At 41.4% G+C, this 121,812-nt stretch overlaps 2 protein-coding genes and 1 pseudogene across 2 annotated transcripts; 1 reads left to right on the top strand and 2 right to left on the bottom strand.

Annotated features, from left to right (window-relative positions):
• Positions 1–19,781: 19,781 nt before the first annotated feature.
• Positions 19,782–21,161, bottom strand: LOC123230436 (annotated as a pseudogene).
• A 10,127-nt stretch (positions 21,162–31,288) lies between these two features.
• Positions 31,289–62,808, bottom strand: LOC123230434 (zinc finger protein OZF-like). Its single transcript, XM_044656597.1, has 5 exons — positions 62,764–62,808; positions 50,105–51,143; positions 32,859–32,974; positions 31,645–31,793; positions 31,289–31,403 (listed from the first exon to the last, which is right to left on the bottom strand). Exons 1-5 carry the CDS (start codon positions 62,806–62,808, stop codon positions 31,289–31,291), a joined length of 1,464 nt encoding a protein of 487 aa, XP_044512532.1.
• Positions 62,809–65,563: 2,755 nt separating this feature from the next.
• On the top strand, positions 65,564–83,899 carry LOC123230433 (putative zinc finger protein 876). The gene is made up of 5 exons (XM_044656596.1): positions 65,564–65,637; positions 67,880–67,901; positions 73,592–73,718; positions 74,436–74,531; positions 83,325–83,899. The coding sequence occupies exons 1-5, from the start codon at positions 65,564–65,566 to the stop codon at positions 83,882–83,884; spliced, it is 879 nt and encodes a 292-aa protein (XP_044512531.1). The 3' UTR covers positions 83,885–83,899.
• Positions 83,900–121,812: the final 37,913 nt, after the last annotated feature.

Below are 121,812 nucleotides of genomic sequence, written 5' to 3'. Positions count from 1 at the left end.
TAGATTCCTAAGTATTTTATATTGTCTAGGGTGATTTTAAATGGTGTTTCTCTTTCTACTTCTTGCTGCTCTAGTGTGTTGGAAATGTATAGGAATGCTGATGACTTATGTGCATTTATTTTGTATCCTGCAACTTTGCTAAAGTTGTTGATTATTTCTACAAGCTTCTTAGTTGATTCTCTAGGATTTTTTAAGTAGACCATCATATCATCTGCAAAGAGTGATAGCTTAGTCTCCTCCTTACCTATTTGGATACCTTCAATTTCTTTTTCTTCTCTAATTGCCACTGCTAGTGTTTCTAGTACTATGTTGAATAATAGAGGTGACAATGGGCATCCTTGTTTCACTCCTGATCTTATTGGAAAAGCTTCTAATTCATCCCCGTTATCCCCATATAATGCTTGTTGATGGTTTTAGGTATATACTGTTTATTATTTTTAGGAAGGGTCCTTCTATTCCTATACTTTTCAGTGTTTTCAATAGGAATGGATGCTGTATTTTGTCAAAGGCTTGAGACTCAATTTTTACCTAAGCCTCATCTTGATTTTCCACTTGTATGATTTAGTCCCTAACCTAAGTGCCTGGTTCATAGCAGGCAGTTCACAAATGACTAGTCTTTCATTAAAAGGCACACTCCCATTTCCCTGCCAACCCTCAGATTAATCCCTTAGTACCTTTAAAAGGTGAAAAGATTGATACACAAGAAAAAAAAAATACAGCATGTACTTCATTTTATTTCTCTATACATAGGGTACTCAATTGCTAGATGAGTTCACTTAAATTATACACATGCAGGTTTAATATTCAACAGTAAGTTTGAGGAGAAAAATGCAAAACACAACTGGAGGCAGTGAGAAGGCCAGACTCCAACACTTACTATCCATGTGATCTTGGGTAAATCATATCCCCTCTTCTAAAAATGGAGGTATTGTTACTCACACTCCCAACAAGCTCTCTTAACATTTTAAATCTTACAGTATGATATAAATGTTGGCTCTGGTTATTAGGATAATCTTGCATCCTTTACAGCATCAAGCTGAGGTCTAAGAAAACAGTAACCAGTTGACCAATTAAGCATTTTTGATATACCTAGTGAGTGCCAAGTGCTGGGCTAAGCTCCCCCACGGAGACAAATAAAAAGGATGAAATAATCCCTGCTCACAAGGAATTTACATTCCAATGAAGAAACTTATATGCCTTGATAAATGAAGCAGGGAAATGTGAGAAGAAAAAGGAACCCCAGGCCAATAGAAAGAAATTTTTATGGAGATTGGGGGTACATGATGGAGTAGAAAGAGAGTTTGATTTGGTATTTGAGGACCTGAGTTCCAATCCTGGCACCTCTACATGTGTGTGTGCATGCATGCATGTGTGTGTAAAGGCAATTCCCCTCTGTGGGCCCCAGTTTCCTCTTCTACCAAAAAGGGAGTTACATTAGATTACCTCTACAATCTCTACACTATCTTCCAGGTTTCCATGAGTCGATAATGTCCTGATGTTCTTGAGTTATAGGATATAGGAACATCCAAAGGCCACTCAAAATGGTGTATCAGAAAAGGAAACCTCTACTCACCTGTGGAACCCTGGCTGTCAGGAACACAGGAGCCATTCTGTCATCTACAATGCTCTCATCTATGGAAGGGACAAAGTTCTCAGAAGATGAAGCTGGGGAAGAAAAGGGGAAAAGGGGAAAGAATGGTACTGCTGGTAAGCTCCCAGTATTCACAGTCTGGAAATTCCCATCACTATCCCTGTACCCCTGCACCCCCTACGTGTAGTCCTCTGGAGAGAAATATGGGCTTTTCCCTAACATTCCCCTTAATTCAATGATTGTTGAGTTGGAACCTACTGTGTAGGTAAGTTTTTTTCAAAAAGTTTAGCCGAGAAGAGAATGAGAGAAACAGCATTGGGTCTGGGGAAGGGATGGTAGTAGGATGGAGTCAGGGTTCTTCTAAATTTGTGGGAGACTTGGCCATTCATAGGCCAGGGAAGGATCCAGTAGTCAGGGAGTATCAGACAATTAGAGAGTTGGGGGAAGAGGAGGAGTCAAACTTCTGGAGCTGTTGGGAATGGTTGAGTTCTAGGGTAGAAGGCTGCCTTGGCAAAGAGAAGGGCCACTTCTTCATCACAAGTTAGAATAAAAGAGAAGACAGCCTGGGTAATGTCAAGGTGCTGTGAGAGGAGGAGAGGGAGCTTGCTTGGGATGGTCTCAAAGATCTTCAAATGAGGGGGTGATGGGAAGTGATTGTGTAGAGTCCAGTGAATAGCACTTGGTGGGAGGAGAGGAGGGGTAATCTGGGGTTCCGGCGGCCAAAGGGTCCAAGAGCAGAGGAGAGGACGGAGTTGAAATGGGTCATGGAGAGGCCCCTATGAGGAAGGGAGGAGAGGAGACGTCCTGCTCCGGACAGGGTGAAAGAATGGAGGGATGGAAGTGCCGAGCTAAGGCAAGGTCCAGTTTTAGGAAGAGTAAGGCATGAGATGGAATGGAATGCTGGAACATCAGGATCCAATAGGGGAATGTCATTACTTGCCCTGGGAGTGGAGCACTTCTGGGGGATGATTGCAACAAAGGGAAGGATGGAGGAGCGGTTTAATGGGACCGGCCAATCTGCATTTGGGGGAAATCCCTCTAGCGCCGGCAGATGGCAGGCTGGCCCGCAGCGACTACGACGATGGTCCAGGAGTATGCGATGGGGGCCAGCCCTAGGACTGATCAGATTACGTAGGGATTCGATCTTACTACTCCAACCTCGAAGCTCCGCCCTCTTTCCCCAGAGCCCCGCGAAAGTGCAGTAGGAGAAAGGGAAATGAGGCGGGGCCGCAGTTTTGCCTAATTAGGACTCCCGTCTAGTTCCATTCTGTGATGGACCAATGAGCGTGTAAGCTCGCAGACTGGGAATGATGATTGGCTGAGCCTGAAAATATGGCGCCTGAGACTCCGCCTCTCCCCCGCCCCTCATCCCATCTCGTTTTACCTTCCTCGCCCTCTGGCAGAGGCCTCCCCGCTCCTGTCCTTCCCCCATCCCCTTCTCGGAGCGTAATCCAGGAAGTGCAGAGGCCAGACTGGTAGAGAGCGGTGAGATGACTGAGGAGATCCTGAAGGCGCGACTTCTGGTACAAGAGGCTCAAAGCAAAGGAAGTCACAAGGACCTCTGGGAAATGTAGTTTACAAGCCAATGGCAATTAGTACGCGTGTGCCAGTCTTCTTACCCCCTCCTCCCCCCCCCCCCCGCCCGCCCCTTTCCCTTCCTTTCTAGATACTCTATATCTTCTCAGACTTCTGAGCCGAGGGAAAGGGGAGGTTGAGGTAGCTCAGGTCTCGCCCTCCCTCTGGCCTTCCACGGTCTCCCACCGCCTTCGAGTTCCTTGACCTGGGCCAGCTCCTCAGGACTTGGGCTCCCCAAGGGGAGAAAGTCCACCGAAACACGCGGGATCTTGTCTTTGCTGCCATTTCAATGGCGCCCCGCCATTTTCCCTCTCCTTGACCCAGGCTCTTAGAGGGGGTCCGGGTCGGCGGCTGGGATCCCTTCCCCACTCTAGACGTTAGACCTCATCCCACAATCACTGACCCCACGGCCCATTTCCTCCTGGTTTAGAGGGACTTTCCTGCAGAAACTTCTCCTTCACTGCCTGTGAGCTCTGTCTTCCCGTCATCCATGAAGCAGGCAGGACATCCCTGCTGAGTCTGTCCATCCTGGGCCCCCTCCGACTCACCCATTTGCAGATCTGGAGTTGGCCCCAGTGTGAGGTGGGAGATTCCGCTCTCTACCCAGAGCGTCCTTTTTCTTGCTGGCCACTGTTGGCCAATAGAGAATCCTTGCCACAAGAGCCAGGATATGGAGGTTGACCCTCCACTAGGCTGCTTACTGTGTGTCTCTGCTTCTGTATATACTGTGGAACCAATCTAGTTAACCGATGAATCCATTTCTTACCCACTAGGGCCCAAACTGTTTGGCTCCCCAAGGATTTATAATATATTCTGGTACTTCTGGGCCCTTCCTTTGATATTCTTTCTGTACCTTCTTCCAGATAAAGGGTTTTTTTTGTTTTTTTTTCTGGCTCTGTAAAGAAATCCTTTGATACTCTGGCCTAGAACTGAATTTATTTCTAGAATATATTAGAACTAGAAGTTATTTGGGTAAATTAAACCGGTTGCTTATTGGCAACTAATATTTTCCCAATTATTTAGACCTAGTTTTCTTTGTATAATCTTTTGTAATTGTATTCATATAATTTCTGTATGTATCAAGTAGGTTCCCAAGTATTTTATACTGTCAATTCTTTTAAATGGATCTATTTTGATCTGGATTTTGTTAATATGCAGAAATGCTGATGGTTTGTGTGGGTTTTGTATTCTGCAAAGTTTCTTTAGTTGGCTTTCTAAGATTCTCAGGAGTGAATGGGAATTTAAATTCCTTTTGTCTATTTAAGTTAATCAATCAAGAACTTAAAGTACCCCAACTTAACACTTAGTGAGTCACTAACAAGGAAAGAAAGCTCATGCCCTAAAAGGCCATAAGCTCTACTTTGCTCCTGCTAAGCAAATTGAAAGGCTCTAATTCAGTAGTTCCCAAATGGTTTTGGCCTGCAGCCCCCATTCCAGAAAAAAATATTACTTAGCTCCCTGGAAATTAATTTTTTAAAAATTTTAATAGCAACTAAGAGGAAAGATAAATGCCCCTGTGGCCATCACCTCTCACCTGGATCGCTGCAGCACCCACCAGGGGGCGGTGACGCCCACTTTGGGAATCACTGCTCTAATTGATTCCTGAGGAGGAGAGCTGATGGGTGGAAAAAATTGTATATAAACCAGAGCCTAAGAGAGATTTCTATTCTTAACCTCCACGTGAGCTCTAGTGGGATTCTTGGTGGTCTTGGCCTTCGTGCACTGAAGGTTTTCATCAGTTTTCAGCATCTTTTGGCTTTTTGGATTTTGGCTTCCTGATCTGGACTTTGAATTCTGGTGAAGATTCGGCTTCCTGCATTGGAGATTCAGGCTGAAGAGGAATGCTTACTTGGGTGAGACTCTTTCCTTCTTGGCTGAGAGACTTCCCTTTGTGACTCAGTCTCTTGACTTTGGTTTTTGATTATTGGAATGTCTGACTGGAGACACTCATGGACTGGTGAGATTTGCATTCCGATTTGCATTGAAGGTATGAAAATAAAAAAGCTAAAAGAAAAAAACTACTGACTGATCTCTTTTTAAAAAACTTTATTCAAAGAAAAGAAACCAAAACCACCTGAGTTCCCTAGCTGAAATTGCCTAGAGTCCCCCCACAATCTTCTCAGATTCAAAAGCCCCTCCCAGGCACAGGATTGGTCCTTATATAGATCAATCCCACACCCAGAATTTGGGAGGGTGACCTCTCCCCTGCACCGAATGGGTCCAATTCAGGACCAATCCCATGGCAAGAAATAGGGGGCGTGGTGCCTCCCCTAGCATGGAATCAGTCCACTCAAGACCAATCCCACACTAGGAAGTAGAGGGGAGGGACCCCCGGGCATGCTAGGGAATGTAGTTTCCCCAGCCACAATACTTCAAAACCCACATTGGTCTGGAGGCACTAGGATTAGGATTTTAGGGTATTTTTAGCTAGGTGATATTTTCTACCTCCTTCCTATATTTCCCACTTTAATATCTCTACCTTGCTGTAAATGAAGCTACTAACCAGTCTACTGACTCATAGATTAACTCTAATTTTTATAAATGGCGACCTCAATCACCTTTCATAACTCATAAATTTAGTCAAACCATTTTTAACCATTACACAAGGTAAAACAATCATATCATTTGAAAAAAATTGATCATTTTGTTTTCTCTTTATTCCATGCTTATTCCCTCAAATTTTTTTATCTTCTTTCTAAAGCTGACATTTCTAGTACAATACTGAATTTGTTTTGTCCTTTTCAATCATGTTTGACTCTTTCCCTTTAGGGTTTTCTTGGCAAAGATATTGGAGCGATTTGCCATTTTCTTCTCCAGCTCATTTTATTCATGAGGAAACTGAGGGAAACAGTGTTCAGTGACTTGCCTAGGATCACCCAGCCAGTAAGTACCCTAGGCTAGATGTGAACTCAGAAAGATGAATCTTCCTGACTTCTATACACTGTACCATCTACCTGCCCACAATAATGAATAGTAATACTGATAATGGCCATCTTTGCTTCATCCCTGATCTTATAGAAAGAACTCTTGCTTATGCTTTTATTATAAATGCTAATTGTTTTAAGAAAAGTGCCATTTATTTTTATGGTTTCTAATATTTTTTTAAGAACGGGAAGAGGTGTTTGTATCTTATCAAAAGCTTTTATGCACTAATATCACGTGGTTTTGGTTTTGTTATTAATAATGATAGATTATATTACTAGTTTTACTAGTATTGAACTAGTCCTGTATTTCTATATTAAGCCAACCTGGCCACTGTATACATATTCATGACGTTGCTTTTGTCTACTTGAACTTTTTGCATCAGTATTCATTAGGGACATTGATCTATAATTTTGAGTCTCCCTGATTTAGGTATCAAGACCACATTTATGTCATAAAAAATGGCCCCTCCTAGAAGCTTCATTTATAGAGGTTGCCCAGGTCAACCATGTCTCATTCTTCTCCAGACTACATTCTGTCTTCTTCTATGATACTCCCCTTCCTCACCTAAGGTTTGTCCTCCCCCTCTACTTATTTATATCCCCATTTTGCACAGAGATTGGCACATAATAAATGCTTAATAGATGCTAGTTGACTAGCAATAAAAATAATTAGCACTTATATGTTTTTTTAAGGTTAACAAAGTTCTTTTCTAAATATCTCATTATATATATATATATATTTGTATATACATGCATTTATATTTATGTATATCTACATATATAATTTTTTTAAAAAACCTTATCTTCTGTCTTAGAATCAGCATAACAGTTCCAACGCATAAAATCTGTAAAAGCTAAGCAGTTGGGGTTAAGTGACTTGCCCAGGACCATAGAGCTAGGAAATGTCTAAGGACAAATTTGAACCCAGACCTCCCATCACCAGGCCTCACTATCCACTGAGCCACCTGGTTCTCATAATATTTAGTTGGTTGGTTCCTCTGACTGGAGATCTTTTCAGCTATTTTGTAGCCAGGATTAGATATGGGTTGGATAAGTTGGCTCCTATAGTCATTTCTAACTCCAAAATTCTTTAGCTTTGTATAGACTCAAGCATAAGTCTTTCTACATTTCTTTAACATTTTATTTTTATTGTGTCTTTTTTTGGGGGGTCAGTTATTTGAATCTTCCACAAAATGATCAATGTGGAAATGTTTAGTATGATCATGCATGTATAACACAGATTAAATTGCTTAAAGGGGGGGATGGAAGGGAGGGAGAGAATTTGGAACTCAAAGTTTTAGAAAATGAATTATTACCTATAATTGGAAACCTTGGAATACCTTGGAAAAAAAGATAAAATATTATATTTTTAATGGGGGGAGGGGCAGGGAGAGGCAGCTAGGGGACTCAGTGGATAGAAAACCAAAGCCTAGAGATGGAACTTCTTGGGTTCAAATCTTGTCTCGGGTACTTCCTAGATGTGTGATCCTGGGCAAGTCACTTAACTCCCATTGCCTAGCCCTTATTGCTCTTCTAAGGCAATGGTTTAAAGGAAATATTTTTAAAAAAATTTCTTTATTTTGAATATTTTCCCATAGTTACATGTTTCATATTCTTTTCCTCTCCCCCAAACTCCCCACCCCCCTATAACTGATGTGCAATTCCACTGGGTTTTACAAGTATCATTGATTAAGACCTAATTCCATATTATTGATAGTTGGACTAGAATTATCATTTAGTGTCTACATCTCCAATAATATTCCCATCAGTCCGTGTGTTCAAGCAGTTGTTTTTCTTCTGCGTTTCCGCTCCCACAGTTCTTCCTCTGAATGTGGCTAGTTTTCTTTCTCATAAGTCCCTCAGCCTTGCTCTGGATCCTTGCATTGCTGCTAGTAGAGAAGTCTGTTATGTTCAATTGTACCACAGTGTATCAGTCTCTGTGTATAATGTTCTCCTGGATCTGCTCCTTTCACTCTGCATCAGTTCCTGGAGGTCATTCTGGTTCACATGGAATTCCTCCAGTTCATTATTCCTTTGAGCACAATAGTATTCCATCACCAACACATAGCATAATTTGTTCAGCCATTCCCCAATCGAAGGACATTCCCTCATTTAAAAAATTTTTGCCACCACTAGAGCGTGGCTATAAATATTTTTGTACAAGTCTTTTTCCTTATTATCTCTTTGGGGTATAAACCAAGCAGTGCTATAGCTGGTTCAAAAGGTAGGTAGTCTTTTAAAGCCCTTTAGGCATAGTTCCAAATTGCCATCCAGAATGATTTGATCAATTCACAACTCCACCAGCAATGCATTAATGTCCCAATTTTGCCACATCCCCTCCAACATTCACCATGTTCCTTTGCTGTCCTGTTAGCTAATCTGCTAGTGTGAGGTGGTACCTCAGAGTTGTTTTGATTTGCATTTCTCTAATTATGAAACTTGGAACACTTTTTCATGTGTTTGTTGATAGTTTTGATTTCTTTATCTGAAAATTGCCTATTCATGTCTCTTGCCCATTATCAATTGGGGAATGGCTTGATTTTTTTTTACAATTGATTTAGCTCCTTGTATATTTGAGTAATCAGACTTTGCCTGAGTTTTTTGTTAGATTTTTTTTCTCAATTTGTTGCTTCCTTTCTAATTTTGGTAGCATTGGCTTTGTACAAAACCTTTTTAGTTTAATGTAATCAAAATTATTTATTTTACAAATTTGTAATTTTTTCTAACTCTTGCTTGGTTTTAAAATCTTTCCTTTCCCAGAGATCTGACAAGTATCCTGTTCTGTGCTCACTTAATTTACTTATAGTTTCCTTCTTTATATTCAACTCATTCACCCATTCTGAATTTATCTTGATATAGAGTGTGAGATTTTGATCTAGACCCAATCTCTCCCATATTGTTTTCCAATTTTCCCAGCAGTTTTTGTCAAATAGTGGGTTTTTGTCCCAAAAGCTGGATTCTTTGGGTTTAATCATAGACCGTCTTGCTGAGGTATCTTACCCCAAGTCTACTCTGCTGATCCTCCCTTCTGTCTCTTTGCCAGTATCATATTGTTTTGATGACTACTGCTTTTTAGTACAGTTTAAGATCTGGTACTGCTAGGTCACCTTCCTTCATATTTTTTTTCCATTATTTCCCTTGATATTCTTGGTCTTTTGTTCTTCCAAATGAACTTTGTTATAGTTTTTTCTAATTCAGTAAAAAAGTTTTTTGGTAGTTTGATAGGTATAGCACTAAATAAGTAAATTAATTTGGGTGGGATGGTCATTTTTATTACGTTAGCTCATCCAACCCATGAGCACTCAATATTTTTCCAATTGTTTAGATCTAGTTTTAATTGTGTTTCGAAAAGGGTTTCATAGTTGTGTTCGTATAATTCCTGTGTTTGTCTTGGCAGATAGATTCCTAAGAATTTCATATCAGTGATTTTAAATATCATCTGCAAAGAGTGATAGTTTGGTCTCCTCACTACCTATTTCAATACCTTCAATTTCTTTTTCTTCTCTAATTGCTACTGCTAGTATTTCTAGTACAAGGTTAAAAAATAGAGATGACAATGGGCATCCTTGTTTTACTCCTGATCTTATTGGGAATGCTTCTAATTTATCTCCATTGCAGATGATGTTTATTGATGGTTTTAGATATATACCATTTATTATCTTTAGGAAAGGCCCTTCTATTCCTATACTTTCTAGTGTTTTCAGCAGGAATGGGTGTTGTATTTTGTCAAAGGCTTTTTCAGCATCTATTGAAATAATCATGTGAATTTTGTTAGTTTGCTTGTTGATATGGTCAATTATGTGAATGGTTTTCCCAATATTGAACCATCCTTACATTCCTTGTATAAATCCCATCTGATCATAATGTATAACCCTCATCATCACTTGCTGGAGTCTTTTTTTAATAATTTAAGTTTAATTAATTTAGAATATTTTTCCATGGTTACATCAATCATGTCCTTTCCCTCCTCTCCTCCCACCCCTCTCCTGTAGCCAATGAGCAATTCCACTAGGTTTTACATGTCATTGATCAAGACCTATTTCCATATTATTAATATTTGCACTAGGGTGATCACTTAGAGTCTACATCCCCAATCATATCCCTATCAAACCATGTGATCAAGCAGTTGTTTTTCTTCTGTGTTTCTACTCCCACAGTTCTTTCTCTAGATGTGTTTAGCATTCTTTCTCATAAGTCCCTTGGAATTGTCCTAGATCATTGTGTTGCGGCTAGTAGAGAAGTCTGTTATATTTGATTGTGCCACAGTTTATCCATCTCTGTATATAATGTTCTCCTGCTTCTGCTCCTTTTACTCTGCATCAATTCCTGGCGGCTGTTCCAGTTCACATGGAATTCCTTGCTGGAGTCTTTTTGTTAGTATTCCATTTAAGATTTTTGCATCTATGTTCATTAAGGAGATTGGTCTGTAGTTTTCTTTCTCTGTTTTTGGTCTACCTGGCTTTGGAATCAGTACCATATTTGTGTCATAAAAGGAGTATGGTAATACTCCTTCTTTGCTTATTTTGTCAAATAGTTTGTGTAGTATTTGGATTAGTTGTTCTTTAAATGTTCGATTGAATTCACTTGTGAATCCATCTGGCCCTGGGGATTTTTTCTTAGGGAGTTCCTTGATGGCTTGTTCAATTTCTTTTTCTGAGATGGGATTATTTAAGTATTCTATTTCCTCTTTTGTTAATCTAGGCAATTTATATTTTTGTAAATATTCACCCATTTGACCTGAATTGTCATATTTTTTGCCATATATTTGGGCAAAATAATAATTACATTAACTTCCTCTTCATTAGAGGTGAGATCTCCCCTTTCATCTTTAATGCTGTTAATTTGATTTTCTTTTTTTATTATATTTACAAGTACTTTATATATTTGTTTTTGTCAAAGTACCAGCTCTTAGTCTTATTTATTAGAAGTTCAATAGTTCTTTTTACTTTCAATTATATTAATTTCTCCTTTTTTTTTAGAATTTAAAATTTAGTTTTTATCTGGGGATTTTTAATTTGTTCTCTTTGTAGGTTTTTGAGTTGCATGCCCTATTCATTGACCTCCTCCCTCTCTGATTTTTTTAAAACCCTTACCTTCCATCTTGGAGTCAATACTGTTTATTGGCCCCAAGGCAGAAGAGTGGTAAGGGCTAGGCAATGAGGGTCAAGTGACTTACCCAGGGTCACAAAGATAGGAAGTGTCTGAGGCCAGATTTGAATCTAAGACCTCCCGTCTCTAGGCCTGGCTCTCAATCCACTGAGCCACCCAGCTGCTCCCTCTGATTTCTTGATATATGCACTCAGGGTTATAAATTTTCCCCTGATTACTGCTTTGACTGCATCACATAGATTTTTATATGTTGTTTTCTCGTTGTCATTCTCTTCAATGAAGTCATTATTTCTATGATTTGTTCTTTAACCAGTTTTGGAGAATCATATTGTTTAACTTCTAATTAATTTTAGATTTGCCTTTACATGTACCCCTACTAATTATAATTTTTATTGCATTATGATCTGAAAAAGTTGTATTTATTTCTGCTTTTTTTTTTGCAATGTTTTAATGCCCTAGTATGTGGTCAATCTTTGTGAATGTACCATGTGCTGCTGAAAAGGTGTATTCCTTTTTGTCCCTATTTTTCTCCATATATCTATTAACACTAATTTTTTAAAAGATTTCATTCATAACTCTTGCTTATTTTTCAGTTTGATTTATCTAGATCTGATACAGGAAGTTTCTGGTCTTCTGCCATCTTATATCCTCCTAAAGTTCCAATAGTTTCTCCTTTAAAAATCTGGATACTAGGGGGCAGCTGGGTAGCTCAGTGGATTGAGAGTCAGGCCTAGAGACAGGAGGTCCTAGGTTCAAATATGGCCTCAGACACTTCTCAGCTGTGTGACCCTGGGCAAGTCACTTGACCCCCATTGCGCACCCTTACCACTCTTCCACCTAGGAACCAAAACACAGAAGTTAAGGGTTTAAAAAAAAATCTGGATACTATACCATTTGGTGCATACATGTTGAGTGCTGATATTTCTTCATTGTCTGTACTACTTTTTATCAGGATGTAATTACCTTCCTTATCTTTTAATCAGATTTATTTTTACTTTGGCTTTGTCAGATATCATGATTGTGACCCCTGCTTTCTTTTTCTCAGTTGATGCCCAATAAATTCTGCTCTACCCTCTCACCTTTACCCTGTGTCTATGGACAACATATGGTAGGATTTTGGTTTTTAATCCACTCTGCTATCTGCTTCCATTTTATGGGTGAGTTCATCTCATTCACATTCAGAGTTATGATTACCACCTGTGTATTCCCTATCATTTTGGTTTCCTCTTTTAGTTCTGCCTTTTCTTCTTTCACTACTTCCTTCTATAACAGTGTTTTGCTTTTAATCACTCCCCCTTACCTTCCCATCCTCTCCCTTCTTATTCCCCTCTTATTTAAGGTCTATTAATTGCCCACCCCACCAACCTTTCTCTCCCTTTTAATACTCCCTGACCCACTCCCCACCCACTTCATTATTCCCTCTCAACTTCCTTGTAAGATAATAAAGATTTTTATACCCCAATAGATCTGGCTGTTCTTTCTTCTCAGAACTGATTCCACTGAGAATAAGGTTTAAGTATTACCTATTATAACTGTCTTCCTACCCTTCTTATAATAGTATTCTTTCCCCCTTCTCTTCCTCATGCACCTCTTTATGTGGCAAATTTATCCTCTTTTTTTTTCAAGTTTCTTAGTACCCCCAATTGTATTTTATTTTGTTTTATTTTTTTTAACCCTTAACTTTTGTATATTGGCTCCTTGGTGGAAGTGTGGTAAGGGTGGGCAATGGGGGTCAAGTGACTTGCCCAGGGTCACATAGCTGGGACGTGTCTGAGGCCGGATTTGAACCTAGGACCTCCCGTCTCTAGGCCTGGCTCTCAATCTACTAAGCTACCCAGCTGCTCCCCCACAATTATATTTTAACAGACAGGAAATGACTCATTACTGTAAAAACTAAATTAAATTAACACTCACTGGTCCTTAATTTCCATAGAGTTAATTACTATTTATTTGAATAGGAATTGAAGCCTATTTCTAATCCAACCATGTGGGTGCTCTCCACATGGCTCAGTCACAGTCCTCCACCTCTGCATTCAAGGGAATAGAGACTTCCTGGAACTCCCTCTTTTATATCTTATCCTTTAACCCTGGATTCATAACCTTTCCTTTTTGGGTCAATGTGCCTAGGTCACCATCCCCCATGACCTATGTTTGAAGCTCTCTCATAAGTTGTCCAGTCACATTTATTAAAGCTAGCAGTGCAGGGATGACCCCAGTACATGATTTCTCGGGGAGGTGGTGGGGTTCTCTTTAAACAATACCCCCTTTGATTCTCTGGAAGACTAGCATGTTAAAATGTCCTTCCCTGAGGTTTCCCGGAGATCAACATGTCAGGTCTCCCCTATGAATCATTCCACATATGTAGCTAATACCTCTAAAGCTTTTCTTACTAGAGGTGTTTAAAAATTGCAACTTACAAAGGGAGATTAGAACAATTTGGAGATAAGAGGAAAAGAAAATAAAAAATGACTGCTAAGACACATTGACAAAAGGCTAATTGGGGGCATTCCCCTTTGGCATAAGAGTTTGCATTCAGAATAAATTATATGTTGAACCCCCTTCAATTCAGTTCATTATATCCCAATGTTCACTCTGGATCTCTTGATGTATTTTATGGTTTCTGCAGGCATATGGTACTTATGGTACTTTCTCCAAAAGATCATCTTTCTTGATTTGGATGTTGGCGATTTTCTTTTCCTAAAATTACATTAAAAGATCTTAAACATTGGATTTTAGAATAATTATACAATTACCCCTTAGGGGGGTGTTGATCAACACTGGAATCACCCCGGGATACATGGCTAAATTCAAGTATATGAATCAGTTCTCAAAAGAAAGCCAATCTGCCAAAAAAAAAAAAAAACCAATAGAAAACAAAAAATATATCTCAAAATCTTATGTGTATAAAATTGCAAGTAAAAAAGAATAAACCTTTAATAGGTCCTTCAATCATTAGCAAGGCCCATTTAAAGTGACTAGTGTCCTACAAGACTACAGGACAATTGCAGTAATATTGGACTCATCCTTCAGTAGCTAGGACTAAAGAAAACTGCCATACAGTAAAAGAGAAGGGAAAAAAAGTAACAGGGAGGTATGATTCCCTGGTCTGATTTTACCTTCAGGCTCAGGGATAGGGGAGCCAAAATGAGAGCCAAACTAAAGGACTTGTAGGAATCTGGCACAACTGAATTTGTCCAACAACCATGTCCCCAAACATCAAAACAAGTCCTGTGTCTTGGCTTAGATTCTCCTGAATTAAACAGGCATTGTTGGTCTTCTTGACCTTGAAAAAAGCCAAACTAAGGTACCTGTAGGAATCTGGCATATCTGAATTTGTCAAACAGGCTCTTCCTCAAATATCAAAACAAGTCCTGTGTCTTGGCTTAGATTCTCCTGAATTAAACAGGGATGGTTGGTCTTCTTGACCTTGAAAAAGCCAAACTAAGATACTTGTAAGACTCTGGCACAGGGAAGTCCAGCATCTGAATTTGTCAAATAGCTGCTTCCTTGAACATCAAAGCAATTCTTCTGTCATGGCTTAGAATCTCCTGAATTAAATAGGGATTGCTGGTCTTCTTGACCTTGATGAAAGCCAAATTAAAGTACCTGTAGGAATCTGGCATGAGGAAGTCCAACATCTGAATTTGTCAAACAGTTGCTTCCTCAAACATCAAACCAATACCTCTTGTCATGGTGTAGATTCTCCTGAATCACACACAGATTGTTGGTCTCCTTGACCTTGATGAAAGCGAAAGTAAGGTACTTATAGGAATCTGGCATGTCTGAATTTGTCAAACAGCCACTTGCTCAAACATCAAAACAATTAAACAAGGATTATTGGTCTTCTTGCCCTTGATGAAAGCCAAACTAAAGTACCTGTAGGAATCTGGCATGAGGAAGTCCAGCATCTGAATTTTTCAAACTGCTGCTTCCTCAAACATCAAAACAATTCCTCTGTCATGGCTTATATTCACTTGAATTAAATAGGGATTGTTGGTCTCCTTGACCTTGATGAAAGCCAAACTAAGGTACCTGTAGGAATCTGGCATATCTGAATTTGTCAAACAGGCTCTTCCTCAAATATCAAAACAAGTCCTGGGGGCAGCTGGGTAGCTCAGTGGAGTGAGAGTCAGGCCTAGAGACAGGAGGTCCTAGGTTCAAACCCGGCCTCAGTCACTTCCCAGCTGTGTGACCCTGGGCAAGTCACTTGACCCCCATTGCCCACTCTTACCACTCTTCCACCTATGAGACAATACACCGAAGTACAAGGGTTAAAAAAAAAAAAACAAAAAACAAGTCCTGTGCCTTGGCTTAGATTCTCCTGAATTAAACAGGGATGGTTGGTCTTCTTGACCTTGAAAAAGCCAAACTAAGATACTTGTAAGAATCTGGCACAGGGAAGTCCAGCATCTGAATTTGTCAAATAGCTGCTTCCTTGAACATCAAAGCAATTCTTCTGTCATGGCTTAGAATCTCCTGAATTAAATAGGGATTGCTGGTCTCCTTGACCTTGAAAACCAAACTGAGGTACTTGTAGGAACCTGGCATGTATGAATTTGTCAAACAGCCTCTTCCTCAAATATCAAAACAAGCCATCTGTCTTGGCTTAGATTCTCTTGAATCCCACAGGGATTTTTGGTCTCTTTGACCTTGATGAAAACCAAACTAAGGTACTTGTAGGAATCTGGCATGTCTGAATTTATCAAACAGCCACTTGCTCCATCATCAAAACAAGTCCTCTGTTTTGGCATTGATTCTGCTGAATCACACAGGGATGGTTGGTCTTCTTGACCTTGATGAAAGCCAGACTAAGGTACTTGTAAGAATGTGGCATGTCTAATTTGTCAAACATACTCTTCTTTGAACATTAGAACAAGCCCTCTGTCTTGGCTTAGATTCTCCTGAATTAAACAGGAATCGTTGGTCTCCTTGACCTTAGTGAAAACCAAACTAAAATACTGGTAGGAATCTGGCATGGGGAAGTCCAACTTCCGAATTTGTCAAACAGCCACTTCCTCAAACATCAAAACAAGCCCTCTTTCTTGGCATTAATTCTGCTGAATCACACAGAAATGGTTGGTCTTCTTGACTATGAAAAGCCAAACTAAGGTACTTGTAGGAAACTGGCATGTTTGAATTCATCAAACAGCCACTTGCTCAATCATCAAAACAAGTCCTCTGTCTTGGCTTAGATTCTCCTGAATCACACAGGGATTGTTGGTCTCCTTGACCTTAATGAAAGCCAAATTAAGGTTCTTATAGGAATCTGGCTCTTTTGTGATCCCTTCCTCTGATATCAGACACAATTATTGGTTAAAGTCCCATAATATTTAACAATCAATGGCAGGTTTCCATTGTCTAAAGCTTTTCAGTATGCATTAGTATTAAGGCTAATAGATATTGTAATCCTTCAAATCATAAATATTCATCCTGATTCTATGTAGTCAAGTTCAAAAATTAAGAAGAATCAGGAATTCGTAGTTCACATTCCAGTCCCAATTAAAGGGACTAATGTCCTTCAAGCCTGCAGGACAATTGCAGCAATATTGCACTTAGCCATTGACAGGCAGGACTGCCAAAAGTTGCCATAGCATTAAAGAGAAGGGACTAAATTGAAGTAAAAGGGAAGTATGCTTCCCTAGTCTGATTTTACCTTCAGTCTCAGGGATAGGGGAGCCAAAATGAGAGCCAAACTAAGGTACTTGTAGGAATCTGGCATGTCTTAATTTGTCAAACAGGTCCTCTTTCTTGGCTTAGATTCTCCTGAATCACACAGGGATTGTTGGGCTCCTAGATATTGATGAGAGCCAAACTTAGGTACTTGTAGGAATCTGGCACAGGGAAGTCCAGTATCTGAATTTGTCAAACCACTGCTTCCTCGAATGTCACAAGTCCTCTTTCTTGGCTTAGATTCTCTTGAATCCCATGGGATTTTTTATCTCTTTGACCTTGTACTTCCTTGTATAGTGTAGTGGCTCTTTTGTGATCCCTTCTCCTGAAATCAGACACAATTATTGGTTAAAGTTCCATACTATTTAACAAACAATGGCAGGTTTCCATAGTCTAAAGCTTTTCAGTATGCCTTGGTATTAAGGCAGATATTATAAACCTAACCTTCAAATAAAAAACATTAATACTGATTCTTTGTATTCAAGTAAAAAAAAAAAAAGAAAGGAAAAAATCTAATATCCTATTGTAAATATAAAGAAAAACAATAATAAAAAATTTTAAATCAGGAATTCATAGTTCACATTCCATGTGACAATATGTCAGAGTTCTAACACAAAGGTTTCTCATTCAAAAGAGAGGTCCATTTCCTAACTTGGCCATGATCTGCAGTGTGTGTACATAATTTTTTCACCAGGTATAAGCTTGTTATAAATAATAGTAGAATAATTAATGCAGATTCTAAGAAGTACCACAATCCCTAAAATTATTAGACCCCTTTTGATGACAACTGCATGCAAACTAGGTTTCTGCAGCAATGAGAGATTCCACCAGTTATCATACGGAGTCACATGAGTCTCTATAGTCACTTGTTCTGTGTCATTCACAATTCTTTGAAACTCATGAATATCTGTCACAATTTCTCCAGATCTATTTACATAAGAACAACAAGATTGTTTAATAAAGGCATATGCAACTTCTGATGCAGCTGTGAGCTTGTTGAGAGCCAGCTGATTTTGTAGAACTGTTTTTGCTAAAGAGTCAATTTCTTCCTGTAAGTAAGAGAAGGCCTTAGCAGTTTGGGAGATGGCTTGACCTGTGTCTTGAGCCAGTCTTTCAACCTCAGATGAGATATTGCTAACAGAGTCTATCAAAGCCATCATTCCAAAATTTGGCAGGAGTGCCCAGAAAACCCTCTGTACTTCTGATGAAGATGCTACTGAATTTGGCCTCAACCTCTTGGGTCTAGAATGCCACTAAAAACCTAGATTTCTGGTTGTGGACTTGTCTACCCAGCCAATATACTGATCATGCACGGATAAAGGTGGAATAACATAGGCTAAATCACAAGCGTCATACAATCCTGATGGAAGGGTAGAGTAAGCTGAAGAGTTACAAATATAGAACTGTCCAGGAATCACCAAGCCCCATGGGAAATCCTCCCTCCTTCAGGATGAGATTGTAACAGCCATAAAAGTTGTGTATATGGCTAAACTATACTCTAGAGCACAAATAAATGTGGAGGTGGGGAATGGAATGGTGCTTGTGCACTTCACTTTGTCACCCATGTTCTTCCTACTACTCAATGGACCCTTCTTGTCACACACAAGTCAAATGTAGGCAAATGATCAGTCAGAGGTAATGGTGTTCCTAAATGTCTAAAAATCACTTCTGAATATCAATTAAAATCAATTGAGATTTTTAGTTCATTAAATTCTTCAAAGACCACTGATATAGGTTGTAACCATTTTGATGGAGTCCATCCATCATCATCTATGTGACAGTTTAAGAAAGGCAAAAGGAACAAAAGGCCATTTAGGCAATATGTGACCTCCTTGTGTTGCAAGCTGTGGTAATGTCTTGTTTCTGTAGCCTGGAATTTTTGTCCATAACAAAACAGAGTTCCAATGGATCTGGGGACAAACCCAGCATCCATAAGGACCTATGGCTTTGCCACAGAAAAGAGTTTGTCCAACTTGCCTATGGATTTTTATAATGGTATTAGCTCTAGTCCAGTCATAGGAGGGGATTACAAATAAAGCATATATAACAGAATATCTAGCTAATAGTCAAAACATAGTAACTGAAAGTGACATTGTGCAATGGAATATTTTATATTAGAACAATATGTAAACTTAAAAACAAAATGAAATCTTAAAACAAACAACAAATACAATATATGTGACAGGATACAGTAACTTTGTGTCAACAGAAGGTACCCATTTTACTTGTGAACAATGAATGCAAGAGTCCTTTTCTCCAATTTTGATAGCTGTTTGAATGGTTAACTGGAAATTATATACACTTTGTCACTTTGGTGTAGATCTGTATTCAGGATTGCTTTACAGAGACTTCTTCACTATGGGGAGGGAAACAGACTAAAACAATTAGCATCAATAAGGCAGTGGGGGTCTGAAAAAGCTTAAAATTCACCTCCAGACTCTTTGAGATCCCTTCCCCTGCCCCAAGTACCATCATTCACCTAGATTTCTTTGGCCACACCTCTGGCCATACTTTTGGTCATTTTGACCATTTCTCTGTGGTACCTCACAGTGATAACAGATTCCTTGATATGGTGCATTATGGTCTCAGTTATAATTTACCCTATTACAATTGATGTTCCTGTTAGAGGATCTATTATTGTTATTATTTCTCAAGCTTCTTCTGTTCCTATTTTCTTGGTTCCTGCTTCTATAGTCCATAGCTACATGATGTTCCTTCCCACAACAAAAAAACCCAAGTCATTGGTTGCCTCTTGGGTTCCTTTTTTTGTTTGTTTGTTTGTTTTTTTAGGGCAGATGCCATTCTCATGCCAGATTTATTGTGATTGAAGAGGATGGGTTCACATCAGCCTTGTTGGGCACCATGGTAAGGGGTGAGATTGATAGGGGCCATTGGTGAAGAGCCCAAGGGTGCTAGGTGGCAGGGGCATGGTTCTGGGGAGCAAGACCCATGCATTCCCTAATAATGTTCTCAATGCAGTTGGCCATGGGGGTGTGCCTGGGGGCACCAACAGAGCCTTGCAGAAGAAACTGAGGATATAAATGGAAGTTCTGGAAGTGGGGGTTGCTGTCAGTGCAGAATGTAATGTGCTGGCACAGCTCCATGAGGATCGCTAGGTTCAGGATGATAGGGCTGGCCAGAAGGGAGTCCACACATGTAGGACAATGGTGTTGGTGCCACCAAACATAATCTCTGATGTGTATTCATCAAAGGGCGTCCTTGTTATTCCTCACATTAGGGACGTATTTGATCATGACACAGTGGTAAGGCTCCTCCCCGGGGCCGTACAGCAATGGGTTGCTCTGTACCATATCATCAACAACCCTGTTCTTGGAGACCTCATTGGAGCAGAACTGCTGCAGGGCCTACAAGTTCTTGCCATCATTGTTGTCCAGGTGATTGTAGCTAATGATGGACACAGACTTAATCTTGGTTTGGCCTGAATTAAAGTCATCTCTTCCAATGAAGACCCATCTTTCCTTGGCGAGCTCTATTGTACCTGGCACGAAGGTGTTTTGGGGAGCAAAATTGAGGGAGGAATAGCCTTCCCAGATGCTGGCTACCTCAAACAGTGGGGAGGGGGACACCTCCAGGTTCTGCTCAATGGCCTGAAGTAGGTTTTCAGCTGTGTCATTGAGTCTGGGTACCACATCACAAAAGCACTCAGTGTTGGCTGTCCACAAGGCGATGACTTTGTCCACCCCACTGTTGGTTTGTAACTCACTAATGTCCCTGAAAAATCCTCTCTAACTGCTGGGTGTTTGCTCTTTTCTCTTGATTTGCAGCAATGAACTTGGGGATGTAGACTGAGAGTCAGGGCCACAGTAGCTCCATATGTGGCCTCAGCTGTTCCTGCAGTACCCACTCTAGCACCAGTGCCCACTTCATGGCATCTGCCAGGTTCAAGGAAGAAATGTCCCAGCCATTGAAGATGTCATTTGGTGAAACCATAGGAAGCAGGGCATGGAAGGGGACGTGGACATCTTGACCATGGCCATCACTGCCCAACATTACCGTGGCAACTTGCAGAAGGGAACCACAATAGTTGTCTTCCATCTTACCAGTCTTGGTAATCCAGGAGAGATGAAAATGGTTGGCCAACACAGCTGCTGTTACTGTGGAGCCATTATTTCCACCCTAGCCCATTAGCCTGACCCCCAATGGGGGGTATGGAATGTGAAGTGGGTGGAAATAAGGTGCACCTTAGTAACACCACAATCCTGACTAACCCAGGTTTTCTGGTATTTGTAGAGAGCCTGGATGAAGTCAGGCTCATAAGTGACATCTAGGCTCTCCACCACAAAGGTCTCTTCCATCTCTACTTTTGTCTCTGGGGTCCTAGGAGCTACCTAGGACACTGGGAGACAGGAGCCAGGAGGCTGGCTTGGTGGAGGTGGCTGGGCTGGGGGCATTTGACCAAGCTGGGAACATGAGATGCTCAGGTCTCTGGGGTCCAAATGACAGGTGAGTGGGTATACTTCTTGTGTTCCTTTAAAAAAGCTATGACTAGGGGGCAGCTGGGTAGCTCAGTGGATTGAGAGCCAGGCCTAGAGACAGGAGGTCCTAGGTTCAAGTCCGGCCTCAGACACTTCCCGGCTGTGTGACCCTGGGCAAGTCACTTGACCCCCATTGCCTACCCTTACCAATCTTCCACCTATAAGTCAATACACAGAAGTTAAGGGTTTAAAATTTAAAAAAAAAAAAAAGCTATGACTTCTGTCTCTTTAAAAAAGCTATGACTTCTGTCTGTCTTACAGCTCCTTCTTTAACTTGTTCCTTTAATTCAGCTTTTTTTCCCTTAATTTCTCCTCTAATTCAGCTTTTTCTTTAATTCTATCCACTAATTCAGTGTCCTCTCTCTCTCTCTCTCTTCATTTTCATGGCCATAAAAGACATAAACTGCTAGTCTCTTTAATTTATCAAGGTCCATAGTGGCCCAGTCAGGGCATTTAGTCATAAAATATTTCCCAACAACCCTGTAGTAGTTTTTTACAGAATGTGTTCTTATGTGTTTAACATCTTTTCCCCTAGAAAGATCTAGATCAAGATATCTGCACCCCAGTTTGACAAGTCTATCCGTGAACTGAGATGGTTTCTCATTTCCCCCTTGTCTCAAGTCTTCGAATTTAGTCCAAGTACCTGGTCTGTCAGAACATGCTCTCATTGCTTTTAGTAATGCATTTCTAGTCTGACATAGATATATGTAATCTTCCTCTGAATTTGAGCCCCATTTAGGGTCTTCAGTGAGCCAGTGAATAGCCCCCCTCTCCCTAGGCCTGATTAACAAGAGAAAGTACCTTGTTCCTTTCTCTTTCCATTATCAGAGTGTGCATCAAGTCCTACATGTCTGTCCAGCTCGGGTTGTAACTTCTGTAAATGCTTTCAAACTTATCTATGACTACAATGAGTTCATCTTCAAAGGAAGGGTTTTTCTTTTTTTCTTCTTTGAATCTCTTAATGTTTTGTGGAGAGAAAGGTGTGTGATGCCTAATATGTATTAAATTACCTTGTTTATTTTAAGTGGGAATATCCCTTAGAGGGAACAGGCCTGTATTTGAGTTGTCTGTGATTACTGGAGTCTGATTTGATGTTCAGTTGGAGTTGAGTGGTTGGGGGAAGGGGCAGTTTGTCAGGGTTTTCTGAGTCAACCAATCTATTTTCAGGGGTAGTGGGTTTTGTTGAATTATCAACCATATGTGCCCAGAGCAGCCAGTAGGTGAAATCCTTTTACTCCTTTGTTACTGATGGTCAGTTTTAATTCTTTAAAATTTTAAAATCAAAAGCACCATACCCTGGCCAGGTAAAGGATTTTACTACCCATGCTTTACACCAGTGATTCCCAAAATGGGCACTACCGCCCCCTGGTGGGTGCTGCAGCGATCCAGGGGAGCGGTGATGGCCACAGGTGCATTTATATTTCCTATTGTTATTAACATTTTTTAAAAATTAATTTCCAGGGCTCTGAGTAATATTTTTTCTGGAAGGGGGTGGTAGGCCAAAAAAATTTGGGAACCACTGCTTTACACAATCTAGTTGTTGCCTTCTTTGACATACCATGTTCTTTTGGAAAAATAGGATCATCCCAAGAATTCAATAATTTGTGCAAGGGTGAACCTGGAGGAATTTTGCCTGATTTCCTCTGATTTGTTGTAATATTTCCCATGGTGTCTAGTGTTTTGACCCTGAATTTTAAAAAATTCTAGACTTTTTATCTGTTTAGGAAAATTCCTGAGTCTTTTTGCCCTATCTGAGTGAGGCTTCTGCTATAACTTTTGTTTTTAATTTTAAGTTCACTAACTTTGGTACAAACCTATTACCGTCAGAGCTCAGTAAGGAGTTTAGCAGCTGTGGTGCAAGTCTGTTGCTGTCAGGGCTCAGTAATGAATTGTTTTGACTATTGAGGCCACTTGACATCCATGTGGGGCCTCAGGAGGGCGCAATAGCAAGATAATCAGCCTGGAGGTGGGTTGAAATGGGTAGAGGGAATCTCACCAGTCACAGCAGCAGGTTCAGAATGGTTCCCGGGGAATTGGCAGTGTTTGGGAGGCAACAGTGACAGCTTTGAAGCAGGGATGGGAACAGTAGAGATGGGCCAAGAGGCAGGCGGCAAACAGCAAGCAGCTGTGGAGGTGGAGGGAAAGTGCAAAAAATGACTTTGCAACAGGGATAGAAGCAAAACTGACCTATTCTCTATTCTATACTAAAAGGCTTTAAAAAATGAGGATTCTTTTCCAAAACTTCAGGTTGCCAAAAAACTGTAAAATCTAAATTAAATTAAAATCCCTGTTCCTTAATTTCCATGTAGTTTATCAATATTTATTTGAATAAAGAAGGCAGATAGATATTGAAGCCTATTTCTAATCTTGCCATGTGGTGCTCTTCACACAGCTACCTATGTCAGCCAGTCATGAGACATAAACCTAGCTGTCTGGGGATACAGGTAGGATGACTCCAGTATGGGATTTCTGGGGGAGAGAAGGGCTCCCTTCACATATTACCAATGTGAGAATCATTCCCCCTTGGGCCATTAGAGTACTGTCAAACCACTGATTGTCAAGAGCACTGATTAAAATGAACACAAAGCTGAAAGAATGAGAAAAATATATGGCATGCCATTAAAACAACTCCAACCATCCCTAAACATATTTGAACTGACAAATACACAGAAAAGTGCTTAATGTTTGTTCATTGACAATAGGTAGAAAGGCATAGATAACAACTATAACAAGTTCCTGTTGCCCGAACGAAAAGACCAAATAGTCCAGATAGTCAGTAAACTCTTGACTTACTCACCAAGATATATGGCAGCCAGTTGGAAATAATGATTTAGAATATAGACTCATTTTGTAAAAGCTAACAAGAAAATGTCAAAAAAACAACTATTAAGATTGTATTTAGGGGCCAGTTGGGTGGCTCAGTGGATTGAGAGCCAGGCCCAGAAACGGGACGTCCTGGGTTCAAATTTGACCTCAGACACTTCCTCTCTGGATGACCCTGGGCAAGTCATTGCCTAGCCCTTACCACTCTTCTGCCTTAGAACCAATACACAGTATTGATTCTAAGATGGAAGGTAAGGTTTTTAAAAAAATAAATAATTGTATTGTTATGTAAAAAAAATTTTAAATGAGAAGCTAACAGAGAAGCATAGCAGATAATGATGAAAGTAACACTTCATAAAATGAAAAAAAGCAGTAGAGAAAGTTAAAGAAAGCTTAATGAAAGAATTAGCTAATCCAAGTCATCTGAAAGGCACTGAAAGATGAACATGGAAAAGAAATTATTAGATTTTTATAATATACTTTTTGTGCCATCAAGGACAATGAAGCATCTGCAGTGGAACTTTTAACAGATCAAGGCTCACTATGTACTTTGAGAGGAGGAGATAGGACCCAAGAAGAGAGGAAAAATGGAAGAAACAGCTTCACTTGACCACAATAGTACCTGAAGAAGGCCCATGAGGGAGTATGGAGCAGGTGCAATTATGAGGTTGAAGGATTGATTTGCAAGCTATTGAAGGAGAAGACAGCAATGATATAGAAAAAACCTTAGCCTTTATTAATATAAGAAAACAACTATTGGGGGGCAGCTGGGTAGTGCTCTCAGTGGATTGAGAGCCAAGCCTAGAGACAGAAGGGCCTAGATTCAAATCTGGCTCAGACACTTCCTACTTGTGTGATCCTGGGCAAGTCACTTAACCCCACTGCCTAGCTTTTACTACTCTTCTGCCTTAGAACCAATACACAGTATTCATTCTAAGGTGGAAGATTAAGGGTTTTAAAAAAAGAACAAAGAACTATTGACCAATATTCTTCCTTTCTCATGTATATAATTTTTCAGAAAGTAACTGACACCCAAATGAAAGGCATCATTAAAGACACTATTTGTAGAGCAGCCAGATCTTCCCATAAATCACTGAATCCCAAGAATTCTAAAGTAGAAACTGCAGCAGCAATATGATCTAAGTCACTCCCTTAGAAAATTCCCATTACAACATACTCAACAAATGATCATGCAGCTTCTCTTGAAGACTTAAAAAATATAATTCAGGACCTCCTAAAACAACTCATTCCACTTTTGAACAGCTCTAATTTTTAGAAGAAAATATCCTGACTTTAGGTCCAAAAAAAGATGCATTATTGAGAGGTGGCTATGACTCAGTGGTTAGGAACACTGGAGCTGGAGTCAGGAAGACCCAAATTCAGATGTGACCCCAGACACTTCCTGGCTGTGTGACCTTGGGCAAGTCACTTAACCTCTCATTGCCTCAAGAGAAGGAAATGATAAACCACCTCAGTATCATTGACAATAAAATCTCTCTGATCTTTGAGGTTTCAAAGAATTAGACATGGCTAAGTGACTGAACAACAAAAACAAGGCAGAATTCTTTTATAAACCTTTCCTTTCTTAGTAACAATTCTAAGACAGAAGAGCAAGGGCTAGGCAAACAGGAATAAGTGACTTGACTAGGGCAAGGAAATATCTGAGACAGATTTGAACCCAGATCCTCCTGATTCCTCTGGCCCAACTCTCAATCCACTGTGCCACCTAGCTGCCTTAATACATTATTCCATCTTAAATGCATTGTTCCTGCTTCTGCCTTATGAGACCAAATAAAGCTGAAACTAGCCAGGTTTTTCCCCTTAAAACGACATTGGTCATACACCTGTTGCCAAGCAACCCTCTTTGTAGCCTTTTTTCCTCACTGCTGCCTTCTGACACTCTTCTTGGCAGCTTTTTTTTAAATTAGACCTTTGGTTTCCTACTTAAAAAAAAAAGAAATTTTCAATAGAGTATAAAGAGAAAATCATGAGTAAAATCTTGGCGAACATCCTCCTTAATTGGGGAAATATAAAAGAAAACAGTTAAAGAGAGAGGATAGAGGAGCAATTAAAAATGAAACCAAATCAGTCATACCCCTGAAGACCAGAGAAGAAAATATCTAAGGGAGGGTGATGGATATCATTCAAGAATTCATAGAAGAAAAGAACAAGGGCTGGAAAAAATGGATATTGAATGATTAGAAAATCACTGGTGCCTTTTAAGAGAAAAGTTTCAGGAGAGCATTGGGGAAAGAAATCAGGTTGTAAAACTGAAGAAATAATGAGAAACTGGAGACATTAGGTGGATTAAGTTTCATTAGAACATTTAACAGCAAAAGGCAAAAGAGATGTGGAATAGTATAGTTAGTGGTGTGAGCATGGACAGTAGAGATTGAGATTTTTTTTGTATTGGTGGGGATTGAGGCTGTTTGTAAGTAGATGGCAATGAGACAGTGGGGAGATAGATGTAAGATTCATGCGTGTTGGAGTCATGTGTGGGAGTCTGGTGATAAGTGATTGGATCTGAGGGCCATTGTAGCTGTGGAGAGAGAACAACCAGAGAAAGAGAGCGAGATAGGAAGACAGGAAAGCCTGAGGCCAGCATGCCTGAGAAGGACCAAGCAGAAGAATCATGGCACCATGACTGGGGGCTATGATCTTCGTTTATGATGATAAAGAGAAAGACTTATAGAGGGTACAATCTTAAGTATTACAACATTCTTGGGGGGTGTTACTTTCCCACAGAATAAGGTTTATGAAAATGAATTCACACATGAACGTTACCAGGGTTGCTATTACAGACATAAGCAAGCTGAGAAACAGTGTTAATCTGTTCTTAGGAAAAGGCAGATTTGGAACTTTCAGTCATGATGTTGCAAGGACTTCTTTGTTCTTCAGAGTGAGGGGAGACTCGGGAGTTTAATGATGACCTTTGACTGAGAGCAGCAGCGCCTTTGTGTGAAAGATTGGGTCTTTGCCAGCAATCTCAGGCAAGCATGGCCGCTTTCCTCAGTGGACTTGATCTGTCCAGAGCTCCTCCTATACATGCAAAAGGAAATGAATATTGGAATGAGGCCCTGTAGTAGCCAGGAAAGAATGGAAATGGGGACAAAGGTGGAGAGATTGATTTTAGCAAAGATATGGCTACTCCTTCCTGTGTGCCTGGAGGGAAAGGAAGGAATTCTAGTGATGGTCCTGGAACTTTAATTCTAAAAGTAGGGACTGCATTCCTGTGAAATTGATAGAGTATCCTTGGTGAACAATCCAAGTTATCTACTCCAAGCATGGGATTTGAGAATGTTTATAGGGACTTATGTAAAAGGTTTAGAATCATCAGAGAAATGGGACAGGAATCTGCTCAATTAGCATAAATTTTTAAAGATTCTTTAATTTTCAGTCAACATATGCCTTGAAATGCTGCTAATGTCCCTTAATTTATAAGGTGTCTTTCATGTAAATCTTATGTGCCCTTAAGGAAAGCCTTCCCAAATTCATTCCATTCATACATTATGAAATCACTGGTGTTGAAGAGTGAATTTCTTAACTAGAGAAGCATTCATTTCAAAATGTTCTGCCCAACCTGAATTATCTGTTTTACAAATTCTGTTTTGGTGGAAGACCTTCTTACATTCATTCCATTTATATGATTTCTCACCACTAAGACTTTTTCGATGTGTTCCAACAAAAGACCTTTCTAAATTCATTACATTCATAAGGTTTCTCTCCTGTATGAATTCTGATGTTGAACAAGCTGTATTTCTTGGCAAAGGACCTACATTCATTACATTCAATGTGGTTTCTCTCCAATATTCTCTGTTCTTGAGTAAGAAACAAGTGTGTTTTGGTGGAAGGCTTTTGTCATATTCGTTACATTTATGTTGTTTTTCTCCAGTGGGAATTCCCTGATGTTCAGTCAGTCCTCTCCTGCACACCATTTGCAGGCCTTTCCAAACTGATTACATTTTTAAGTTCTCTGTCCAGTATGAGAGCTCTGATGCTGACAGTAAGACTTTTCTCACAGTGAAAGGCCTTCCCATATTTATATTTATAAGGCGTATCTCTAATATGAACTCATGTTGCATGAGACATGGTCTCAGACAGGAGGCCTTTTCCCCTTCTTTGGAGGTTTCTCTTCAGTTGGAAGGCTTTCTCACATTCTTTGCATATGTATGATTTTTCTCCATTATGAACTCTCATGTTCAGTATGTTCTCTTCCAAAAGACCTTCCCACATTTATTTGTAAGGTTTATGTCCAGTATGAACTCCCTGGTTTAGAGCAAGACCTTTTTTCTGACAGTTTACCTCCTACACAAGACCCTTCCTGGTTTTCCCAGTGAACTCAAAAATCACAATATAGTTCCTTTTTATGTGCTTTGTTTTTTACTGTTCTGCCTGTATGGCTTCTGCAGGGCAGGGTTATTCTGTTCCATTTTGCTCTGTTTTCTGCAACACCTAGAACGGCATCTGGTAAATGGCATTTAAAGGTAGTTCCCTGTTTGACCTATCACTGGCATGATGTGAGAAGTGAGAGAAATCCAAGACCCAAGAATGATGAGGTTTCAAAGCAAGTTCCTAAGAAGGCAATCACTCATGGCAGACTAAAAAGAAATGGGGATGTTCTAGGAAGGAAGAGAACAGGTTCAGTTTTGGATCCCACTGATGAGGGCAAAATGTTGGTCGGTGTCGTTCTTAAAAGGATTCAGTGGTAGACCTTCTCCATAGAGAGTAAAACAGGACACTTTATTGTGGGTCTGGGGGCAACACACCCTGTGGGCAACTCTCATCATGTAAACCAGATACAGATGGACACATTCATTACTTCCCCTAACCACTAGCTTCTTTTAAATATTCTGCACGTTTAACATTCACTGGGCTTAATGCATGCATAATTCAAAAGAATTCAGCCAGTACCTTAACATGACAGCCACTCTGTAACATCTGAAGTGAGACAGTCAGGCTCACAGTGCTGGCTCTGACCATTGACTAAAGTATTTGAAGGAGTTCAATTGTAAGAGTCACTTGACCATGTCATTTGAAAGCACAAGGTATAAAATAGAAATAATGGTCAGCTATTTTACGTCAATACAATTTCTAAGCAATTGTTGTGATTGCTTCAGCAAGGGTAGGAAATACGAAGCCTTTCCCAAGAGTTGCTGAGCCTTAGTGTAAATCTTATATCCTTTGAACATCCTACTTTCCTGGGAGCAGAACTCCCAACCATTTTTCTAGATTTTCCAGGTCTAAGTTATAATTTTGGCATAATTATAGACTAATTTCTAAAAATCTAGGAAGTTGCTGGATTTAAGTTCCTTAAGAACTCAGAATAAAATGTCATTAACATATATCTCTGAAATTGAGCACTAAAGAGGGAAGGTAAAGATCAAGTGGAAGATTTTCCCTACCTCCTTATAGTTTACTGCTGAATAAATATACTTGTCTTTAAAACATTTGCCAATACAAGAAAAGGATCTGAATTCAAACTTTCCTTTCCTTCCAAATAACACCATGGACTTCAGTTAAGGATACCCTGTAACTTCTCAGGAAGTTAAGAGTTATCCTTTTGTCCTCAAGGGAGGATTAAAGGTCCCTTTGGTCTTTTCCTAGAGCGTTACCCAACAGGTGAGGGTTATCCCTGAACCCCTAAAGGAGAATCATCCAGGAAATCTGTTGAGATGTGATTTCACCCAGAGAGGCCCATTCAAAGGCAAAGATGAACTGGGAGTTCTTATGTAGAGGGATGCAGAAGACGACATCTTGAAGATCAAGGATTGTGTTATCAGAGATCTGAGAATAAATAGTTTCTATAAATAGACTTCCTTCCCTCCCCTAAAATCTAGACAGAAATGAACACCACATTCCCTCCACCATCACTGACCATTCTGACTATCCCAGGATGTCCAGTCCCCTATGAAGAAAGGCATCTAGACCCACTTTGAGGACACCTGGGGTCTAATAGGAGAGTGTCTACTTTTTCCAGCTCTCCTCCCCTCAAAACTCTTTAAATCTCTCCCCAGCAAAGGAACTGGCAAGGTAAAGGGAGGGTAGGTTTCAAAACATTTCTTAGATTTCTCTTCAAAACCCAACCTCTCCTCCAGTGGCCTTCTTGGCCGCACACTGCACGAAGGCCTGGAGGTTTCCTCCTCTGAAGGCACTCTAAACCAATAGCCATTTTTGTAGCATTTGAAACTTGAACTATCAGCCCAGAAGCTGCCCTGGTCCTCTTTTGGTCATTGGATATGGTGGTAGCCAAAATTGGAGCCTCTTCTCTATTCCTTGCCCTAAACCTGCAGTCCATTTTCTGTACTAAGGCTTGATCCCTATTATTAAACACTCCAAAGGCAATCTCCAAAAGTTGAGACTGTGGACTCCGAGTCCCCATAGCCAACAAGGGGGTTTCCTTCTATCTGAGGCAGATTGACAATAAAGTACGTACCCAGGATGGCAGCACCTTCAGGTGATTTGGGATAGAAATCAGTTTATTATTTTTTGTTATTGCTTCAACTAGTCTTCCTTGGAAAAGGGCACGATTTTCTTCTGTTCCCTGGGTAGTCTCTAAGTTGTTCATAAGCTACTTGTTTCTTCATCCCCTTTTTCATTCTTCAGTGAGACTAAGGTAAGCAAGTGGTTTCATTTGCCCGTTAGGGCGGTTTTCCACATAGACCCACCCAGGGATAGCCACAGGGCCAGCTATTGCCCAATGTGGGTATTGACTATCTCTGGTTTCAGCCATGTCATCCCCAAATTTTTGAGCCAAGTCCCATATCCTTCTCTACTCTACAGTACAACGGGATGAAAGGATGATATTAACATCATCCCAAGATAGGTCAAATTATAGAACCTCCCCCACAATTTTAGTGGGGCCCTCTGAACATCTTCCCAATTTCTCTTTGATTTGGGAGAGGTCAACCACGGAGAAAGGGACATGTTCCCTTGCAATTCCCTCATTCCTACCCACTATCTCCCTCAGAGGGGAGAGAGTAGGCCTTTCTGAGGAAGCCAAGTAAGGGGTTCCACTTCTGCTATTTGAGGGGTTCCCAATCGGCCCTCCATTGGAAGAATAAGAAGGCAGAAGGTTCACTAAGTTGTTACAAGCTCCAGCCCTAGATACCAATGATGGTGGTGCTGGTGCTAGGTGGGGTGGAAAGGAGCAGGTCATCAAGCAAGTCAGGAGCCTTGTCAGGCTCAAATTTAGTGGAAGCTGAATTTTTCCCAGATCTAAGAGACAACCCAAAGGGGAGTCCCAGGGAATTGAGGGAGATCAACCCCTAAGTAAAGCCAATTAAGCCTAGATTCCTGTCTCTTTTGGACCATTAGCACACAAGGTTCCTGGCAGGATGTCCCCAGGTTTAAGGAGCTTGTTCGAGGTAGAGGCCAATTCTCTCCTCCCCCCTCCCCGCCCCTTCTGGGTATTGGGAGGTGCCGACCACAAGAGGAAAGAAAAGAGAAGGCGGCTTACCTCGAAATGGAGAAAGTCCGAGCCCAGAACTTCACTTCCCCATACCGGCCACCAAAATAATGTGCATGAAGGGTTGGTCTGGGTCGTTCTGGAAAGGATTTAGCCACAGGCGTCCTCCACAGCGAGTAAAAGAGGACTTTATTGTGGGTCTGGGGGCAACACCCCCTGTGGACTCGCCTCCACGGAGGAGCAGGCGCCCTCCCTTAGGGAGAAGGTGTCCTGGGGCTAACTGGTCTGGGGAAGTTGTCCCGAATGAATACAACTAATGACATCTACCAGAGCCCTCAGGCACAGGTCCTCCCAGCAGATCCGCCCCTCCCCATCACCACCACCGGCAGCTGGTCCAGGTGAGAGTTGGGGCACATTTCTTCACCTGCCTGGCCTCCGTGGTAGCCCTGCGGTCCTCCCAGTCCTGTGTCCAGTTATTCTGAAATGAAGAATGAAGGGAAATGGGGAAGGGCTGGAAGAGAGAAAGAGTTGGGAGGAGGGGCGAGGAGAGTGGAAGGGGGAAGCCCAGTGGGGAGGGCAGGAAAAACGAGGAGCAAGACGGGACAGAGATGAGGAAAGAAAACTTTGGAGAGGCGCGCGGTGGGGGTTAGGGTTCTGCAGGATGGGCGCGAGGAGAAATCGAAAAGATGAACGCGCAAATGTGACCTCAGACACGTCCTCGCTGTGCGACCCTGGGCAAGCCACTTACCCCAGTCTGTCTCAGTTTCCTCATCTCTAAAACGGGCTAGAGAAAGGAAATGGTAAACCACTCCAGAATCTCTGCCAAGGAAACCCCCGCTGGAGGGGTCACGGGGAGTCGGATCCCACCCACGACACACATTCAGGTAGGCACGGCGGCTGGCCATCTGTTGGGGACGGGAGTCCAAGCAACGGAGAGACCACCGGCAAGGGGCCCACGACGGTCCTGGAGGCGCTTGGGTCCAGGGGCTGGGAAAGTCAGGTCTTCGCTAAGATCAGTCCGTGGTGCGAGGCAGGTCTGAGAAGGTCCCGCCCCGACAGCAGAATGCACTGAAGAGCAGACTCCTGAGCAGGGGCAGTTATAGTTTGCTGCTGGGTAGGAGCAGCACGGGGTGGTGGGGGAACTTCTGATTGGACGGTGCTCCTGGGCACGCCCCCCCCACTGTCCAATGAACGCTTCTGTTGGAGCGAAAGGCGGGGCTGTAGGCAAGCGGGCCGCGGGGCGGGGAGCAGTTAAAAACGGATACCGGAGTTCGGTCCGATTCCCTCCCCGCGCCAGCTTCGCTCTGTCTCCGCCCGGGATCGCCCTGCACGGCCCAGAGCAAGCTGGTGGCTGTCAAGTAACGTGCTTTTTCTATAACCCCTTAGCCCGGGAGAGGAAAAAACATTTGGGCAATGGTTCCCGCTGGGCAGGCAAAGGCTTCTGGGAAACGTAGTCCAGAGGCTTGTGCACATGCTCGGGAGAGCCCACACCCTCTTCCTACCTTGGACAGCTCAGCCAGCTTTTCTCCGTTTTGTATCCATTCCCAATCCTGTCTGGCACGTAGCAGGCGCTTAATCTGTTTATTACCCGCGTCGTCTCCCTTAAAGCCAATCCATTAGCAACAAAAGGCATTTTATTTTCCATCTCGGCTATTCTGCTCTGTCATTATAGCTCAGGTATCCATTTTTTGAGGTTCCCTTTCCTGTTCCACTGGATGGGTTGGTTCCCCAAATCCACTCCTTTCACAAAGCTTTTTTCTCTGGCATGAGTTCTCTGATGTTCCACGAGGTTTCTTGCCTTCCCATAATTATTATTTTCAATCTAGTGTATAAGGTTAAAAAAATTCTGAAGACACAGTGGCTCCTCAAACAGCCCTGTGTAATAGGTGCTAGTCTCCCCGTTTTGTAGAGAATTTGAAAGTTTTTTAATATTTATTACATCTGTGCATATTACATAGATCTAGTGTTTTTATTGTTTTCCCAGGGAAACTGAGGCTAGGAGATTAGGCAACTTGCCCAGGGTCAGATAGCTACTAAGTGACTGAGGAAGAATTTTAACTCGGATATTCTAAGGCATGATTTGAATACATCTTCCTGTTTCCAGGCCCGTGTTCTTACCCACTCTGCTATCTAGCTGCCTCCCTCGCTATATTACTAAAGTTTCCCTCCAGTATTTTAAGATATTCAATAGAGACAACAGCATTCCCATATTCATGAAGGTTCTCTTCAATATGGATTGTAATGTTGAATAAATTCTCAACTCCCCTGGATGGCTCTCCCAGATTCATTACATTCCTAAGATTTCTCTCCTTTTTCTCTCCAAGGTTCAATATATTCTCTGAAAATGGCATTCATTATGTTCCTAAGTTTCCTCTTCAGTATTAATTTTCTGATATCAGGTGCTGTCTTCTAACCAAAAGCCTTTCCACGTTCTTAACATTTTTCTTCAGTATGAATTTTTTGATGTCGAGTAAGGTTTGTGTTCCACTGGAAGGTCTTCCCACATTCATTTCATTCATAAGGTTTCTCTCCAGTATGAATTCTCAGATGGTAAAGTCAGTCCAGCCTTCCCTACATTCATTACATTTATAAGGTTTCTCTCTGGTCTGAATAGTACAATGTTCAGTAAGTGTTCTCTTACGACTGAAGGTTTTCCCACAATCGTTACATGTATAAGGTTTCTCTTTAGTATGAATTCTTTCATGTTCAATAAGGTGTGTTCTCTGACAAAAGGTCTTCCCACATCATTACATTCATATGGTTTCTCCCCAGTATGATTTTTTTCTGATGTCCAATAAGTCCCGTCTTCTGTCTGTAGGCGTTCCCACATTTATTACATTTATAAAGTCTCTGTCAGTATGAGTTTTCTGATATTCAATAAGTCTGGATTTCTGTCTGAAGGATTTCCCACATTCACCACATCCATAAGGTTTATCTTCAGCATGACATTTTGATGTTCAATAAGTCCTACCTCCCAGGTAAAAACCCTGCCACACACACATTATATTCAAAAGGTTTTTCTCCAGTATGAATTCTCAGACGTTGGGAAAGTTTTGAACTCTGCAGAAAGGCTTTTCCATATTCATTGCATTCATAAAGTGTCTCTCCAGTATGAATTCTCAGATGGCAAGCAAGTTTTCCCTTCAGACTAAAGTCCTTTCCACATTCATTACATTTATACAGTTTTCCTCCAGTATGAATATTCTAGTGCTCAGTAAGTGTTCTCCTCTGCCTAAAGGTCTTCCCATAATTATTACATTCATAAGGTTTCTGAGTAGTATGAATATTCTGATGTTCAATAAAGGATCTCTTCTTGCTGAAAGCTTTCCCACAATTGTCCCACATTCATTACATTTATAAGGCTTCTTTTCCATAGTGAAAATTCTGATGTTCAATAAGTGTTCGCTTCTGCCTGAAGGCCTTCCCACATTGATAACATGCATAAGGTTTCTTTCCAGTGTGAATTCTTTGGTGTTGAATAAGTCTTGTCTTCTGACTAAAAGTTTTTCTACATTCATTACGTTTGTGATGTTTTTCTCCAATATGAATTCTCTGAATCTGAGTAATGTTTATGCTACTGGAGAAGGCCTGATTAGATTCATTACCTAAATGTGCTTTCATTCCAGTATATATATTGTGATTTTCAACAAGTTCAGAATTATAACTGAAAAATTTCCACACACGTTTGTATGTATTATTTCTTCTGAAAGGGTATAAACTCCCAGAAGGCAGAAGCTGTTACATACTGGGTTTTGCATCCCCAGTGCCTAGCAAAATATCAGGCATGTAGGAAAAGATGCTTACAAATGCTTTCTTGATGTATCATGTGATTTTTCTCCTGGTCAACCTTTAAAATTCTCCCCAAGATCCAAAGTAAAGTCTGTAGAATTCAAGTTTTGTGCTCTTATCACACCTCTTTGGTAAGAGGGAGATTTTAGGTATTTTATAGGTATATATTTAAAATGTGGCCGCCAGGAATCAATAATTCAGATTGATTCCGTAATTAAAATAGACCCAAGTCAGGATCGGGTTTAAGGTAGTTTATTTACAATTAGGAAAGTAAAAGGTAGAGAAATAGAGAGAGGGAGAGTCTAGTCCAGGCCTGCAGAGGCCTGGACGGAGAGAGAGGGTTAAAAGGCTGATTAAACTAAATTATAGGCCTCAAGGCCTTAGCAATCAGAGAGGCAAGAGGCCTACTTAAGGTAGAGTTTGGAAAACGCCAAGGTAGGCCAAGGAAGTCAGACTAACTTACCCACGTGACAATTTAGAGTGGAAGCAGCCTGAGGTCTCAGCCGAGATGCTTCAGCACCAAGTTCAAAGTGGGAACTGCCCCAACAGGAAGTAACCAACATACTTGAAGAGATAGTATCTTTCGTCACTTCCTGTGGGTCCACCTCTAATTCAAGTGGACAAATGGCAGCCTCTACACTGATTTGGACTGCCCTTTGGGCAGTCCCTTGTTCTTGATTTGTTACCTATTGTCACCTGTGGGTAACTCATCTCCCCTCCCCACTAAGGGAGGTGGGGATGACATGATGTCGGGTAAGTAGAGTTTTGACTATGAATGGGCTAGAGCTAATTCCATTTACACGCTTTGCATACTGGAGGATAAACTGATTTTTTGTACTCTCCAAGGGTAGACCAAGGAGCAAAGGGCAGAAGCCAAAGGAACCCCTTTTCAACACGTACAAAGGGTAATTTAATAAAAAGTTGTCCCAAATCAGATCATCTGCCTCAAAGAAAATTGGATTTTGAAAAGATCTTAGAGATCATACTGTATAAGTAGCTCATTTTACATGTCAGGCAACTGAGTCCCAAAGAGGTTAGAAGTCCTGCCTAAGCTGTCACCACCTCAATTACTAGTAAAGGAAGGTAGTCACCTGCAACACTTCTTAACTGGAATGGAAACAAACTGGCTAATTTCTCAGTTGGAAAGAGCTGACTATAGGGTATGCTCCTCATTTACCTCTCCATTCCAAATCATTAGTTTCTTTAAACCAGAAAGAAAAATGGAGAGAAACGAATAGAAGCCAAAGCAAAGATCAAACCACTTTGTGTTTCATGACTAAATGGAAATAATATTGTAAAAATGATCCTGGAGAGTTATTGCTTTGGGTAACTCTACTTTTCCACAGACCTCTATGGGGGCGGGAGGCAGGCAGGGAGGGAGATGTGCACCCATAGGAGGAGGGCACATGGAGGCTGGGGACAGAGAAGCAAGGGCAGCAGGAACATGTGAGGGCTGGGGACAGCCCCAGGGCAGGCTGGCAGGGACCAAAGAAAGATGTGGAGAGAAGGGGGCAGACATGCAGGCAGGCAGAAGAGAGGGGCAAAGGGCTCTCTCAGTGCCAAAGGCTTCGAGACAAGCCTTCCCATCTGGGAGGTGCTGGCGGCAGCCTTGGCAAGATCTCCAAGCATTTATTCTTTTGCTGTTGTTCAAAAGGGAGGAGGTGGGAGGCTGAGGAGTGTCACGCCAATAGGGAGGAAGAGAGAGAGAAAACTCAGGAATGGAAGCATAGTTTTGGAGGGGGTTTTTTGGAATGTGAATTTCTTTCAAAATTCTTTATGTAAAGTCAGATTTGTGTAATGTGAATTTACATAAAGTGAGAACTGTCTGTCCTGCCCCCTAAGTAAAATATTTAACAGATGTGGATCATGAAAGGATCCAAGGTCTTCGGGGAACCCACAGGGTGGGTACATGTGTAGGAAATCCCCATGGCATGTGCAACAACTAGAAAGCAAATAGCCTCTTTCTAGGAGAGTGTTGGAGACCTTTATTTGCACACATGTATGTACAGAGAGCATACCTCTATACATGCATGTTTGTGGACTTGTATATGTGGTGTCTACATGTACACGTGTGCATGTTTGCTATAAATACAGAGCTGGTTCATTCAAATTGCCTTGTAATCCTATGTATTTTATTTTTGTTCTGTTTTATATATTTTAAAAGAATCCACTGGAATGATTGGAGAAGGAAACAGTAGACCACTCTAGCGTCCTGGCCAAGAAAACCCGCTGCTAGCTATGGTCCATGAGGCAAGAGGATGTGGATGTGAGGGAACAATCCCAACAACAACATGCTTTTAAAACAGGATTCTGGAAAGAGATGCAACCATGGATTTCAACAGGCTGACTCACAAAGGCTTCCACGTCACAAACAAGGTTCAAAGTATTCTGAAAGCTAGACAATTCCCGCTATCTACCAGTCAAATGATCTTCTTTTTAAAAGGTTGGTTTTCAGGAAAACATTGTACACAATAACAGCAATATAGTAGAATGATCCAGCGTGACACACTTGGCTACTCTCACCAATGCAATGATCCAGGACAATTCTGAGGAACTTGGGACAAAAATGCTCTCCGCCTCCAGAGCAGAGGAAGAACCGCTGGAGTCAGAATGTGATGAAAGCAGGTGGTTTTTCAGTTGTTTATTTGGGCTTATGTTTGGGGGTTTGAGATATTCACTTATAAAAATGAACAATATAAAAATATGTTTTGTATGATAATACATGTATAATCCAGATCAAATCACCTGCCAGCACTGGGAGGGGGAATGGAAGGAAGGGAGGGAGATATGTTCAATCATATAACTTAGGAAAATGTGTATGGAAATGTATTAATTTATTACACATAATTGGTAAAAATGTATATACTTATATATGATAATATATATGTAGAGTTGGCATATATATGCTAAAAAAATAGGTTGGCTTTTGCAACATTCCAATCCTTTAAGTATAGGCACCATATCCAAGATGTTTAACATTAAAAGGTGAGCCAGTCATTTAACATTTAACAAACTACTATAATAGTTCGTGTCAGAGGGGAGAAGGGTCTACAGGTGAGAAGGAAGTTTAGAAGATTTTTTTGATAATATTTTAGTTTTCCCCCCAATTAAAAACAATTTTAATATTCTTTGGCGCTCCAAATTTTCTTCCTCCTTCTGTAATAGTAAACAATTTTATATAGCTTTCACATGTGCAATCATGTAAAATTTTTTCAGCTCTTTTATGGAATAAAACTAAAACCAAAAATGAACAAAGTGAAATGTAATATGCTTTGGTTTTAATTTGGATTCCATCTGGTTTTTTTTTCCCTCTGGAGGAAAGAGGCATTTTTCATCAAGAGTCCTGTGGAATTGGCTTGGCTCATAGTCGAATAGTATGTTATATCACTGATACTCTGGTTTTGGTTGATCAATGCAATGATTAGGTTTTCCCAAAATTTGGGTTTCATTGTAATGTGTTAGTCACTATCTAAGATGTTCTAGTCCTGCAAGTTTCACTCTTTATCAGTTCCTACAAGCCTTCCATATTTCACAGAACCCATCCCCTAACAAGTAAAGGTATTTCTTTCCATTAATTGTAGCCATTTTGTTCCCAAGTCTTTGATAAAACAAGAAGGTCTTCTATAGTGGGATTTTTTAAAAACTCTTACTTTCCTTTTTAGAGTCAATACTGTGAATTGGTTCCAAGGCAGAACAGTAGGCAATGAGGGATAAGTGACTTGCCCAGAGTCACACAGCTAAAAAGTGTCTGAGGTCATATTTGAAACCAAGACCAACCATCTCTAGTCTTACCTCTCAATCCATTGAGTCACCTCTCTGTTCCTCATAGCTTAAAAAGAAAGTTATTGATCTTTTGTTTCCACATAATTTAAATTTCCTCCATCAAATCACCCCATGACAAAGAATATTTTAAAGAGAAAAATCTACAAAGCTAATCAACACATTGAAAAATATCTTAGAAAATATGCAATGTTTCAAAACCACATACCTACCACCCACCTATGACAAGAAGTCAAGGTTAAACTTTTTCTTCATAATTTTGTAACTATTTTTTATTTCTCTGTAACTTCTTTCCGTTTACATTGTGGCACTCACAAAGATTGTTTTCTTGGCTCTTCACTCTGCCTCTGTAATGTGACTCTTCTGAAGCATTTCTTTTTTTTTTTTAATTTTGTATTGTCTAGGGTGATTTTGTTTTTATTTTGTTTTTAATTTATGAAGCATTTCTGAATTCATTACATTTGTTGTTGCTTTCTAACACCACAGCAAAGTATTTCATGTGTGTACCACCATTTGTCTAGCCATTTCTAGTCAATGGGCATCTACTTGGGTTTCCAGTTCTTTGGCACCACAACAAAAACTACTATAAGCATTATAGTGTATATATAAAAAAAGCTTTGACAAGTGATTATCCATTCTCTTTCTGGAAAAAACCTGCCAAAAGGAAGGAATTTGCTGCTTAACTTGGGGCATCACATTTCCCTTTTGTATAGCTCTATTAGGTAGATTTTCTAGTCATCAAGCCTACATTGTTGTAACTTTCTCCTGTTTCTACTCTGTGTGACCAAATGACTGTGCAATTTTTCTTAAATTACTATGGGCATCCTGTTTTATCCAACATTATCCTCCTCTATACTGAATTTTTTTTTGCCCACTGTTCCTGAAACTCTTTACTCAAATCTCTTCTCATGTTCAGAGGTAATCAGAACTGGACTGCATTAGATGTCACATGGACAATTATTTCCTTTTAGTTTAAATTTTCAGTTAAGTGTGTGCTTTGACAGAAATTCTGTCCATGGGAGGTGGAGCCAAGATAGTAGGATAAAGGCAGCAACTCACCTGAGCTCCCCCAAATTCCTCTTCAAACAACATTAAAATAATGCCTCATGATAAATTGTGGAGGGGCAAAACCAACAAAAGTATGGAGGTGAAACAGTTTTCTACCAAAGACAATTTAGAAGGTTGGTAGGAATGGTCTGTGTCTCTGGGATAAGAATAGAGATCAGTCCAGCACAGACTGCACCCTAGCAAACAAGCATGGCCTTACAGGTGACTGAATAGGTGGCTGCAGCTTGCAGAGCTTTCAGCCTACAGAGAGTAAGAGACAGATAACTGGTCAAATTACAGGGGACAATTCAATGGCACTGAATGCAGGATTCTGTTGCATTGCCCATAATCAGATAGAGGTCATAATCTTGGTTCATGGCCCCAGAGCTAGGTGCCACAGGGTCACAGTTCCAGGGCAAAAAAGAATGCCTGTGGTCTTTCACAGACCATAACATAGGTCAGGAGAGTGGTGATCACACCTCTCTTTATAACATATACCTTTGAAGAACTGAAAATGTATAGACCCCCAGAACTAGCTCTGAAAAGAATACCACAAAGCCTGAAAAGTTGGCACAATACTCCCTCCACTCTGGGAGCAGAGTCCAATTTTAACTTAAGATTAAAAGTCAAATGGAAAATAGGTCTCGATCAATGACACATGTAAAACCCAGTGGAATTGCATGTTGGCTATGGGAGGGGGGGTTGGGAGGAGAAGAGGGAAAGAATATGAACCATGTAACCATGGAAAATTTTTCATAATTTATCAATAAAATAAAAACAAATGTTAAAAAAAAATAAATGTTTACTGACTGACTGACCAAAAAAAAAAAAAAAAAAAAAAAAAGATTAAAAGTCAAGAAATAGGCTGAAAATGAGCAAAAACAAACAAACAATAAAACAAGTAAAAAGAACCTGGGCATAGAAAATTACTATGGTCCCAGGGAAGTTCAAAACACAAATACAGAAGAAGACAACAATGTCAAAACAGTTACATGCAAAGCCTCAAAGTAAAATATGAATTGGTATCAGGCCAAAAACAGATTCCTATAAAATCTCCAAAAGGATTTAAAAGTTAAATAAGAGAGGTAAAGGGAAAATTAAAAAAAAAAGAATGACTGATTGATGCAAGAAAATAATGAAAAAAAGAGGCAATAGTTTTGTAAATGCAGCACAAAAAATGCTAAAGAAAATAACACCTTAAAAATAGAATAGGCCAAATAGTAAAAGAAGCACTCACACAAAAATTCCATGGAAGCCAACTTCTTAAAAAGCTGAACTGATTGAGGGCAGCTGGGTGACTCAGTGGATTGAGAGCCAGGCCTAGAGACAGGAAGTCTTAGGCTCAAATCTGGCCTCAGACACTTCCTAGCTGTGTGACCCTGGGCAAATCACTTGACCCCCATTGCCTAGCCCTTACTACTTTTCTGACTTGGAACCAATACATAGTATTGATTCTAAGACAGAAGGTAAGGGTTTAAAATACATACATACATATATATATATATATATATATATATCTGAAATGATAAAATGGAAAAAGATGTACAAAAATCCACTGAAGAACTCATTTAAAAGTAGAGTTGTCTAAATGGTAAGAGATCAACAACAGTGACTGAAGAATTCCTTAAAAAGTACAGCTGATGAAATGGAAAAGGAAATACAAAAGCTCACTGAAGAAAAGAATCTTAAAAATGAGTATTAGGCAAGTGGAAGCTAATGACTCCATGAAACATCAAGAAACAGTAAAGTAAAATCAAAAGAATGAAAAAAATAGATGTGAAATATCTCATTAGAAAAAATAGAGATGGATAGGTGGCTTAGTCTTAGTGGATAGAAAGTCATGACTGGGGTCTGGAGGTCCTGGGTTCAAATCTAGTCTCAGACACTGTGTGTGGCCCTGTACAAGTTACTTAACCCTAATTGTCTAGCCCTTATTGCTCTTCTATCTTGGAACCAATACTTAGTATTGATTCTAAGACAGAAGGTTTGAAAGAAACACAACTCACCTGGAAAATAGATTAATGAGAAATCACTTAAGAAGTGTTGGATTACCTGAAAGCTATAATAAAAAAAGAGTCTACAAACCATATTTCAAGACATTATTAAGGAAAACTAACATGATATTCTAGGACCAGAGGGTAAAATGGAATTTCACCAATGACCTCATGAAAGTGATCCCAAAAGGAAAATTCCCAGGAATATTATAGCCAAATTTGAGAGTTCCCAGAACAAGGTAAAAATATTACCAACAGCAAGAAAGAAACAATTCAAATGTCATGGAGACACAGTCAGGACTACACAAGATTTGGCAGCTTCTATATTAAAGGAATAGAGGGCTTATAATTTTTGAGGGCAGTTGGGTTTACAAACAAGAATCACCTCAACAAAAATGAGTATAATTCTTCAGGGGGAAAATGGAAATTTAGTGAAATAGAGGACTTTTAAGCATTCCTGAAGAAAAGACCAGAGTTGAATAGAAATTTGACAGTCAAATACCAGACAAAAGAAAAGCATAAATAGGTCATCGGGATAGAGAAAGGATTCAATAAGATTAAACACTTCATATTTCTACATGGGAAGAATTCTAACAATTCAGAAATTTATCATTATTGGTGCAGTTACAAGTATAACTCGATGGAGGGTGCAGATGTAAGTTGATAATGATGGGATGATATTCAAAAACATAAAATCAAGGGGTGAGAGAGGGATGAACTAGGAGAAGGGGGAAGGGAGAGATAGAATGGGATAAATTTTCTCACATAAATGAGATACAAAAGAGGTTTTACAGTGGAGGGAAAGGTAGGGAGTGGCATGTAATTCTTGAATCAAAATTGGTTTAAAGAAGGAAAAATATGGGCAGCTCAAGGGATAGTCAAGACTAAGGAGGTCTTGGGTTCAAACCTGACCTCAGACATTTCTTATCTATGTAATCCTGGGCAAGTCACTTAAACTCAAATGCATTGCTCTTAACATTCTTCTACTTTGGAACTCAGTATTGATTCTAAAACAGAAATTAAAAACTAAAAAAAAGGAATAACATCCATCCTCAGTTGGGAATAGTAGTCTATCTTACCCTAGAAGGAAGCAGAGAGAGGGGAATAAGAAAAAGGGAGCACTGACAGAAGGGAGGGTGGATTAGGGAAGGCAATGTTCAGAAGCAATATAAAGTTGAAGAAAAAAGAGAAGATAAATAGGAGAAAAACAGGATGGAGAGAAATACAGTTAGTAATAATAACTGTGAATGTGAATAGGATAAGCTCACTCAAAGCAGAACTGGATAGCAGAATGGACTAAAAAACCAGAATCCTCAAATGCTGTTTACAAGAAACACACTAGAAGCAGAGAAACACACACAAGTAAAAGAGGCAGGATCAGAACCTAGTATGCTTTAGATGGCATAAAAAAGGGAAGGAAAAAAAAGCAGGAATAGCAACCATGATCTCAAAGTAAAAAAGTTGTTGTTCAGTCGTACTTATGTCCATCTTATTTGGAATTTTATTGGCAGATATTGCAACGGTTTCCTATTTCCTTCTCCAGCTCATCTTACAATGAGGAAACAGAAACAAATAAGGTTGTGACTTGCCTGGGGTCACACAATAGTTAAGTTTTGGGGGCTGGATTTGAAATCAGTTAATTGTGTACATGATTTAGACATAAAAGGTGACACTATAAGCAAATTAGGAGAGCATGGAAGTTTAGGTCTATGGATAAGGGAAGAAAATAAGAGAGAACATTATAAGATATAAAATGGATCATTTTGATTACATTGGATTTAAAAGCTTTTGCACAAACAAAACCTAGCAGAAAACTGGGGGGAAATCTTTACAGAAAATTTCTCTGATAAAAACCTCATTCCTCATATATAAAGACCTGAATCAAACTCATGAGAATAACTAGTCATTCCCCATTGATAAATGTTCAAAGGATATGAAGTCAGTTTTCAGATGAAAAAAATCAAAGCTATATAGGAATATGAAAAAATGCTCTAAATCAGAATTAGAGATATCCAAATTAAAGCAACTCTGAGGTACCACCTCACACCTATCAGAATGGATAACATGACAGAGGAGGAAAAGAATAAATATGGAGGGGATGTGAGAAAATTGGGATAATAAAACACTGTTGGTGGAGTTGTGAACTGATCCAATCATTCTGGAGAGCTATTTAAAACTATGCTCAAAGAATATGCATACTCTTTGACTCAGCAATACCACTAGGTTTGTATCCCAGAAAGCCTTTTTTTTTTTTTAAAGGAAAAGTGCTTATATGAACAAAAATGTTTACAGCGGCTCTTTTTGTGGTGGTAAAGAACTGAAAATTGAGAGAATGCCCAAGGGGAATGGCTGAATGAGTTGCGGTATATGGTTGCAATGGAATAGTATTGTGTTGTAAGAAAAGATGAGCAGGATGTTTTCAGAAAGTCTTGGACTTACAAGAAGTTTTTCAGTGAAGTGAGTAGAGCCAGCAGAACATTGTACACAGTAACATATTGTAAGATGATCAACTACAAATGGCTTAGCTCTTCTCAGCAATAGAGATCTAAAACAATTCTAAAGGATTGATGATATTTTTTAAAAATTCTAACCACTTACAGAGAAAGAACTGAACTGATGGAGCCTGAATGCAGATGGAGGCATACTTTTAAAAAATTCGTTTTTCTTGCATTTTTTGGTCTGTTTTCTTTCACAACATGAGTGATATGGAAATATTTTCCATGATTGCACATATTTAACATTTCAAATTACTTGTCTTCCCATTGGGGAAGGTGAGAGAGAAAATTGGGATTCAAAATTTTAAATACATGTGTTAATCCTTTTTATAGGTAACTAGAAAAATAAAACATTTTTTTTTACATTATTTTTAAACCCTTGTACTTCGGTGTATTGTCTCATAGGTGGAAGAGTGGTAAGGGTGGGCAATGGGGGTCAAGTGACTTGCCCCAAAATAAAACATTTAAAAAAGAAATACAAATAATAAAAAAAAAAGAAATCTTGTCCATATTTCAATTCTTAAGTTATTATATCCATAGTTTTTCTCCACTTTGAATCCCATTTCTGGTCTCAAGAAATTCCTTCTCAAATTCATTATTCATATAATTTTTCTTTAGTTTTAATCTGTTGATATTGAATAAGCAATTTGCCATCCAGGCAGGTTTTATTTCATTGGGCCTTTGTATAAAGGGAGACTTAAATGATCATTACATTTTCTATGATGGAAGGTTTTGCAAGATTTACTTCACTCACATGGTTCAATATGAATTTTATGATATTCAGAGTCTGATCATTCACTGCAAGCCCTTTCAAAATGCATTAATTAGTTGTTTCTCTGGTATGAATTCTGTGATGTTAAATTCTGAATTCCATGAGTTGGCCACTCCATATTCATTATATTCACAAATTTTCTCTGATATCTGTATATAACCTCCCCAAAGACCTCCCTACAATCATTTTTTTAAAATAAGCATAATACTTTAGGATTTGTAAAGACCATTTTTTGGATATCTATTATGACATCTGATGTTTGGTAAGAATAACTTTCCTCCTGAAGGTCATCCCACATTCATTGCATTGATGTTTTTTTCTCCAATCTGAATTTTCTGATGGCAGATAAGTTCTATCTTCCAACTAAAGGCCTTCCTTCCTTCATTACATCCATAAGAATTCTCACTGGTAAGTATGTATGATCAGTAAGTATGCTCTTCTTAAAAGTGTGCCATGTATACATTTTCAAGAAAGTCAGCTGATTAGCCTTTACCCATATACCCCAAAGGATGGAAACAGCAGGTTGTATCACTGATCATCTAAAATTCTCATTTGTCAATATACTCAATAATGATTTGAGGTTTTTAGATTGTTTTTCCTTGCAAAGGAGTAGTCATTATAAAAGCTGTTCTGCTCCTGAAGATGTCACTCTTTATTAGTTCCCAGAAGGCTTCCCACATTTCCCTGAAACACCACCCATTCCCCTCCAATTATTGGGTAGCTCTTTTGTCGGTTGTTGAAGTGCTTCTATACTTTCACAAAAATTTATTATCTGTTGATTTTCCCATAGCCTAAATTTCTCCTTGTATTCCTTCCTTGAATATTCCCAGTCAACCTATATTTAAAAAAAAAAAAGGTAAGTGAAGAAAATAACCTGCACAAATGGATCAACATGTTGGGGGGAAAAACTGCAAAAATATATGTAACGATTAAAAGTTATGCATCAGAGACTTATGCAAAAGTACAAGGAGAAGCATATTTTCATATCATAAATTAAGAAGATGCATGTTCTTTTGATTTTATTATATTCATTTATAATTTCTTAGTGGTTATCCTTCCCGTTTACATTTTGGAAAAATAATAGTTTGTTCTTTTGGGACTCGCTTCACTATACAGTTCATGTCTGTGTTCCCAAGCATATTTGTAGTCATCCTAGTCAACTTTTTTTACAATACAGTAACATCCCATGGCATTTGGATACCAGTGTATCTAGCCATTCCTTATCAATGAGCATTTGCTTGGTTTCCTCATCTTTGCTATCACAAAAAATGCTATCTGCTTTTTGCTGTATATAAAGAGCTTTCTTTCTTTCTTTCTTTCTTTTTTTTAAACCCTTAACTTCTGTCTATTGGCTCCAAGGCAGAAGAGTGGTAAGGGTAGGCAATGGAGGTCAAGTGACTTGCCCAGGGCCACACTGCTGGGAAGTGTCTGAGGCCAGATTTGAACCTAGGACCTCCCATCTCTAGGCCTGATTCTCAATCCACTGAGCTATCCAGCTGCCCCCTAAAGAGCTTTCTTTTTGTCAGTGTCTTCCTCAGGGCATATGCCTACCAGTGGCATCTTTGGTTCAAAGGGTATGGACACTCAAGTCATTTTATTTAGATAATTCCAAAATGCTATGCAGAACAATTAGACTAATCCAGTCTCAACAAAAAAAAAATTACTATATTTACCTTCCCACATCCTTTTGAACACAAACTATTTCTCTTTTATCATCTTTGCCAGTTTGCAGGGTGTGATGTAAAAAATGCAGGATTGTTTTGATTTGCAGTTCTCTTATTACTAACTGATTTGAAGCACTCTTTCATATAGTTGAATTTGTGATTTTTCTTTGAAGAATCATATCCTCATTATCTTTTGAGTGTTAATATCTTGGGGAATGTAATTGGATCTGTTACTTGTTTCTGTTGCTTGTCTACGGTGTTTCTGTTACTTGTCTACAGTGTTTGAAAATCTCCATGAAGCTTTAAACTTTAATAGTTTAAAACCACATGAAGTCTTTTGGGAGACTGTGTACACTGAATATCAGGTCCTTAGACTTTTGATAAAAAAAATTCTGGCCTCAGAGCAGCTAGGTGGCTAAGTAGTTAGATCCACACCTGGAAAAGGGAGGTCCTCAGTTCAAATCTAGCCTCAGACACTTCCTAGCTGTGTGACATTAGGAATGTCACTTAACCCCAATTGTCTAGCCCTTACCATTTTTCTGCCTTGGAACCAATATTTAATATTAATTCTAAGATAAGGATAAGGATTTTTAAAAAGACTATTAAGACACACCAAAGGCACACTTGAAGTATTAGTAAGGAAATAAAAACAATCCTAGCAATCAGAGTGCTTTTGAAAAAGGAATTTCAGCAACCACCTAATCCCGATCACATGTAAACTTAGTGCCTCCTCCACCTCTATATCTCTGACAAGTAGTCATGTAGTTTCATGTTGGGGAAAATGCCCAATTAGGAGTCTGGTTACTTCCCTCAAGGAAATTAATTTCACTTTGGGACATACTTAGTTTTTAGGAGATTTTTCCTAACATGGAGTCTATATTGATTTCTTTGTAACTTGTTCTTGGTTCTACCCTCTTTCATTAAAGATAAAAGTTTAAGTAAGGGTTTATTAAACTACCACAGGGGGTGCAATTTATACAGTTGCTGCTCAACATAATATTCCTCTTTCCTGAATTTTTTTTTTACCCCTGGTTTGATACTTCATTCAAATTTCCCCTCTTAAGCAATTATCAGACCTGGACTGCATGAGATACTTCTTAACTGAAGTAGTTTTCTTTTAGTTTAACAGGTGTTCCTTGGCTAAAATATCACTCATACTCATCCATGCTGAAGCCATGATATCCAGAATATTATTCTCTAGCACATATCATATGTTTGTTCTCAAGGAATACTTTCTCAAATTAATAATATTCCTATGATCTCCCCAGTTTGAATGTAGTGCTATAGAATAAGCAAATTCTCATTTAGGAAAGTTCTCCCTCATTTATAATTTTTCTATGAAGGAAGACTTAAATGAGAAACTTTTCTACATTCTCTGTAGTGGAAAGTTTGCAACAATTTTGTTTGTAGTTTTCCAGTATGAAATTTTTGATTTTCAGAGTATGATGCTGCATTAGAAGGTCTTTCCACATGCATTATATTCATAAGTTTTATTTCTGATATAAATTTTGTAATGTTCAGTAAGTTGAGTTCCAATGATAGGTCACCCAAAATTCATTATATTCACAAAGGCTTCCTCTTATAGGACTTCTTTGATTTCAGTTAGGTATATCTCTTTTGCAAAGCATTTCCTATAATAATTTCTGCAAAACTAGCATTTATAGTACTTGAAGGCTTGCAAAGTGTGTAAATGGAATTAGCTCATCCTCATTCATTGTTAGACTCTAGCCATCAGAAATAATGTCACCCCACCCAACGTAGAATTAAGTGGGGAAGGGAAGATTAGTTACCCACACATGACAGTAAGTAACAAATCAATAACAAGGGACTGCTCTTTGGGCAGTCCAAAATAGTGTTGAGGCTGCCATTTGTCCACCTGAAATTGGAGGTGGATGCAGGAAGTGACGAAAAATGTTATCTTTTAAATATGATGGTAACTTCCTGTGGAGGCAGTTGGCGCTTTGAACTTGGTGTAGAAGAATCTCTGCGAGACCTCAGACTGCTTCCCTCTGAATTGTCACGTGGGTAAGTTAGGCTGACTTCCTTTCTCCTCCCTTGGCATTTCTGGAGGGTCTAGCCTCAAGGAGGCCTCTCTAATTGTAAAAGACCCTGTGGTTAAAAGCCTTGTTTAATTAACCTCTGTGCTCCTTTGCTGGGGCCTCTAAATTCTTACCTGGTCTGGACCTCTGGTCTGGGCCAGAGTTTCTCTCTCTCAATTTCCCTACCTTCAACCTTCCTAATTGTAAATAAACTTCTATAAAAGTCATCCTGACTTGGGTCTATTTTAATTTGAAATCGAGTTAATCTGATTACTGGTGACCATACCTTAAATATCTAGTTTCCCCTCTTATAAAAGACATGTACATATTTTATTTCATTGGACTTTCAAGTCAACCCTGTGCTATTATCCCTCATTTATAGACAGGGAAACTAAAGCTAAGAGAGGTTAAATGATTTGCCAAGAATCACACAAATACTATCTCATCAAGATTTGAACTCGGGTCATCCCGATGCCAAGTCTGGTATTTTAACCCACTTTACTACCTAATTGCCTTATCATAATATTAAAGTTCCTCTCCAATATTTTCTATGTTCAATAAGAACCTTCTTCCACCTGAAGGCTTTCCTGAAATCGTTCAGTTTCTCTCCAGGATGGATTGTGATTTTGAACAAGTTCTAAGCTCCCCTGGATGACTTTCTCAAATTCATTTTATCCATTAGGTTTTCTTTTTCCTACTTCTGAGACTGAATAGAATATAATTTAATAGAATAAGATTTAATAAGGCATCTTTTCTGCCAAAAGGTCTTCCTTATATTCCAAAAGTTTTTCTTCAATATTATATTTCTGATGTTCAAGCGTTGTTTTCCAACTGAAGGCCTTCCTACATTCTGAAGAAATCTCTCCCCTGTGGGTTTTCTGATGTTCAGTAAGAATTGTCTTCCTGCTAAAAGCTTTCCTGCAATGATTACACTGATATGGTTTTTCTCCAGTATGAATTTTTTGATGTTGAGTAAGGCTTGTCTTCTCTCTGAAAGCTTTCCCACATTCATTACATTTATAAGGTTTCTCTCCAGTATGAATTTTCTGATGTCGAGTAAGTCTCGTCCTCCTGGTGAAGGCTCTCCCACATTGATTACATTGATATGGTTTCTCTCCACTATGACATTTCTGATGTTTAGTAAGTCCTGTTTTCTGACCAAAGGCTTTCCCACATTCATTACATCCATAAGGTTTCTCCCCAGTATGAATATTTTGATGTTCAATAAGTGTTCTCTTCTGACTAAAGGCTTTCCCACATTCTTTACATTCATAAGGTTTCTCTCCAGTGTGAATGTACTGATGCTTAGTAAGTCTTTTCTTCTGATTGAAGGCTTTCCCACATTCATTACATTCATAAGGTTTCTCTCCAGTATGAATATTCTGATGTTCAGTAAGTGTGTTCTTCTGATTGAAAGCTTTCCCACATTCATTACATTCATAAGGTTTCTCTCCAGTATGAATATTTTGATGTTCAGTAAGTGTTCTCTTCTGATTAAAGGCCTTCCCACATTCATTACACTGATATGGTTTCTCTCCAGTATGAATTTTCTGATGTCTTGTAAGTCCTGTCTTTTGAGTGAAGGCTTTACCACAATCATTACATTCATAAGGTTTCTCTCCAGTATGAATATTCTGATGGCATGTCAGTCCTATTTTCTGACTGAAGGCTTTCCCACATTCATTACATTTGTAAGGTTTCTCTCCAGTATGAATTTTCTGATGTTGAGTAAGAATAGTCCTCCTAGTGAAAGCTTTCCCACATTCATTACACTGATAAGGTTTTTCTCCTGTATGACTTTTCTGATGATCAGTAAGAACAGATTTTCTGCTGAAAGCTTTACCACATTTATTACATTGATATGGTTTCTCTCCAGTATGAATTTTCTCATGGCAAGTAAGTCCTGCCTTGTGACTGAAGGCCTTCCCACATTCATTACATTGATATGGTTTCTCTCCAGAATGAATTTTCTGATGACACCTAAGTCCTATTTTCTTATTAAAGGCTTTCCCACATTCATCACATTTGAAAAGTTTCTCTCCTGTATGAATTCTCAGATGGTAGATAAGCCCTGATTTTTGACTAAAGTTCTTTCCACATTCATTACATTTATAAGTGTTCTTTCCCGTATGGATGTTCTGATGTCCATTAAGTCCTGCCTTCTGACTGAAGGCTTTCCCACATTCATTGCATTCAAATGTTTTTTTGCCCGCAAGAATATTCTGATTTTCAATATGTGTTCTCTTCAGTTTGAAGGCCTGACCACATTCATTACTTTCATAAGGTTTTTCTCCAGTATGAATTCTATGATGGATAGTAAGGTCAGTTTTCTGTGGGCAGGCCTTTTTATACTCATTACATGCATATGGTTTTTCTCTAATATGAATTCTCTGATGTCTGATAAACTCTATCTTCTGGTTAAAAGCTTTCCCACATTTGTTACATTTATAATATTTTTCTACATTATGAATTCTCTGATCCTGAGTGATGTTTATGCTACTGGAGAGAGTCTGACCACATTCATTCTTTAAATGTGCTTTCCCTCCACTCTGTTGACTGTGATTTTCATTAAGGTCTGATTCATAACTGAATAATTTCTCACATTCTTTATACCTAGAAAACATGTTCTTTAAGGAAATTCTCTTCTGTTTATTCAGGTATGAATACAATCTGACTTTTCTTTGCTCTGTATCAGACTGATGAAGAAGATTCCTTCTAAGAGGCATCTTATGTTGTGGGAAAAGGGTTGCTCTTTGGCAAAAGCCTCCATTATATTTTTTATCTTCATGTTCTCTTACTTGATTGGGAGTCATCATTTCCAAGATTTGTACATGTCCCAAAAGTTTCTCCTCAGTGCTTTGCTGTTTCCCTAATAAAGCACAAAATTTCCAGGCTTCGCCAAACTTGGAGACATGAAAATTACCCTCTTGAATTCTTTCTTGGAATGGATCTTCAATGGAGAGAGCAATCTTTTGAATGAATTCCTTGGTTTCAGGCTGGATGTCCCAATCTGAAAGACATTTTTTAAAAATGTAAACATACTTTGTTGCCCATGAATTACACTTCACCTGAGTTCCCTCTCTTCCATCAAAAATATTGTTCCAGACTACTTTTCCAGACCAATTACACATTGCTCTCTTCAGAGACACTAGTCCAGGTAAGCTGGCCATTTTCCTAGTCTCTTTATTCAATATTCCACCTCTGAAATGCCTTTCCAAAGGCTATCCACCATATCCCAATTATAGTCCTTCCTTACCTCAGCCTCTTCAAACTGCTGATTTTGTCAGAAATTTAGCTCAAAGGTGATTTCTTAAATGAAGTTTTTCATGACACATCAGTGAATTAGCATCTCAGGAAACACCATGAGATAGCTTTTTAGATATTTTGCAATTACTATTATATATACACATTGTTTCCTTTTAAAGAATGTAAGCTCTTTGAAGAGAGAAGTTGTTTCATGCCAAGAGATAGACTGGAGTAGGGAAAGACTTGAAGAAGGAAGATCCCATCCGCACTCTTCAGCAGCTATTGCAATAATCCAGTTGTGAGGAGATAAAGGCCTACACCCTAATAGAAAGCAATGTTAGAGGAGAAAAGTGGGTATATTAAAAAGATGTTATAAATGTGAAATCAACAGATCAAGACAAAAGACTGGATGTCAGAGACCAAGGAACGAAACCTAAAAACCATAGAGACCATAGAAACAAAACCATAGAGACCATAGAAACAAAACTTATAGAGACCATAGAAACAAAACTTAGTGAAGGGTTTCCCAAGAAACGAAAATAGAAACTTATCCAGCTTTACCCGGGATAGGCGTGGCGAGACCAACGGCCTGAGACCATCAGGAAAATTCCTTACCCCAGCCCTAGAAGTATATAAACCCACTCCCTGCACACAATAAACGAGCCTTGTCACAATTAAGACTGATTTGTCTTTATTGCGCCTCGGTTCCCTTCTCTCCCCCTATGGTTCTTCCAGGTGGCTGACTCACGGGTCTCTCGCGGTTGTATCCGGCTGGATCCGGATAACTGGATACTGAGGGTAATAGGAGATGAGGATGATATCAGGAGGGTGAATCAGGGGACTGGTAGGATAGTGGTATCCACAGTAATAGGGAAGATTATAAGAGTGAAAAAGAAAGAGAGGAAAGGAATGATTTCACCTTAATATATGTTAAATGAATATATCTAATAAATATCCATTTTGAAGATGTTTGATAGGCAGTTGGTGATAGAAGAATGGAAGTCAGCAGATATGTTAAGGCTGGTCAAGCAGATCTGAGAATCATCAGCATAGAAATGATAATTAAATCCAAGGAAGCTGATGAGATCCACAAGAGAATTAGTGTAGAGCAATGATGGGCAAATTTTTTAAAGAGGGGGCCAAAGGAAAGGAAATGCTCATCTGCCAGTCTGTTTCTAAGGCAACTCTTTCGAAGTTTCATTGTATTGTATCCGTCAGATTAGGAATAATGTTGTGCGGCTGGATAGAACATTTCAGGGGGCCGTAGTTTGCCCATCACTGGTGTAGAGGAAGAGAGGAATGTTCAGGACAGTGCATAGTGGGACAGCCATGGTTAGTGGGCAATGTCTAGATAAAGATCCAGTCAAGAACACTGAGAACAAGAGTTTAGGTATGTAAGGGGACAACCAGAAGAGAGTAGTGTCCTAAAAACAAAGGTGAAAGAGAATATGCAGGAGATGGCAGTGATTAACTGTCAAAAGGTACAGAGAAGTCAAGAAGGATGAGTATTGAAAAGAGGCCAACAGATATGGCAATTGAGAGATCACTGATAACACTGGAGAGAGCACTTCTGCTTGAATGATTAAATGGGAAGCCAAATTTTAGAGAGTTAAGAAGAAAATGTAAGGAGAACTGGAGGAGAAGGTACTACAAATGGTCTAATCAAGGCATTGAGCCACAAAGGACATAAGATATAGGATACAGCAGAGATGGAAGAATAGAGTGAGGGTCTTTTGAAGATGACTTAGAGGTAAGAATGTTTGTAGGCAGTTGTGAAGTAGTCAGGAAACAGAGAGAAACTGAAGATCAGTGGGAAAGGAGAAGAACCACTTCTTCCTGTGAGATAGATGAGAAGGAAGAGATAATAACAAAAGATAAGAAATAATCAATGCTTCAAAGGATTTGGTTGTAGCTGAGTAAGATTTGATCCTTTAGAACTACAATTTAATGACTCAAATAAATATGGGGAACCATTAAAAAGAACAGGCTAAAGAAAGCAGAATAAAAAGATAGTTCTGATAAACTTATTTTTTCAGAATTATAGGAGAAAGATGGGCCAAAAAAAAATACAAGTAATAAAAAGCAAGGGCAGTGGCCAAATAGGTAAAGTGTTGGGCCTGGAGTCAGGAAGATCTGAATTAAAATCGGGTCTCAGATACTTTCCAGCCGGGCGATTGCAGGCAAGCCACCTAACTCCATTTACCTTGATTTCCACATTTATAAAATAAGCTGAAGAAAGAAATGACAAACCACTCCAATAGTTTTGCCAAGAAAATCTGAAATGGAGTCACAATGAGTCAAAAACACCTGAAATGACTGAACAATATAAAGCAATCCAAAGAGAACAGGACATAAAATGGGCTACGCCCAGTCCTGATTCTGTTATAGTTATCATTCACATAACAACAAAGAAACAATGTTGAGAAGCAGGGGAAAAGCTGCTGAGGACCAGGAAAGGCACTAAAATGGTGGGAAAGAAAACTCCTTTCTCTACCCTTTCCTTTGAGACTGCAGGGACATGAGAGCAGGAGAGATGTGTGGAGAATGTTTGGTTGAACAGAAGATGAGGCTCAAGGAAGCAGCTCCTCCCAGACAGCCTCAGCTCTTCTCCACTGGGGCCTCAGGAGCTGAGACAGATCTCTATCCAAGATTTTCAAAGTACTTTCTCCAAACAACCAGCTTTGATGTTGCTGGTCATGAATTATCTACTTTTTCACTCACTCATTCACTCACCTGGACAAGTGCTGCTCAAGCTATCTCCCTCTGACATTCCAACCACTTCCCCTCGCTCCAACTTGTCAATCACGTCTGGTTTGGAAACTGCTAGTCCTGTACATTAGAAATGCAAAGAGGCTGGTTTAGAAAGCTGGCTCAGATGGTGATCCATATCTCTCTGGGGAAAAACAAACATGCTAGGAAGGCCTCAAGAATGGGAACAAGGAATTCTGAAGGATACCCTGTACTAGGCTCCTAGGAAGTACATGAAGATGCATTGAAGAATGGGCCTGGCCTCAGAGAGGACCTGGAAAGACCATGGGAGCTTTTGATGTCTTCAGTCTCCACACTGGACCTTTAAGGAAGAATATAGAACTTGAGGGAAAAGGGAACAATAGAGAAAGAACCTCAAGGACCATAGCATGAACCTGCCAATTTCCACCTATACGAACCCAAATTTGTTCACCTGACAGAAGTGCTCTGTCACATGACTCAATGTCAAATGGTCACAAAAGTATATTTCTACATGAGAAAAAATTACTGGAAAGATACTACCTTATTTATTAAGGAAAAAAGCAAAAAGTCTCCAGTAAGAACTTATATTAACTGATGCAGAGTAATGTGAGCAGAACAATGTATATAGTAACAAAATATTAGATGATGCTCAACTGCAAAGGACTAAACCATTATCACCTAAGCAAATTTTCAAGATAACTACAAGGGACTCTTGAAAATGCTATCCACAGCTAAAGAAGGAACTTTTAGAGCCTGAGGTAGATCAAACCATGGCATCTTCCATTTTATTTCCTTCATGTGATTTTTACTCCATATATGATATATTTTTATCACAATATGCACAATATGGAAATATGCACTGCATGGAAGTATGGCTATAAACTATATCAGACTAATTATCACCTTGGGGATTTGGGGAAAAGGAGGGAAGGAGAAAAATCTGAATTCTATAACTCAACAACTGTCAAAAATTGTTTCTACATATAAATGAAAAAAAAATTAAATTTTTTTAAAAGAGTCTTGAGTTAGCAGGAGAAACTGTCCTTACCTAGCCAGACCAGGTTCTGGTAGTTCTCTAGCATCACATCCCAGTATAGCACCTTCTGAGAGGGATGCAGGTGCCTCCACTCCTCTGGGGAGAAGTCCACAGCCACATCCTTGAATGTTACTGATTCCTAAAATATCAAGTATATTTTAGTATTGTGAAGATGGGACTCAGCCATGTATTCTGAGTTGATCCAGGTGTTGGTCAATACCCTCTTCAGGAAGGATTGTATTTTCATAAAATCCACAATTTAAAAATTTGTTTGAGAAAAAATTTCAGGAAAAAAGCTTTTTAACTCCTTGAATCCAGAGAATGAACTGTTTGGAGAAAGATGCTTACAGAAACCTACACTGCATCAAGAAGATCCAGAATGAACTTTGGGGTACAGTTGATTGAACTGAAGGGGGCTGAACACAGTTATTTTGAATGTAAACTTTTTGTCTTTTTTTTAGCTTTTTGTCAATGTGTCTAACAAAACATTGTTTTTGCTCTCTCTCTCTCTTCCATTTCCCTTTTATCTCTAACTATTGTAGTTTCCTTTTAGAAGATGCAATTGTATACACCTGTAGTTAGAAGATTTTTAGGGGTACAAGATAATTATGTCAAATGATCAATTGCGGAGACGAGTCTCCAAATGATCACCAGGGGGGATTGTGAAGATGAGATTAACTCTACTCTGCCCATTTTTAGATTTAATTACCAAAAGTGTACACACCTCAGTTATCCTTAAGTATGGGGAGGTCTGAGACCCACATGTGCAAAAGTGGGTGACAAATCAGAATCGACTGACTGCCCTTTGGGCAGTCCTAAGCAAAGCTTTAGTTGTAATTGGTACATGTAAAGTGGGAGGAAAGCACAGGAAGTGACGAAAGGAATGGTCTTTATAAATTGCAAGAACCTCCTGTGAAAAGGTTTTTTCACCTTCAACTTGACCCTAAAGGAGCTCTGGCTGAGGACTGAGGACTGCTTTCCCTAGATCTCTTACTCTGCCCTCTTTCTCATATCTCTACTTTCACTCTTTCCCCACTATTTTAGAAATAAATTGCCAAAAAGAAATCATTTAGAATTGAGATATATTAATTCCTGGCGACCACACTCATACATTCAGTCTAATCATAATTTTACCCTTTACAGTATCTTCAGGTCCTCTTCCCAATATGGACCCAAGAGAACAAAGCTGGTTTTCATAGACTCAAAAAAGGGAGAAGGGCCCTTAGTCTGACCCAGCCCTGAAAAAGGATTCTGACCACCACTTCCTCAGGTAATGGAGGCGGATGGCTTCAGCTCAGGAGTTCTGAACTACATTGAGGCTAAGGTCAATCAACAGGTTCTTCCACTCTAGTGCCAAGATAGTGAGTGACTCTAGTCATATCAATACAGTGACTCCAAATCAGAACTTTACATTGCTCTTATAAATGCAATTCCACTGACTTCTACTAGTTGACTCTTAAAGTCAAGGCTAAATACCTGGAAATACAAACCAATCTGATTTTCCTTCAAGGGTATTAATTTTATGTGGCATAAAAAGAAGTCCAATGTGTACACAGGTGAGGAAATGAAAGATTGCTGAGGAGAACATATATTTATGGTCAAAGTGAAGTGGATGACTTGGCAGTGAAAGGAGCTAGTGACCTAAGCCTTGAAGGACAATGCCAAAGGACTTAATGCAGAAAAGAGCACTAATGGGCATTCTCCATGCTAGGCCCTGTGCTATTTACTGAAGATATAAAGGCAAGAGGGAAATGGTCCTTATTTTGAAGGAGCTAACACTTTAATAGGGATAGAAAACATAGGAGGGGTAGCTGGGAAGGGAATTTGGAGGTTTTATTTAGGCATAGTGGTAAGTAAGATGCTAGCATATGTCCTTAATCTGGTAGATGACTAGATATGATAGGAAATACAGTGTGGGGCTAGTTACAGTGAGTGTGTACTCATTTACCAATAAGTATAGATGATATATAAGGGCAGCTAGGGGGCATAGTGGATAGAACACTAGGCCTGGAGTCAGGAAGACCTTAAAATGTCTCACATGCTTCCTAATTGGGTGACCTTGGACAAGCCACTTAACATTGTTTACCTGATTTCCCCCAGTTTCTGGAAAATGAACTGGAGAAGGAAATGGCAAACTACTCTCGTATTCTTGCCAAGAAAACCTCAAATAGGGTCACAAAGAGTCAGACATAACTGAAACAAATGAATAACAACACATAACTGACACAAGAGTTAATTAATTGGTATCTGAGGGGATGGGAATGGATCAAAGATGTTATTTCAAGGGTCAACAAACCCTCACATACCTGATGATCCTTATTGGGCAGGTGTATGGGGGCCATTCCCCCACCTCAATGTTCCCACTGCCTGGAAAAGGTCAGTCTTCAGAAATCAGAGCTGGAGAAGAGAAGAGAACCATGAGCAATAGGAGGACTGATCTCTCTTTGTTGTACATTGGGGAAATTTTTCATTTCATGGTTGATGCTTAAACTTTAATATTCTGAGTACTGAATCTTGACTGTGGTGAATCTATTTCAAATGAAAAGACAAAACCAAACACTTTGTGGATATTAAATAGGTCTGCTGCTTTTTAAATTTTTTTTAAACCCTTACCTTCCATCTTGGAGTCAATACTGTGTATTGGCTCCAAGGCAGAAGAATGGTAAGGGTAGGCAATAGGACTTAAGTGACTTGCCCAGGGTCACCCAGCTGGGAAGTGTCTGAGGCCAGATTTGAACCTAGGACCTCCTATCTCTAGACCTGGCTCTCAATCCACTGAGCTACCCAGCTGCCCCAGGTCTGCTGTTTTGACCTCATTGTTTCCAGTGGAACAGTTTATGAAATATATTCTATAAGATGTACGTTTTTACATTGTAACCTGGAAATTGTAAATATTTTATTAAGGTGCTTCATTTTGATGATTTTTTCTAGCCATTTTTAAAGCAAAAACTAGGAACTGAGTATTTTGTGTATGGTATGAAGTTTCCATCTTTCCTCTTTCCTTCTTTCCCTCCCTATTTAATTTTCTTTTGTTATTAGGTTTGGAATTTGGCAGTGGTCTACTGGAGATCATGCCCCATATCATAGAGAATGAAACAGATGGTTGTACCAGTCTTAAATTAATGATTCAGCAAAATCAATGCTTATTTATTCTATCTGGAGGATGTGGCCGCCAAGCCCCATCCAAGAGATGCCCCTACACAACCTGGCTGAGTTAAAGATGGCTGTACCTTATAATCATGCCAAATCAGTAAATACTATCTGAACCCTTGTTATAGGCAAGACACTGTTCTAAGCCCTGGGGCATTAAGGAGAGAAATGATGACAAAGTTCCTGTCTGGAGGTGCTATTTGGGGTAGTGGGGGGTTTGCCGCTAAAAGTTTAACAGTCTTCCTGGGGAAAATGGACATTCACAACACATTTTCAAGTTTAACCTATTTTTCACATTTTAACCTTCCCTTAAGACTAGGAAATCAACAAAATAATAAGTCAAACCCTGATTTGTAGGCTTTGCATTTTCCACAATGCAAATGCTCACAAAGAAAATTTCAAATCTTCCCAGTTAGAGCTGGTATTTACCTGATTTGCCATATGTGAATACAAGTAAACAAGAAGATGTAAGGAAAGATTCTAGGGCAAGGAAAGCAGGATCAGAAAAAGCCTCACAGAGGAGTTGGCTCTGAGGAGGACCTGGAAGGAAAATCAGAAATCTGAGAGCCCAAAGTATATGGGTAGAATGAGAGTGGGCTATAGAAATACATGCAGGCAGGGGATGAAGTGTCTCCCTCAGAAGAAAGCTAATCATTTAGATTTTTATATTGTTTTAAACTCTTTCTGGTAATACTATGTTGAGGAAAGAACCTCAGAACAGCATTCCTGGGTCAGTTACATGGATTGGAGTCCAATGAATATTGATGAGAATTTAGTCTGGATAAAACCCAGGGGAGTCAGAAAGAAATGGGCACAAGCCTAAGGAACTTTTATTCTTTCCCAGGGAGCACAATTATAGGTTCATTCCAAGGCCTTAGGAACCCTGTTTTACAAGTTGTCAGAAGGCTGACTGGACAAGAAAAGCTTAGAAGCAAGAACAGGTAGGAAGCCAGCATGGCTGTAAAAGTGACACATGGTGATAACCTCAACCAGAGCCCTGCCTTTGTGGGTAAAGTAAGAGGATAATTGGAAAAGATGGTAGAGAGGAATTGCCCAATTTCTGCTGGGCCCTATCAGGCTTCCAGTCACCCAAGTTTGAAATCTCAGTCATCTTTACTCTTTTCCTCAGCCACATCACACGCGTCCAATCAGCTGCCAAGTCTTATAGATCCTAATTACAAGACATCTTCCATCATTTTTTTGTCCACCCTCAAAGTAAGCACTTAGGTTTATATCATCATAACATCTCAGCATGTGCACACACACACACACACTTTCTTCCTCTCTCCTCTATCCCTTTGCTCCTTCTCCCTCCTTGTGACTCCCCTTTGCTCATCTGTCCTCTTTCCTTCCTCCTCTCTATCCCTTTGCTCCCTCTTCCTCTTTCTTTCCTTCTCTTTCTCTTTACCTCCCTCTATTTATACCTTCTCTCCCACCTGAATTGGCCAGCAGGCTGTTCCTTATCTGTGACAATCTACCTCTGTGATAATTAGATTAAGTCTACACTGCCCATCTTTAGATTTAATCACCAAAGGTGAGAACACCTTCCAATTCTGGGAGGTCCTAACCCACCTGTGCTAGAGTGAGTAACGAATCAGAATCAACTAATGCCCCCTATTGTGATTGGACACGCAGGCTAGGGGAAGGCACTGAAAGTGACACATAACTGACCCCTTTAAAAAGAGGGAGTTGAGTGAGTGAGGCTGCTTCTGGTTTGGTGAAGGGGACCTGAGGGAGCTTTGCTGGTTAGTGACTGAGACTGTTCCATGTGGTGAGTTTAAAGACTGAATCTTCCTGAACTTCTATTAAGAAACTTCCTTTTATAGACTCTGTGAATGAAGTTTGCTCCATTCACCTCCGGGCCTCAGGCCCTTTAATCCCCAGCTGAGGATTAAGATTTACCTGGATTAATTAGTGAGACAGATTCTTATTTCCTTATTTCCTCTCTCTCTTCTCTCATGTAAATAAACTTCCATAAAAGTCAATTTTGATTTTATTCTTAATTAAGGATTGATAATAGTTCAATCCTCTGGTGACCATCTTTAATATATTGAACCCATAAAATCCCTTTTTCACCCTTACAACTCCCATCATCCTGCCTCTGCACAAGGCCATTCATCAAAGCTGTTTCCTGGGATAAACTGGAAATTCCCTCCAGATAGATGGTTTTATTTTTATTTTTGTATACTAAGTACCTGGCATAATGTTTAACTTAAGATCTGTATTTAATAAATAATTGTTTGTCTTATGCAGTTGATGCCTGAACATTAAGGAACTTATATTAAGGAACTTTGGAGAGGAGAGAAGGGTTGATGGAGAGAAGAAAAGACAATTTTGAAATCAGTTAGTTATGTGACTGAGTGGGAGTGCTCAAAAGCCATGTTGTTTGGTCATTATTCTGTTGTGTCCAACTCCTGACTCCACTTGGAGTTTTCTTGGCAGAAAGATTGGCGTGAAATGAACAATATGGAAATGTTTTGCATAATAATACGTGTATAATCCAGAATGAATCCCTTGAAGAGAGAAGAGAAGGGAGAGAGGGAGATAAGTTCAATTATGTAACTTGGGAAAATATGTGTGGAAATTTATTACATGTAACTGGAAAAAAGAGAAAACTGAAGTCAATAGGGTTTAGTGACTTGTCCACGGTCAATAAGCTAGGAAGTCTGTGACTCTTGGTGACCCCCTTTGGGGTTTTCTTGACAGAGATCCTGGACCAGTTTGCTTTTCCATCTTCAGTTCATTTGAAAGATGAGGAAACTGAGGCCAACAGGGTTCAGTGACTTGCCCAGGGTCACCCAGCTAGGAAGTGGCTGATTTGAACTCATGAAGTCTTTCTACTGCGCCAACCAGCTGCCCCACAACAGCACAGCACTGGTCCCAGACAATGAAGAAGAGTGTAAATGGGGAAGAGAGAATCTCAGTTTGGAAAGAGGAAAGAGATGGAACCCCCAGCAGAATCTAGGACCTGCTATGGGCCTCAGAGCCTCTCTGGGAAAGAAGGAAAGACGGGGAAAAAAAAGCAGACCCGGGGGGTGGCCAAGGGGAGGGAAGAGACCTGGGAGATGCGAGAGGGAAGCCGGGGAGACGGAAGAGAAGATCAGGACAAAGGGGAGGCAGAGGGGGAAGGGAAGGCGTAAATGAATGGGAAAGAAGAGAAATCTTTTAGGAGGAGCAGAGGAGGAGGAGCCCCGAGCAATTACAGCTTCGGGCTCGATCAGAGACAAGCAAACGGAACCCCAGAGAAACAGCGACTTTGCCCCAGCCAAAGGCACAAGAGGCCGCTGACAGCCAGAGGAAGGAGGCGAGGCCGGTCAGGGAGGGCTCAACCGGACTGCGCGTGCGCCGCGCCCCCAAGCGTCCCAGGGCGGGGCCGTGGTGGGAAGCTGGGAGACTGCGCAGTCTTAAGAGAGGGGGGTCAGGCCTACCTTTCGCTCAGGGCGGGCTCGAGAAGGAAGCGCGAAGAGAAGCATGGCGCCCGAAGCTTCTCCCCGTCTCTCCCTGCCCACTCACTCCTCCTCCTTCTCTGCTTGCTTGCCTGAAGGAGGAAGGTACCACAGCCCCAAGTACCCGCGTCCGAGGCAGCAGCAAACTTAAATCTGGAGAAATCCGGAAGAGCTTGACTTCCGGGAGGAAACATAGTCACGTGAGGGCGGAAGTCTTCTTCCTCCAGAAGAGGCAGGGCATTCTGGGAAAAGTAGTTCATCAGAGAGTTGTTCCCATACTCAAAAAAACTCTTCAGAGGCTTACTGTCTACAGACGTTTTATAGGTCAGGGAATCCTCCCCAGGAAGGGCCAAAACTTGTGTATTTAGTTTATCTGTTAAATAGATAGAAACAGAGGTAGATAGATAAACAGACAGACAGACAGATAGATAGATAACTGGATAGGTAGAACTAGAGATAGGTAGATAGACCTTCCTATACACATGGATACATCTATTAGATTTTACATAAATTATATTTCATATATACTTTTACATATGTCTTCATCTATTTTATATATGTTACATACATATATATAATATTTGTCATATATGTAATGATGATCTTATTTTATGGAACCCCAAAATTTACCTTTGTCCTTTGGAAACTTGCCTTACAGGAAGTCCCAGACTGACCCTAGTCTTAGACTGTTAAAGTATCCAAAGATCTCAGCCTAGATAGAATTAGTAGATATAACCAAATATCAAGTACCTTTTTGTCTTTTCTCCTGTTGTATCTAGGCCACTCCCAGATAGTCTAGGCCCTGGCTGGAATCCTCCTTCCCTATCCTCCATGTAAGCCAATCAATTGTCCTTCTTGTCCTTTATTCCCCAAAAGGTATATAAGACCCCAGGTTCTTTAGCTCATTGGAAAATCCCTTTTTAAGGTGCATTTTTCGGGACACAGTGTTCTCAGAGTCCCAGAGCTTGTCTCTGTGTGGTATTTTGCACATGATTCTTGTGTAGTGGCCATTAGAGCATTGTCTCCCTTGTCTTGATTAAAGACCTGTCCTTTCTAACTACTTTCGTGGTTCTCTGTTTTTCAAGGTTGACTTATTTGGAGGTCCTACTGAGATTTGAAGTTGTTACTGCCTCAGCCACCTGTTAGAGTGACTCCAGATGTGTGGTGCCCACTGGAATCTATTGAGTTCCAATCCAGACTCAAGTTCACAAATTGGCTGAGTGAGGTAAACTCTTAACAATAAACTCATGTATTTGGGAGAGTGAACCACTCTTTAATCAGGAGTTTATTGAACTATGGGAAATCACTGTGATGTGTCCTGCAGCCAGAAATTTCCTCACATTGTGTACCTGGTACCTGTTTAGACTATAAGTGTTGAGTTAATTGGTAAAAGTTGCCTAACTCTGAGTATAAGCATTTTTTTCAGCCTAGTTGTGCAACCTCCATACTATTATATCCATATACTATTCCATATTCTATACATTTATGGCATATAAATTTATGTGGAGATCTCTTTATCATCTCTGATAATCTGATGACAGTTTAGTTGATAAGGAAATAAGGACAGGACAAGGGAAATGTCTTTTACTTCATGCTTCCAGCTCTGGCTCCAGGAGCATGGAGTTTATTATATATATTTCGAGACTCATTTCACACAAAAAAAACCCCCCGAAACTTTGCAGATGCGCAGAAGTTACAAATTATGTCACATCAAAACACAAAACATTGGCTTCAGAATAGACCAAGGCCAAGGCTGAATTTTGACTAGGTTCTTATCAGAAAGCCAAGTTGGGGAGTATCTTGGCCTTAGCTATAACAGGCAGCAGCATTCCTTGCTGTGTTAACAGTGTTAACCCTTTAAATTCAGGTTTGATAGGAACTTAAAGCTTTTCAGTAAGGCCATAATACTTTTCAAGAAGAAATCACAAGGATCACAAAAGGGGTCAAAAGAGGAGTCTCAGATTTTTATCTGTTCTCTTATTGGCTTCCCACAAATTTATATACTGTGAAGATGGGATTAATTCTCCCCTGCCCATTTTTGGATTTAATCACCAGAACTGTATACACCCTATTTTATCCTTAAGTGGGGGAGGGATGTGACCCATATGTGCTATAGTGAGTGATGAATCAAAATTGACTAAGCAAAACTATAGCTGCAACTGGTCCATGTAAAGTGGAAGGAAGGCACAGGAAGTGACAAAAGGAATGGTTTTTAAAAGAGGCAAGAACTTCCTGTGACCAGCTCTTTCGCTTTGAATTTGACCCTGGAGGAGCTCCAACTGGGGACCTTGAACTGCTCTTGAATTTTCCCTTAGAACTACCTGGTTCAGACCAGGCCAGAGTAATTATCTTCTCACTCTGATTTTCTTACTTTCACTCTTTCTCCTTTTGTAAATAAGCCATCATAAAAAGTCATTCTAACTCGAGATATATTAATTTCTGGTGACCACACTCTTATATATTTAGTCCAACTCTTTAATATTTTACCCCTTACACACCCCAGACAGTCTGAAGGAGTATTAATATGTATATTTGTATTCTGTAGTATGAAAACATGAGTTGAAGAGGAGAGAAAGTCTGTGAGCCATGCACTTAACTCACTGAACACAGGAGAGAGTCTATCCTTGAGGTTGATAGATCCTGGGACCAAAGCCCTCCCCTTTCCCCCTTCCCCAAGCACCTGCCTGCCTTCGATAGAAACTGCCAAAACAATAAAGCCTGGCAGAACATCAGGACTTCCCTGTCAGGCCTAGACAAATGACCTCCTGCATCACTGACCACCATGTCTTGGAACTTCCCACCCCCAGGAACCATGATGCCCCACACCCTTGGGGATATCCAGTCATCTGGACACAAGTACCCCAACTTTGCCTAAAAGAGACAACTCAGGTTACCTCATCCCAGACCACCACCCTATAAAAGATTGCCCCCTTTTAGACCCCTAGCCATCTACTGGTTGCAGGGAGGGGGGCCTTGCTTTCCTTCCTACCCCACCACCCCTTCCCACAATAAAGCCTCCTATCATTACTCAACTCTCTGTCTCATTTACCTAAGGTCAGACACCTGTAGCCAGGTCTGACAGTAGGTCCTTTCCCCTTTTTTTGATCAAAAGGCTAGAATATTTCAGAGTCAGGGCTTGAACCTGGGTCTTCCTGATTCAAAGACCAGCCCTTTACCCATTACACCATATTGCCTACATGCATTTTCTCCTCTTATGTCAAAAGCAAGAAATTTTGGTATATGATTGGATAGTGTTTCTCTTCTTCAGGAGGGAGGCTGGAAAACTAGTCAGAAGACCCAGTGCAATGGAATAACCAAGTACATCTTTTCTTTTTCTACATTGTCCTATGGTTCTAAGGCGTCTGAATGGAAGAAGGGGATTGAGGAGAATGGGAACGATTTTTTTATGGTTTCCCAAAATATTGTCTAGGTCCTTTTTTTTTAATCCAATCAATCAATAAACATTGATTAAGTGCCCACTGTGGGGATTTTTTCTTGGGGAGTTCATTGATAGCTTGTTCAATGTCTTTTTCTGAGATGGGATTATTTATTTCCTCTTTTGTTAACCTAGGCAATTTATATTTTTGTAAATGTTCATTCGTTTCACCTAGATCATCAGATTTATTGTCATATAATTGAGTGTAATAGCTCCTAATAATTGCTTTAATTTTCTTTTCGTTAGAAGTGAAATCATTCTTTTCATTTTTGATACAGGTAGTTTGATTCTCCTTTCTTTTCTTAAATCAAGTTAACCAGTATTCTATTTATTTTATTTATTTTTATAGAACCAGTTCCTGGTCTTATTTATTAGTTCAATAATTCTTTTATTTTCAATTTTACAAATTTTTCCTTTGATTTTTAGGATTTCCAATTTAATCTTTAACTGGGGATTTTAAATTTGTTTATTTTCTTAGTTTTTTTTTAGTAGCATGCCCAATTCAATGATCTGCTTTTTCTGTATTTTATCAACATAAGCACTCAGGGATATAAATTTTCCCCTGAGTACTGCTTTGAATTGCCCACTATATGCCAAGCACTGGACTAAATATGAGGACACAAAAAGAGGCAAAAGACATTCCTTTCCTCAAGGAGTTTACAATCTAATGGGAGAAGTAACATGCAAACAAATATGTAAAAAGCAAACTATATTCAGGGTAAATGGGAAATAATTAACAGAAGAAAGACAGTGTAGTTAGGAGCAGTTGGGGAAGATTTTAATTAAAAGGTATTATTTTAGTTGAGACTTAAAGGAAGCCAGAGAGGCCAGTAGTCAGAGTGAAGGAGGCAGAGTGGTTCTAAATATGGGAAGCAACCAGAGAGACTACTCAGAACTGAGAAATGGAGTGTTTTGTTCCAGGAATTTCTGGAATAGCCCAGAAGCCTGTGTCACTGGATCAGAGAATATGTGTAAGGGAGCAAGATTTGAGAAGACCAGAAAGGTAGGAGGAGACTAAGTTACAAATGATTTTGAATAGCAGAGTATTTGGTATCTGTCTCTGGATGCAACAGGAAGCCTTTAAAGTTTATTGAGTAGTTGGGGTAGCCATTAAATCCAGGGGAGTTGATAAGATCTCCAGGAGATTGCTTCTTCTATTATCCTCACTCACCCTCAGTCTCTCCTTGTCTATTAGCTGCTTCCCTACTGCTTACAAACATATCATCATTGTCTTCTCCATCCTCAAAAAATTCTGATTTGAGCCATCCAATTTCCCCAACCTATTGTCCTGTAACCCTCTGACCAGAAAGGCTATCTATAATAGGTGACTCCAGTTCCTTTCTTCTCACTCTAAATACTACAGTCTTGCTTCTGACCTCATTCAACTAAGTCTATTCTCTCCAAAATTACCAGCAACCTCTTTCTTAATTGGACAAACTAATAGTACTTCCTCAAACCTTATTCTTCTTGGCCTCTCTGCAGTCTTTGACATTTCACCATCCTCTTCCCTTATTATTTCTCTAGGTTTTATGGCTACTACTCTCTTCTGCTTCTCCTCCTTCCTATTTTATTTCTCTTTCATCTCTTTTGTAAGATATCCATCAACCACTAAGAAGGGGATGCTCTAAAAGGCTCTATCCTTTTCCACTTTTCCCTTGGCAGATGGGATGGCAACAAGTTTAGGGTAACCAGTAGGTCTTAAACTCATCAGTGTGAGTAAAGGGGTTGTCAATTCCAAGCATGTGAAGACTTCCCCTTGCAGAACAGGCACATGAGAACAATTTGTTCCAATGGTGAACAAAGCCACGAAAATGGCAGAAACTGGCACTGCAGAGTGCTAAAAGCTAGGTCAGCCATCAAAGATGTCCCCAAGATCATCCACTACATCTGGGGCCGTCACCACTCCTGACTTTTGTCTTGCCACTGGACTTGGGTGATTCTACACGGGAGCGTGAGGCTGACTACTTTGAGCAGCTCTCTGCCTCACTTAAATCCAATTTGCTTGTAAGTCGAATTTTCTGTTCAGCTCTGATGTTTTCCTTAGGAACACTTGGAAAAGTCTTCTATTTCATTAAATGTGTTTATTTCAATATTTCGAAAATTAGTTTCCTTTGCATTTGTTTATGACGTATTTAAAAACAAAGATCCACAGGATTCACCCGGCTGCCATAAAAGTTGGGGAGTCCATTACACAGAAAAGGGTAAAAGCCAAGGTTAGACAGTAGGGGAATGAAAGTAGAGGTTAGGAAACACACTGTAGAGAGCCAAAAAGGCCCCTGAACTACATTTCCCAGAAGTCACTGCCTCCTGAAAGCGAGGAGGACCACACCAGCACGCCACTTCCGGAAAGTAAGCCTTTACAAGTCTCATTCTTTGCGGACTCCGGATCGCCTCCGCTACTGTGGGGCCTCGGCACTACGTGGGGTAGCGGAACTGGCTGGTCCAGGGAGAGACGAGAAGGAGGTAGGACCGAGCGGGCGAGGGCCCGGGTCGAGGAGGGGGCGGGGCTCGGGTCACCTGGCTTTTCTCCTCCCTTCCATTTACAATAGGATGAGAAAAGGAATAGATACGCATGCGCATTCCCCCAGTCACCGCCTACTCTACACGCGCCATCTTTCAATTGAACGCTCATTGGTTGAAACGGGGGCGGGGCAACAGTCTTGACCAATCAGACATCAGAGCTGCCTGGGAAGCCATATTCTCTTCCACCGGGAGAGGGAGAATCCGCTCACCCAGGCGCGCCCCAGCCCAGAAGGCCACATCCCTTCTCGAGTTGTCCCTTCATTGGACAGAATGGGAAGGTGGGGTTGGGGTAGAGACTCAATCAGAGGCGCTCCAGCTGGCTGGGCCTCGGTTTTCGCTGGAGGAGAGAAGCCTGGCCACACCCTCCGTTGAGGGATTGCCACGCCCTTTCGCGAATTGACTTCTCCCCCCATTGGGTAGTGGGGAGGTGGGTTAGCGCTTGTAACCAATTAAAGGCTCCAGGCACGGGGACGGGGCGCGCCTCTTGCGCTCTCTCTTAGAGCTGGAAGAGATGAGTTCAGATGCAACCTGTTCCCCAAGAGATCCTAGAATGTGTTCTCGACTAGTCTCCACCTTCCGTCTAGGTCCATGTCATATGTTGCCTCCAGGATTAACCCTTTCCTGATACACTCATTGGCAGGACTCGCTTTCTCCTTGGATTGCCCTGGGTTTTCTTAACTATCTGTTGTATCTTGGTGAATAACAACAACAACAACGAGAATTGGCATTTATAGGGGGTTATGGTTCACAGAGTGCTCTATAGACGCTGTTTCAGAACAGCCTAATGAAGCCAGTACCATAAATATCATTGTACCCAGTTTACAGACAGGTAGTTAAGTGACTCTCCTGAGGTCCCGGGGCTAGTTCTAGGTGCAGGCTTTTATCCCACTTATTCCTGTGTTCAGGGATATTGCTGTGGTTACTGTGTTCTGAAAGAAGGGCTTATTTCCCTTCTGTTCCTTTTTCCCGGTCCTACAAAGTAGGGTCTTAGTCTATATTTGCTCAGTTCAGGTCAGTTCTCAGAGAAACTCCCAAGGTGGCTCTGATCCCCAGGTGATCATGAAGATGTAGAGGGCTTCTGAGGCCCTGCTCTGGGGCTGCCGTGCCAGAACTCCTGCTCATTGTTGCCTTTTCTTCCCCAGCTTGGCCTCCTGAGGAATCTGGAATCCTTCTCCATCCAGGACAGCATTTAGAAGAAAATGACTCCTGACCACCTGGCTTCCAGGGCCCAACAGGTAAGTTGGAGTTAATTTACTTTTATAATGACTTCAAAGTATGAACAGTTTCTCTGCACTATTCTGTAACCTAAGACATTGGGGCCACCATTGATTCAAAGGACTGGAAATGGAAATGGAAACCCTAAAAGGAGAAGGGACTTATCCATGGCTTCCGAGTAAACAGTGGAGCCAGGATTTGAGATCAGGGTCCTCCGTAGCCAATGCAGGCCTCTTTTCACTAACCCTTTTGGGGGAATTTATTTTTCACATATTGTATTAATTCTTATGTCAGAATTCTTGGAGTAAAGGCCTCAATTCCAATATATTAGGGAGAATTACTTTGTATTCCTGTATCTGGAATCTGGGTCACAGGTTCCATCCAATCTACTACTTTTTGCATTTTCTTTGTCCTTAGGAATCCCAAAGAATGTCTTCCTTTTGAACACAATTTGTCTTGGCACATTTAAGGGAGGTGCTGAATGAAGAGCTTCTAAAACTATACATTGAGCTGCCTGACCAAGCTTTGGGGTCTCTGGTCATTAAGAGAGGGCCATTACCTATGTCACTTTATTGGTTAAGATGCTGGCCTAACCGATGAACTGATATAATCAATTAACAGAGATTCTTATCCCAAAATCAGTCCCTCAAGGTAATTTTAATGGTAACACCTCCTTTCTCACTGGTGATTTACTCCAGAGGATATTCTTTGCCTTCCCTAGTATCCATCTCCTTTCTGTCCCTATGGTCACTTGTTCGTATATCACAATGTTTAGGTTCAGTGTGTGCCCAGGACAATGGCTGATCCTTGAGGAAGGCAGAAGAAATGTAAACAAAATAATAGCAATAGTAAATGTTGTCAAGGTTTAAAACCTCAACTAACCAGTCAGTAAACATTTAAGCAGCACCTACTATGTGACAGGCATGATGTTGAGTTCTGGGAGTATAAACAGAGACCAAAAATGGGCCTTTCCCTCAAGAAGCTTAAAATCTAATGGGAGAGATAGCAAGCAAACAAATCTATTGAGAGTAAGCTCCATACAAGATGAATAGGAAGTAATTTACAGAGGGAAGGACCTGAAATGCAGAGGGCTTGGGAAAGGCTTCCTGGAGAAAGTAGGACTTTTTTTTTTTTTTTTACCCTTGTACTTCGGTGTATTGTCTCATAGGTGGAAGATTGGTAAGGGTGGGCAATGGGGGTCAAGTGACTTGCCCAGGGTCACACAGCTGGGAAGTGGCTGAGGCTGGATCTGAACCTAGGACCTCCTGTCTCTAGGCCTGGCTCTCACTCCACTGAGCTACCCAGCTGCCCCAAGAGAAAGTAGGACTTTTGTTGGGACCTAAAGGAATGCAGGAGGTCAGTGGTCAGAGGAGGAGAAAGAACTAGCCAGGAGGCCAGTGTCAAGGATTCAGAGAACACTTGGAGGGAGTAAAGTGTAAGAAGAAAGGAGCAGGAGGAGGGAGCTAGACTATGAAGGGCTTTGAATGCCAAATAGGATTTTATATTCACTCCTGGCAGTAACAGGGAGCCATTGGATTTTATTGAGGGGGAGGGGGTTGACATGGTTAGACCTAGACTTTAGAGGCTGAATGGAGGATGAGCTGGGGTGAGGAGAGACCTGATGTAGGCAGAAGCTATTGCAATAGTCCAAATGTGAAGAGATGAGGGTCTGTACCAGGATGGAGATAGTGTCAGGAGAGAGAAGAGGGTATATTCAAGAGATAATGTAAAGGTGACATAACAGGCCTTGACACCAGCTTGAATGTTGGGGTTAAGAAAGAGTGAGGAGCTCAGGATGACTCCTACATTGTGAATCTGAGGGCCTGGAAGGATAGTGGTACCTTGGACAGTAATAGGGAATTTTAGTGCCACTACTAGATTTCTATCTCAAAGAGATCAGAGGAAAAGGAAAAAGACCTATGTGTACAAAAATATGGCCACTCTTTGTGGTGGCAAAGAATTTTTAATGGAGGAGATTGTCAACTATTGGGGAATGCCTAAATAAGTTCTGATCCATGATTGTTATGGAATTCTCTTGTGCTATAAGAAATGATAATAAACAGGACAGTTTCAGAAAGACTCGGAAGTCTTACATGAACTGATGCAGAGAGAAGTGAGCAGAACCAGGAGAACAGTGTACTCAGAAACATAAACATTGTACAGTGATCAGCTGTGGAAGACTTAGCTACTGTCAGCAATACAGTGGCCCGAGATGATTCCAAAGAAGCCAGATGAAAATTGCTACCCATTTCCAGAGTAAGAATGGTTAGAGTCTGAGTACAGGCAGAAGCAGACTTTTCTTTCACTTTCCTTATTCTTCTTGCTGTTTTTTTTTCACATCTTGGCTAATAGGAAGATCTTTTCATGACTTCTCATGTGTGATGGATAGCATATTTCTTGCCTTCTCAATGGATGGAGGGATTCCCAGGATAATGAGAGGAAAGAAGTACTTACCATACAAGAACAAAGTTGGAAAAACTGGATGGTTCCTTTGGAGAAGAGAAGATTTAGTGATACCATAGTAACTCTCTCTAGCTCATGGAGGGTCGGGCTGTCTTTTAGCCTTGTTCTGCTTGGCTCTGGGGCAGCACCAGGAGCAGCTGAGAGGATTGTGCAGATAGGAAAATGTAGGCGAGTCATCAGGAAAAGCTTCCTAATCATTGGAAGTATCTCTAAGCCCATCAGAGGGCTTCACACTGATACTAGATGAGCACTTTGGGGGAATCTTTGGTCCAAGTACAGGTTGGATTGGAGCAGGGGCTCCATACTTGGGGTCAGTTAACTTTATTTTTTGTTTTTTGAATATTTTGTTAAATGGAGGCAGTGAGGTGGTTCTGTAGATAGAGCACCAGGCCTGGAATTGGGAGGTCCTGAGTTCAAATCTGGCCTCAGACACTTCCTAGCTGTGTGTCCCTGGGCAAGTCACTTAACTCCCATTGCCGGGCCCTTGTCCTTTGTTTTAGAGTTGTTACTAAGACAGAAAGTAAGGGTTAAAGAAAAATTTTTGTTGAATGTATTTCACTATCATTGGTCCTCTTGTGCATTAAACAACATTCTTCTGAGAAGGCGTCCAGGGCTTATCAAGACCCTCAGAGGGGATCCAGGACCCCCAAAAGGTTAAGAAGCCCTGAACTAGGTAGATGGTCTTGTCTTCATTAAATTCTCCTTTTTTTTTTTTTAAACTCTTCTGCTTAGAATTGATGCTAAATATGGGCTCTAAGGCAGAAGAGCAGTGAGAGCTAAGCAATTTAAATGACTTGCCCAGAGTTACACAGCTGGAAAGCTTCTGAGGCCAGATTTGAACCCTGGACTTCCCTTCTCCAGGCCAGATGCTTTATCCACTGAGCCGCCTCAATACCCTTCTCAGTTAAATTCTGATCATGAATGTTTGTTTCATATTATAGGCTTGTCAGCTGGAAGTGGAGATAATGTGGAACCCCCAAATGCACCACCACATAGGAGCTGTTGCCCCTCTGGTTTTGTCCCATGAATTGAGTTTAAACTTAGGCTCACGGTAGATGCTCACAGGCCCAAGCGTTATCAGCTCTACTCCTTCTTCCTTAGATCTTCATCCGTCTTCCCAGAAGCGTCCACCACAGAATTCTTGGGTGTACACTTGTGTGTTTGTCATTTCAGGAATCAGTAACATTCCAGGATGTGGCTGTGGACTTCACCTTGGAGGAGTGGCACCACCTGGGCCCTGCTGAGAGGGAGCTGTACCGGGAGGTGATGCTGGAGAACTATGAGAACCTGGTCTGCCTGGGTGAGGACGGCTCCCCCTGGGCCTCCAAATCTACCCATTGGATGACTCTCACTTCCTTCCCCACTACATGCTGGGGGGTCTCTTAAGTGTTTAGCAGTCACCATTTTGGCAAGCTGAGACCAGAGATTCCAGATAACCCTTTTGTGCTCAGGTAAAAGGGGCCTTCTCCATTTCTGGGTGGAAGGTCTTTGATTTCTACCCTTGGAAACTGGCAGTTTGTGTTGGCCTTGAGTTTGTACCTTTCTTGCTTCCTGTTCCTTCAAGTCAAGGATTCTCCCCTAAAATACCAGGGCAGCTTCCTTAAGGCCTTATAGATAGGATTCTTAACCTGGAGTCTGTGAGCTTGTTTTTTATTTAACATTTTGATCCATATATTTTACTAGAATTGGTTTCTTTATCATTATTTTGTGACTTTAAAAATATTCTAAGCAAACCCGATGGGTTGCAGGGGACTGGACACAGAAGAGGTTAAGAACCCTTGCATTAAAGGTCCTCTTAGCAGGCTCTTGATCCTAATTTCCTCCCTAGGCCTAAATTAACTCTGTGACCCATTTCCACTGAGCATGCCTCTGGGGCTCATTTTTCGACTTCCTGGGCTTTCTCAGCATGCCTAATTCCCCCCACCCTTCCCCATTCCTTCCGGTCCATAAGAGAAGCCTTGGATTGCATTCTCAGCTGGCTCTCTAAACCCAGTACTTTCCCATTTCCATTGAACAGGGCTCGTGATTTCCAAACCAGATGTGATCAGCCAGTTGGAACAAGGCCAAGAACCCTGGAACCTCAAAGAAGAAGTCCTGAGTGACAGCGATGCAGGTGAGCCGGGCGAGTCAGGAAGGAGATAGGACTTCACTCACAAAATCTCAGCTGGTTATGTGGTGATCAGGAAAATCCCTGGGGAGACCCTCTGGGCTGTCTAGAGTAAGCCCCCTCGTAGAAATGACCCAGCATCTTGACCAAGCACTTTTGAGCATCCCTTCATTCATAGAAAACAGCCTCTCTTGTTAAAATTTGAATGGAAATTTTTTAAAACCCTTACTTTCTGTTCTAGTATCAATGATAAGACAGAAGAACAGCAAGGACTAAGCAATGGAGGTTAACTGACTTGTCCAGGGTCACACAGCTAGGAAGTGTCTGAGGCCATATTTAAAACCAGGTCCTCCCAACTCCAGGCTGGGCACTCTATCCATTGTGCTACCTAGGCGCCCCAAACATTTGAATGACAATTTAACAAATTAGTGGCCACTATGAGCCATATGCTTCTTTGTTTCCCTCTAAACCTTCATGGTGTGTGTAGAAATTTTTATACCAAAACATTTCCTCCCAATCATTTCTTTCTGGATGTTTTGTTTTTCTCTGGTGCTAAAACTGTGACATGCAGTCAAAGCCATTTATTTTGTCATGTCTTGTCCTTTCCCCCGTTTGTTGACCGGGTCTGCATGTTCTTCTAATCCAATCCAATGTGAGAAGACTGCATCAAGTAGCTGGTGTGGAAAGTCACCTGCCTAGATGCTGGGGGTTATAGGGAGAGAGTGAAGAAGAAGAAGAGCCCTTAGGTTCAAGGAGTTAGCATTTCTCTAGGAGGCAGGAGGGTTTCAGCACGTATGGAGGTGTCTAATTGTGTCAGTGTGAGGAGAATGGAAACAGCATGTGGAGGGGAGAAGAGGGCATAGAGAACTGTGTGAACCCTGGGGAAATCACTTCCCCTCTGTCTGCCTCCACAACCTCATCTTTAAAATGGGGATAAGAATAGCTCTTACCTTGAAGGATGGTGAGGCTCCAATGAGATAATATTTGTCAAATTCTTAATAAATGCTTATTTCCTTCCTTAATCCCCTTGATCATAAGATAGCCATCCAATTTCTCTGATGAATTTGGTTAAATAATTATCCTTCTGCCTCCTGTTTACCGATCTTAGATTTGTCAAAACTAGTCTGGTATAGCTAGGTGGCCTCTATCCCTATCTGGTCAGGAAAACCCGAGTTCAAATCTGGCCTTAGACACCAGCTGTGTGACCCTAGGTGAGTCATGTTATAAACAAAAAGGGGGGTTCTAAGGAGATATAGCTATACAGTGATATGAATGTATCTATCTGTATTCTCCCTAGCTGCAAATGATTGCCCTTGATAGTTGTTATAATTTCCCCTTTTCTCTAACAGTTGCCCAGGGAGGACCCCCGAAAGGTTAGATGGAGGGGTAACCTTTTCAGGTCCAACCTGGGGTTAGATAGATTAATATAGAGCTTTTGATTTGCCTTGGATCACGTTTGGTATCTGACTGCGTTGACTCCCTCTCCAAGGGTCGTGATATAAAGACCACTCAGGAAGGTACTTGTTAAACCCTCTTTATCTAAATCAGGGAAAGGATAAACAGGACAAGGATTGGGGATTGGAGACCCTATCAATCTATTATCTATGCCACTAGAAGCTATTGATCAAGTAGAAGCTGGAGCTTTATTCTCCAGTACCTGTGGCCCAGCCTGGCCACAGCCAAGCCAGAGAATAGGGACTGCTATTGATGCAGCTGTGTTGGTGATCTTATTCTTTCAGCTTTCTCACTACCAGTGTTTGGTGATGCACTAGCTCTCACAGTCTTCAGGAAATATTCAGATCCTTCCTACCCTCTTCTTCATAGACCTCCCTGCCTCCCTTCACCACCCACTCAGAGATTTCCCAGTCCAGAGACTTCTGTCCAGAGACCTCCAGAGCCCAGAGAGACCTAGAGAGACCCCATCCAATGTTGGATACTTAATACAATACTTAATTAATTACTTCCTAATCTCCTCACAACACCAAGTGGCTATCAGGGGTATTTATACAGTCAGGCCAAACGACGTTTGCCCCTGGCTCATGGCACCTGGGAACATTCCGTGTCTTCCAGCTGCCTTCCCTGTCATTCAAGGTGGCATCCATCATTTCCCAGATTATGAATATAACAGTCATTGAACCCTGCTTGTCTCAGTCTCTCTAATGTGAGCTGGAGAAGGAAATAACAAACTAGTCCCTTTGTCAAGAAAATCCCAAACAGAGTCACAAAGAGTTGGACAAGACCAGAACCACTTAACAACAGTGACAACAGGCTGTTGTTTGTCTCTCGTTCTTCCTGGGAATCACCTGTTCTGTTCCATTGTCTTCCAGCTTTTATCCACAACCAGATTGTTTTTATAAATTGGTTTAGTCCAAGTTCTGATTGTAAAAGTCCCTTTCTCCATTTTCCCATGATGCCCCATTATATTCTATATATTCTGTTCCTGTGGCCATCATTCACATCTACCTAATTCTTTGCAGAAGACTGGTGAAATATAGGCAGCTCATCCCACTGGGACAGCTTGGATAGTTTGGAAGCATTTCCTAACCTCAGGTCTCAATGGGCCTCAGCTTCCTGCAGATGGGGTGCATTGCTCTTGAGTCTGCCCTGCCCTGTTCTCTCCTCTACCTGAGAGCCCTTCATACACTTGCCAGGGAGTTATCACATCCTTCTAAGTCTTCTCCAGGATAAGCATCTCCTGATGCTTGACTGATCCTCTTGGGATATTGGACTGTATCTAGGACCTTCTGGGCACTCTCTAGCTGATGGGCATCTTTCTAATCCAGCTCAGAAAAGGTCAGAGGGAAGTGGATGACAGCAGGTCCTGCCTTCTTGTTGCTGGGTCCCCAGGCTTTCCTGGGCTCTTTTGACTGCCATGTCACATGCCTGACTCCTGTGAAGCTTCAAATCTGCTCAAACCCCCAGATCTTTTTCAAACAAATGACTGTACAGTCACATTCCCCCCTCTTGTACTCATGAAGTTAAAACTTTACATTTCTTCCCTTTGAATTCCATCCTAGATTCAGCCCACTGCGCTGGCCTGTTGAGATCCTTTCGGATCCTGACTCTGTCAACCAATATGTTCCTTGCAGGTTTGGGTCATTTGCAGATTTGCTGCTATACCATCCATTCCCTTATCGGAGACACTGAAAGAAAGCGAGGGGCCTAGCCCTGATCCCTGGGGCCATGTTACTGAAAGGCTCCTCCCCCAGTGAGATAAGCCATGAGCAGCTGTCTGACTCCCTCTAATTCTCTTACTGTTATCACATCCTGAGTCTTCTCCAGGATCAACATCTCTCTGTCCTCCCATTTCTTGATGAAACCTCTCCAACTTCTCCAGAGGAATGGAATAAGACACTAGCTAGAACATTGCCAGCAGGTGAAGATTGCCTGGCCTCACCTGCTCTTTGTAAGAGTCACTTTGCTACTCACGTCTTTATCGATCCTATCAAGGATTACCCCCAGATGGAAGTCACATTCGCCTAGCCTATGGTTTGCAGATTCTGTTCTCTCCCCTTTTGAAAATCAGGACACTTATTACTGCAGTCAGGCAACTCTGCCCATCCTTTCTAGACCTGAGGGTGTCATTCATTTGAAACAGGTGATTTGAAGCATCTCTAAGTTGAAAGAGGATGACCATATCAGTAACTTTTCTGGAAAACCTCCAAATTGTTATCTAGAACAATTGCTTCAATTCCCAGGACTACCAACAACGTATTCTATCTATTTCTTCCCACATCCTTTCCATGTTTAACTATTTGGATTTTTTTCCACCTTTGTCAATTTGGTGATTACCAAGTAAAACACTTATTGTCATAATTGGCTTTTTTGGACTAATATTCAGAGTATGTTTTTCTGGGACTGCCAATAATTTGGCATTCCTGTTTTCAAAACTTACTAACTTTTGACATCAATCTTTTTCCCCCCTTTTTTTATTTAGAATATTTTTCCTTGGTTACATGATTCATAATCTAACCCCACCCCCCACCCCCCGCCTCATTCTTTCTTTCCCCCTCCTGAATCCAACAAGCAGTTCCACTGGGTTATACATATATCATTGTTCCAAACCTATTTCTGTGTTATTCATATCTGCAGTAGCGTGATCCTTTAATATCAAAACCCCAATCATATTCCAATCACATATTTTTCTAATGCTTTTCCATTTCCACAGTTCTTTTTCTGGATGTAAACAGCATTCTTTCTCACAAGTTCCTTTGGATTGTTCTGGGTCATTGCATCTCTGCTGGTTGAAAAGTCTATTACATTCAATTGTGCCATAATGTATCAGTCTCTGTGTATAATGTTCTCCTGGTTCTGCTCCTTTCACTCTGCATCACTTCCTGGAGGTCATTCCAGGTCACATGGAATTCCTCCCAGTTTATTATTCCTTTGAGCACAATAGTATTCCATCATCAACAGATACCACAATTTGTTCAGCCATTCCCCAATCGAGGGACACTCCTTCATTTTCCAATTTTTTGCTACCAGAAAAGCGCGGCTCTAAATATTTTTGTGCAAGTTTTTTTCCTTATTATCTCTTTGGTGAGCACCAATCTTTTTGGCATGGCATGGCATGTTCTCGGAGAAGTCACACTGGATCTTTGCAGCCATTGCTTCCTTTTCTAGATGGTTTCTAATAATGCCCAACAGTGATACCTTCTAGGATTTTGTTGGGAATTAACATCAAGCTCACTGACCAATAGTTTGTAGAGTCCATTCTTTTTTATTTTTACAAAAGTTATGAACACATGTCCTCCACTTATGTAGTCTTGGGATCATCTCACATTCTTTGTATTGTTTTGTAGAAGACTGGCAGTGATTCTGCAATTGCAGTGACCCATTCTTTGGGTACAGACAGTTCTTGCTTTACATAAATTCACATTATACCAATTTGACTTCACATAAAGAATTTTGAAAGAAATATGGACTCCCAAAAACCCCTTTGTTAACTTTACTGTATAGTATTTGCTGTCTTTTCACTCCTACCCTTTGGCTTAGTACTCTGTGGCCTTCCACCCCACCTACCAAAAAAAACAACCCTAAAAACTCTGAATGAAAGCAGAAAAAAGACACAGAGAAACTGTTGCTGCTATCAGTGGGCTTTGCCCCACTGTGCCCATGTACCCAGGTCCTATTTATCTGTCTAATGTTCATCTCTGTTTACGTACCACATATTCATCCCAGGCCACTACATATCACCCATTTTCTCCTGTCTGTGACCATGTCTAGCCCCCCTGTGTCTGCCCCCTGCATGTTCTTCCTCTTGCCAAGCCCCCACAAGGCTAGCCCTGGCCCTTGTCTCTTGATCTTGCCTCTCTGACTAGCCCCCAAGTGTCTTTGAACCATGTACCAGTTCCTCCCTCCATGGGTACATGGCCCCTTTCTTTCCTCCTTCCCTCCGCTATGTCTGAGGGCAAGATTGAATTATATAAAACTTTATGTCAAGATCTTTGGAAAGTTCCCTTATGTAAAGCAAGAACTATCTTATCACAGTGATGGGCAAACTTTTTAAAGAGGGGGCCAAAGGAAAGGAAATGCTCATCTGTCAGTCTGTTTCTAAGGCAACTCTTTCAAAGTTTCATTGTATTGTATCCTACTTATTGTATTCATCAGATTAGGAATAATGTCAGGAACAGCTGGATAAAACATTTCAGGGACTGCATCTGGCCCGAGGGCTGTAGTTTGCCCATCATTGGTCTATCACATAGTCCCACCATCTGGGACTGGTGGCCTAAACTTATCATGGCCATTCTTAGTAGTTCTTTTTATCTTGTCATTTCTAGTCATGATATTCATCCAGCCTTTGCACAAATACTTCCAGATAATAGTGAGTGTATTTGGCAGTATATGAGTCAGCAACATGGTATTGAGAAAATAGCACTGGGATGAAAGCTACTCCTAGAGTCAAATGTTCTTCTTATGCTAATTTGTCATGCCGTTTTGAGCAAATCATCTTAGTTTTATTTCAAAACAACACAATTTTGGGTTCTACAAAATGAAAGAGTTGGTTTAACTCTTAACCATGACTATTGTCTCTAGTCTATGACTATAATAGTCTATGCAGTAGAATGTAATCTCCAATTTTCTTTTTTTTTTTGTTACTCTCAGAACCTTGAATATTTTTTCTGTGCAGATTTATGATTTTGTTGTTGTTATAAATCAAATTAATCTGGAGGCTTATTACCAGATTTATAAGCATTTATTAGTAAAGAGAGAAAAATTGATAGAGGTAGAGAGAAATCTCAGCCTTTCTAACTTTAAGGATAGTTCTTATTCTCCATTTAGCTCAGTGGTTCCCAAACTTTTTTGGCCTACCGCCCCCTTTCCAGAAAAAATATTCCTTAGCCCCCTGGAAATTATTTTTTTTTTTAAATTTTAATAGCAATTAATAGGAAAGATAAATGCACCTGTGGCCATCACCACCTCCCTGGGTCGCTGCAGCACCCACCAGGGGGCAGTGGCGCCCACTTTGGGAATCACTGATTTAGCTGGATAACTGAGGCCACTGATTGCCAGAGTTGGCCAAATCAGATAAGGAAGCCAAGAGAAACCAAAACCCCAGAGACCATTCATTCAAAGGTGGAAGCAAAAAGATCCTTCTCCTTCCCTCCCTCAATTTTTAAATATTCTAGCTTCTCCCTCCGTGGTGACATTGCTGACTCTGGCACATAGACGATTGGGACCCAGAGGATGCCAGTGTCAGGCCATCAGGTCATCAGATACAGCATGTAACTGTGACTCCTATATCCTACCACTAGGTTGTGTGGGATCAAAATCCCCTAAATAATTTACTTCACACATTGTCATGGGATCTGGTAAGGAAATTCTACTGATGGAGAATGCTTTCATCTGTAACTGAAAGCCTAGGACACTGAAAAGTCAAATTAAGTTGTCCATGGTGTTACAACTAGTATCTCTTACAGGTCTTTTCATCTCCGAAGACAGTCCTGGATTCATTATTTCATGCTGCCCTTAATTGTAAATGTAGTAGTTACATAAAAAATACTTGTTGAGGGTCAGCCATATAGCACAATGGATAGAGTGCCAGACCTGGAGTTGAAAGAATCTAGGTTCAAATCTGGACTTGGACATTTCTTAGCTATGTGACCCTGGGCAAATCATTTAACTCCAGTTGCATAGCCCTTGCCTCTCTTCTGTCTTAGAATTGCTATAAGGACAGAAGGTAAGGGAGGGGAAGGGGGGCGGGAAGAAATACTTGTTAAATGTAACCAAAATGAATTCAGTGGTATACTTTACTTGATTTTTGTCAACTATAATTGAAAAAATATTTGTCCTTTATGTTGCTCTAAAAGTTGTCTTAGTGTGGTTTGAATCCTTAGGTCTCAATAAATATGCAGAGTAATTATACTCACGGTATACAGAATTATCATAGTTAGAAAGATCAATGGACTTAGAGCCCAAAGATTGACATTTGACATCATGCCCTTGAGCAAGTCACTAAATCATTTTGAACTTTAGTTTCCTCGTTTGGAAAATGTAGGAAGTGTCCTTGAGTCTGTGATTATTTTGAAGATCAATATAAGAGCCTTTTATAAGTTTTCATTGACTTTGTAAACATTTAATTCTAATATTAGCAATTGTTTTATCTTTGAAAGCCTTGACAGTCTTTTTTCTTGAAGGGGAAGACAGAAGATGAGACTCAGTATAATGAAGAAGAAAGAGAGACTATTTATACTATTTGTTTTCTTTCAGATTGGGAGACTAGAACTGAAACCAAGGAGTCAACTCCAACACCCAGCATTTTTTTGGAAAAGTCATCCCAGGAAAAATTCACAAAGGATGGTGCTTGTGTCTCCAAATTAGGAGAAAGCTGTAAACATCCTACTGAATTAGAAAGGCAGGAGAAAAATGAGGAGAAAAACTCTAGGCCAGTAAAAATCATCCAGTGGGAAATTGCTCATGAAGTAAGAAGCCATGAATTCAATCAGCATGGCAAAAGAGTCAATCTAGGCCCAGTGCCTGTTTCACAACAAAAAACATCTGTTAAAAAGAGTCTTCATAAATGTGATAAGCAGAGAAAAGGATTCAGGCAGTATTCTGACCTAAGTCAATATAATGGAATCTCTTCAAAGACATTTTCAAAGTATAACAAGAATGGACAATCATTCAGGGATAATTCAGATCTTACAGAAAATTCTGTACTATATACTGGAGAAAATTATGAATGTAAAAAATGTGGGAAAACCTACCAGTGGCCATCACTTGTTTCTTCTGATGTTCATAATAGAGAGAAACCTTATGAATGTAATGAATGTGGGAATGCTTTCCATAGGGGCACAACCCTTACTGACCACCAGAGAGTTCTTCCTGGAGAGAAGTCTTACAAATGTAATGAATGTGGGAAGACTTTCTGCAGGAGCATACAGCTTACTCGACATCAGAGACTTCATAATGGAAAAAAATCTTATAAATGTAATGAATGTGGGAAGGCCTTCTTTAAGAGCAAAGACCTTATTCGACATCAAAGAATTCACACTGGAGAGAAACCTTATGAGTGTAACGAATGTGGGAAGACCTTCCGCCAAAGCATACACCTTATTCAACATCAGAGAATTCATACTGGAGAGAAACCTTATGAATGTGATACATGTGATAAGGCTTTCCGCCGTAAAACAGGACTTATTGAACATCAAAGAATTCATACTGGAGAGAAACCTTTTGAATGTAATACATGTGGGAAAGCCTTTATTCGGAGCCCACAACTTACTGTACATCAGAGATGTCATGAAAGAGAGAAGCCATATGAGTGTAATGAGTGTGGAAAGACCTTCTGCCAGAGAGTACAACTTACTCAGCATCAAAGGATTCATACTGGAGAGAAACCTTATGAATGTAAAGAATGTGGGAAGACCTTCTACCAGAAAACAGTACTTACTCGACATCAGAGGATTCACTCTGGAGAGAAAAATCATGAGTGTAGTGAATGTGGGAAGGTGTTCTGGGATAGTGGACAACTAACTCAACACCAGAGAGTTCACAGTGGAGAGAAACCTTATAGATGTAATGAATGTGGAAAGGCCTTTCACCGGGGCACACATCTTACTCAACACCAGAGAGTACACACTGGAGAGAAACCTTATAAATGTAAGGAATGTGGGAAGGCCTTCTCCCAGAGCACACAACTCATTCAACATCAAAGGATTCATACTGGAGAGAAACCTTATAAATGTAATGAATGTGGGAAGGCTTTTCGCCAGAGTCCACATCTTATTCAACATCAGAGAGTTCATACTAGAGAGAAACCTCATAAATGTAATGAATGTGGGAAGGCTTTCTGTCGGAAAAAGGAGCTTACTCGCCATGAAACTATTCACAATGCCAATAAAATCATATCGGTATAAATCTGTATGAAGTTAATAAACATCAGAGAGAATAAGGGGAACTCAAGTTTGGAAAAGAATTTGGGTCATTTAGTTGTTGTTCTTTGTGCTCAAAGGACCAGAATGACATCATTAATGATGTCTTTTGATTTGTGCATGAATTGGATTTAAGTCAGGCCGAGTTGCCTCACTCTTTTTTCCAGTCATCAAAGTCTAGTGGCAAGACAAAAGTCAAGATGACTGATGATGGCTTGGGATATAATTTGATTTCTTTAATTGATTTCTTTAATGTCTAACCAAGTTCTAAGTGCTCTACAATGCCTACTTCCACTGCCTTTAAAGATGTCTAACCAAGTTCTAAGTGCTCTACAATGCCTACTTCCACTGCTTTCATGATCATTGGAGCAAATCATTTTCATCTATCCCCTTCCATTGTCTTCACATGTCTGGGGTAGATACCCTGCTAACTCATGCAGGGTTTGAGATCTTTTGGTTTCCCTCAACCTGGTTTAGCCCATCTGCTGAAATGGTTTACCTAGGTGTGGCCACTGTGTTGCTACACCTTCTTGGAACCACAGGTGAGAGCAAGGAAGCACATGGACACCAAAGGAAGAAAGCAGCCCTGAAAAGGGTTTGGCAAACCCTCACACCAGAGGTAACTGTCTTCCAAAAACACATCATCCCCCCATTTGATTGGTACCTGAACAAGCCTCCCCTCTTCAATATGACTATCAAATTCTTATCCAGGCTTTCTTTGAAGACCTCCAATGGAAAGGAACCACTACTTTTGAGACAACCTATCCCACTTTTGGGTCCCTCTAATTGTAGACCAGATGGAGAATTCTGCCAAATATATTCATATAAAGACAGGTTAAACAAAAGGTCTTTCTGGGTATTGGACATATAGTGAACCTTTCTCTGAACTGAACCACCAGAATCTCCTTATTTATCCTTACGTTTTGGTTAACACCCAAGTGCTACCCATTGGGGGATGTGTTGAAAAAAAAAATCAAGTTAATTCTGATCTGGGACACTTCCTAGCTGAGTAATTCTTGGCAAGTTACTTAACCCCCATTGCCTACCCCTCACTACTTTTCTACCTTGGAACCAATACACAGTATTGATTCCAAGATGGAGGGTAAGATTTTTGTAAAAAATAAAATGACTGAGCTGGTCACCTAACATTTAACTCACATATAAAAGTAACATTTTGGGGTGAGAGTACAGTTAAGTGGTGCCACAATGGATAGACCTCTGGGTCTAGAGTTAAGATGAATTTCAATCCAACTTCAGACACATACTATCTGTACAACCCTGGGTAAATTACTTAACCTCTCTCTGCCTCAGTTTAATATAAAAGAGGGATAATAATAGCATTTCACTCCAAAGTTTGTTGTGAGGATCAGATGAGATAATTGTAGAGCACTTAGCACATAAATTCTTGTTTCCTTCTTTCCTCTGGCCTAGTTCAGCAATGCATCTATCTAGAGCAGTGGTTCCCAAACTTTTTTGGCCTACTGCCCCCTTTCCAGAAAAAAAATATTACTTAGCTCCCTGGAAATTAATTTTTAAACAATTTTAATAGCAATTAATAGGAAAGATAAATGTACCTGTGACCATCACCACTTCCCTGGATCGCTGCAGCACCCACCAGGGGGCGATGGCGCCCACTTTGGGAATCACTGAACTAGATCAAGTCCATGAAGCTGGGAGCTCTCCAGCCAGCCAGTCTACTTCTCAGAGATATTCCCAGATCCAACTGCTTAGAATTAGGAATGCAAGCTTCCCTCCTGAATTTGTATGCTTTTCTGGCCATGGTGTTCTCCATGATACTGAAACAATATCCCTGACATACATTTGGAGCAGTTGGCAGAATCATCAGTATCCTCAGAGGTCCATCCTATTGGCCAAAAACAGAAAGTTGGAGGCAACCTTTCCAGGGTGGAATCTCCAATGATTTAACCCTAACCTGCCACCAAAGGAACATCAGCTGCCTGTCTTACTGTCTGTGTCTCTGTGTGTGTGTGTGTTATATCTAGCAGAGTAATGTTTTTACTTGAGTTGTTTTGCATATAGGTGAACCAGTCCCCATTTAATTTGGAGACCACCTCCTCTTCATTTAAAGTCATTCTAAGAAGGTAGAATTCTTTTCTAGTAAGGAAAAAATTTTCCTTAAAAAAAATTTTTTAACATTCTTTTAAAAAAAATTTTGGGGTTCTAAATTCTTGCTCCCTCCTACCCCTATCCCACCCGCTTAGAAGGCAAGCAGTATGATATCAATTATACATGTGAAGTCATACAAAACATTTCCATATTAGCCCTGTTGCCAAAAAAAATTAAAGCAAGAAAAATAAAGTGGCAAAAAATGCTTTAATCCATACATAGAGTTCATCAGAACTCCCTCTGGAAGTGGAGAAGAGCATTTTTCATCATGAGTTCTTTGGAATAATCTTGGATCATTGTGTTGCTGAGAACAGCTAAATAATCGATAGTTGATCATTGTTACAATATTGCTGTTACTGTGTACATTGTTTTCCTGGTTCTGCTCACTTCACTCTGCATCAGTTTATATAAGTCTTTCTATGTTTTGTAGAGATCCAGTTCTGCATATAATTCTCCAGTGGGTTTGAATCACCTGTGGAGGGAAGCTGGAAAGTAATAGGCTAAGCTTATGGGCTAGATAAAGTAAGCCATAGAGGAGCAGAGAGAGAGAGAGAAGGAACACAAGGACAAAACTTTAGTGTGGTCTCAGCAGGTCAGCTCTTCAGATGGTCAGAGAGAGCATGAGGGAGCTGATCTGTTTATTAAGGATAGTTGCACAAGGGGGTGGGCGGCAGGGTGGCAATCACCCAGTTGGTACATCAAAAGTTTTAATATGTGGATGCTGGCACCAGGCTTATTTTAGGAATGCAGGTGTAAATCTTTGACATTACAAAGGACCCTTAGAACTTGTCTGTCAGATTACTCACAAGAGATAACAGCAGAGGTTTGGCTTTTAATTTAAATTTAATTAATTAACTAACTAATTAGATTAAGTTTAATTTAATTAAAATTAAAAAAAAAACACAACAAAATTTAAGTTCCATCCAGTTTAAGGATTCAGAAATCAATCATGTGAAATAGTAGAAATAGATCCCTAAGTCTGGCCCATGAGCACTTTGTTCCTTAGGGTCAGCTTCTGAATACATCTTTAATCCTAACTGAAACCCTACCCGTTTTTCAGAAACCATTGGCAAGGAAACCACTCAGTCTGACTGGATGCTGTGAATACATTCATCTTCTTTTCCCTTCCTGCTCTGGGCATGTGGGAAAGGAAAGGGGAGAAAACAAGGAAGATAATCGAAAGAAATTTATTTCTTCTATTTCCAAGATTTTGTTGTATCAGAACAAATAGGAGAAACTAACCATGTGATTCAAGTGAGCCATGGGACATTTTCATGTGGATTTCCAAACTTGTGAATGAATTTTGATTTTTATGTGCTGAAGTAGCCTAATGGAGACATTAGTCTTATTAAATTGGGGATCTTGTGGAAATTGAGCACAAATGCACCTAAACCAGAGAGCATTCTCACACTTCTCTCACTCCCTCATAAGTACCCATTTTGACAGGGATGGAGTTTGTGGGCCACAAGTATTTTGGTAAACCTTGTACTGACTCTACTTTGCTTCTACTTCATAGGAAATCATTCCTGTTTTCAGTATGTAATTCTGTCCTGTAGGCCAGGAAAGGAAAAGGTATTTGATTGGATTAAACCATATTACAGTATAATTTATTGTGATATCTTTAAATTTATGGCACCCAAATCTGCTCACCCAAACCCAGACCACTGATAGGCCCCTGAGTTGTTGAGTTGTTGGACCCCTCGGTAAAGGGATCATAGTACATTGAATAAGACTGGGTGACCTGGGGGTGAACCTAGGACAGCTTGCCCTGGAAGCTCTAGGCTAGTGTTTCATATTCCTGGAGCCCCCAAGGGAGATTCGAGCAGAAGAGACGTCATCTTGAGTGTGTGTTCATGTATCTTATGGATACTCTTGGTTGTCTGTTGCCCACAAATATTGCCTGTAACCATGTGGATGGCTATGTTTGGGGTAGCAACTCAGTTTCCTATAAGTACCGTCCCCTCCCTCAATAAAGCCGCCATTGGCCACTTGATTTCCACCAATTCTCCTGGAATCCATCAGCATTCTTACTCCTCGGGACCCCCAACCAGGTGGTCCTGACAGACCACCACCACAAATTTGGGGAGCCAGGCAATGGCTCTTTGGCTGAATCTTGATCTATGATCTAATCCTAACCATTGTGTTGAGAGTAAAACTAAGGTTTGGGGAAGAGTAGAAAAGATTGGGACAAGGCTGAGCAGCTGAACCATACAGTTCAGCCCTACGTGAATTTTAAGCCCTGGAGAGTTATCGGCGCTAATTTGAGAGGAGGAAACCGGAGCGTGTGTAGGAACAAAAATATTTGGGGACCTTCGAATCTGGACCAGAAATAATTTATTATTATCGATTTCAATTTGGAAATTGACTTGGGAATGAATGGAAAGCTATCGAGTGCTTGTTCTCTACCAAGCTCTGTGCCAAATGCTAGGATACAAATAGGCGCAAACAAGACAATCCTGGCCCTTGTGGAACTTCTAATGGGGAAGACAATATATATAGGGGAGTGCCAGATGGGGAGGAATGTTTTTGAACAGAGAAGTCAGAGAAGTGTGGTTGGGCCAATTGACTGTTATGTCTTTAAAGATAGTGCTTTGTTGTTGTTTTTTTAAACCCTCACCTTCCATCTTGGAGTCAGTACTGTGTATTGGCTCCAAGGCAGAAGAGTGGTGAGGGCTAGGCAATGGGGGTCAAGTGACTTGCCCAGGGTCACACAGCTGGGAAGTGTCTGAGGCCAGATTTGAACCCAGGACCTCCCATCTCTAGGCCTGGCTCTCAATCCACTGAGCTCCCCAGCTGCCCCCAAAGATTGTGTTTTTAAATGGTGGTATCGATTTGAATACTCTTCTTGGAGCCAGGGTTAGAAAGCAGGAGGGTGTCTGTGGTATGAAACTGGCTTCAGAGGGATCTCTCAAGGGCCCCAGATTGAGCAAGATAAGGAGAAAGAGCCCAGAGTCACAAGATGGGACCTTCAGTTCTGGCCAAGGACAGGCTGGAGAACCTGTGACATATCATGGAAATGGCTGGGTAGGAGATCTTGGGGTTCTAAAAGCTTCAGATATTTTATTAAGAAGAGAATTATAGATGGACATATTTAAATATAAGCTGGTTTGAGTAATTTTTCTGTATAGAGGACCCTTGTCAGGGGGAGGAGGCTTGTCCATATTATCCCTTTCCTGCTGCCAAGCGGGAGGAGAGCAATGCTATAAGCGATTATCGATTATGAGTTACTATGGAATCTGTGGACAATAACAGAACAATTCTAAGCCAATTGATGTATTCCAAAGCCTCTGACTTGGTGTTAAAGGGACTAGTTAAAGGACAGAATGTCGTGAATGTGTTCAGTTGCGGCAGCTTTCAGACATGGCGGTGTGTAAAGACATTCATTCCCAGGCACAAAATCGTCACTCCAGACCAATTGAGGAGACGCCATCCCGAGGCTTGACTCTGTAATACCAGCACGGCTGTGTTAAGGACAAGCGGACCTTGAACCTTGGACGGACAGATCCCCGTTTAAAAGTCTTGCCCTTACGAGGGTGACCAGCAGAGACTTTGCTTCTCCTAACCCTCACCAGAAGTGCCTCCAAGCTTTGAAGCGAGCCCTACGACTTGTCTGGGAGCCATCAGATCGCCAGAGTGGGATTTGCTTTGTTTTTGTGATTGCTGGTTGGTAATACTGATGTTCGCCTCCTAGTTTGCATCCTTACACGAGTAAGGGAGGAAGGAAGCTGGGAGCTCTTGGGGAAGATCTCGTCTAAGTGTAATGGGTACAAAAGACTTCTGTTTCTCAATGACTGGCATGTTCAAACTTTTTAATATCGATGCTAACTTGAGAAACTCCTGCACCCTGTTTTTCGTTGTCAACAATGGAATTAGTTGCGGGAAAGGAGGCCTCTTTGGACTAATTTGGTTTCATCTCAGTTTGAGTCTAAGTGAAAATGCCGTCAGTAATTCTCGTTCAAGGGAAACTGTAAAGAGCTGTCCACAAGGAACTCTGCCTTGGAGCTGTGGATGCTCGATGCCCATCGCTCTACAGGAGACAGTCAACCCCAGGTCAATGTGGGAATGGTCTTAAGTTCATGCTGGCATCCTTTTGACCCAGCTGCCCCATTGATCTTTTTCTCCCCCTTGGAATGGGGAAGTTTTACACCTATTAGAACCTGGGCATTACTACAATACTCCATGTACTGTGAAGTCGTGGCCCAAGAACTGCCTCTTCCAAAGAGTGCTTATGACTTTGACTTGGGTTCAGATAAAGCTGAGAGTCTTCTCCCATCTTCCATGGGAGAGGCAAGCTGACAGTTAGACCTAGGCCTAGCCGAACAGGTTAGGTACTGTTTCCATTTTGTCCCTCTTCTTCCTCTCACAGCAAATTCCTCTGACCGTGGCAGGAAACAATCAGGTTGATTTCAGTATCTCTAAGTACCCCGAGTCCTCAGTAATGGGGATACCCAAATGAGAAGAACCCTGCCACTTGTACGTATCTACTGATTTCCATTTGTTGGACCTTGTCACCCCATCGGAAGGAACTGAAGCCCATTGGAAGCCTTGTTCTGAAGGATGGACCTCCTCTGACAGAGAATATAGCTGAAGAATTCATCGAAATGAAGAAGGGTTGACCAGAAGATGTCTGCCTTTCAGACGTGGTGTGGCATTCCCTTCTTTACCTTTTTGTGTCTTACATCCAAGTGTTATGCCATCAAGGGACACAAATGCAAGATCTCATTGTGGAGCCAATTCCCAGACAAAGACCATAACTTCAAATGAGTCCCGCTGCTCTGGCCAAACTCAGAGAGGCTTCTACCAATCAGATCCAGGATGCTGGGATGGATCCCAACCAACTGAATCCCACCCAAAAGGACGTCCCAGGGCTACCCCAGCTCTCAGAAGCTCCCTCTTCCTTTTCTATTTCTAATAAATATGGATTTTTGCTACTACATTGTGACTCTTTGCCATAGTGTTCACCATAATCCTGAAATTAGAACCCACTCCACAAAGTTTGCAAACAATAAGCAGGGAGAGTTTTCCTGGCAAAGAAATAAATGTATTTCTCTACTGCTCCTAATTCGATGCCCTCTGGACAAGCAAAACTAATGGGGGTGGGGGTGGGGGCAATAGGCAACTCAGTGGATAGAGCCAGACCTGGAGATGAGAGGTTCTGAGTTCGGATGTGTCAGGTCACCCACACTTTCTAGCTCTGTGACCCTTAGGCAAGTCACTCAACTCCAGTTGTCTAGTCCTTATCACTCTTCTGCCTTAGAAATGATACTTGGTTTAAATTCTAAGACAGAAGATACAGGTTTAAAAAACTAGTTGGGCAAATCTTGACCTCCATGGGCCTCAGTTTCCTCATCTGTATAAGGAGGGGGTTAGCCTAGATAGAAATCAAATGAGATGAGCTCTACCATTCTATGATCTAATAACTTTCACATTTAACCCTTCAAATTCTTGAACATAGCAATCACATCTCCACCCTCTAGTATTGCTACTTCACCTGATAAAATTGTACCCTCCCCCACTCACCCCTCTCAATCTTGTTCCTGGAACTTCCTTGGGAGTGCTACTTCTCCCTATCTAGACCCTGTGGGACTCCACCTGGAATTTCTATGGAACCCTAGACCAGTGATGGTGAACCTTTTAGAGACCACATGCCCTGCCCTGCCCTGCCCTGCCAGAGACTGAGTGCTAACACCATCTTCCTTCTCCCCCCCCCCCCCCATACACACCTTTCCCCAGACAGGGGAGAGAGAAAAGGAGGGGAGTAGCCTGAGCCCTCCACTCAAGGGAGGAAGTAAACTCTTCTATTGGGCTACTGGGCAGACGGGGTGGTGCAGTGGAGAGGGGAAAGGGATTAGCTCTGCTCATCCCTCTGCCTTTCTAGTAACTAACTCTGGCAGGCAATTGGTGTGCCATCTTTGGCACTCATGCCATAGGTTCACCATCATGGCCCTAGACCCAGCCTGTGCCCTTTGTCTTCATTCTTTCATCAACCTGGATCCAGGCCACCTACTTTTTGTGTCCACGATCTTTGAGTCTTTCCAAGATTCCCTATAATCACTTTGGTTATGGGTCTCTGTTTTAATCCCAGAGGCCATTCTCAGACCAGGCCCATCTCAAATTGCAAGTTTTTATCTGTGGTGAGTTGGGTTGCCAAGAACTCACAGGATTCACCATCTCACCTGCCACAAGGTTGCCCTTTGAAAGAGAGCCTGGAAGTCTAATCACCTCCTTCCTTCAATGGACTTCCTTCCGGTTACTTATACTCTGTCTGAACTCATTCCTCAGTGATTAGAATACTTCTACCCTCTTCAACTCTAACTTAGAGATTTTGAACCCCAACTTTTTACTGTTGTCTGCCGGCCCCTAGGACACCCTTCCTTAATGAATCGAGTGCCCAGCTCAGTCTTTCTTTGCTCCCTAACTCCTGCCCTCTGAGGGGCTACAACATATTGATACTCCCTCACATCCCAGTTCTTCAATTTGCTCATTTTTTCTTGCTTGTCTCTTCCACTTCATCTACAGTCAGAGATGGTAATAGCCTTGATCTTGACCTCATCCACAAATACTCCAATTCAGTATTGAGGAACTCAGAACTTCTTTTTTTATCTAATCACAAAATATCTGGTCCCCTTAGCTTATCACTGATCTTGCCCTAGCCCATTCCCAGCCTTGCATTATTCTCATAATCCACTACTTTAGCTTCCATTCTTGTCCTGCTGGATGAAACTGGAAGAAAACCTCATAAAACAGTGCCAACTTGGTTCACTATGTTTTGATAGCATTTCAACTGAGCCCTCACTGTAGCAAGGCAATCATTTTAAATCTCCCTAATCGGCTGACCATCCTTTTCACCACTTTTTTTTTAAACCCTTAACTTTTGTGTATTGGCTCCTAGGTGGAAGAGTGGTAAGGGTAGGCAATGGGGGTCAAGTGACTTGCCCAGGGTCACACAGCTGGGAAATAGCTGAGGCCGGGTTTGAACCCAGGGCTTCCTGTTTCTAGGCCTGACTCTCCATCCACTGAGCTACCCAGCTGCCCCTATTCGCCACTTTTCACTGTAGTTTTTCCATTTTCATGTCTTCCCCCTCCAACCTCTCAGCTGGAAACCTTACCTGTGTATTTCACTGAAAAAAGTGAGAACAAGAGCTCCGTCTTCTTTCCTTATCTTACATTACTCAGATACCTTCCCTCTGCTATTGCCTCTTTCCCACACCAGGAGGTGACCCTTCTTGCCAAGGTGAACCTCTTCCATCCCATTCTTCTGTCTTAGAATGGATACTAAGTATTGGTGCCAAAGCAAAAGAGGATTATGGGCCGGACAATGGGAATTGTGACTTGCCCAGGGTCACACAGCTGTCTGAGGCGAGAAGGGACTCCTCCAGGCCTCTCTAGCCACTGAGCCACCCAGCTGTTCCAACTTCAATAACCTTTTAAGCCACATTAAGTCTCTGGTACGGCTGCTAGCTTGTCACCAACATCAGCAGGAAAAACAACAAAGAGGGCCTGATCACCCGTCTTGCTCCCACAGGACCACAAATCCCTAAAGATTTGTTCTGGTGACCTATTTTTAAAAAACGTTTTGTAACCAGTCATGAGGCTAATGGAGGATCTTAGAAACCTCGTCCTTCTTATGACTTACAAAGAGCCAGAGAGGCTTCCCCAAGACCAGGGCAAGAGAGATGGCTCTAACCAGCAAGGCGGGGAGCGATGGCCCTTTCTTTTCATATGACCTGGGTACAAGTGGTCCACGCGGGCTGTCCATTGTTATTCCTCCATCTTGTCGCATGACCAGCTTCTCTGCTTTTTCAGGCATCCTTGTCTTCAAATTCATTCCTCATGCGGTGTATTCACTCGCCCAAGACCTTTTTGGGGCCTGCTAGGACTTGATTTTAAAATTTTCACTTGTGCTTTTCCATAACTTGCATCCATGTGATCCTGCCAAGAGAACACCGATGCTTAAAAGATGAGCCTCGGGGGCAGCTGGGTAGCTCAGTGGATGGAAAGTCAGGCCTAGAGACGGGAGGTCCTGGGTTCAAATCTGGCCTCAGACACTTCCCAGCTGTGTGACCCTGGGCAAGTCACTTGACCCCCATGGCCTACCCTTTCCACTCTTCCACCTATGAGACAATACACAGAAGTTAAGGGTTTAAAAAAAATAAAAGATGAGCCTCCACTTCAGGAAGCAGCTTGGCTCACTACAGGAGCAGGCCAGTTTCTTGCCGCCTCCTCTCCTCTGGCTTAGGCCCGAGACCAATCCATTTTCCACTTGCCTAAGCTCTCTGCATCCTGGTTATCTAATTGCATGTCATAGTTGGTGTAGAGTTAGAAAAATCCTGAACCCCTGAAACAACATTACCCAAAATTCCTTTCTGTATTACCCACAATGCTTTTCCCTTTGTGTATGTTTGCATCTTCACGTGTTGGTTATAAGTTCTGAGGCTCCACCTCGCTCCTCCTCTTTGTCTCTCGTAAGCGGGCCGAAGAGCGAGGTCTCTTACTTTAATTACTATTAATAAACTTTTAAAATATAATACTTGGAATATTAGATATTAATTTAAAAATCCACAGTGGTACCTTGACACACGAGTTCAATTCGTCCCATGGCCAAGCTTGTAACTCAATTTGCTTGTGTGTTCAATTGAATTTCCCCATTTAAAGGAATGGAAATGCAATGAATCTGTTCTGGCCCCCCCCAAAAAACACACAAATTCTTTGTTTTATGTGTTTTTAAATACAAAAATGTACTTTATAAATAACAAATAAATATATTCATAGATAATAAGAAAGAATGTAAAGAAATAAGCTTTTGCTTATGAAATATTATTTAGCTTCAAGTTCAGGCGAAGATGCTGGTGGTTTCCATTTTGTGCGCTGAGGCTTAACGTAACTTGTGCTCTACACACCTAACACGACACTTAAATGCAAAACTGACCGAACACATTCCTGATGATATGGAACTTTATTGCCAAACTTAAGTGCTCTTTTTTTTACTTTATCATCATCTCCTTTGTTGGATTTTGGCTGTTTTGCCACACTCTCCTCGATTTCACTTAGAGGCCGTTTCAACAAAAACCTTTCCGTGGAAGTTGGTTTCTTCCTCCCTTTCAGAACATTTCGACAATGTGTGAAACAAGAGTCGTCACACGGCTCCAACGCACGGCCTGCGGCAGCTTTTTCTGGGCGTGACTTTTCAATAAATAGATTTTTCCACAAATCCTCAACATGTTCCTCATCTCGCTTGTACGGATTACCTCAGCTGTCAGATCCTCGCTGTGCTTCTCGACAAGGTCATCAACTTCAAGTAAAAGCAATTCCATGCAGATGTACGCACAGACAGACAGACACTGGACTAAACGAGGCGGCCTCTGTAACTTGGAAAAAGAACGTTTGGCAGGCCGTCTAGTGGAGGGTGGCGGAAGCTCATGATTCATATGTCCGCTTGTGACTTCAAGCAAAAAATCCTGATTGTGGGGGCAGCTGGGTAGTTCAGTGGATGGAGAGCCAGGCCTAGAGACGGGAGGTCCTGGGTGCAAATCCGGCCTCAGACACTTCCCAGCTGTGTGACCCTGGGCAGGTCACTTGACACCCATTGGCCACCCTTAAACTCTTCCACCTAGGAGCCAATACACAGAAGTTAAGGGTTAAAAAAAAAATCCTGATCATGACTTTTAAGGTGCTCCTGTATCAAGGCAGCACTGTACACATTCTCCATTGGTTATTTTTTTTCTAGCATAAACAGGTAGGCCAGCCTTTCCTAAGTGACTCTAGATCTCAGCCAGGTGACTCCTCAGTGTTCTAAGGAAGGCAAACTACGGGCTGCAGATTTGGCCTCCAAACTCTTTTTGTAGGATTCGGCGAGCTGAGTGGTTTCTTACATCTTGATGTAAACGTAGAAAGCCATCCGTAGGCGATGGGCAGTTTGTTTAAAAGGCCACAGGCTGGACTTTACTGGCCTCTCTTCGAGGGGATGATTAAAACAGGTCAGAAGCCCTCGCCGTCTCCAGTCTCACTTCAGCCTGGAACTCTTCCGTGCCGGTCCCGACCACCTTGGTGAGGGCTCTCTCCTCGGGATCACCAAACACCTGAACAAGGTGACTTGCTGGCGTAGCTTTCCAGAAATCCCAAATGCTGAGGCTGTGTCGGCCGGAGGCACGTGATAAAAGCAGTCTTTAAGGTCTTATTGTTCTACCCAACCAAAGGTTTTTTGATCGTCAAACGATAACAATAGAATCTTGTATTCTCTAAATGTTTTAGGCAGTTGTTGATGGTATAGATGTGGCCTGCTGCAGAGTATTGTTGCCTACGATCACCTTCTGCTGGGAGATTCTGACGCCTCGCTGTGCTGGAGGTGACCAAGATGCCAAGATTTTGGAAGCGAAGGACCGAAGAATCCTTGACTTCTTTAAGACTATGAGAGTGAACGGAAGGTTCTGGCAGGGCCTCTAAGGGAAGACTTTGAGTAAGGTGCCAACCACAATCTAATTCTGCTTCCTGAGAACCAGCCAACTGACTTATGGAGGGGCTCATCACCAATAAGATAGCCATTTAATAATGAATTATTTGGTCCTGGCAATCCATGATGATAATTTGGGATCTTTAAGCCTGTACTGTCTGTCTGTTCCGCAGTGATGTCAGAGTGGAGGAAAGGAAAAACTATTCTAAGAATCAATTTTAGATAGTTCATAAATATTAAATTAACTTTTGTGAGATCCTTTAACAGAAAGTTATGAGAGCAGGTAGGTGGCTCAGTGGATAGAAAGCCAGGCCTGGAATCTAGAGGACCTGGGTTCAAATCTGGCCTCAGACCCTTCCTAGCTGTGTGACCCTGGGCAAGTCACTTAACCCTCTTTGCCTACCCTGACCACTCTTCTGCCTCAGAGTTGACATTAAGTACAACAGAAGGCAAAAGTTAAAAAATAAAAAGCGGCCTATGAATGACCATATACCAGAGGAACTAAATAGTATTAAGCTTAGTACTCCTACTATAAATGAAATCTTAATAAACTTATTGGGGCAGCTGGGTAGCTCAGTGGATTGAGAGCCAGGCCTAGAGACGGGAGGTCCTAGGTTCAAATCCGGCCTCAGACACTTCCCAGCTGTGTGACCCTGGGCAAGTCACTTGACCCCCATTGCCTACCCTTACCACTCTTCTGCCCTGGAGCCAATACATAGTATTGACTCCAAGATGGAAGGTGAGGGTGCAAATAAATAAACAAACAAACAAACAAACAAATAAATAAACTTATGGCCTCATAGGAAGATGGTTCTATGCTTAGAGGCAAATAAGCGAAGTTGGAAGAAACAGTACTATCATAAATCAAAAGACCAGAAACAGTATTTCCCGGGAATCTGATCATCTTGTACTGCAGCATTCATTATATAGATATATGTGCTGTGTGAATTTAATAACAATCATACCCCTTATTCATTTCAAAAACTCATTTTGATTGGCATCTGCCCTACCCCTTGACTGGGTTCCCAGAAGAGGCTGGACTCCAGTCCGGAGTGATTCTGGCATCCAGAAGACTGGGCTCTGACCCCGACTGAGGTCATCTGACCAACCAGAGAGCCCCAGAAGCAGTGATGTCAATGGCTTTATAAGAGATGGGACTAAGGAAGTGGGAAGGTCTTTTTTGGGATTCCAGTTCTTGGTTCTCTTGGGCTGGAGACTCTTGCTGGCATGGCCACTTTGGGCTAACGAAAGGAGACAAGCATGGCAAACTCAGATTAATTGGGCATAGTCAGGTAATATATGATAATCTTTAACTTTTACTAATAATTATAAATTAATATACAGCCTGCAGATAATTTAAATCATAATAGTGCAAAAAGGCCACCATTTCAATAATTGTAGCTTAGGCATCAACATCTATGGGGAGAGGATGAAAACAATGAAGAAATTCTATAAAAAACTAAAAAATCCTCTCCAAAATAAATCCAACATCTCCTAGAATACTCAGTGATTTAAATGAAAACTTGAAAATAGAAAATAGATTATATTAAGAAATATGCTAGAAAACATGAATGAACAACAATGGAGTCAAGACTTGTACACTGTATAGGACCTGCATGCCCATATATCGTAAGTACTTTTCTCATTGGAAATGGCAACCACTGAATTACATGACAAAAAATTAAACTGATTGCCTCTTTGCACTGTCCATCCATTGTTTTTGCTTCTCTTTCCTAAAGTCAAAATAAAGTTGTAGTTAATGAAGGTTTTCTGTGAAACTATAGTGGAGGAGAAAAAAGTTATTGCCTGAGATATTCCTTCTCTTTGTTGTTTTTCTCACTTTGTCCTCTGAAACACTTTTGACAATCTTTTCTCAGTCAACAAACATTTATTACCAGGTGTCAGGCACTATTGTGCTAAGTCCCGAGGATACAAATACAACCAAAAAAGGCCCTGGCCACACAAGGAGCTTACATTCTAATGCAGGAAGACAACATAGAAAAGGGAGGGTGAAAAACAACATCATTTGAAAACTGGGAGGAAGGGATGCCAAACTTGAGGGAACTGCGAAGTCCAAAGAATTAGGAATGGCTGGTCTGGGCCCTTCCCCCAAATGGAAGTACGTGAGATTCCCAATGGGGAGAGTAACAAGAGAAAATAAGGCCAAGGGGAAAACCTTAGGGGGACAGCCCACTTAAAGAGCTAGGGAACATAAAAACAGTCAGTAAAGGGGGGAAAGGTATGCAATATCATAAGAGAATTAAGTAAGTGCAAATGCAGAATGAGGTAGCAATTAATAAAGGATCAATAAGACTTCAAAGGGAAAAAGATAAAACATAACTTATTTATAACTTATTATAAAACATGATTAGGAAGTCCATGATGCTTTTTAAGAGAGCAGTTTCAGGTGAATGGTGGGGAAGAAATAAGACTACAAGCCATTGTAGAGATGGTGGTAATGGGGAATTGGAGGTACAATGTCTAAGAAATTTTAAAAGGAGTTTGGAAGTAAAGAGTAGAAGAGATGGGATGGTAATTGCAGGACAGTATGGCTACATAAGAATGACGAGTTTGTTTTGTTTTGGTGTTGGGAGAACTGGAGTACGTTTGTGCATAGTTAGAAAGGAGCCAGTTGGGGGCAGCTGGGTAGCTCAGTGGATTGAGAGTTAGGCCTAGAGACGGGAGGTCCTGGGTTCAAAGCCGGCCTCAGACACTTCCCAGCTGTGTGACTCTGGGCAAGTCACTTGACCCCCATCACCCCCCCTTACCACTCTTCCACCAAGGAGCCAATACACAGAAGTTAAGGGTTTAAAAAATAAAAAAAAAGAAAATAAAAAAAAGGAGCCAGTAAAGAGAAAAGAAGATGAAAGATCTGGGAAAGATGGGTGCTAGAATAAAGTTCTGTAGTAGTAAGAAAAAGGCAAGATCAAGGGGACAGGCCAAAGATTCACCCTTAGCAAAGTATACATATTCTTTTATGACTGGAAGGCAGTTTGGAGTGATAACTCTGAGGATTTTGGTGGATTGAAAGTTTAGAGAGTATACAACTATGAGACTGCCTTAGTTTTCTCAGGAAAGAGGACGTTAGAGGCAGGTAGGTGACTCAATGGATAGAGAGCCAGGCCTGGGGCTAGGAGGTGCTGGGTTCAAATCAGACACTTCTTAACTATATGACCCTGGATAAGTCACTAAACTCCCACTGCCTAACCCCTTACTGCTTTTCTACCTTGGAATCAATGCTTGATTCTAAGAGAGAAGGTAAAGATTTAAAAACAGAAAAGAGTAGATTATACTGGCCTTGGCAACTAAGATACGTTACACAAAGGACTCTAAAAGGGAAAGATATCTAGTTGCTATATAAGTGGCCTGGAGGGGGGCAGCTGAGTAGCTCAGTAGATTGAGAACCAGGCCTAGAGATGTGAGGTCCTAGGTTCAAATCTGGCCTTCCTAGCTGTGTGACTCTGGGCAAGTCACTTAACCCCCATGGCCTAGCCCTTACCACGCTTCTGCCTTGGAGCCAATACATAGTATTGACTCCAAGGTGGAAGGTAAGGGTTTAAAAAAAAAAAAAGTGGCCTGGGCCACATGTGTTTCCTATATGATTGCCTCATTACTACCATATTCCAAATTAGTGGTCACTTTTGCCACAGATGTTTCAAAAAAGAGTTTTGTAACTACATTCTTACTATTCATCTTAATAAATGCCTTTGCTATGAGCTTTAAAAAAAGTATGTTTCGTACTGTATTCATCAGATTTAAGGAGATGCACGAAAAAGGTCTGGAATAGCCATTGGGAAATGAGACAGGTACTTGCTTCATTTACAAGGATTTCCTTTTAAATTAAATTCTTTAATATTAAGTGAATATGTGCTTCGGCTGAAATCCTGGTCATGCTACTTAAATGCAAAATCACTGTGTTTGTAAAGTTTCTCTCCAGTATGATGTCCATAATGTTTGTTCTCAAGGAAGAAGTTCTCATTTATTACACTCAGTATACTCTAGTATAAACCCACTCATCTTGGGTAAGCAATCAGCTAATCTAAAAGTCCTTCCTGAGTTTTCTCTTCAGTATGAATTATCTGATGTTTCTTAAGCTCTCTGTTTTGACAGAAGGATTCCCCATATTCATTACATTCATAAGATTTCTCTCCAGTATGAATTCTCTGATGTTTAGCAAGAGGTGTTCTATGGCGGAAGGCCTTCCCACATTCTTTACACTCATAAGGTTTCTCTCCAGTGTGAATTCTTTGATGTTGAGTAAGATGAGTGCCCCGGTGGAAGGCTTTCCCACAGTCATTACATTTATATGGTTTCTCTCCAGTATGAATTCTCTGATGTTGAGCAAGACGTGTTCTCTGGTGGAAAATCTTCCCACATTCTTTACAATTATAAGATTTCTCTCCATTATGAATTCTCTGATGTTCAGTAAGTCCTGTTCTCCATCGGAAAGCCTGTCCACATTCATTACAGCTATAAGGTTTCTCTCCAGTATGAATTCTCTGATGTTGAGCAAGTGGTGCTCTCTGACGGAAGGTTTTCCCACACTCTTTACATGTATAAGGCTTCTCTCCAGTATGAATTCTCTGATGCTCAGTAAGGTCTGTGCTCCACCGAAAGGCCTTACCACATTCACTACAACTATAAGGTTTCTCTCCAGTGTGAATTCTCTGGTGTTGAATAAGACTTCTTCTCTGGCGGAAGGTCTTCCCACATTCTTTACATTGAAAAGGTTTCTCTCCAGTATGAACTCTCTCATGTTCATTAAGTTCTGTGATCCACCGGAAGGCCTTCCCACAGTCATTACATTCATAAGGTTTTTCTCCAGTATGAATTTTCTGATGTTGAGTAAGTTCTGTGCTCCTAGGGAAGGCCTTCCCACATTCCTTACATGCATAAGGTTTCTCTCCAGTATGAATTCTCTGATGTTCAATAAGACGTATTCTCTGGCGGAAGGCATACCCACATTCTTTACAGATGAAAGGTTTCTCTCCAGTATGAATTCTCTGGTGTTGAGTGAGACCTGTCCTCCGGCAGAAAGCCTTCCCACAATCATTGCATTTATAAGGTTTTATTCCTGTATGAACTCTCTGATGACGAGTGAGTTCCGAGCTCCATCGGAAGGCCTTCCCACATGACTTACATTCATAAGGTTTCTCTCCTGTATGGATTCTCCGATGTTCAGTAAGGCGTATTTTCTGCCGGAAAGCCTTTCCACATTCATTACATTTATAAGGTTTCTCTCCATTATGAATTTTTTGATGTTCAGTAAGTCCTGTCTTCCGGCTAAAGGCCTTTCCACATTCAATGCATTTATATGGTTTCTCTCCAGTATGAATTCTCTGATGTCGAGTAAGTCCTGTCTTCTGACTAAAGACCTTCCCACATTCATTACATTCATTAGGTTTCTTTACTGTAGGAATTCTTTGTTGAGTAAGGCTCATGCTATCGGGGAAGGCCTTCTTACATTCACTGCCCCCAAATGGTTTGACTCCAGGATGTAATCTATGGTTTTCATTGAGGTTTGAATTACAAAAGAAGAATTTTTCACATACGTTAAACTTAGAAAACATCTTTTGTGAGCAGATGCTATTACACTTATTCAAGTGTGAAGAAAATCTGCAACTCTTTCTGAGGGTATCACACTGACAGTGGTCCTTTTCAACAGATCCCTTATGTTGGGGAAAAAGAACTGATCCTGGATAAAAGCCTCTATTAAATTGGTTATACACATGCCCTGTCCCTTTATTGGGAGCTTTCCTTGAGGTATTTTTAATTTGTCTTAACTGTTTTTCCTCCCATTCCCACTCCTTTTCTAACATGGCATTATATTCCCAGGCTTCTCCAAACTTGGAGAAAAAGAGACTATTCCTTGTGAATTTTTCTTGGAATGATTCTTTCATAGAGACATCCATCTTTGGAGCTGCCTCCATGAATTCAGGTCTCGGAGCCCAATCTGAAAGAAAATGAAAAAAGCATCAATAGTATCTTCTTTTACTAACACTTGGTCTATGCTCTCTTTCCTCCACTGACCAAAATTGGTATCAAATTCATATTCTGCTTTATGTCTGTTTAGTCAATTATATTATATAAAAAAGAATTAGCTTTAAAACAATCTTGTGAAATAGATAAAAACATCTTCCAAATCGGGGAAGCTGAATCCCATAATCTACCTCTTTTCCTAGCTTTCCTATTTCTGTCAAGGGTACTTCTATCCTTCAAAGTTACCAAGGTGCCTAATCCAACTGTTATTGAGATGCCTTACTTTCCTTCAAATCAGGTGATTTTCCTTCAAATCCTTGTGAAGTCTTATTGATTCTACCTCTACAATATATCTTCTATTTTTTCTCCACTCCTGTGGCTATTAGTCTAGTTCAGGATCTCATCATTTCTCACCAGGACTACCTGATGGTAGTCTTTTAACTGCCCTCTATTCTACATGCATCCTTCATCTTCTTTCCATATACAACATACTATCAAAATGGAGTTTCTAAAGTACATGCTTAACCACCTCACTCCCCTGCACAAAAAATTCCCTATAATTATCTGGAATCATATACGAGTTACTTTGTTTGGCACCTGAAAGTCTTGCACATTTCACACATTATGTGGAAACAATTATTATAGCAATATAATTCCTTAAAAATGTTCACTAGGAAATTTATCAGAAAGTAACATGCAAGCCAATAGGGAATTTTTGTCACACAGTGCACATGAAAGGTGTATTTTGTTAAGATACATATATAAAAAAGATAATGAATAAACGATTGAAATGGGGAAGCAGAATGGCTTTTGAGAGAGAGCAAACATAAAGCAAACTGGAAAAGAATAAGCTAACCCTTCCTATCTGAGAATGGAGGAGGTGTCAGGAAAGCATTTCATTCATCTGGGATAGCCTCTGCTCTTCTTCCCAGGCAGACGGATTTCAGAAGGAGACCTTCCTGCCTTACATTTTAAAAATTCTTTTCCCCCCTCAATGACCAGTGTTGGTAATAATTTCTCAGGCTCTCATTCACACACCTGGATAGGTCACTCTTGGGATATCATCCTCTGGCATCCAAGGTACTTTTCCTTGCTCCAGATGATAAATCACATCTGGTTTGGAAACGGCTAGTCCTATCATTAGAAAAAAGCAATGTGTTAGTTTCAACTCAGAATTCGACTGGCCTCTCTTTGGAGACAAATGGAAAATTTAACACTAGCCTGTACCTTTTTTTGACATCCTAAGACAACTTGTGGATTTTAATGCAAAGGATCTCACTTCCAAACCTCTGAACCACATCCTTTTGAGGCGATGGGTGCAGTCTGCCCGACCATGCCAGGAGATGCTGTCCCAGTTCTAAGGACCATGTGGTGACTCATGGTGTCCAGAAGACCTGCCTTTTACGCAGACTGAGGCCAGTCTCCACCAAATCAGAGCAGCTTGGGGAAAGGACATCACAAGGAACATGAATTGGATCAGAACTGTGGACAGAGGAGGCAGCCAGGAGAGTGCTGGCACACTCATGGACTGGCTGTGCAGCTGGCTTGGGGGGAGGTAGCTGGGATGGTACCAGCTCAGGTGAGCTAGTTCAGGGCTGGCTAAAGGAATGCCATGTGCCCATGGGCTGGCTGTGGAACTGATGCAACCAGCACAGGGAAGAGGCTGCTAAGGGAATGGTCATGTGGCTGGTTCCTTTCCTTTCTCTTATTAAATTATTATTTAATAAATAATTATAAATTAAGATACATACAGCTTCTGGAGAATTTCAATATTAATAGTAGGCCTAGAGAATGACACAAGGACCACTTAAGGTAGGACACCCATAACTTCTTAGGGAGAAAGTGGGAAAGGCAGTGGGCTCAAATGAAAGGAACATTTGATGTCTTTAGAGTCTGAAGTGAAGAATCTTGGGGCTACCAGATCACAGAGTAATCAGCAGGAGCTCAAATGCCACCTTCCAATGATACAAACCAAAGCACTTTAACAACTTTCCTATCCTGTCTCCACAAAAGAATGAACTATATCTATTTTTTGCAGAATCAGAAATATCCTTCGCTAGAGAATTTTATAGCATGTAATGGTTACCAGAGTGCCCAGAGTGGGCCAGGAGTCAGGAAAACCTGAATTCTAATCCAGCCTCAGACACTGATTAGCTGTGAGACCCTGGAGAACTCACTTCACTTCTGCCTGCCTCAGTTCTTTCATCAGTAGAAAGGTAGATAGATAGTAGCACTTACCTCCCAGAATTAAATAAGATGATGTTTGTAAGATGCTTTGCAAACCTAGACAAATAGTGCTGTATGAATGCTAGCTATTAATGAAGGAAGCACAGTCCCTCCAATGAGAAAAATATGAAGTCAAGGGAGAGCTGTTCTTACCCAGGTAGACCAGGTTCCTGTAGTTCTCCAGCATCACATCTCTGTATAGGGATTTCTGAAGAGAGTTCAGGTATCTCCACTCCTCTGGGGTGAATTCCACAGCCACATCCTTGAATATCACCAGTTCCTGCAATACCAGTATATTTCTGCATACTTAACTTCCTATCTTCATATGGGCTCAGGAAGATGGGAACAGTTGGGTTGAACAGAATCACAAAATATACCTGATATGTAGAAGGACCCTAAAAAGCCCCTGTGGCCAGCCTAAACCGAAGAATCCCTTTTGCTCTTTCCCCTAAAAGTGGGCCTGCAGCCTTAGCCTGAAGACCTCAAGGAGGAAGTATACAAAACAGTCCATTCTACTTTCGGGCATCTCTGATTTTTAGGAATTTTATTCTTATATTGAACCTGAAACTTCCTCTCAGCAGCTTCTCCCCACTGCTCTAAGGGCCACAGAACAAGCCTAATCCTTCTTTCTTGTTTATAAGGAATAAAGAGGAATAATTTTCAAAGTTTTGAATAAGCAAAAAGAAATATAATTAGGATAAGAAGGTAAACAGTTAACTGGGAGAAAATCTTTATAATAAAGAATGGTTCTAGCAATCGATAAACTGTTATTAGGCACCTGCTACATACCTGGTCCAATGCTAAGCATGGGGATATGAGGCCAAAGACAGTTCTTGCCCTCCAGGAGCTCTCAGTCTAATGGGGGAGACAACGTGCAAACAGATATATGGGAGCTCAACACAGGATAAAGAGGAAGCAACTGAGAGGAAGGTGCTGAAATTAAGATGGGTTGGGAGAGGCTTCCTAGAGAAGGTGGGATTTTAGCTGGGGCTTAAAGAAAGCATGGAAGGTCTCTCTTCCTCACCTGTTCTCCTTCCTTCTGGGCCATTAATACACTTGAAGGGGGTTTCCCTCAGTTGATGGGTGTCTGGGGCAGGAGTGCCAATCCTCACAGGTTGGAGGGAAGGCTTCCACACAAGAAGGGGTATGTGGTGACCCTGTTCGATGTTGGCCAGAACCAGGGTTCACATAACCCCCTTAGTCTGGTTGATAACACCAGGGGGTCTGGCTCAAAGATGGATTCTGCCAGGCAAAGATGTGGTACCTCCTTCCTTTCTTGTCCCTCAATAAACTTGGAACGCTTTCTGACTTTCAAAGGTATTTAATAAAAGTATCTGGGTGATTGACTGCCGGGAGCCATCAAGTTCATGACAGATGACAAAATCATGTGTGAATCCTGAAACCTGCAAAGCAGGCCATAGGACGACAGAAATCCCATTCAGATTCCCGTGTGACTCTTTTCTTACTAACACTCCCCATTATTGAAATTACTGTGATCAATATCCTTATTCAGCCCCTGGGACATACAGAAGAATAGTAAAGGCTGTTACTAGAGCTTTTACAGACCCCCTACAGACTCCTAGGAAATTCCCATCTTTACATGTATTAATACAGAAATTCCCCTAAAATCACCTCATAACAAATCAGCAAATAGTGAGTTAATGTTTAAGATTTTAAACTCCAACAAACTACACATGGATTTTCCATTCCCACACACAGAAGCTCACATAATGAGAAACCAGAAACAATAAGTCTCTCCCCTCCCCATCTCTGATCCAGAATGATAGCATAATGGATGAAAAATGGAGAAATTGCCTTCAAAGGATAAGCACCTCCCTGAACTACTCTCCCCACCCCATAGCCAAGGAGACAAGCCAAACATACCCTTGAAAAATATTGAAAGTTCCTGGAGAATGAAAAGTGTCATATTCAAACTCTGGAAGCTAAGAGCCTCACCTTGATTGACAGGTGAAGACAGTTGGAGACATTGGAATGTTCCCAGAGGCCGTGAGGACAAGAGAAAAGGCAGTTGGCTAGAGGGTATAAATACGCTGATAGACGTCTGAGAGGGACCCCTTTTGACTTTTGGCTTTTGGTTTAAGAGCCCTGACCTGAAACCCTTGCCTAAACACCAGTCTGATCTTGGACATTGATTGACCTGTGGGTCTGACCGTGGATGCTCTGTTTCTATCTGAATTCCCCCTAGATATTTAGGCATCTAAACTATCTCTAGATATTTAGGTATTCCTGGGCCAGAGGGGATTCAGGGGGCTGGAACCGGGAAGTGGGCAGGAGAAGAAGCAGAGGGAGGTAAGGGTGGTATTTCCTGAAGGCTGTAGAATTGGCACAACAACTGGCAGTAAGAAGCTGAGAGAGACCATCAATATCTGTGTCAACCAAATGGATTGCTTACTCTGGTTTGGTTGTGGCCAGGCTGAACCAGAGGAAGTGAAGAATGAAAGCTCCAGCATTACTGAACAGCCTACAGTCCTGAGGGATTAGTATCATAGATTTAGTGTCAGGGTCTCCCATCCCCAATCCGTTCCTGATCTTTCCTTTCCCTTATTAACAACATAGATAAATTTATTAAGTACCTTCCTTGAGTAGTTGTTACATCTCCACTCTGGGAAGGGAGCAACGCAGCCAGATGAACATTATCCAAGGCTAATAAATCAATCAACCAATACCAATACCAATAATCAATCAACCCCAGGTGGGGCCTGAAAGGGTTACCCATCCACTGACCTTTAGGGATCCTGCCTGGGCACTGTTATAAAGAAGGGCAGTTATTTTAACATCCGGCTGAGTGGTAGGACTAGGGTGTCCCTGCACCAGCCATCAAGGGGAACCAAATCACAGCCTCCCAGATTAATAACAACTATAATAACTAGCCTATTAGCAGTATAGAGATACCTTCTTTTATTTTTATAACAAAAGTTGTTAGTAACAAAGTTAATGTATGACTTAATCCATTGTCTACAAGAAAAAATGTATGTTAAATATGGAAATCCATGCCAACACATATGTAATCTTAAAGAAAGGGTATAAAAAATAAAGACAGCTCAAGGCTGACCTGAGCAGTCTCCATGATGCCTGGCTCTAGCTAAAGTTCAGTGACTGTCTCTCATTCATCTTAATGCGCTGACGCCGTCATCCTCCCATAGACCCTGTACACAGTGGAGCAGGCCTCCACAATTGATAACGGTGATTGATAAGGGTGGTGGTCAGAGGAAGTAGGATGCCCTAATCTCTAATCCAAGGATTAGAAGGAGATGGCCAGAGAGAAGGGGATGGAGATATTCACAGAACATCCAGCAGGCTAGTGTCCCTGGAGCAAAGGGTATAAAGACAGGGGAGGTGGGAAGGGGCAGCTCATGAAGGGCAATCTGGAGGCCTCTGGAAGTTTGTGAGTAGGTCAGACCTGGACTTGAAAACCACTCTGGTGGCTGAGAAAGGAGGCCTGGAGTGGGGAGAGACTTGAGGAAGGCATACCTCCCGCCCCAACTGGTGAGAGATGATGGAAGTCTGTAGAGTGGAGACAGTCTCAGAGGAGAGGAGGGGGCTTGGCCAAGAGATGTGGCAGAGGGGGATGGGCAGGCAACAGCTTGGATGGGGGGAGATGAGGGGATGAAAGTGAGGAATCAAGGATGACTCCTAGGCTGGGAACCTGGAGAACTAGGAGAATGGTGTTACCCTCAGCAGTAATAGAGAAGAGGGTTTAGGGCAGACTTTTGGAGACTGTGTGCCATGTATTCCCCTCTATGACCCCCTTCTGTCTTAGCCCAGACAGGGGAGGGAGAAAGGGAAGGGAGTGACCCTGGCACCCTGCTCAGGGAAGGGAGGAAGTGTTTCCATTGGGCTGCTAGGAGAGGGGCAGGGAGGTGCAATGGAAAGGGAGAAAGAAGCAACTCTGGCAGCCAACAGCACGTGTGCCCACGGAGAGATCTCTGCATGCCATCTTTGGCACATGTGCCATAGGCTTGCATCACAGGTTGGGGGTGGTGGTGAAATTAAGAGAAATGATTCTATTGGGACATATTGAGTTTGCAACATCTACTGGACACACTGTTCAAAATGTCTGAAAGGCAGTTGGAAACATGAGAGTGAAGGTCAGGAGAGAGGATGGGGAGGGGAAGGAAAGGAAGATCCGAGAATCCTCACGAGAGAGAAGGTCGCTAAATCTATGGCAGCCGTTGAGATCCCTGGGTGGGAGGGAGAAGAGCAAGGAAGAAGGCCCAAGACCAAGTCTGGAGAGATACCTTCAGTTCTATGAGAGATAATAGGACCCCTACCCCATTTTAGCAGACCCCCACCCAGCTAAAGTCAATAATTTTATCCCAATGACTAGTTCTAATTAGTATTATCTAGTTTAATATGATTCCATAGATGGTGATCAGTTACTTATTATTAACAAACAACTGAAGCAACTAGTTATAGTTCATAATTGGATAGTTTCTAAAAGTAAGTTTTTCCTCCCTCACAAAACTGTGTTAAACTAACTTGATAGGGGCCTCCACCAGATATCACGAGCCTCAGTGGAAAGTCTCCTGGTAGTTTAAGGAAGGAGAAAAGCCCTTCCACCAGAATCACTCCCCTCAGGACCCTCACTGAGCAGGCAGGTCTGTCTAGACAAGGGGTTTGAATGATCAGGTTGCACAGGCTGCTGATCCAATGGGTGGATGAGCTGGTTGCTATCCATACTGTTTGGCAGGAACATGACTAGGGATGTGTACCAAGAGTATGGAGTCTACCAGTGAGGCTCCTCATTGATGTCTGCACTGACCAAGCAGGTAAGAATGGGGCTGGTCACTGAAGGGAATCAAAGTTGTACTCTGGAGAAGGGAGGGGGCTCAGAATATGAAGAAGGTCTGGGATCCTATTTGTGAGAGGGGGTCAGGACCCTCTAATAAACAGTTACTGGTTTAGAGATCTGCCTCAGTTGTTCTATTGCAGACTGGGCAGATTTCTGGCATTATGGTTAGAGGAGGACTCAGACAAGGAGAGAGAGGAGGAGCCGTCAGAGATAGGAGGAGAACCAGAAGGGAGAGAACTGTCCTGAAAACCTGGACAGAAAAGAGGATCTGAGAAAAAGTCACTGGATTTGGCAAAGAAGTCACTGGCCACTTGGAAGAAAGTTGTTTCAGTGGGATGATGTGGCCAAGTGCCAGACTGTAAGAGGTTATGGAGAGAGGGTCTAGGGGTGATGGGGGCAGGCTGGAAGGTTCATGGAGAGGTTTTCAGGCAGGGGCCGTGGGTATGTTTATAGGAAGGAGCCAATGGACAGAGGACATCTCTTACTCTGTCCAAGGCAGAGGAGCCAACGAGTCCTTCACTTGCCTAATTTCCTTTTCAGTAAGGTGGAAGAGCTGGTAGGGGAGGGACCTGTTCTTAGTACAAGTTTCCATGACAGGGAGAACTGCTGAGGCAGAACTGATGGGAACCCTGTGAGGCAAGAACTTATCCCCTTGTGGGCCTGGGTTTAGCAAGGATGATGCTGAGACAGACCACCACAGAATACCTGAGAGCATGAAGTTGTAAAAAGGCCACCTGAAGGGATGGAGCTGTTTAGGCTACATAAGCCTGAGGGGGACCCTGGAGTGTTTAAAGGGCTCAGTCTCACTCTGTTTGGCCCAGCAGGCTGACCTTACAACCATGGGTGGAAATCATCAAAGGGCAAGGAGAGCAATGGCATAAAGAAAAGCTTCCTGAGGGAGGAGCTTCTCCAGGAGGTGCCAGGCTTCCTTCCATTCTGTCTTCAAGCAAAGGCTGAACCATCCCATGTCCAGTGTGCTGTGGTGAGATTCTTTTCTGGGTAGGGGTCAGACCAAACAGCTGCTTAGGTCCCATCTACTTCCCAGTCATTTCTAAACCACACCACCTGGTCTCTAGCCATCTTCTGCATCCCCTTCCTACAAGAAGCTTGGACTCTGCATTCCCCCTTCCCCCAGTGCCTGGGCCCCTGGACTCATGAAGTCCCAGAACTAGGCCCAGAATCAGGCTTCCCTTTCATCTCTGGGCTAGTTACAAAGATCCTCCAAACCCTTCTCCCTCCCTTTACCATCTCCCTCACCACCTTTATGTCTTAATCTTTCTCTCTTCGAATATAGGCTCCTTGAGGGCAGGGACTGCCTTGCTTGCATTTGTATTTTCAGTGTTTTGCACAGTGCCTGGAACATAGTTTGGTGAATGAATGTTTTGTCATTCTTTGACAAGGAATTTAGAAAAACGAGGACAGACGTCTATGAACTTGGGAAAAGTAAAGAAAGCAGAAGAAAGGGAATATGCACAAATAATAAAAATATACTCTAACAGTAGAAAGGGAAACCAACCCCTAAGAGGCTTCAGAATTCAGACTAATTGGAAAACAAACCATGATTCCAGAGGATTGAGGGTGAAACAGATGCTCACCCTCTTTCCAGAGATGATGGGGGAGGAGGCATCTATTATCAGGTACCCCAGAGGCATTGACTGCTTTTGCTTACCAGTGTCCCTTTGGGTTAGAATGAAGAGTTCAACTGGGGGAGGGATGCTGGGGATTGACACTGATGTTCAAAACACTCCAAACAGGTTTTAAAAGAATTTTTTTAAAAAGACATACACTAACATGGGGAAATGGACAGAATCTATGACTCTGAAAGACAAAGTTCATTGGGTTAGAGAATATGGAAAAAAACCATCCATAACATGGGGATCCAGATCTTATTTCAGTTAATGGAAAACTCTCACATACTTGGTCATCCCTGGAGGGTAGGTGCAGAGGAGCCATTCTGTTCATCTCCTCAAGGTTCTCAGAAGCTGGAGCTAAGGAGAAAAAGAACATGATGAGCAGGACCGGTCCTTCCTTTTAGCTTCCAGACCCCAGACCTGGAAACGTTCACAGACCAACTTGTTGAGATATAGAGCAGAGGGAGCTCAGAAGCTGTTCCCAGAATTTAACTTAATTCAATAATGACTGAATCAATAAACATCTCCTATATGCAGGGGAATAAGGCCAGAATGAACAGATTCCTGGTTTCAAGAAGCTCACATTTCAATGGGGTAATACTATGTGCATAAAATAAGTAGCTACGAGATAATGTGCAGAGCAGAGTACCAACCACTGGGGGTGGGAGTTGGGAATGGCCTCACAGGTGAGGGAGCACCTGAAGGGGGTCCTGAAGGATCTTGGGAAACAGAGGTAAAACGCATACTCCAGGCAGCCTATGAAAATGTCTGGAGACACAAGGTGACAGAATGTCTACTTTGGAAAAGAGAGAACAGCTTAGATCTGAAATCCATTGGAAGCTCTCTCTGTGTATGTCATGTTTATGGAAGGAAAATTCCTTCCAAGTCATGATGGGCAACACCTTGGCTATAAACTCAGATTGTAAGGAGTAAGGATGGGAATTAAGTCTGGATCCAGTAGGAGAAGCTGAAGTGAGATGGGCCTTAAAACCAGGCTCAGTGACTTGGGATTTGTCCTAGGGAGCTATGGAATCCATGTGAGCAGGGGAGTAACAGACTCAGCTTTGGGGAGTGATTTCCACAGCTATTTGGAAGCCAGGTTGGAAAGGAGACAGACTGCGAGCAGAAGACCAGGTCGGGGCCTTGTATGAGAGCACAGGATGAAGCATTCAACAAAGGCTCAGGCAATGAGGTGAGATAACTGAAACTCTCCAGAGGCAGAACTTCATTTTAAGTTGAATTATGGATAGACCACTCTGGAAAATCTACAATGGACAGTAGACTCCGTCCACAATCCAAATAGCACCAACAAGCATGAGTGGAGAAAAAAAACAGAGGCCCAAGAGAGGACCTAAAGAGCCAGGATTCCCTTGGCCCATGACTTCCATACCCCTTGTGACCTCACCACTCAATCCCTCCCCTAGACACCCCAGATTTCTCTGACTGGTGGGTTGCCACTGAAAAGGTAGACTTAGAAACCCCAATTCAATACTTTATCACAGGAAGAGATGGGTTTCAGGAAGATACCAACACACCCCCTCCTCCTCACCACCATGGCTGGGCCACTGTACTCCAAAATGGTGGCCAGAGCTTGCTGCCCTTTCCCACTTAGGAAAGATCTTGTTTACAGATAAATAAAGAGGTCTTCACCTCGCCTATAACAAAAGCCAGTCCAATGAGATGTCCTGAGGCCTGGGAGTAAATCACTTTATCTTGAAAGTTGGCTGACCAGCAACAACCCAGGTTTAAGAAAGATTTCATACAAAAACCCATTATAATTTAATATTAATTTTCCACAGTGAGCAGAGTAAAGGGAAGGGATAGAAAGATTTCCCATAGAGGTGCTTTCCTGGGCACCATTATTCTTCTTAATTACTAAGGTGTACCACATGGGGCACCAGTCCTAATTCTTTGCTGCTCCTCACCCACCCTTGCCCACATGTCGAAACAAGTACAAAGTCCAAATTCTAACTCCACACCATCTCTTCCTACTTTCCACCCATAGAATTATTGCTCTGTTTTTCACATCTTCATCATCTCTAGTGGTCTACTGCAATTATCTAACTCATTTCCCTTTCTCCAGCCTCTCTCCTCTAACCCATGCTCCAAACAATTTGTGACCTTTCTAAAGCTTAGTAAAGGAGGCACAAAAAATACTGAAAAAAATGAATACTTTAAAAAACAGAATAGGCCAATTGGTAAAAGAGACACAAAAAGGTAGTGAAGAGAAGAACTCTTTTAAAAAGCAGAAATGGCCAAATGGAAAAAGATATACAAAAATGTCCCAAAAAGAAAAACTTCTTAGAAGACGGAATTGGTCCTAAGAAAAAAGAAGTACAAAAATTCACTGAGGAAAAGAACTCTTTACAAAGTAGACTGGCCAAATGGAAAAGGAGGTACAAAAGCTCACTCAAGAAAAGCATGCCTTAAAAATTAAAATTGAGCAAGTGGAAGTTAATGACTCCATGAGAAATTTTAAAAAATAAAATAAAGTCAAAACAATGAAAAAATAGAAGAAAAATGTGAAATATCTCATGGAAAAAAAAGTGACCTGGAAAATGAATTCAGGATAGTCTAAGAATTATTGGACTACCTCAAATCTATGATCAAAAAAAGAACTATGACACCATCTTTCAAGAAACCATCAAGGAAAACTACTCTAATAATCTAGAACAGTGACACAAAGCACCCTCTTTGGGTATGTGTGCCACCCTCCACCCGTACCCCCCAGTTCATTACTAGAAAGGTAGAGGGACTCAGTGGAGTTGCTCCCTTCCCCCTCTCCACTGTGCCTGATAACATTTTTTCACTTTACCTGCACCTTTGCCCAGCAGTTCAATGAGAACACTTTCTCTGTTCCTCGTGAGGTAAGGTCGGGGAGCACAACACAAGGTCTCTCAGGGGCCAGGCATGGCATATAGTTTCTAAAAGGTTCACCATCACTATTCTAGAACCAAAGGGCAAAATAGAAATTGAAAGACAGAATCCACCAATCACCTTCTAAATGAGATCCCAAAAAAGTAACTACCAGGAATATTATAGCCAAATTCCAGAACTCCAAGGTCAAGAAGAAAATATTGGAAACATTCAAAAAGAAACAATTCAAATATTGTGGAGCCACAGTTAGGATAAAAGAAGGTTGAGCAGCTTTTATATTAAAGGATCAGACGGCATGGAATATTTTCCAGAAGGCAAACGAGCTAGGACTTCAACCAAGAACCATTTCCTAGCAAAACTGAGTATAATCCTGGGAGAATGGGGGTGGGGCTGGGGGGGGGGGGGGAGAAAAGAGGTCATGGTTATTCAGTGAAATAGAGGACTGATGAGAAGACCAGAACTGAATGGAAAATCTGACTCTCAAATAAAAGTCTCAAGAGAATCATAAAAAAGGTAAACAGGAATGAGAAATCAAAAGACATTCAGTAAGGTTAAGCTAAAAGGGGAGATGATTTTTCTAACTCCAAAGAACTTTGTCATTAGGGCAAGTAGAAGGAGTATACACAGACAGAGGGTGAGGGTGTGAATTGAATATAATGGGATGATATAAAAAAATAAAATTAAGTTATAAGAAAGAGGAATACATTGGGAGAAGGGAAAAATAAAATGAAGTAAATTATCACACATAAAAGAGGCATGAAAGAGTGTTTACTGTGGTGGTGAAGATAGGGGAGATGAGGAGAGGAGCACATGAACCTTATTTTCATCAGAATTGGCTCATTGAGGGAAGAACACACAATCAATTGGGTATAGGAAGCTATCTTGCCCTATTTATAGCAGTGATGGTAAACCTATGGCATGTGTGCCAAAAAAGGCACATAACACTATGTGGCATGGCACAAGGCCTGCAGTTGCCTGCCAGAGTTTGTTACTCGAAAGTCAGAGGGATTCAGACGGAGTTTTTCCCCTCCCCCTCTCCATGCACCTGAGGACATTCCTCGCTTCTCCTGTCTCTCTGCCCAGCAGACCAATGGGAGAACTTTCTCCCTCCCATCTGGGGCAAGACGAATGGGTGGGGGGCATTTAGAAATAGCACTCCATTTCTAAAAGGTTTGCTATCACTGTCCTATAGGAAAGTAGGAGGGAAAGGTGATAAGAAAAGGGTGCAAATTGGGGGAAGTGGGGATCAGAAACTAAACGGGGGGGAAAATAGGATGGAGAGTAATACCTAGTAATTACTACGGTGCAAAACATTTTTATAGGTCTCTCTAATGAAGGCCTCACTTCTCAAATACGAAGAGAAATGAGTTGAATATTTAAGAATATAAATCATTCCCCAATTGATAAATGGTCAAAGAATATAAACAGGCAGTTCTCGGACAAAATAAATAAAGCTCTCTATAGTCATGCAAGATATGCTCTAAATCACTATTAATTAGAGAAATGCCAATTAAAACAATTCTGAGGTACCACCCCACACCTATCAGACTGGTTATTGAGGCGTTAAAGGAAAATGACAAAACCTGGAGGGGATATGGGAAAATTGAGACACAAAAGCACTATTGGGACAGCTGTGAACTGATTCAATCATTTAGAAGAGCAATTTGGACCTGTGCCCAAAAGGATATAAGAGTACATCCCCTCTGACCCAGCAGTACCATTACTAGATTAGTATCCAAAAGAGATTTAAAAAAAAAAAAGAGGAAGAGGAGGGACTTATATGTACAAAAACATTTAAAGCAGCTCTTTTTGTGGGTGGAAAAGATTTCTAAACTAAGGGGATACCTATCAACTAAGGAATACTTGAGTAAGTTACAGTATATGATTGGGATGGAATACTATTGGGTTATAAGAAATGATAAGCAGGAGGAGCTCAGAAAAACCTGGGAAGACTTAACTGAAGTGGAATGAGATAAGCAGAACCAGAAGAACACTGTACAGTGACAGGAACACTGTCCAATGAACAACTGTGAATAACAGCTATTCTCAGCAATACAATTGATACAAAACTATCCCAAATGGCTCATGATAAAAAATGCCACCTGTTCCAGAGAAAAAGAACTGAGTCTGAATCCTGATGAAAGCAATTTTTTTCACTTACTCGGTTTTTTTTTTTAAATTTGAGTTTCCTTCCACAAAAGGATTACTATTGGAAAATGTTTTACATGATTGCATATAAAAAAAATCTATTTGAAACTATATGATATATAATATCTCAAGCAGGGTGGGGAGCCTGGAGGGAGTAAGGAAGAGAATTTGAGACTCAACATTCCTTGAAAAATGTTGGAAACTCTTTTTACATGTAATTGGGGGAAAAGACAATAAAATTTAATGTATAAATAAAGCACAGGGTTATGTCAAGCTCTTCCAACAGCTTTCCACTAGTTCCCTATTTACCTCTAGAGTGAAACCAGCCTTTTCCTCACCTGTGCTTCATAGAATTTTTTTTTTAATCCTTCCCTTCCGTCTTAGAATCAGTCCTGTGTATTGGTTCCAAGGCAAAAGAGCAGTAAGGGCTAGACAATGGGGGTTAAGTGACTTGTGCAGGGTTACTCGGTGAGGAAGGTATCTGAGGCTGGATTTAAACACAGGAACATGAGCATTCCTGACTTTAGCTCTGGTTCTCTAGTCACTGGGCCACCTAGCTGTACAGCCTCACGGAATCTCGACATTCCTTCAAAGTTTCCTATAAAAGGCCTTTCACGATCCCTTCTCTGCTGCCTCCCACTCCAAATATCTCATAATTTACTTTTAGAATAAAAATTTAATGTATTTAATTTTGGTCCTAGGTTCCCCTGTCTTGCCCAGTCTGACGATACACTGACTACTCACTGGTCCAATCCCCAAACGGATTAGCGTGGGAGTTTTAACCTGCTCCATTTTTCTGGCTGGCCAAGCTCATTCCTCCTGGGGAAGCTTGGTGGCCTCCACTCCTAGGGGCTCACCAAACTGACACAGGATTTCATGTGAACACTCTTTAGCCTTCCTGCAGTTCAAAACTCTGAAATTCGAGAGATCCACCAGTCTCAGTTTCCCAAGTAGCCCTGTGTATTTACTCATAAACTATTTTGAGTTTAAGTAGCTATGAGATGAAACAGAGTACTTGGGCTTAGAGTCAGGAAGGCCTGAACTGGCTTCAGACCCTTCTAAGTTGTGTGACCCTGGGCAAGTCACTACACCCTGTGGGCCTGGAGAAGGAAATGGCAAATCACTTCAGAATCTTTGCCAAAAAGGTCCTAAATGAGGCCATGAAGAGTCAGATAGGACTGAACAACGATAAAGAAGCTTGTGGGCAAGGCCTGTTTTCTTTTTGGCTTTTGCCTTAATCTGGCCATCGCTTCCTAGGCATTTCAGAAATAATAATTGGTGTTATTTGAAGGCTGGCTCTGAAGCCAGAAAGTCATCTCTAAATCAGGGCTGCTGATGGGCCAACGAGCGAAAGGGGCCACATGGGGATATCACAAAAATGCCATCTGGAGGGAAAGGCGGGCGAAGAGAAAAGGAGGAAGAGTCGAAACACTGAATCTGCGAGCGAGAAAGGCCTCCCCTGGGTCGGGGCAAACAAGAGAGAACTAACATGGTCAGATGAGAGGGATGAATGGAGAGGATGAGGGGAGCCCTCTGGGCCTCCCCCAATTGGGGGGCGGGGAAGGACACTTACTTCCTGTTCTTTTCTCTAGTGCTTAGCACACTTCTGTGCAAACCACCAGCGGTTAATAAATGCTTCCTTCATTCTGCATTTTATTTATGCAAAGGTGGCTGGGAGCCAGCAGGCAGGGATCCAAGGGGGGGGCCCGGGCTCTGGAATCGGGGCTCGCATTTCTCGCCACTTTGCACTAGTGGGGCATAACCGGCACCATCTGTGCTCCTACACATTTAACTAACATTTGATTAATCCCTGGTACGGAGCTACCCTCCTACAGAGATCCGGGCATCCCGGGAAGACAGCGAGAGGCCTCGGCAGGGCTTTTCTGCCCAGAACCCCCCCGAATGCCGTGGCGGGGACTAGTCCATAAAATCGCAAGCCCAGATCATCGCCCCACAGTTCTTTAAATAAAAGTTTTCCTGCCTCCCGGTCTTGGGGCGAGATTCTGCCACAAACTTTAGTGAGTTTTCCCCACAATTGGGCCTGACTCATGTTTCTTTCTCTGGCGCGGGGCACACGGCTCTGCATACAGCAGGCACTTAATAAATGCTTCATTCGCAACACCTGGTGGTGCATCAGTGTTTGCCAGTACTCTCTCCCACACCAGCCCAGGAGCTATTGGGGGGAGGGGCTTGCCTTTCTTTTACCCTGAGCGAGTGGCCCGGCACACAGCAGGCTTTTAATAAATGTTTAGTGCGTGTGGAAGGAGGAAGGCTGGGGGGGAGGGACAGGACGTCCCCAGATGCAGATGCCGGAAGATGGGGGAGCGTCTGCCAGGTTCTGTTTGGCCCAAAGGGCGAAAGGGCGTCAGTCACAAAGAAAACTGAGATGGAGAGGACGTCAAAATGACGTCAGGGACACAGTCACTGGGAGAAAGTAGGAAACCGAGAGCGCGGGACAGCAGCGGCCGCTTCTGATTGGACGAGGCTTTAGCCCGCCTCCCTGCGCAGTCCAATGGACGCGGCGATCGGCGGAGCACGCATATACGCGGCCCACCTCCCCCCCAACCGTCCCATAGGACGAGAAGGAGATCAGGAAACATGACGCCCAGGCTCCTTCGCGACCTACCTCGCTCTCCAGCGGGGTCGGCCCTAGGCACGTCCTGGAGCCAACGCCAAAGAGAAGGTGCAGAGGAGTTCAGGAGGGAACAACGCGAGATCCGGAAGTGGTTGACTTCCGGTGCCAACGAGTTGGCTAGGGGAGGAAATTGCGGTGAGGCGGGAACTGAGATGTGGCCAGTAAATGTCACTTCCTCCAGGGCAGCAAAGTCTTCTGGGAAACCTAGTTTGGGAGGCTAGAAATTTGTGAGCATGCGCATTGTGCTCCTAGATCTGCCTTAACAAAGTTGCTGGAGGCGGTGACTTTCCAGGGATCCTCCCCCTCCTTCTGAGTCCTCCACGTGGACTCTTTGAACTTTTCCCGCCCGTTGCTCTTTCCCGCTATGTTCGTAGTGGTCTGCCCTCCAACCTGGTCAGGGGCTCCAGGGAGTCTCCCCGGATCCTCTCCAACCCTTGGGCACACCTGATGCTCAACTCAGGGCTTTGCCCACAGTCTGCTTCCAGGAAGAGAAGGGAAAGGAAGAAGGACTGAGAGAGTGGCTTGGATAGACAGGAATAGTAGCGGACACACCGGGAAAGGAAGGAATGGAAAGAAAACTAGGAAGCAGTGGCCAGCAACAAATAAATACGGAAACACATAAAAAACTGTGAAACAATTTAAAAAATAAGACTTTTCCATCCATCCCCCTCTGCAAACACGTTTATGCCCTGTGTGTCCTTACATGTAGAGTACACACAGACAAGGAAGTAAGTGTTTCCCCTGTATGTATATAAATGCATACATCCAGATGTGCTGTAAGGGGAACTAAACCCCAGTGGTTTGGCATTTCCTTCTCCAGTGGATTAATGCAAACAGAGGTTTAGTGACTTGCCCAGGGTCCCTCAGCTCAGCAGCTCCTGAGCTTGGATGATTTGATTCCTTTCCATCTTTCCTCCAATCACCTGCTACAGGGATTTTCCTAAAGCCTAGGACTGAGCAGGCTGACCTCTCCCCTCCTCAATAAACTCCAAATGACTCAAAGATCAAATATCATCTCTTCTGTTAACGTTTAAAGCTTTTCATAAACACATCCCAAGCCATCTTCCAGCCTTGTTGGATAACATTCCTCCCCCACTCTGGTGTCTAGCCAAATCGTCCTTGTCTCCTTCTGACACATGGCACTCCGTCTCCCATGTGCACCCCTTTGCTCTAGCCACTCCCCCCAACTTGGAATTATTATGGTAGAAGTTAAGATAAACGGGGGCACAAAGTTCTGGTTCAATTTATTGGTGAGGCTAGCACTTATCAACAAGAATCCTTTTCAGCTCCTCAGTAAGCCTAAAAGGCCACAGGGTAGGGCTTACTTACATTCAGATAGTTTGGGAAAGTACAAGAGAAAAAATAGGAAGCATTGAAGTAGGAAAACTGTGATTATTTACAAAAATCTGAAGTGTCATAGATAGGCAACAATATGATTGGATGAAGGTGAGGGATGGGGGGACAATGACCCTCCTTCCATCTTGTTGTTATGGTGTGATATTGGAAATTTGGGAGTTTTTGAACTAATTTTGAAGTCCCTGATCTAAACTTCCTATGGACATTTAGGACTCTTTCAAAAACTACGTTTCCCATGATTCTTCTTGCATAATGAGGTGGACAGGAAGTGTGATCAACATAGACAGAGGTATAAAGACTCAGGACTTGATTGGTACTTTCTCTTTCCTGCTGAAGCAGTCAGATGGGAAGACATGGCTCAGCATTTGAACTAAACCTTAATAGGCATGTGGCTTCATTTTTCTAAATGGCTTTCAATAAACCTTTTGAAGCCATGATATTTTTCATTCTATCCCTCTATATTAATTTTATTTCTTACAATGGCAAACTCAGTGGTGATGTCCACTTGCATGGCTAGTTAGTATCACAGAGATAACAATCCAGACTTTTCTTGAAAGGCAGTTGGCGTTGCAGAAATAACACACCAGGTTCCCTGGCATCCACTGGCACCCCTCAAAGATAACAGATTTCTTCTCATTTTTTCAAGACAACTATTGGTACCAGAGGTAACAGTTTTCTATCAGCTGGGAAACAACTCAGAGAGGAATAGTGAACTGTTGAACTGTTAATAAGAATAAGAACTGATGCAGAGTGAAATAAGCAGAACCAGGAGAACATTGTAGAATAACAGCAATATGGTAGGATGATCCACTGTGAAAGACAGTTACTCTCTGCAATACAATGATCCAGGACAATTCTGGAACTTATGACAAAGAATGCTTTGTACCTCCAGAAAGAGAAGTATCAGAGTCAAATGCAGATCAAAGCAGACTATCTTTCACATTGGTCTGTTTGTGGGATTTTGGTTTTATGAGTATTCTCTTACAATGAACAATATGGAAATATGTTGTGTGAAGTAAGTATCTGGGGGACCTCCAACCCAGTCCAATCCTGGAAGACTCATCACAAAAAGTAGCCATAGGAGTCACAGAGTTATATATCTTAATTCGGTAGTGTGGCAAGCAAGATTCTTGACCAGCAGAAGTCAGGGGGTGTGATGTGTGGGGACTGAGGTGAAACCTTGGGAGAATTGAAGGATCTTGGGGGAAGGTTTAGACTGAGCTTGAAAAACCATCGCATGAAGCTCCCTCACTGTCTTTGCCATTCTTTGTGCTTGTGAAAGAAGCCCTTTCTCATCTATCCCAATTTATCTATGTCAGCCATTTCTGGCAAGCATCATGGCAGGAACCTTGTTGGGCTGGAATCTGGAAACTTGGTCTCTTGGGCTCAGGCCCCTTCCTGAACTCAAGCCTGTTCCTTGGCTGGCCTTAATTTGTCTGACTTGACAGATTGTGGGATGCTGGGCCCCCTGACCTGCCTTGTGAAACAGACCAGGACCCATGGATCCCTAGGACCTGATGGATCAGAAATAACTCGGCTGGGGCTTACTTTAAGTTAGAAAGGCTGAAAACTTTCTTTTTCTTTTTCTTTCCCTTCCTTCCTTCCTTCCTTCCTTCCTTCCTTCCTTCCTTCCTTCCTTCCTTCCTTCCTTCCTTCCTTCCTTCTTTCCTT

The sequence above is a fragment of the Gracilinanus agilis genome, chromosome 1 (assembly GCF_016433145.1).
Source record: "Gracilinanus agilis isolate LMUSP501 chromosome 1, AgileGrace, whole genome shotgun sequence".
NCBI classification, from domain to species: domain Eukaryota; kingdom Metazoa; phylum Chordata; class Mammalia; order Didelphimorphia; family Didelphidae; genus Gracilinanus; species Gracilinanus agilis.
The sequence above is the reverse complement of the archived record's forward strand: the minus strand, read 5'-3'. Positions and strand labels throughout refer to the sequence as shown.

Excerpts from the sequence above, each read along its gene's own strand:
- LOC123230433 (XM_044656596.1), top strand. The coding sequence starts at position 65,564 with ATGTCTTGGAACTTCCCACCCCCAGGAACCATGATGCCCCACACCCTT. Across the intron at positions 73,719-74,435 it reads TGAGAACCTGGTCTGCCTGG|GGCTCGTGATTTCCAAACCA; the intron begins GTGAGGACGGCT and ends TCCATTGAACAG. Across the intron at positions 74,532-83,324 it reads CCTGAGTGACAGCGATGCAG|TACAACTTACTCAGCATCAA; the intron begins GTGAGCCGGGCG and ends TCTGCCAGAGAG.
- LOC123230434 (XM_044656597.1), bottom strand. The coding sequence starts at position 62,808 with ATGCTTCTCTTCGCGCTTCCTTCTCGAGCCCGCCCTGAGCGAAAG. Across the intron at positions 51,144-62,763 it reads GAGCCCGCCCTGAGCGAAAG|AAAATTCATTCTGGAGAGAA; the intron begins GTAGGCCTGACC and ends AGGTGTCATCAG. Across the intron at positions 31,404-31,644 it reads CGGACTTTCTCCATTTCGAG|ATCTGGGAAAAATTCAGCTT; the intron begins GTAAGCCGCCTT and ends GTTGTCTCTTAG.